The following is a 144,179-nucleotide window of genomic DNA, read 5'->3' on the forward strand; positions in this document are numbered from 1 at the left end:
CTGGTTTTCTTTCCATTTCCTCACTACAGAGGATGCAAACCTTATCAGAGACAGGCCATGGGTTCAAGGTCATGGATACTTTTCACTCTAGAGGTGGACCTTTAGTTTGACCCCGCAAAAAACACTCCTCAGAGGAACATTCTATGGGCTAAACTACTGGGACTTCCATTAGAAATATTGACCCGGAAATGTATCATAAATATTGCAGACAAAATTGGAAAATTCCTGACCTTAATGAAAGTAGCTTTGGAGGGATGATTAAAAAAATTACATGGGTGTTGATTGAATGATCACTGTCACGAGGACTTCCTGCAAAAATTGACCTATATTTGGGCCCATGTTCTCGCAGACAAATTGTTGACTACTGTTCAATCCCTTTCCGTTGTCTCAAATGTCATGCAACGGGACATTTGATGCATGTTTTCCCAAAAATATATGCTAGTGCAGACTCTTCCAATACTGATGCGAGATATGATGACTTCCTAACACATTCCACCATGCTACATGACTGGTAAAACACCCTTCCATCTATAAATTCTAAATCAAATGATTCTTCCCCTTCAAAACCTCCTCCTTTGAGAAACGTCCCTATCACTCTATCTCAACATCCACCTAAAAATCGCTCCACTCATCTAGCATCCAATAAGCATGTCCTCATAATTCTTGGTACAATACCTCCTCTCTCTAGTGACATTTCGAAAAGTAGTCCCAACAAACATAAAAAACCTTCTTCTTAACCCAACCATTAAATCTTCCTCCTCCATAAAACATTTGCCATTATCTGCACTATTATCCAATAAACCTAAACCCTCTCAGAAGGGAACTGATCTGGTCCCTCCATCTGAACCACAAAATCTTGTTGATCATTTATTCTCCTCCCCAATCAAATTTGGGGCCCCATCTGGACGCACTTTCTCTCCATTCTCAAAGGACTTGGAACTCGAGACACTAGCTAGGGAGACACAATTTACATTGGATCCCTTGACAATTAAAAAATCTTTTTTCGACCCAGTAGACCATCCTCCTCGCCCAACTGATTTCAAAAATGTGACCACTCACCAGAGGAAGGGACCAAAAAAAAAAACAACTGTAAACTGCTCCATCCAACTTATTGGATCAATTCCAAAATATTCCAGTCAGCCACCCATTTCCAATCGCCCCATTATCCTCCAGGTATAGACTCAATGAATAAAATCCCACAAACAAAACGGATCCTTAGAGCAGAGCCTTCCTACATGGACCTTCCATAATGTCCATTATGTCTCTTAATGTTAGGGGATTGAGATCGACCCAAGAAAGAAGATACCTGAAAAGTCTAATTAACTTACATAATCCCGAAATTGTGTTTATTCAAGAAATCATGACTACTAAAGATAAGATGTGGGGCTATTTTTTGCAGATCTGTCCGACCTAGAATGTATGCGTAATTAGTGCCTCGAGTCTATCTGGAGGTCTAGCGACAATGTGGAATCTAGAAGATTATAACTTCAAAGCCTTTAACACACTTGTAGATTTAATAATCATGGGCGGAGGTAGGGGATCCAAAACTCGACTTAGAGTAATAGATGTTTATGCTCCATATATTAACAGAAAGGAATTATGGTCAAATGCAAAAAGCTTAGCCCTCTAGGAGCTTAATTCACTGATCATGGAAAGGGATTTTAATTTCTCTACAGACATCTCTGAGATATGGGGCTCCCACTACTGGCCTAGTGAGTTGGGGACTTACTTCAAGGATCTTTTCAGCTAGCAAAACCTCCAAGACATCAAACCAATTCCAATTGGACCCACATGGAAAAATGGACGTTGGGGCTCACAGGGTATAACTAAATGCCTGGATAGATTCTATGTAAATGAATCTACTGCCAACTATCTTAAGGGACTCAACTCTAAGATTCTTCCTATCAAAATTTCTGATCATTTTTTAATCATGTTGGACAAGGAAAATTTTAAGGATGGAAATTTATCTTAAAGTTTAGAAACCTTGGCGAATCTTACTAGTCCCTAATATGTAAATTGTAAAATATTTGGTAATATCTTTGTAAATATATTCAAATTTCTAATGATTTTATATAAAATATCCATAATATTTTGGCGATTTTTAAGGTAAAATAATTTTATACTATAAAATTTGGGCAAATAATTTTTAGGAAAAATGGAAATTGGTGAATCTTTTTTATGGAAAAAGCATGGAAAATTAGCCCACCTGCGAATATTAGCCCCTAAAATTTTCCTTGATGTTGGATTGGGATAGGGTAATACATACTAAAGCTCTACCATTCAAATTCAACCACTTCTAGTTAAAAGAGCCTGATTTCAGATAGATGGTACAAATTTTTTGGAAGAGGCCATTTGGGGACCGAGGTTCTTGGAAAATGGACATGCTAAATGGAAAATTGAGAGACCTTAAAGTAAGGGTCCAAGAATGGGAAAGAAGGGAAAAAAGGGACCTGAACAGGGAATTACTTGGGATTGAGAAACAGATCAAGAGTCTAGAAGACCCATCTGACCATAAATTTTTCATTGAACACAGAAAACAAGAGATTCTTCAAATGGAAATCCGAAGATTTCAAATATTGAAAACACAATCAGGAGAATTACAAAAAAAAATCCAAAAATTGTGGGTTGAGGAGAGTGACAAGAAAAGTAAATTATTTCACCAATAGGTAAATATGAGACAGAAAAAATAGTATATGGAACATCATTTTGGAAACAGGGGAAAATCTCTCCCCACAACAGGAAATTGAAAGGGAGGCAATGAAACATTTCAACAATAATTTTTTCTCTTAGAAATATGTCTTTCAACAAACAACTGGAAATATGTGACCTCTTCACTTTCACCCCCAACATGGAAGACTCCCGGTATATGGAATGCCCAATCACACAAGAAGAAGTCCTCAAGGTCTTAAAGGAAATGACACATGGAAAAAGCCTCGGATTGGACAATTGGACAATGGAACTTTTCATCCACTTCCAAGAGATTATGATTTTCAAGCTCACTGAGATGGTGGAGGAATATCATAGTCTTGGTTGGGTCTCCGGCACCACAAATGCCACTTTCATAACCCTCATTCCCAAGATCCCTCAACCAACCTCTTTTTCTGATTATCGCCCAATTTCTCTTTGTAACACCATATACAAACTGATCTCCAAAACAATTGCAAACAGGATCAAACCTTTTTTGTCCAAACACATTTCAGCAAAACAGTTTGGCTTCCTAGAGAACTGGCAGATCCATGATGCAGTTGCATCTGCACATGAAAGTATACATTCTATCAAAACCTGCAACCTAGACTTTTGCCTCATGAAAATTGACCTCTCCAGGGCTTTTTACTATGTTGATTGGGAACTATTGTGGATGATTCTGTACAAAATTGACATGGGGTCGTTATTGATAAATTGGATAAAATATTGCATTAAGACGACCTCCCTAGCCATATTGATAAACGATACTCCAACTGAATTCTTGAAAATATCCAGAGGACTTAGACTTAGAGAACTTTTGAGGTCTAAAATGGGCCTCCTAATAAAAATGTACAACCAAAATAAACTTTATAAGAACTAATAGGCTTCAAGATGATGATGTCAACCATGGGGGATGATTCAACATTTTTGGGGTAAAAAAGTGAAAAGATCAAAAAATAATAAAATAATAAAACTACTTTTTCAACTTATATTTTCAACTTATCTCCTTAACATTTTACTCAAATTTCAAGTGGAAGTACTCGTTGGATGAAAAATTTAATTCCTCATCCAACAAATACCCATGTTGCATACTTTTGATAGGTCGTGCTACATGAAAAAATTGAAATACATGAAAAAACTTGATTGCAACCATGTTTTTCATGTTTTTATCATGTTTCATCTAGCAGGGTCCATCGAAAGTATGCAACATGGGTACTCCTTGGATGAGGAATCAAATTTTTCATCCAATGAGTGTTCCCGCTCGAAATTTGAGTAAACCCATAGGGAGATAAGCTGAAAATACCAGTTGAAAAAAGTAGTTTTTATTTTTTCCCTCTGAACTTTCATGTTGTAATCTAATCTTTTTTATTATTTCCACTATTATTTTTTAATTTCCTTAGGAGGCCCATTTTAGACCTCAAAATTCCCCTAATGGTTGCGCTTTTTCTCCTCTTCTTTTCTCATCACAATTGATGGACTGTCTATGAGACTAACACAAGCTCGAGAACATGGACAAATTACTGGTTGCAGAATTGGAAACAGGGTATCCCTCTCACATTTAATGTTTGTGGATGACCTCCTCACAATAGGAAAATTTGACCCTTCTGAATGGCAGGCGATCAACAATATAATTTCAGATTTTGGAAATGCGTTGGGTCTTCACATGAGCTAGTCAAAGTCTACATTGATCTCAAGTGATCTAGAAGCCACAAAGATAATGGAGATTGCAAACATATTTGGGGTTAAATCCACTCACATGGATGATGGCTTCACCTACTTGGGCTTCTTTCTAAAGCCTAATGGATTCAAAAACAAAGACTGGGACTGACTATTGGAAAAAATCAGAAAGTGACTCTATTTGTGGTCACATCGATGGATATCCCTAGGGGGACGTATTATTCTTGCAAAATATGTTCTGCACAACATCCCATATACTGGATGCACATTTTCAAGATACCACAAGGATTTTTGTGCAAACTGAATGCAGTAATCTCTGGTTTCATTTGGGTTGGAACTCAACAAAATTGTAAATTCCATCTGGTCAGCTTGGACTTCATAAACTACTCGGTCAAACAGGGTTGTTGTTCTATGGTTGAACAGGTAGTCATTCAGACTCTGTCCTGCCTGACCGTAAGGTAATCATCCCAAATGTTGAATCCCAAACACTGAATGCATTTGCTAGATTTCGATTAGGGTCTTTATTTTGAATGTGGGGTGTTCTAATAATTTTTTCCTAAGGTTTTGGGAGGATTTAGCCCATTGCTCAGATCGTTGGTAATTACTTTCAATGGGGTTACTCTTTTAGTGGGGTTACTATAAGATTGAATTTTGGAAATAAGTTTGTAACCATGCTCATGTGTTTTCATTTTTCTCACAAACTCATGCTCAAGAATTGATTGACTAATTGTCTGCCTTTAATCTCCTTATAAGCTTTTCGATTAGGCTATTGTTAGTGAGTTTTATAAATTAGGAGTTGAACTAGAGATTTTCTAGTTAACAAAAATCAACACTCTTAGGTAATTGGATCCTTCTAAAATTTAGGAGGCTATCTCTACTTATTCACTCAGCTACCAATTTAACTCACACTAGAGGATATATAACTCATCCTCCCCAAACTCGCACTAGTTAAACTACTTCTTGAACTCGTACTCATCACTGGAACTCATAGATGTCAAAGAAGATCTCCAAATCAATTCCTTGAATCAAGGCACAAATCAAGGAATCATTCCTTCGCTACTTTTCAACACTCCCTCTTAGCGAGGAAGGGAATTTTTACAACTCCCAACTTATCTCCATGATGAACAAAACTTCCTCTTGCCAATGCCTTGGTCAAGATGTCTGTTGTCTGCTCCCCTATTGGAATGTACTATAGCTTGACTATCCCCTTCTGCACACAATCTCTAAGATGGTGATACAGGATCTTGATATGCTTTGAGCGATCATGAAACATTGGATTCTTAGAGAGTTTAATGCAACTATGATTATCACAATGTATCATGGTAGGCTCCATCCTCTGTCTGAAAAGTCCCACAAGTAACTTCCTCATCCAAATAGCCTTACAAGCTGCTTGACTAGAAACCATGTACTCGGCCTCTGTTGAACTAAGTGCAACTGATCTCTGCTTCCTACCGTTCCAATAAACTATATTTGACCCAATTATGAATATGCCACTTGAAGTACTCTTCCTGTCTGTGGAGCTCCCTGTCCATTCTACATTAGTGAAGCCCTCAAGCCTCACTCAATCAACCTGCTTGTACCACAATCCATAATTTGTTATGCCTAATATTATTCATCTCAAAATCCTTTGCAAGGTCCTCCTTGTAATCCTGGATTAAGATCTCATCTCTAGTCAATATAAGGTTGTCGACATAGAGAACTAGAATGAGTGGAAGTCCTCCAACCCTGATGTAGTACAGATTGGCATCTACCTCATTCTTAGGGAATCCAAATCCTCAAAGGTAATTGTCAATCTGAGTGTACCATGCTCTCGAAGATTACTTGAGCCCATAAATATCTCTCTTCAGCCTACACACATGTGTGTCTCTGTTGAACTGCTCAAACCCCTCTGGCTGCTCTATATAGATCTCCTCCTCAACAACTCCATTGAGTAATTCTCTGTTCATGTCCATCTGGTGGATCTTCCACCCCATCTATGATGCAAGTGCTAGAATAGTCCTGATGGATGAATACTGTGCTACTGGGGCAAAGGTCTCCTCACAGTCTATTCCCTTAATCTGTGAGAAGCCTTTGGCCACAAACTTGGTCTTGAACTTCTCCACACTCCCATCTTCTCCATGCTTCAACTTGTACACCCATCTAGATCCAACTACAGTTTTCCCCTCAAGTCCTGGAACAACCTCCCAAACATCATTCTTCATGATAGAGGAATACACCTCCACCATGGCATCTTACCAAACCTATTGTGAAGTTGTCTCCTCATAAGAAGAAGGTTCATTGGCCAAAAACTGTATCATTAGCGCCATATAACCTGTGTACCTCTATGGCTATTTACTCTGACTAAATATGGTTCTGAGAGCCTCAACCTTCTCTTGATCCTCCTGGATCAACCTCTCAACCCACTTGGCCTTCTTCCTCGCTGTGGTGGTTGGATCTGGCTGATCTATTTCTCTCGGCCTAGTTTGTCCTCCTCATCCTACTGTGCTACCCTCTTACCACTAGAATGTCATTGTGGCTAACTTTGAGGTGTTGGTTGTGCCTCATGTTTGAGAGTGAGTAGCTCCTCCTCAGGTACTGCAATATTCTCATGCTCTAAGGAAACTCTCAGAGCCTGATCCTCCTGGAATCTCACATCTCTCTTGAGAACTATTGTCCTAGATCCTGGAAGATACACCCTGTATGCCTTAGATGTCTCACTATACCCCACAAAGATACCCTTCTTTTTTGTGGCATCCAACTTCTTCTTGTTATTTTTGGACACATGATAGTAGACCTTTGTGCCAAAGATTCAAAAGTGTGACACATCAAGCTTCTTTCCTGTGAAGACCTCCTCTGGTGTAGCTCATCCAAGCACCTTGTGTGGACTCCTGTTCTGTAGAAATACTACAGTGTTGCATGCTTCTTCCCACAAGAACCTAGGCAGATCTCGATCATGCAACATAGCTCTAGTTGTTCCAACAATACTCTTGTTCTTCCTCTCAACCACCCCATTTTGTTGAGGGTTATGAGGTGCTATCAACTCTCTCCTAATACCTTCCTTTGCACAAAAACCCTTGAAGGAATTGGAGATATATTCTCCACCATTGTCACTTCTCACTACCTTGATTTTCTTCCTGTTTTGCTTCTCTACCAAGGCCTTAAACTCCATGAACTTGTCTAAAACCTCATATTTATTTTTCAAAAGCTATATCCATGTTTTCTGAGAAAAACCATCAATGAAAGTAACATAATACATGTGTCTCATTAGTGATGGAGAAGAGAAGGGCCCACACACATTTGAATGCACCAACTCCAAAATACGTTTGACCCTGTTGTCCTGACCATGGAAGGAAGAGTTGGTATACTTTCCAAGCATGCATCCCTTGCACACTCCACTCTTGTCAAGGCCTCATGTTGGTAATCTTGTGGAAATTTGCTGAAGAATCTTCAACACCCTATGATGCAAGTGTCCCATGCACCTGTGCCAAAATTCACCTATGTCTCCACATCCTGCCTTGCTGCTGAAGGTTGCAACAGTCTGTACATGCAACTTGTAGATATTTTTCACCTGTACACCTATCTGCTTATTACATCTATAAGCCATGTCGTGGAGGTAAGCCTTATATCTATTGAAGGTGACATCATATCCTTTATCCTCAAGGATAGCTACTGAAACCAAGTTCTTCTTCAACCCTGGAACATAGAGAACATCTTTGAGATGAAGAGTATTACCTGACTCCCTTTCAAAGATAACAATACCAATTCCCTTAGTAGCATAATTTCCATTATCTCCAAGCTTGATATTTACTTGCATATCCTTCTCATCCAGCTACTTGAAATACTCCCAATTTCCAGTGATATGGAAACAGGGTCCTGAATCAATATACCACGTACTACTCCCTACTGAGCTTTTCATGCAAGCTATCAATGAGAAGTCCTCCTCAAATTGAGAGACAAACTCATCTACCTCCGCTGATGCAACTGGATGCTCCTTATTCGACCCCTTCTTCTTCCGATTAGGAAACTTTGAAGCATAGTTCCAAAAGTACAGAAATCGAATCATTTGATCTTACTCGGATCTATCTTCTTCTTGTCACCCTTTTGACTATTTTTGCCCTTCCCTTCGTCTTTCTTTCCTTTGACTTTACCTGCAAGAACAAGATTATCTTCCTCCTACTTGACCTTGGAACCCTTTCCATTATTTCTAGAAGTCTCAACTAGCCTGAGCCTTAGCTCCTTCTAGATGAAGTCACTCCATAGGTGTTCCCAATTCAAAAACTTATCTCATCCAGTAATACTCTGAAAAAAAGTATCCCAAACTTTGGTAAACCGATTCAGAGCCACACGGACTAGCTCTACATCTATAGGAGTCTCTCCAATAGCTGCTAGCTCATCACAAGCTTCCTAAACTCTGGTGAGATAGGCATTGGCACTCTCACCCTTATGCATCTTGATTGTCCTCAGATTCTCTTTGAGGACCATCTTTCGATTCTCAGAAGAATTCTGGTAGAGCTAGACTAAGGCATCCCACATTTCCTTAGCTATATTTTTTACTGCAACATGAGGGACGACATGATCCCGAAGTCCATCTAGGATCATCCTCTTGGCCTTGGCCATCTGCATTTGGAAGAGCCTCAACTCATCTAGATATGAAGGTTCTCCAACACCTTTCTCAGTGAATTCCTTCAGCCCAAAGTTCAAACTCGTCCAACAAGAACAATATGTGGACCTTCCAAACACCAAAATTTGAGGAGCCATCCAATCTATCCTGCTCTCTCAATCCCAATCCTATGTGAGTTGTCATCTTGCAAATTTGAAGACTCTTATGCTGATCGATTCTTGTTCACAACTCTGATACCATGTAGATTTTCAACGAAATTATGATATGATGTTATGAAAAATTTGAAAAAAAATTTATTTTCACACAGACACAGGATTTCTCTACCAAATAGTAATGTAATAGAACATAAATAATTTCACAAAATTCACACAATAAAACACACGATTTTTCTAGGGAAACCAATAGGAAAACCCCTCATGTTGGGATCAGGTCCCATGGGTCAGTTTTGGGGAAAAAACCCAATTTTTTATGTAAAAAGATGTAAAGTCTCTGCAAGTTGTGGTCGTCGAGTGCGTATTTAGTTAAAGAATCAAAAAGGGTTTTACCCTTCCTTTATGTAACTTGAGTCGGCTTTGAAGATCTACCCTTGGTCAACGGACCATAAGTGTGTCTTAGGAATGTCTAAGTAAGGAAGTAAGAAGTCTATGGGTATAAGTGAAGAAGTCTAGCACAGAAGTAGAAGTCTTAGAGGAGGAAAACGATCTGCAGCTGAGTGCACAAAGGCCTAGAATAGTGTCCACAACTAAGTGTGCGAACCCTTGCATTTGAGTGCGCAGGGAAGTTTTGAGTCTGTAAGCTTAACTAAATAATCAATAAAGAATATTTTTGTAGAAATTCTTGTGTTTTATCTATTATCTTATGTTATTTATGAATGTGTTTTATGCTGTGATGAATAATGGTTTTATGAAATAATTATGTATCGATGCACGACTTTACTTGTTCCACATTTTTATCTAAACGTAATTAATATTAAGTGATTACGTGAAGATTATAATGCATTCTATTAAAGTTATCACATGCTTAAGTAGATATGAGCAAATAATGATCTAAGGGTAATCTAAAGCATGTGTAAGTAGCTAATTGACTTGTCTAGGGTTTGCAAAAGCCAATCATAGACCTTCGTGGAGGTCTAGAGGCCGATTGGAGGAAGTTACAACAATAGGCTGTGGAAGCATAGAGGTCTGCGCGAAGGCAGATCTAGGTTACCAAAAAGACATCACACTAATCTCTGGATGCGGAAACATGGTTCTAGCATCCCTCCATACTGCTTCGAGTGAGACTTCAGTCTGCGCACCGTGGATTGATGCCGAAAGGGCCAATAGTGTAAGGATTTGTTTGATGCAACTAACTTTGAACCTGGGTCAGGACCCCTTAAGCCAACAAATGGTTCCATTGCCAGGATTGAGATCTGCATAAAGAGATGTGTGATGTCGCATCACTGGAATCTGACCAAGAAGGAAATTGAGAAGTGGTTGGATAGAAAGATCCATGAATTCGTAGTGCAAGAAAACATAAATCCACACTTAACAAAATAATAGTGGTTGGACATGTATATATACAGAGAAATATGCGAGATCTTCTTTTTCACCTTCCTGATTGAACTATATGAATGGATTGCTAAATTGGCAGATGACCAAGGAAGGTGGAGGCTTGACGGTCTGATAGTGTGGACATTGGAGCTCGTGCGGAGGTTGGAAGCTTCTAAAGATAAGATCGCGTGTGCAGTCGACCACTGGCTTGATCATGTCATTGGAGGATTTGTTACAAAGTTCGTGGTTAATACCTCAGTCAGTTATAGTGAAGTAGAGCGACGCTTCTTCAAGGGGCTGCGAGGTAAGTACTTGAGATCTTTGAATAATTGGACTAAGATGATCTTGTCTGAAAAGCGGCTTATGCCATTACCTTGATGTTTGGATCTATGCAAAGTGGACAAAGCTTTAGAAATCAAGAAAGAACAAGTCCTGAATATAGTACGTTGATTAGACCCCCTTCGAGTGGCGATGAGGGAGTAGTAGAAGCTTCACCGCAGAGCACTATCGAGTTGATAAGGCAATGTTTTCTATGGATACCTCATCCGCCCACATCAAATCCACCTTCACCTCCACAACATACACCTTCACCCACACCACCACCACCTCCGTCATTGGTCAACATGTCAAATAAGATGAAGTTTCCATTTTTCAAGGGCTTAGGAAGTGAGGCTCCGGATTAGTTTTGGTTTATTGCGAAGGTTGTATGGACAACACAACAAATTACTGATGATAATATAAATAAGCGGAAGTTGGTTACCACTCTGGAGGATCGCGTGATGACATAGTACATTAAGTATTGCACCGATAACCTGCTGACATCATTAGCAGACACTCAGACCACTCTAAACAAAGAATTCGATAAGCCTAAGTCTGAATCGAGATTAGTAATTGGATTCAAGGAAATCATGATGAGGCCTGGCGAAATGCCCTGGGAATTAGATCAAAGATTGAAGTGCCAGATCCGCGAAGCTAATATGAATCTCATGGATAGTCAGCACCGCGAATGGTTTGTAGCCTCGCTCCTGCCCCACCTAAGGGTTTCTTTATCACAACAAAAGATAGGAACTCAGGTGGAAGCCCTAGAAATTGTGATGAGATTGCATGAAATGCCTATTTAGGATGCTTCTTTAGGAGTTCAACAAATTCACGTGGAGTTGCAGAACCTTTGCTTGGAGTTGCAGAGCTTGAAAATTGAAAAAGCGGCTCAGATGGAGGTGCACAAAGAATTTTGGTGTCTTAAGTGTAAAAACCAGGGGCTTGATAAATATCACTTCCTTGTCTTCGTGAATTACATTATAGGAGGAGGGGCTATGCCCATAAGGTTGGAAGCTCCAGCAAGACCAAGTGAGGGCCCGCACTATGGTGTGCTATTGTTTAAGTAGCCAAAAAACATGTAACAGACAATTCCCATTTGCTGTAAACATTTGTACAGACACCACAACAATTGTTCTACAGTTTCTGCAAGCCGGTGGGCCATGATGAGCGCCACTGTTGAAGCTATGAATTAATGATGGAAATAATTCCTACATATCGAATGCAAGTAGAAAAATCAACCTCCGGAGTAGGACGCTGGGTGAAGGCGCAGAGGATATCAAGGCCGCGAATGGGGTGAAGGAGAAGGAGGACCTGGTAGGGGTTGGGGCAAGTTCATTTGTTATGATTTCAGAATGCCAGGACACTACACACAGGAGTGTACGAATTAGACACACTCATCAGGTCAATATTGTACTTAGTTTGACCACACAATTACAAAATGTCCTGTGTTGATGACTAAGATGCAGGAGAAGAAGGTGCAGCCTCAGCATCCTACCCAGAACTTACAGATGATGAGGGCTAAGCCCCGCGAAGAGGACCCAAATGTGAATATTGTACTGCCAAGTGGGATCACGATTGGTGATGACAAAGGAAGGAAACCTAAAGAAGGTGGATGGGTCCACAAGGCTCCAGAAAAATGGGTTGGGTTTGATTTGCAGCGTGCGAAGGAAACATTCATGGAAGTGAAGAAAAGATTTCCTGGGGCCTCTACCTGAGGAAGTTAGAACAAACTTCTAGATACCTGCGCGCCTACAGAAGTTGAACCCTCTGTGCTTACCACATTCTTGGAAACTTGTATGAAGTTACTACGTGATAGAAAGGTTGTAAAAGGGCTGCAGGAGTTGATAAACAAATCTTCCAGTAAGGATATTCCCCTGATGGATCGCGAGTAGTCAGAAAGATTGGTAAGCATAAGGAAAGAACAAGGCGCGAGATGAGGCTTACCATGCAAATAGGAGACTATAAGATGGGCTAGGTTATTCTGGATTTGGGGTCTAACTTAAACGTATTGCCTAAACAGACCTAGGAGAGAATGGGGAGACCTACATTGTAGTGGTCTCTAATTCAACTGAGGATCTTGAACCAACAAAAGATTATCCCTATGGGACAATTGCAGGGAGTTACGTGGATATAGAAGGTGCAAGCGCGCTAACTGATTTCGAGGTAATATATATTTTTGATGATAGAAATCCATAGCCTACACTCCTGGGAACTAATTGGGCTATTGACATGAATGGGGTCATCAATCTAAATAAGCTGACAATGTCGTTTGAAAGAAAATCACTCCGTGTTGTATTACCATTGGACCTTGCGGAAGGACCACACTATACTGCACCAGTCTGCGACTATGAGGAGAGTGATGATGATTTGGATCAGATCTATAAAATAACAGCATGAGACTAAGACTGGGTTAATTTGAAAGCTAATGGATGAATTGCATGGGACCACAAAAGTTCTTGTACCTCGGATTCAGAAGAAGAGTTTCATCATTGGAAAAACAGGCTACTTGAAGTCTCCACACTCCGCTGCAACATGATGACCAAATCGTTGCGTTGTGTGTCATTGGCGGTAATAAAGTTTCCTTATTGTGATGGTTTAACTAACATGGATACATTTTTGGATGCTTTTGAAAGAGAATTTCCAGAGGATTACCACTTTCAGGCATTGGATTAGGCACTGCACGCTATGCCCACTCAGTGGTGGGGTACGCAGAAAGACAATTTTGATGAATGGCGTGATTACAGAATGATGATGAAAACGTGATTCATTCATCCTAAAGTATGGGTAATTAAGAAGTATGATGGAAGGAATGATCCACATAGCCATTTGGCCAAATGGAGTAAGGTATATGGAACGGAGCCACATCTAGAATGGGTGCATTTATTCTGTCATAGTCTGGACATAATCCCTATGAATTGGTATATGGAAATAGAGCTCTGCCACAAAACTGAAGAGTGAGATGTCTTAAGAGAAGGATTCGTGAGGACATTCAGCTTTTAAGACATGTTCGAAAGCATTGACGAGGTGCTGTAGGAGGTTAAGGCATCGATCTTCTGAATCCTGCAGGATCCGTTGGAATTGATTCAACCACATTAGAGCACCTAGTTGTGCCATGCACTGGAATGCTATAATATGACCGCTGAAGCAAAGGATGAGGACCCAAGGAATATTAATGTCCCAGAAACAGAAGGCCGCCGTGAGGTAGAGGGACCGCAGATAGAGATTCCAGAAATCACCGCGCCATTAAAAACTCGACAAGTAAACATTGGCACAAAGGCAGAGCCGAAGTTTGCAAAGATTGGGGATCACTGGGATGATGCTACATTAGATAAAGTTGTTGAGTGTCTCTGCGAATATCAAGATTTATTCCCTGCAAAATTTTTGGACTTGAAAGGCATCATAGGCAAATTAGGAGTGATGAAAATAACTCTGAAACAGGATGCGAAGCTCGTTAAGTAGTGGCCATATCACCTTAATCCCAAATACAAGGAAAAGGTCTCCTTGGAGTTAGAAAAAATGCTTGAAGCAAGTATTATCTAACCAGTGGAGGAATATGATTGGGTGAGCCCAATGGTAGTTAAGGAAAAGAAGCAGAAGGACGTAATAAGAATTTGGGTAGATCTAAGGAAGCTTAATGATGCCTACATCCATGATCCTTTGCCGACATCGTTTACTGACGAGGTCTTAGACAATGTTGGATGGCAGGATGCCTATTCGTTTACTGATGGGTTCTCTGGATACCATCAGATCAAGATCACACCAGAAGATAGGAGTAAAACAACCTTTGCGACGGAATGGGGTTGTTTTCAGTATACGGTGATGCCCTTCTGACTCAAAAATGCGCTGGCGATATCCTCGCGCGTAGTTATCGTGGCATTCAAAGAATTTTTTCACAAATTTTTGGAGGTCTATGTCGATGACTGGACAGTGTTTCGGCTACTCAAGCGCCATGTAAATAGTCTACCCTTAATGTTGGATACTTACCGAAGGTATCATATTGCGTTCAACCTAAAGAAGTGCTTATTTTGTGTCCCCTTTGGGATTTTGCTGGGTCATGTGGTATGCAGGCAAGGACTCATGGTGGACCCTACCAAGATTGCGCTAATAATCAATTTGGAAGCTCTAAGGAGTGTTAAATAGTTGCGCAGCATGTTGGGCCATACCGGGTATTACTGCACCCATGGAAAAGTTTCTAAAGAAGGATGCTATATTCTGTTGGAATGAAGAATGTTAGCTTAGTCTAGATGTCTTGATGGAAAAATGGTTACTGCGTCGATCTTGGTCTTCGCGAACTGGAAGAGAGAATTCCATGTGCACGTTGATGCCTCGTGTATTGTGTTGGGAGCAGTACTGACACAGGCAGGTGAAGGAGAAGTGGATCATCCTATAGAATTTGCGATCAGGAAGTTGTCAAAGGCCGAGAAGAACTATTCGACGACAGAGCGCGAAGGATTGGCGATGGTTTACGCCCTCCAAAAATTTAGGCACTATCTATTGGGCTGAAATTTCAAGATGTACACAGACCAATCCACCTTGATGTACCTAGTCAATAAGCATGTGTTGGGGGGAAAATATGCAGATGGTTCAGGAAGGTTGAATGGAGGACCCTGACTATCTGTCGCTTATTGAGACAGGAGAGGAGCCTACTAATTTGGAGGAAGGGTTTCCCGATGCGCATCTCTTCGTGGTGCACGTAGAGGATAACCACTTTGTGGATATTATCCACTTCTTGACTACAGGGATGGCTCCAAAAGGATACACTAGCCAACAAGAAAACGAGATGGTAGTGCGCGACATATTTCTCTATAATTGGCAGACATTTGTATAAAATGGGATCGCAAGAGATACTTCGACGATATGTGCCCGATTGTGAACAAAATAGTATCCTCGTTAAAGCTCATTGAGGAGTTGCAGGAGGACATTATGGATGGAAAGCAACAATGTATAAGGTCTTTCACGCAGGGTTGTGGTGGCCGGCATTGCATAAAGATTCTAAACCATATTGTATGGCATGCGATGCATGTCAGAGGATGGGCAGGCCTTCACAGAGGGATGAGCTACTGCTGAATCTGCAGGTGTCATTGCATCCATTTGAGAAATGGGAAATTTATTTTGTAGAACCGATTCAACCCCCTGGTAAGAAAACAGGTGTGTGCTACATCATCACCGCAACAAAATATTTGACAAGATATGCGGAGCACAACCTGTGAAGGACTGTACATGGGCAACAGCAGCGAATTTTTTGTTTGAATATGTGTTGACTAGGTTTGGTTGCCTGAATGTATTAATGAGTGATCACGGTACACATTTTCTCATTGAAACAATCAGCGCACTGACAGAAGAGTTATAGGTTTATCATCAGAAGAGTACGCGCTGATGAAGATTTACAATGCGGAGTGGAATGATTGGGATGTGCACGTACCAACGGTGTTATGGGCATACATAACTACTTTCAAAAAGCTAATAGGCCTGACGCATTTTCGATTGGTTTATGCTGTAGAGGCTATAATGCTGATGGAATACATCGTGCCAAGTCTACACATAGTGGCTTTCACAGAAATGGCAGACTGCAGAGCCTTAGAAGAACGCATCGCACATTTAATGGAGCTCGAATAAGATAGGTTTATGGCTGGATTCCGTCAACAAGCTTAGAAGGAACGCAAAATAGCTTGGCATGATCAACACATCAAATTCCACACCGTCAAGGTAAATGAATTGGTTTTATTATATTGTAGCAAGTTCGTTGAGTTTCCAGGAAAGTTTTAGATGCACTGGCTGGGCCCATATGTCGTTAAAGAAATTACAGATGGTGATGCAGTTCAGCTTGAAAAATTGAATGGAGAACCATTTACACGAAGGGTAAATGGAAGCTGGTTGAAGCCATACACAGGGGATATGGCCCAATGACTACATGATGACAGGACAGTCTTAGCACTCCAAGCAACTGAAAGGGAGCATGGGACTATAATCTACACTGCCCGGTTGGTGGAACTACATGACAGAAGGGATATGTGAAGGAGGGTGATGTCACAGTATCAAAAGATACGTGAAGGGAGCTGTGTTATGATGGGACATACCACACAACATAGCCAAGAAATGACCGTTACAGTCACTTTTCATGATTTGATAGCCAAGAGATGGTTAAGAGGAGCGGGGGGCTGACATTTAAGGCATTTAAGGCTGGAATATTTGGATATCTTTTGCCAAATCAACATTTATGGACTGATTTTTGGGGGAACGGTCGAATTTGAATTCGAATTCACCTATAAATTACGTGTGGCCATCCACTGGAGAACACTTTGCATCCTTAGAATTTTTGAGTTTTGTCGTGTGTTGTTTATGAAACCTTAGGTTTTCACGGATTTAGTCACGAGCTGTGTGTTTGACAGGTTACCTAAGGATACCCAACAGTTCATTCTTAGAACCATGTATGGACCAAGTGAGACTGCAAGCACCGGAGGAATTGTTGCCTCCAAGGGAGCGGCTCCAGAAGTTGTAAGCATGGAGGCTTCGGCTCCTGTGCCTATGGCGCCGAGGTCACCTAGGGTGAAGCCCACTCCAGTGTGTGAGAATCCCAAGCCCAAGAAAGACAAGTAGAAGAGGTCAATGCCAATGCGCGATTCACCGAGGAAGCATTCTTCTACTCAGACTCAAAAGAAAGATAAACAACTGACGAAGGATAAGGGGAAAGTTGTCGATTTGGAAGCTGAAGAGGGCACGCAGGATATAGAGGCCGAGGGCGTGGAGCCCATCTCCAAACTACCAAATTCTATCCCTTCATGCAAGGGAAAGGTTAAGGCCACTACGGACCCAGATGTAGGAAAATTCCTCCTAAATACACCATTGTTACTGGAAGGCATCACCTTTCAAGGCCCATGTATGGCGTGGATTCCCCACTTGAAAATGGAAGATTGGGATTTAGGGGACCATGAAAGGTTCCCACACCTCGCGACTGAGAACTACATGAAGCAGGGGTACTATAAAGAATCCGGTGTCACCACGTTGGAGCTAGTCGAGTGGATAAGCGGAGTGAATCAGTCGGGGATGTAGAACCTACTGTGGGTGCCTCACTACCACCTCTCCAACATCAATATCATTGTCATCAAGCAGTTGTTCACCTTGGTACATGATGGATGTTTTTGGCTAAACGTGCTGATCCCAATCACAGACATGCTGATCCATCGGATCACGCTCTTGCCACATCCACGCTTGAATCCGGCCAATGTGTTTGGTGGAAAAACCATTGTGTGTGACCTAAAAGAAAAGATGAAGGAGAAGTTCAAGCTGGTTAAGAAGCTGTGTGGGTACTCTATCATGTCTATCCCTGACCTTGTGGTGCAAATTTCTACACAGATCCTAGCTAGCAAGGTCATGAGGAAATGTCATGCGGATGAGGTTATGGCCCCAGTTATCTCCCTAGTTGCACAGTGCGCAGAAGGTGTGTAGTTTAACTGGTCGCGCTACCTCTACAATGAGTTCCTTACGAATTATTGCGAGGCTCAAGACAAGAGAAAAACCTTCCACTACGCGTGGTTGTTGTTCTCCCTAGTGCTAGTAGCTTGGGAGCTGCTGGAGGACAACCAATTTCTTCCCTTGGAGAAAGGATTTCTAGAGGCTGCACACTTTACCTCCCTTTGGGACATAAAGGACATCATGCAGGTCACAGAGACCAATGTTTTGGTCGTTTATGGAGGTGAGCATTTGCATGGCCCTCAACCAGAAGACGCGGTTGTCCCAAACGATGTTTGGGCAACTATAAAAATACGCGGAGTTTAAGGCAGACTTCCACTGCGTATATATCATGGCACGAAAGGATCCGCAACAGAAATGGTTCAACCTACCTTATCTTGCCACAGATGAAGCCATTCGGGAGGTTATCAAGCGCTGGATGGTAGATTGGCATTCTCCATCCGATCTAGCAAAGGCACGGGGAGTTCTGTGGAGAAGAAAAAGAAGGAAGCAACAAAGTAGGCAGTCCAACAGTTAACCGAAAAGCGAAGGAAGGAGGCCAAGGAGAAGGTCCGGGTGGAAAAAGAGTGTGCTGCAATGAAGCAAGCTGAACAAGAATAGCATGGCTCTAAGTAGAGTGGTAAATCCATTTCACGCTAGCTCGAGGAAGAGGAGTAGTCAGAGAAGAGAGGTGGTGGAGATGAAGGATAGAGCACCCCCTTCTGGGTGAAAAGGTACAGGGAACAACAGAAGGAGGGACCCCAGAATAAGTCAAAATTGATGAAGCCACCACTGGATCCCATCACGCTCACAGAAGGCGATCTCGACGAGATTAGAGACAAAGTGTGAAATACCATAGTGGAACTTGATGAGCCTCATCATTGGGTAATTATATGGGCCTTAACTGGCCTTAATTCACCTCCTATCTTTGTCAAACCGACTATTCTCACAACTTGTTACATACTTTTGATTAAATTTTGTTCATGAGATGAGTTAGAGTTGGATATTTTTATTTGTGGTCTAACGTGCATGTAATGTAGGAATAAAGGATAAAAGCAAGGAAAAATACAAGAATATAGGAATAAAGGGTAAAATCAAGGAACTGTGGCAAAGAACTTGGTAAAAACCTGAATGGGACAAGGGAGAGTAATTATAGGAAGTAAATCCTCCTCATTTACTACCCCTCCATTTGAATATTCCTCCATCAGCTCATAGTGAAAACAACCATCACTTTGAAGACTAGAAGACAACCGAGCAAATTAAAGTGACAGAAACCAGTTTATCTTGAGTGTGGAGCCTAGCCTCCCTAATTAGAAGGAAGTCATTGGAGACTTTAGATGTATAAATAGAAAGGCTTAGGACCTCAGTAGGATTTAGATTTTTATTGTAAAACTCTGCTTTATCTCTGAGCTGCAAGACTTGTGACAGTTTGTTATGTAATCCATGGTTTTGATAATGAGAATGAGTTTCATTTTGAGCCAGCTCTGAGTTAACTCAGAGGGCTGAAGCTCTTGGGTTAGGGCCCAACCCGAGCAGCCAAAGCTCCTCTTTACTGTACATGTATGCTAGCATGGGTTTCTGTTTCTTTTCATTTGCTTAAGTAGCTGCACTTTCATTACAACAGTATAATGTAGAGTTATGTTTTAACTGTTCATTTGCTTAAGTAGCTGCATTCTGCTTACAGTAGTGTAGAGTAGATTGATTGTGCTTTCATTTACTTCCATTTGTGCCTTATTTCAGTTCACAGGTTAGCTAGGAGGAAAATATCACCACAAGGTTGTCGACAGGTGTCTCGTCCTCATCTCCTCCCTCTGGGACCATGAATTGAGGTAGAGACCCTTCAGCAACCTGAAAACACAGCTTTTTGGTTCTCACATGAGCTATGGAGTTTGTAGTTTGATGCAGTTACTTGTCCACCCTCATTGGTTTTTTTGTCGTTTTTCATTTGAAACCGCCTTCAACACGTTCTTCATGCATCATTTCATTACTGTCTAATCCACAACAAACCTTCCCAATCACCATCCGATTCATTTGTTTATCCAACTACCACCTCGCGTGAAGTCTTTCACTTACTTTATGCACTTTAAGTCCCCACCGTTGATCTGCCTCGCCTAATCTGACGGCTGTCGTGTCACCTCAATAGTTTATGCCCTTCTATAATCTCCACCGTCGATCTGCCTTGCCTGATCTGACGGCTATTGCGTCACCTGATTGCCAACTATCTTGGCCAATCTCCACCCTTGATTTGTCTAGCCTAATCCAACAGCTATCACATAATCTTGTGCGGATTCTTGCACGACCGTTATCCGCCTGAGAGCACGTGTGAAAAGTAGTTTTCTTGTGCTACGTGTCATGCAGTTAGGCTAATCGTGTGAAATTTCAAAATACAGCTTACAACCTTGAGGTCGCGCGAGAAACTACTTACTGCCTTCAAAACCTGCTCCATCATTTCTGCACATTTCTTTTTCCCGCGATACGATCTCAGTCATCCATCCTCTGATCAACCCTGTATGTCCATCTCTTGACTTAATATCTATGATAGGATCTCCATTGTTCATCCTATTCGTTCGTCTAGTTCGTCCATCTATCCACTTAACCTCTACGATAAGAGCTCAGACGTTCATACTGTGTGTTCACCTTGTTCATCCATCTAGTCACTTAAGCCTTCATGATAAGATCTCTGCCATTAATCTTCTGTTCATTGGCTTATCACACGGTTCTTATGCACTACTGCTTCCTTACGTCCTCCTTTCACTGGTTTTGACCTCCGATTGCTCTTCTGCTTGAAAACCGATTTAGCTTAAGTTTCTTTGCTTACACCTTAGTATAGTTTGCTGCTCTTTACCTCTACAACTTAGATAGCAGCATTAGGTTTGTGATTGATTTATAAATTTTTGCTTACCATAGCTGTTTAATTGGTTAATTAAGGTTATGGTGTGGTTTAGCATTACATGTTCTTTCTTCATTACTGCAGTAGAGTAGCTCTCGCTTAGAATAGATCTGCTCTTCTTCCATCAAAGAATTAAGCTTCTTTTGACCCTATAGAAGTCTGGCTTGGAACCCATGGGGTCTCTTGCCAGATGAGAAGTGACAACAGGGAGTACCTTCACTTTTACTTGTGCATATAGCATTGTCACCTCCAAGTTTGTACAAACCTCGGGTTGATAAGTAAAGTTGGTAGAGCTGGAAGTTGCAGCATTCTTGTTGCAATACCTAGGCCATGAGATCTATTGCAGCAGCTCGAATAGAAGCACCTGTAGTCACTTGATACTCTTCAGAAGGATCTGCGTGAGTTGCAGATCCAGACCAGCAGGATCCAGGTGGGCACCGGTCAGGTGAGCGCCGCACAAACAAGCTTGGCACCAGGGACCAATCAGGTCATAAAGATGGTCAAATCAGTGGATCTCCGAGCAGTCGCGATACCAGAAGGATATTTGAGCGCGGAAGCGACCGATGGCAAGGTCATCATGAGTAGTCTAAAGAGAATCAGCTTCAACCTCATAGCACACCCCAACGAGTATCATCACACGCTGTAGGCAGGTGTGACAACAGAGTTACAAGCGCGAGAGCAACGCTCGCTCAGTCTCATAAGTGAATATCAGGTGAACAATGACTAGATTTTTGCTAATAAGATAGAGGCATTGAAGGCAAAGGAAACTATCTAGGCACAGAGCACCTAGTTGGCAACAGCGGTGGCAGAATCTTGCAGGACAGTGCTGGAGTTGCACATACCTAAGGAGGTGCTGTTGGAGGCCAAGATCAGGAAGATTTCGACGGTTGTCCGCGATGCCAAGACAGAAGTGGTCCGAGTTCAATTTGATCTTAGCCTAAAAATCACAGAACTAGAGCTCAAGTCACAACCTTCAACCCCATGGTGGTGGATTGCACAGTGCTGTTTGAGAAGGCCATGGAAGTAGTGACAACCCTATAGGAAGATCCCAGTCTTAAAAGGTTAAAGACAGAGACTCGCGAGCTTCAATAGTAGTACGATGAAGTGTGGGTGACAGCGTGCACAATGGCTACATTGCAGCGCCTTGCCAAGTTGTAGGAGGGAAAGCAACTGCTTGGACAAGTGGAAGCCACATAGAAAACAAAGGCAGTCCTTAAGTCGTGGTTGGACCCTTGGTTGGAAGAACCCTACCAAGTCTCTGCCAACATACAAGAAAGGTTGGCGAACCCACATCTTACATAGTAGAAGATCAATCGGGACAACGAAGGACCAGCCACAGAGTAGCTGGTCGAAGAGGTGAAGCAGGCACCCACGCAAAGTGCGACTGAAGTAGCAGTGGTTCAAGTGGAGCTGGGGTATATTTGCAGCAAGACCTCCGTGCCAGCTGAGTGACTCAAGGACGAGTCACGAACTTCGTGTTGGGGGCTTGTTGGGATGGGGTCCACTAGGTCACTTTTGGGGCAAAATCCCAAGTTTTGGAGAAAAATCCCATGTTTTGATGTAAAAAGATGAAAAGTCTCCGCAAGTTGTGGTCGTAGAGCACGTAGTTAGTTAAAGAATCAAAAAGGGTTTTACCCTTCCTTTATGTAACTTGAGTCGGCTTTGAAGATCTACCCATGGTCCACGGGCCATGGGATTGTATAAATAAGTGTGTCTTAGGAATGTCTCAGTAATGAAGTAAGAAGTGTATGGGTACGAGCAAAGAAGTCTAGCGCAGAAGTAGAATTCTTAGAGGAGGAAAAGGCTCTGCAAATGAGTTTGTAGAGGCCTCGAGTAGTTTCCGTAGCTGAGTGCGCGGACCCCTGCAGCTGAGTGCGCAAGAAATGTTTGAGTCTGTAAGCTTAACTGAATAATCAATAAAGAAGATTGTTGCAGAAATTCTTGTGTTTTATCGATTATCTTCTATTATGTATGAATGTGCTTTATGCTATGATGAATAACGGTTTTATGAAATAATGATGTATCGATCCGCGACTTTACATGTTCCACATTGTTATCTGAATGCAATTCATATTAAGTGATTACACGAAGATTATAACGCATTCTATCAAAGTTATCACACACTTAAGTAGATCTGAGAAAATAATGATCTAAGGGTAATCTAAAGCGCCTGTAAGTAGCTAATTGACCTGTCCAGGGTGTAAAACAATAAATCATAGACCTTCGTGGATGTCTAGAGGCCGATTGGAGGAAGTTATAGCAATAGGTTTCAGGAGCATAGAGGTTTGCATGAAGGCAGATCTAGGTCACCAAAAATACATCACATTTATCTTTGGGTGTGAAAACATGGTTCTAGCATCCCCCCATATTGTTTCGGGTGAGACTTCAGTACGCACAGTAAAGATTGAGGCCAAAAGGGCCAGTAGTGCAGGGATTTTTTTGGCGCAACTGACTCTGAACCTGGGTCAGGACCTCCTATGCCAACACCTCACTTGTTTCAAAACTTATTAAGGAAAATTGAGCAACATATCTGATATGCATACAAGCTGGTTCCAATCTAAAAATACAAGAATTTTCTTACCTGTCCTAGGCCTGAAACCTCTGCTTGATAGTTGACCTGCTTCCTCCTCTATGCACTAGAGGCTCTGATTTTCTAGCACAAAACCTTAGGAAATAATCTCCTATTTCCTAGCACTGGTTGAGCTCCTATTAAATAGGGATTTCCTCTATTTCTATGTGCACTCCAAAGAGAAAATTGCCTTCCTCAATAATTCACACAAGGAACACTTGGCTCATTCCTCCACAAGCTCTCTTTCTCACAAACGAATGCTCAAGAATTGATGATTAATTTTGTGCCTTAATTCTCCTAATAAGATTTTCAATTAGGCTATTGTTAGTGATTTTTCTAAATTAGGAGTTGAACTGGAACTTTTCTAGTTAACAAAAGTCAACACACTTTAACTGGATCCTCCTAAAATTTAGGAGGCTAACTCCACTTGTTCACTCAGTTCCCAATTTAACTCATACTAGAGGACATATAACTCATCCTCCACAAACTTGCACTAGTCAAACTGCTTCTTGAACTTGTCCTGATCACTGGAACTCATACATGACTAAGAATATCTCCAAATCAATTCTTTGAATCAAGGCACAGATCAAGGAATCCATTCCTTTGATACTTTTCAACATTCACAGTACCATAAAATTTGTGGAATCCATGTTAGTATCTTCTTTCCAAAAGGCCACATTGCAAAAGAAAAACATGTAGATTTGGCTCTTCCTACTCAGATGTCTTGGTGACTACAACATGCATCAATGCATAAGCAACTTCAGCAAGTGGATTTGCAACAAAAAAAAAGATAAATCACATGGAAAACTTCTTGTTTAATGGAATTTGTGTCATGGCAATAATAATCAAGGAAGTAAACAATAAGAACATGGTTTTGAATTTTGAAAAACATATAAATCTCAGAATGCTTTCTTTTTGTCGATTGAAAAACATATAAAGCTCAAATTTCTTTCTTTTTGTCCAATCAAATTGTTCACTATTTCCCCCATCCAAAATAGTTGTAAGCCAAACTTTTTCTACTTATAGTGATTTGGATTTTTTGTCTACTTAGATATCTAAATGCTAAAAGCTATCTTTTTTTTCCATCTTCAAAACCTCTAGGACATCATTCCAGATTCCAACCCTAGCAATTTAGATGTAATACAATAATCTATTCATGGGAGTATTATTGGATATTTATCATGTGTTGTTCTTTAATCCCTTTGGAGAAAGCCTGAAAGTCAGCTTTTGAGGCTCAATTTCATTGGAGCCTCCAAGAACAATTTGTCAGGGGAAAAATGTGGAGGGCCTAGTAGAAACCTATATTACATGGGAGTTCACTTGCCCCTCTCGTTCTTGTGATGGATGTGGTGTTGTAGGAGTGTGTGATTGACTTGGGCAGCTACACATCCAAGTGCTCCCAAGAATGTTCCTAGCACTCATGGGAACACTCCCCATATGGTTGAAAGAGGACTAATTATTTTCCTTTTTCTAAAAATATTGTGGACTATGTGAAGGCCCTAGTAGGCCCCAAACACTATGGAGGATGGTTTTGAGCTTATAAAAACTCCAATCCATCTTCTTTGCTTATTCCAATTGTCATCGACTCATTTCATTCATTGTGTATTAGGGTTTTGAGAATTTCTCATGGAAAGAAAAATCAAGAATAGACTTCAACTCTATTTAGTTTTTCAATTTCTAGTATCTATTTTATAAATTAGGAACATGTCCTATCTTGTAAACATTATTCTATACATTCTATAACTCTTTGGTGATGATGGCCTATTACATTTCATATTCTACACCTTCCAATCTGGTTCATAACTTTTGTAATTGCTAGATGGCTGATGTTATTTGGTTCAATTTCATTTCCTATTCTACTTCATACTATTTATTTTGACTTTGTAACTTCTAAATAGTTTACCACTGGTTACAAATTCTTGAGACTTATACTAAATCCTTGATGTTCTAATCTACTGTGAATCACATTTCTAAGCTCTTAATAATGTCGTATTGCCTATTATTAGCATTAAAGTCTACATTATCCACAACTAATTTGGAATTCTATACATTTTTTTTGAAGGTGTTGGCACTAATGCTAGGAACTCTATTTATCATAATATTCATTCCATTTGCACAACCATGGTGGATTATAAGGGGCTAACATGGTTTTCTTTTGTTTTTTTGGTAATTAGGGTGGGTGGGGTGGGAGGAATATCACCACCCTTGCTTTACCAATGAGTTAGGTCCTATTGTACAAGCCCATTTTAATTGAAAATATATGCATTATAATATATAAAATGTAAATATATGTGTATAGAATGTCCCTAGGAATTCTTCGCTCCCAAGGCTTTTTTGTAAAGATTTACTTTAAGAATCTTGCAAAGTTTTGAGGCCTTGCGGCTTTGCATGATTTGTAGATTTAAAAGTAAAGGATGCTAAAGTTAGTATAGAGTTCATTTTCAAGCAATTGGGTTTCTTTTTCAATTCATTGAGATTGATTACTATTGGTGGTTGTTGTTCATGTGTCTTGATAGCCTTGTCACCATTTGGTTCTATTCATATAGATTTCTTCTTGATTTTGAAAATCTGCACCCAAGGTAGAATAATTGAGATACATTGACCTTATTCTACGCTATGGTATTCCTTAATTTTGCATGCATACCTTTGAATCTTTTAATGAGTAACTCTCTTTTGTTGCTACCTCATGCTATTTTCTTAGTTTGAATTTTGTATTTTTGCTTAAATGAATTGTTCCCACAATTGTTGATTCTTGACCTCTTTGAGTGTTTTGAGTGCAAGAGTCTTGGAAGAACCTTTGATAGCACACTCTTGTGACAAACCTATTTGGGAGCACTCTTTAGGGTATGAAGGAGTGTTCCATGCCTCCATGCAAGGCACTCTCAGAAGTGCACTTCTCTAGTTCTTTTCTAATGAACATGGGGAACTTAAAGCACTTGCTAAGTGAGCCTAGAGCTTTCCTTGGGTGACTGAGAGTGCTCTCACCATTAAAAGAATGCTCATGAAGCATTCTTATGCTTAGTGAAATTAATTTTTTAAAAAAATCACATTTGTAGGGTTTTTTTCATGATAGGCCAGAGGGAGGGTCTTAATAGCCTTGCAAATTATTGCTATGGTTTATGGAGATCTTGAAGGGGATTTTAAAGGATACCATAATCATTATTGTTGAATATATGAGAGGCAAGGTCTATGTCTACTCTTGCTTGTATTTTTTTCCCTTTGTGTTGAATGCTCTATTTTCATACTCTTCTCATTCCTTTTCCTTTATTATGTTGCATGTTTGTATCAAGACACATGTTCGGTATATGTTTTATTCTTCCATATTTTAATGATGGTGTCTATTGGCAATACCAATGATGGGAATGGATTTGAGAATCTTCATGGTGAGGATGACCCATTCTGTGGAGAGGGAATTTTGGCTTTGTGATATATTTAATTCCATCATAGAGGTATTTTATCTGTTTTTTACCATGGAATGGAGGAAAATCCTCCTAGAAGATGTTAGATTTCATTGCCGACCAAATGGCTCTAAGTGCAATCAGATGAAAAGATCTATGTTTTGATAGATTTATCTTCAAACCATTTCTTTTTACAGTCTAACTAGGATGCCTCTTGCCAATATTCTTGACCTCAATCTAGTGGAAGAATAGATTTTGAGACCTCCTTAGTAAAGGATAGCTTCATGACTGAGATCAAGGATTGGAGAGAGCTGGGAAATCTACCTAGAACAAGGGGATAAAAACAATAATTTTTTCCACCAGTTTATGAATCATTGCAAGAACATTAACACTGTTTGGAAAATGCCAAAGGTAGATGGCATGCTTGTTTTCTTCCATGACAATGCTCAGGGAAATAATAATTTCACACATATTTATGAAGAATAGCAAAGGGTGACTATTGCAGAAGTGGTGCAAATGATAACACTTTTTGCCCAGTTTTGTCAATGTCCTTGGGCTTCTTTGATTAAGTGAGTCAAGACAAAGTCTCTGTTTGTCATGCTAGAAGTTGTTTGAATAACATTGATAAACATTTTTTGGTCTTCAAAGCAGGTTTGGGTATGGGAAAAAACAATTATGTTGAGCTGCCTGCATTGAAGTTCCTACTAAAATTGGTAGCAAACAAAGGGATCCCTAAGATGGAGGTCTATGAGGATTCTGAGATGATACAAAAATGTATAAAAGGAAGCTACAAGACAAGAACCTGAAACTACAACCAATTCTGGAATAGGTCAAGCTCATGGAACATAGTTTCTCTAGCATATCATTCCTTCACATTGATAGGGGAACTTAATATATATGTAGATGAGATTTCAAAGGGGGGTCTGTAGCTGGTAGTCAACATTGAATATATATTTGAGTATCAAAGAGACATATTACAGGTTGAATCTCAGCTGGTAATTGAGGTCTAATTTTATTTTCTAAAAGCATCTGTAGGAGACACAAATTTACCTCATAAGGAAGACTATGGGGACTATTGCATCAAATCAGTGGCAATTAGGGTTTATAGAGGACCTTTAGGATATGGTATTCAAGTTTTCGTGGACATTTTTTCTGAGGATTTAATGAAGGGTTTATCAAAGAAATGAAAGAACTATTTCAAATAATTATCTTAATTTATAACAAGAATTGAAGTATTTAGTTTCCATAGGAATTCTGCTATGGTGGGATTGGGTTCAGTAAAGCTATAGGGCTGGCCTCACTGTGTTTTAAGGACTCAAAAAATAGTTAGGAATATTTTGGGATCTACTTTGATATGACTTCTTGCATGCTTCAAAGTGAGTTTCTAAAATTATTATTGGCATCAGTGTTGGAGGCCTTAGAGCTACAAGACAGTGCCATGACTTTGAAGTTTTTTCGACCAGATATGTTGGTGGCATACTTTTGAGAGCTGGAGGGAAACTGCTTACTGTTGCTTTAGATTCCTTTGGGAAGATTACTAGTGTGGGACTGGATTCACCTAATATGCAAATATCAAGTGCTTGGATGTGTATTTGAAGACTCAGTGAACAACTAAGATTCTATTATGGGAATTGTTGGAATTTTGGTATGTGGGGAGGAGCCTCAATGGAAGAAAATCTAAAAACCTGGTGCACAAAGTTTCCTATTAAAAGATAAACCCTCTTCCTTTCTTAGTGGCATGGGAAGTCAGGTTGTCTTGAAATGCTCAATATTTTTATGAGAGGTGCATATCTCCCTTCAACATGCAGTGCAGAGTTTGGTGATCCTTGATCTTAGTCATGAAGCTATTATAAAATTTTCCATAATATTATTGTTTCTTGATTTTCTTTGATATAATTCTTTTACCTGTCACCAAAGCTTCTAGTCCCTGGCACTTACTTTTCAACATTCATATACTTCCTCTATTGCTATGTGACAGATGTTGATTTTGTAGCTTAGAATCAATACCATTTTAAAGTTGCACATGCACATATGCAAAACACTTGTAATGAGAGGAGGGACATTTGATATAGTATTCAATGTTTAATTATCAATACACAATGATATCTCCATGAGAGAGAGATGTAAGGTAGACTAGTGCCACTGGACAATGCAACCATAAAGAAAATAAATGTGAATTAAATGCTTAAATCACTTCATAAATGCTTGTAACTCAAAAGTACTCAGTATCTTCCAGTGCAGTTTTGGTAGATCATGTTGGTGGTGGGTACTAGACTTACATTCTATGCTTCTTCAAGGACAACTTCATTAGTGTGCAACTCTTCTTGGTGACTCGGGGTCCTTGTTTTTATCTCAATTCTTAGTTAGGGCTTTGACCTCCTAGTCTCTAGATGCTAACTGTGTAGCTTGGCATCATTGCCATATCAAACTTGCACTTGCACATATGCAGAACACTTGTAGAGAGAGGAGAGACATAGTGTGTAATTTATCCATACAGAATGATATATCTGTGAGAGAGAGATGTATGGTAGAGAAGAAACATTGCATAATGCAGCCATGAAAAAAGGACATGTGAGGATTTATGAGAGCCTCAGATTCTGAGCCCATAGGAAGTATGGTATAATTCTGTTAAGGGACCATTACGTATCCTGGTACTTATTGGGTTAACAACCTGATTTAAGCATGCCTAGAGGTTAGAATGAGGGATATTGAACTACAAGCCATCTTATCTTCAGATATCTTAACTATTCCACCTCAATTCATTGAGTAGCAGATAAACTGGAGTTACCATAACCTTCTCCTTGGGAGGTTTCGAGTAGAAGTTTGGGTTGGTATGCTCTCAGTGTTGAATTCTAGACATATCTGTTAGTTTCTGCTATGCACAAAGAAAACAAGATGGAAATAAATTAATTAATGTACTCATGGTTGGCTTCCTCTGTATGCAAACATCAATTTGTAAATAGTCTTTGTGGCCTCCAATTGCACTTCCTGCATACTTAATGTTGGGTCAAGAAAAAGGTATATTTTCTCCTTGGTAATTTCTTTATTTCGCATTCATCCTTATATGATTATCTCTGTTTATGGATTGAAATAAAGAAAATAATAGATAAAATATGATGAAAACACATGGTAACAAATTACATAAATCTAGCACAAGAAGCTGACTTTTTACTATCCTTGTGTGCAGAAGACACAGATTGGTCAATAGTCGTTCAATCTATAGAGCAGCACTAGGCCGTAAAAGGAAAATACAGTGTCTGAGGTAGGCAAGGCAGTGAGAGACCAGGCAGACCAATACTACTTCATGACAGAATCAGATTATGTATTGCGAAATCCTCTAGATCCCTTGATCCTGAGGATTCACTTTTATCTAGTTTACTCTTTTAGTGTTATATATAAGGCCAAAAGGAAAATGAAAAGTAGTTCAGACTTATGTAATCTATAGTTATTCTCTTTTAGACATATAATACTTTTATCTCAATGAAACTATAATTTTGTTACTTATATTAATGAAGAAAGACTGTGTTTGATCTTTACTTATATTCTGAGTATTCCTTAGCGGAGACTTCTGGTGACTCTAGGCTTAGTCAAGAGAATTTATACTCCTATCTTTTGTTATAATCTTTCATTTGAGTCTTTATTGATTGTTAATGTTCAGTTAATATCATTTCGCTTATTGTGAGGATTGACGATTCCAATTCATATTGTTGTTCATTTAGATTCATACTTAGCCGTGTGATATATCTAAGTAATGCTTTGATTGGATTGGTTACATTAGTTTCAGTAGTAGATTGATGTTCGTTATGAGTTATGTTATCGTAGATCTTAGAGATAACATTAATTGATTTCCATAATCTTCTTACATAGATCAGTTTCTGTTTAGAAATCATTTATCGTTATTTGCTTGCTTGATGTTCAATTATCAGTTGTCGTTCAATTAGGAATTGTCATTCAATTGAGATTGCCGTTCAAATTAGGATTTGTTGTTCAATTTTGATTTGCTATAGATTATCATTGTTGTTCAATTTTTATAGTTCTCATTCTTGATTGAGTGAATTAGTATTAAATTTTTTTTAAGGTTGCCAAGTGTGATTATTTGCATTCGCATTCAGATTCATTTGATTTCGGAACAAGTTAGACAGAATTGTAGAGTCTATTAAGAGTTCTTTTAGAGTTATTTCTTCCTTAGTTATTTCTTTCAAAATTGTGTGAATTGAGTTGAAGAGATAGTTATTAGTGATTGCAATGATTTACCATTAGATAACCTCTGAATTCACTGCATAGATTGTGCTGACATGCTTGAGATAAAAAGACTTACCTTGGGTTGACAATTAATGTAGGAATTAAGATTGCATGTAAAAAGACATCTTAGTGCACCAAAAATTTGGTGTTGTTGCAAGGGAGAGTGTTTCAAGTTATTTCCTTTTTACGTTGCTGTAAAAGAATTGGGTTTTAAAAATGGAAGGTAAGAACCTGCATACCTAGCAAGTAAAGTGCTTGCTTACCAGCCCTCTTTTCAGCAAAAGCTTAGAGGTTAAATAGGAATTGGTTTTTATGAATGACTAGGAATAGAAAGATAGAAAAAGAGCAGAAATCCCCACCTAAATCCACAAAACCCAAAGGATCGATGAACCTTAGGAGAATGACCTTTATAGACGAAATCATAAGAAAAGTAGAGTCTCAAGCGTTAGTAGGATTCCGGCCAGTATCTGGAAAAAATTCTACTGTAATCCATCAAGCAGTAGGCTCACCATCTACAACTTACACTAAGATTCAAAGCCAAGTTGAAGGATCTGAACAAAGTCTTCAAGCTACAATAAGTTAACATTCTGATCCTCTATAAGAGGGAAAATCTTGTAACTTAAGAGAAGGAGAAGGAGAAACCAGTGGGATTGCTAAGGTAGAAACACAATTGTCTGAACAGGGGTCTCCTGTGATCCCAGATCTAGGCAGTGCTGCAAAGCCACCTCGGGTTTCTAATCCTCCTCTTACTCAAAATAACCCCTTGTAATCCCTGAAGGTTATTGGCACATCTTTAACCAAATGGAAAAACATCCACCTCAAGGTCAAATCTCAACATTATAGTATCCCATATTCGACAAAGTGGCCAATGCCCCCATGAAGGCTATTCCTCTGTAGAGCATCCCAACTTTCCATGGGATGATAAAAAAGGATCCCAGTGCTTTCCTGTTTTAGTTTGATGTCCTCTGCAGAGGGTATTACTACACCACTGACCCCCAAAAGCTAAATTTGTTCCCTTCTACCCTGAAAGGGGCAGCCTTAAGATGGTTCATGAGCCTTGGTGGGCGAACTATTAATTCGGGACGATATGAAAACCTACTTCGTCACAAGATACCATGACTTTTTTAAGACTAGGGAGCTAAAAGATGAAATTTTTAAGATGACTGCAAAAGATAATGAAACACTAGAAGAATATGTAGAACGGTTTAATTATAATTTACAGAGGTCTCCACACACCTCCCTACCAAAAGAAGTCGTAAGAGCTATCTTAATTAAAGGAATGAAAGAGGAATGGTTGGAAAATCTAAATTTAATGGGCAAAGGAGATATTTCTCAGGAAGATTATGATGAAATCATTCGCTTGTGTATCAGGTGTTCACGAGGAAGCACATATACATTATCAAGAAGCTAAGATCCCAAGAGTAGGGGAACAAAAACCACACAGTGGAGGTGAAATGCGGATGGAAATCGGTAACCTCCTGGAAGATTTCAAGATGGACATCCTATGCACTCTCACAACACAATGATATCCTACAAGCTAAATAAAAACAAGTCTTATCATAACAAAACTTGGCCATCTTCCTTCCACGTTGTCGAAAGAAGCACAACCAATGGGAATGCCAATTAGACATGGTGCAGACAAGCACTATCTGTACTAAAGATCATGCCACAAAACAATGTCCATCATTGTCGAGGCTGAAAGAAGTATTCAAGGAAGTAGAAGAAGAGACTGAGCCAATATATCTGATGAAACAACATCAACAGTGGCAGGCTAAACCTACATGTATGTCACAAGATGCATCCCAGTTCTTTCCTTCTTCACAATTTAATCAGCAACAGAAGCTTGGGGAAATATGGCAAGGCCATTCACCTTACCCAAATTGGCAAACCCAACCATTCCCTATGACATCCTGGCCAACACAATATTTTCCGGGTAATGGCTGGCCAAGTTCTCCTTTTACTCATGTTTGGCAGCACAATCCCTATCAATCCTAGTGGCCTACTGTTATAGACATTTTTGTGCCTTACAGCATGGAGCATGAAATGTCAATAATCTGAGGGATCCAAAGTCCCTAAACATGTTGTTCCCACCCCTAGAGGAACAAGGTCAGCAAACCACAGCACTTCAGATCAGTTCTCCACTGAAAAACACTCAAAAACAGGTCCATTTTGGATCAAAGCAGCTGCTCCACTAAGCATCTGCGCTGAATGTCAAAAGCTCTATGGTGTACCTGCGCTACATAGCAAGTGCAACAAAGGCTACCTGCGTTGGGCGTACTTTGACATGTGGAGGAATCTTTTCTCAATGTGCCAGTGCCCATGAAGCTTCCAAAATGACACTTGGATCAGAAGATTCGCCTAATGATGAGTAAAGAGGTTCTAAAACTCCAAGTGGAAGGTAGAAACTCCGAGTGGACTCAAGGACTGAAGAACAACTGGAGTTGAAGAGGACAACAAGTCACACATCAAGCTGACTTATCTTCACTCCAAAACTCTATATAAGGATCTCATCCCATGGGATCTAGAGGCCGGAATTTAGTGCAAAGAATTGCTGTTGGTTTACAGTTGTGAGTATTGGGTGATTGCTTGAGGGAGGTGAAGAGGAGATTTCTTTCCGTCGGGAAGGTGATGCTGGATTGGACCTCTCACGGTTGCATCACCGCCTGAACCTTACTTCCTTATATTAATAAAGCATTTGAGGTTCTTCTATTCACATGTGTTTCAATGGTGTATTGTCTTACTTGCCTATTTGATTTATGCTAATCCTTGAATCAATTATGAATGCATGCTTCTTGTAGTTTCCTTTTCTTGTCTTGTTCGCAGGATCTCGTGTAGCTGGGCCCGTGAGAAGACTTGGAGCTGGGAGCGAGCGGCAAATAGAGGAGATTGGATCGACCATTTGCGCAAGACATCGGTAAGTGGATTTCTTCCTTTCATCTCTTGCATGTCATAAAGAAGTAACTTTAGATAGCTTTGCTTCAGCTGTTGCTAAGGAACTATCACCCTTAGAGTGGGATAGGGTCATTTCGTGTTGGATACTTTTCCCCACAACAGACTGGCGACTCCGCTGGGGATCGTGTCTTGTTGGTAGCTTGTGTTTCTTGCTATTCATTTCCTAAACAAAGGGAGTACCGAATCGAACTGCATTCGAATCCTTCGAATGCGAAGTAGAGGGCAGCTACTCTAGCTCAGTGCTGGGCATGTTTATGATTTGAAGAGCTGATCCACAAGGACTCTTTTTAGCTCTTTGTGATAGTGTTCATCTTCCTTAATCATCCTCTAGTGTATACTTGGCTCATAGCCTCTGATTTGGCCAAAAACCATTGATTTTTGAGCAAACTGTGACCCGGAATCTGAGAGAGACGAGAGTTGTCTCTTCAGTGCAGCTGCAGCAAAGGCTACCTGCGCTGCAACGCAGGTCCGGAAGGGGCTACCTGCGCTGCATGTCAGATTGACAGTGCAGTACCTGCGCTGATCCAGTTTTTCCTTGTGCAACTGGGGTTCCCTACTGTCTGTTGCCCAGTTTTCAATATTGTTTTTGCAGCCTGTTGTCAACCTATATACCCAGTTGAAACTACCTTTCTTTGCCTTCATTCCGCCTCAGTTGTATGAAGAAACCGTGATTGTTCTTATTGTATTTCTTGCTTTCATTCACAGTTTCCCGTAGCGAAAGTGAACTAGTCTTGCTGTGACCTCTTGGATCTAGGCCTGTAAGAAAGTGTCGTTGTGATTCTAAGAGCTAGTTTATTACTGTTCATAGCTGCTTGAACATTTGCTTTCGTTATATGGTTCGAATTTCAATATTTCTTGTGTTGAAACGAGTGAATCTTAAGGTGTTCTTTTGATTATTGGACAAAAACTTGTTTTCTTTCACTTGAAATTGAATTCGAAATTATACAACAGCTTTCTTTTTGTAATACATCAACATTAAGGAAGAAGAAAAGAAATACTTGCATTGTGCATGTGCATTTTGACAGTTTGCATGTCGATTTAGGAAAAGTGCATCAGTGTGTGCTCTATGATCTGTTTGAAAAGATGATGTCTTTCTTTTCCCTCAGTAGTTAAGATTTTCATAAGTTGAAAGAATTGAAAAGCTTGCTTATCATTCTTAGACTGCATTTAGGAGTTGTATCATACATCACGTGGTGATCCATAAAGGCAAACTGCTAAGCAAGATCAACCTAAAAAGAACTGAATTTATCTAACAACGCTTTGAAACATAACGAAACACAGTAGAGGTCTAGGTAGAGACGTGTTCCGGCGTCGTTAAACATAGTGACCGTCGATCTCTACGAAGGTGGGTGATTCCTCCTGAGGGACGATAGCACTAATACGGACTTGTGCCCCCGCGTACCGTCGCGTATATTGGGGGACCCCTATAGGAACAAAGCGTTTATCCATAGGAAGCCGTGTCGGCCGCCCTACTAATCGCGATGCAGTGAACACAGCATTCACGAAGATCGACCACTCGTACCGTAAAACGTATTCTGTGGTTTCGCGAAAGGTTTGGCACACCCTCTGCCTAGAACTCCAGAGTAGTTTCTTTTGGCCTTTTTCAAACTCTATAACTGAAAAAGTCCATCCGAGCATTTGTCACTTCGGGCTCGTTAATACATCGAAGGAGACTAGAGTCATCTTTAGCTTTTTCTCGACTCTTAAAAATTGAAAAAGCAAGTTGTGTTTAAAGCGTTGTCATATAAAATTCATTCTAAACGGAACATAATCACCCCTTATTCCTGCGTTGATCTTGAGGTTGGGAACATGGAACACGCCAACCAAGGGATTCCACATGATGGGAACCCTAGCCCTTTCTCCTCTTGGGAAGAAGTTGGTGCGCCCCACATGGCCACGTTGTTGCTTCCAGGACTGACAATTGGCCTGCCAGTTTGGCTATTCTCAACCACTGTAGTTCAGAACACCACGGTTCCTGAACAGTCGAGTCAACAGTTAGACCAGTCTAGAGCTACCCTCCAGCCTTCCACTTCTTATAAGCCTTCCTCTGATCCTTCTTCTTCGAAAGGTCAAGCCGCCAAAAGCAGAGCTCCCATATAAAAGAAGAAGGAAAAGAAGAAGAAAGAAAAGAAGCAGAAGGAGCCAAAGGCACCTGGGGGCAAGCAAAAGGCATCTAACAAAAATCCACACACAGCACGGACCGGGCCCAAATCGCCATGTGTCATATGTAGAGGGGACCACCTCCACCGTGATTGTCCTGGTATTCCCAGGATACTAAGGGACTGGTCCCCTCGTTTGCACAGTTCGGAAGCGTCAACCTCTGACAACCAGGTGGAATGCTTATCGTCGACCAACGAAAGTGAAGGTTCTAGACAACGAAGGGGAATGAGATTCCCCTGCGAACTGTGTGAAGGCAATCACACCCTCCGCCGTTGTCCCTTTTTAGACGAAGCAAAGAGAGTTTTGGAAGATCAACCGGTTGCACCGTTGCTACTTCCTCCTGGATACCAAAAACTCGCGCCAAGTCCTTCGTTGGTCGAAAATACGGCTGCCCCGCTCATAGGGCCAGCTAAAGTGTCAGTCACTGAAAATGAACCTACTGAATCCAGACCGGACGAAAGTCCAAAGGTCGAGACGGCAGTTGACCTGGTTCTCCCTTCAGAAGTTTCATCTTCAAATACCACAGTCACTGAGGATTCATCTTCAGCTGACACCCCTACCGAAGAGAGTAAGGATGACACCGTCCAGATTCTTTTCATCAACACCGATTCTGATGAACATCAGGGCAATGTGCCCACTCCTTTATCGCAGGAAGGAGCATCGTCAGGATCATACCCGACCGTGTATTCGGTCCCACCACCAAGCAACCTGGTTGTGTCCTTTGATTGGAGCCAACTAGGCAGACCCCGGTTACCAGCCAGTATACCATTTAGAATTATAGTCCAAATATACAAAATGGTGATGGCTGGGACTATCATTGATGAAGGGGCATCTGTGAGTATCCTGTCCTCTATTGCTTGGAAAGCACTGGGTTGCCCAGCGCTTTTGCCTGAGATAAGGAATATCTCAGGTTTTGACAAAGGAACCAGTCGACCATTAGGGATTCTACCTAATGTGCCTATTACATTGAAAGGGAAGGCTGTCAAGATGAATTTGATGGTCGTCCAAGGACCCTTGGATTATAACCTACTCCTTGGACGAGACTACATATATTGCATGGAAGCAATAGTCTCCTCACTCTTTCGAATAATGTGTTTTCCATACGAAGGAAGAATGGTCAAGCTCGTAGACCAACTTTCATTTCTGGGATCACGCATCACAAATAGTCACATACCTATCCTGAATGGTCTTTTCGATCAAGAAAGGTCTCTACCTCCGGTTCTTCTTCCTGATGAGTGCGAGTGATTCGGGAAAGTAGGGCCGGAACCCAGGGGGCATGCATCTTGGTCTGCTGGGGTCAGATAAAACCTTGGGTGTAAAGTAGAATTTCCGCGGGAGAATATGACTAGTCCGTACCCCGTCCCCTCCTTCATCTTCGTAAGAGTAAGAGCCGGCAAGAGTCCGGCTCTCATGAGGAAGAAGGGGCTGTTAGGAAGTGGGGTTGTTCTGGAAAAAGATTCTTTTGTTAAAGTTAAGTGTGTGGCGGAGCATCGTCATTCACCGTCGCCTAGTCGGCGTCGCCGAAGAAAGTTCTGTTTGAAAGGATTAGCGGAACAATCTTTGGGTAACCTGAAAGAGGTAGGCCTCACCCGTTAAAAACAAAGGTTTTGACGGATGAGTAGGGGCGACCTTGAAATTAGACTTACACCTGGGGGCATGCAAACCTCTTGGAATGCAAGCACGGGCGGCTTTTTAGTTTTAGGTAGGACTAACCCCTCTAACCCGTAGGATAAGTCGATACCCAGCTTGCATAAAGAGAGTATATGGAGCAAAGCATAGCGAGATGAAGCTCCTTAAAAAATAGCGAGCAATCTACCAGGAGACCTTCCTACTTTATGACTGGTAAAAACGAGCAGTTTTGGCAAAGTTCATGCTCGTTAAAAAATAAACGCAAGATCCGAGCAGTTTTAACGCGGACTTCATGCTCGTTAAAAATTAAACATAAGCATGTGAGCAGGCTTCCCCCCCAGAGTTCAAGCTCATCCAAAAAAAAAGAACCGGTAAATAACCATTTGAGACCATAGATTCATCAACCATAAAAGCCTTGGTCGTGTTCGTGCGCCGTCACCTCCACTTTTCATTCGGCCGATCATTCACATCCACTTGATTGTTTACCTATTTTGAGGAATAGCTGCGAAGAGTGATTTCACCTAGCCGTCCCTATGACACTGCCGTGATTGGAAAATTCCAACCTGTACCTGGAATCTGCTGCTATCCCTGTTTATCACTCGTTCCTCAAAATACGAGTCTTCTTTGAGCTCTTTTCACTGACTCGTAAAATATGAAAAGTTTTCCGAGTTTTGGCCTTCCAGCTCGTTAAAAGGACCGGAAGAGCTATCCCTCCTCTAGATTTTAATCTTTTTGGACCTGAGGGATTATTGCACAAAAAGATCGAGCGCTTGTCTAGTTCGGCTCGATAAAGATATCGAACATTCATCCCTTCTGTAATGTTTTATACTTTTTCGGACTTAAGGGATTAGATGACGAAAAAGGACCCCTGGAGTCCACTTTATGTACCCTTTTCAGACTCTCTAAAGATGAAAAGGACCGAGTTGTCTTTGTCGCTGGGCTCATTAAAAATATTAGATAGCGACAAACTTGTCTTTAGACGAGAACGAGTTTCCCTATCGTTAAGCTCGTTAAAACATAGCGATGGGCTTGCCCGAAGGGCAGGTTATAGAACAAGCATATGTTATCCTCCTCAAGCTTGACAAAAATAAAGAGGTACTGGTCAGAAATGACTGGGGAAAAATTGGGAAGAACCTCAAAGCTTAATGGTAGCAAGTCGCTCTTGAACATGACACTTTTGCCTCCGTAAATATCGGGTTGGGTTATTATCATTCACCGGTCCCTTCACCATGGTCTCGCCATAACATCCATACATGGGGTAATGCTACCGATCCATCACATCAGTGTCGTTATATTTTCAAGAGATGTCATTCAGAAAGTGTCAACCGGGTCCCATCCACTACCATACATCATCTTTCGTCCTTCCATGACCGCCACCCTGAATCATATTTCACAGATCGTTTTCACCATCATCACTAGCTCCGTTCCGTGTCACTGATGTGGGATTCATTAAGGCCCTCCTTTGACGGATCACTTCTTGTCGACACCAACTCACTATCCAAGAAGTTGATCTAGGAACACCCCCTCAGTACTTTGAAGCTTGCATGCCTCAATGGCAAGTTTCTCACTTCCGGCAATAGTTATACATTAATGACCTTCGACCGGGAGACTTTGCGTGGTGTTCGACGTCAGATCCTATATTCACGCCACGTGAATTGTGCTGCAGTACCTTGAGGGTCATCATCATTATCGGTGATTCCTCTCGCGCTTGTTAACAGTTTACATTATTGACTGGTAATCAAGCGATGTCTTTCCGTGTTCGACTTCAAGAAATTCTCACATGGATCGACTTGTACTAGAGTGAAGATCAGACAAGTTTGAAGACCCCGGATCTAGTTTCATCCATCCGGGCTGCGATATATATTCAGGAGATAAAAACATAGACATGTGCAGCATATGATCATCCTACTAAAAGGATGATAATTAAAAGCAGAGAATTATCAGTCTATTATCAGACGATCGTCTGTTTATGTACAGCAAATGTATTTATAAAGCTGAGCATGGGAAATGCCCGCATCAGCTAGATCATGAAAAGAAAGTATGAAAAGATAATGTATTGTATTGTATTTTGTTACAGGTCACCTCCCGACGATTGAATGAACTTCGGATCCTCCTAATAAAGCATTTCACCCGATAAACGACCTCATACTTTAGGGGGCAACTGTTATAGACATTTTTGTGCCTTACAGCATGGAGCATGAAATGTCAATAATCTGAGGGATCCAAAGTCCCTAAACATGTTGTTCCCACCCCTAAAGGAACAAGGTCAGCAAACCACAGCACTTCAGATCAGTTCTCCACTGAAAAACACTCAAAAACAGGTCAATTTTGGATCAAAGCAGCTGCTCCACTAAGCATCTGCGCTGAATGTCAAAAGCTCTATGGTGTACCTACGCTGCATAGCAAGTGCAACAAAGGCTACCTGCGCTGGGCGTACTTTGACATGTGGAGGAATCTTTTCTCAATGTGCCAGTGCCCAGGAAGCTTCCAAAATGACACTTGGATCAGAAGATTCGCCTAATGATGAGTAAAGAGGTTCTAAAACTCCAAGTGGAAGGTAGAAACTCCGAGTGGACTCAAGGACTGAAGAACAACTAGAGTTGAAGAGGACAACAAGTCACACATCAAGCTGACTTATCTTCACTCCAAAACTCTATATAAGGATCTCATCCCATGGGATCTAGAGGCCGGAATTTAGTGCAAAGAATTGCTGTTGGTTTACAGTTGTGAGTATTGGGTGATTGCTTGAGGGAGGTGAAGAGGAGATTTCTTTCCGTCGGGAAGGTGATGCTGGATTGGACCTCTCACGGTTGCATCACTGCCTGAACCTTACTTCCTTATATTAATAAAGCATTTGAGGTTCTTCTATTCGCATGTGTTTCAATGGTGTATTGTCTTACTTGCGTATTTGATTTATGCTAATCCTTGAATCAATTATGAATGCATGCTTCTTGTAGTTTCCTTTTCTTGTCTTGTTCGCAGGATCTCGTGTAGCTGGGCCCGTGAGAAGACTTGGAGCTGGGAGCGAGCGGCAAATAGAGGAGATTGGATTGACCATTTGCGCAAGACATCGGTAAGTGGATTTCTTCCTTGCATCTCTTGCATGTCATAAAGAAGTAACTTTAGATAGCTTTGCTTCAGTTGTTGCTAAGGAACTATCACCCTTAGAGTGGGATAGGGTCATTCCGTGTTGGATACTTTTCCCCACAACACCTACCTCCACCTCTCAAAATCTGAATTGGTCAACAAATTTTCAACGACCTCTAGGGATATCTAATGCACCTATGGGGATAGGTCCTCTACCTCAACCTACATTATCATCTCCATATACATTACAAAAAATCTGCAACCTCTTCTACACCCTCAATTGTCAGCTCTACCGAATCTGAATCCTAATAACAGACCAGTCTAGTTGGTGCAGATTATTGAAAGCTCAGATTATGGGATTGACAAGAAAGAATGTAATGAACTCAGATTGAGGTCAAGAAATATCATCACCCCTGAGGAAAACAGGGACCAACCTTCAATCAAAATTGAAACCCCACCTGTACATATACCACCACCTGTAATTAATACCGAACTAAAACAAGGAGAAGAGGTTGATTGACATGAAGACCCTGAAAAAATTATAGTCACTTCTACCCCGTTACCCGAAAGGTTAATGATACCCAAACCTACTATTTATCTAGATTTCGATCTTGTAGGGGAACTAAAAAATATTTGTATTAAAATTCCTCTCCTCTAGGCCATTCAAGAAATACCCATCTATGCTAAAACAATCAAAGAGCTATGTGTAAAGAAGCCTATGAGGAAAGAAAAAACCTCACCCACCATTCATGTTGTAGGGACCTTATCTGATTTACTCTTGGGAGGGGAAACTCTAATAAAGTATGAAGATCCTAGAAATCCCATAGTGACAGTTCAGATATATGGCCACTCTTTTCCCAATACTCTAGTTGATCTGGGTGCAACCATTAATATTTTAATAGTAGAAACCTGTCAAGCACTTGGTATTACAGCCCTAGAACCAACCACCACTTTATTAGAACTTGCTGATCATTCGGTGGTAAGGCCAGAAGGAACCTTACAGGATATTACAGTTTCTATTGATTCGTGGGAATATCCAGTAGATTTTCTTGTTATAAACCCAAAGAGTCGATTGGATGGGCACCCTCTAATTCTGGGCTGACCTTGGCTGGCGACAACTAATTCTTATATTGGTTGCCGAGAAGGTAGCATGATTATTACAAAGGGGGATGCTGTAAAAAAAATTGTGTTATATCATATTACCAAGCCAAGTTTTCCCATTGTAAACATTGACCACTACCGTACCTGGACGAAAGCATACGTTCACCACTCACAGTAGTAGAGGCACTGGAATTTAAAGATTAGATTGAAGATGACATTATCAATAATTTTATAAATCAGCGAGCTAATGTGAGCAATGTAAAGTGTCAAATGTTGAAAGCAATCCTTGATAACGAAGCCATGGAGGATCCTCTGAAGGATACCGACGACTAGCATATTCAGATGACTATTGTTCATAACAACAAACCTGTTGAGATCGAACCAGGTAAAATTCTAAATATTAATGATAGTCTAGATAGCAATCAGCAACAAAAGCTCATACAGGTCTTGCAGAAATATAAAGGGGCTTTTGCCTAGGATTATCCTGATATGAAAGGAATAGACCCACAACTATGTACACACCACATCTATATTGAGAAGGACGCTCGACCCATCCGGCAACCTCAACAGAGATTGAATCCACATCTCAAGGACATTGTGAAAGAAGAATTACAGAAGCTGTTGGATGTAAACTTCATTTATCCTATCTCGGACAGTAAATGGGTCTCTCCATTGGTGGTTGTCCCTAAGAAAAATGGGAAGTGGTGTATATGTGTAGACTACTGAGAGTTGAACAAGGTGACACAGAAATATCACTTCCCCCTCCCATTCATTGACCAGGTCCTTGATACTTTGGTAGGGAAGCAGTTCTTTTCCTTTCTAGATGGTTTTAGTGGCTACAATCAGATTTAGATCGCCCTTGAAGACCAAGACAAAACAACCTTCACCTATCCCTGGGGTACATTCACATACAAAGTATTACCATTTGGCTTGTGTAATGCCCTAGCTACATTCCAGAGAGCTATACTTAACATCTTTGTTGATTTAATAAATGAAGGACTTGAGGTGTATATGGATGACTTTACTCCATATGGGGATGACTTCAACCAAGCATTGTGAACATTAGAAAAAGTATTAGAACGATGTATTTCTACCAGGTTATGTTTGAGCAATGTCAAGTGTCACATGATGATGACCGAGGGCATAATCTTGGGAGAAGGAATACAGGTAGATCCAACAAAAATTCAGGTAATTCTTTTACTGCCTACCCCCTGCACTCAGAAAAAGGTACGTAGCTTCCTGGGATATGTAGGCTATTATCGTAGGTTTATTAAAATATTTTCACAAATTGCTTCACCTCTATATGCTTTAACTGGGAATGTTGATTTCAGTTGGTCTGACAAATGTGACACAAATTTTACAGGCTTAAAGAAACTAGTCTCAACAGCACCAATATTACGCGGACCAAACTGGGAGTTTCTTTTCACATATCCACTAATGCATCAGATGTAGCTATAGGCGTTATCCTTGGCTAGGAGGAGGACAAGAAACCTTATGCTATATATTATATTAGCAAAATCTCACTTCTGTAGAACTTAATTATACAGTGACAGAAAAAGAATTTTTAGTTGTTATCTATGCAATAAACAAATTTAGATGCTATATAACTGCCTACCAAGTCTTTTTGTACACTGATCACTCTGCCATTCGGTATCTAGCTAATAAACCTATCACAAATGGTCGAGTAACACGGTGGCTATTGCTTTTGCAAGAGTTCGGTATTACTATCAAGGATCTTTCAGGGAAGGAAAACCCGGTTACTAACTTTCTATCACAAATCCCGAAGGTGAATAATCCACTGGGGGTAGAAGACCAATTTCCAGATGAACTTATGTTTGTCGTGGTAGTTGATATGCCATGCTACGCAGATGTGGAAAATTGTTTGGCAGTAGGGAAGCTACCTAGGCATTTGACGACAAGAGAAAGGAATCTAATCGTTTAATGCAACTGTTGGCTTGAGGGGGCTTGACCCAAATTCAGCGTTAATTAGAAAAACAAATCCGTACACTACTGGCCCTTTCGGTATCAGCCCGTGGAGCGCAGACCGAAGTCTCACCCAAAGTAGTATGGGGGGATGCTGGAACCAAGTTTCCACACCCTTAAGATGGTTGTGATGTCGTTTGATCTCTCTATCCCTGCCTTCATGCAGGTGATCTCGCTCTAGGGCTTGTAAGACAAACCATTTATTCCTGCCTTCAATACCTTTGTGATAGTATATGGTTCACCTTCGCGTAGCCCTAACCTGTGGCTCAGGTACTTTCACGCTACTATGGCAGCGAGCCATGCAGATTCCTCAATTATCCTAAGTTATTTTCTTATCTTGTCAAATACTTAAAGTTATCTCCGCGTAAGCAGATATTTGTCATTGTGTTCAATTATTCAATGTAATTGCATTCATTCGTGCATCATATAAGCATAATAAAGGAAATTCATCCACAAAATATCCAAATCCGTCAACAAAACAAATACACAGAAATTGCAGAATAACTCCTTTTATTAATATCTTCCAAGTATTACAGACTCTGTTCACCCTGCGCACACAGATACAGGGGTCTGCGTACTCAGTTGTGGACTTCTACCCTAGGCCTCTACACACTCAGCTGTAGAGCCTCTACCTATGGTACAACCCAAGACTTAGACTTCTTGCACTGAATCTATCACTCTCTTCCTTGTGGTATCCTCCTAACTACTTAGAGCTTAGCTCTCATCTTACAACTCAATTTACTTTACAAAACTAAGGGCAGACTACCCTTTGTGACTCATAATACCTTCGCGCTCCGCGACCACAAAATGAAGATTATTTACAATAATATTACAAAAGATTCACTAAAACATGGGCTTTTAGCCCCAAAACTGCCCTTGGGGGATCTCGCTCCCAACAGGCCCCCAACACAAACATTGTGACTCACCCTCGAGTCACTAAGGGGGCATGGAGATATTTTCACGAATCTCATCTAGCTCGACCCTTATGACTGGAACTTCGACTTTGCACTGAGCTGATGCCTACTTCACATCTTTGACTATCTTCTCAGTTACTACCCCTACGCTGTCGGCCTGAAGCCATTGTTGCGTCACTTGTAGAGTCGCAAGCTTGCCTTCAATGTTTCCTATAACCGCATAAGCTTCCTCCATCCAAGGCTTGAGTCACCCCTTCAGCACTACTTCCTTTTGCAACGATGCGTCCACTTGTTACTTCAGCTGCTTGGGTCCCTGCAACTTCGCTAACCTTTGTGTCAACGCGACGGTTCACGCTGTGCCCTTAACTTCATCGTAGCACAGTTGGAGTTTGCTTGCTTCTGTCTCGAGCCTCTGGATGTTTGGGTCCTCCTGCAAGCGGGTCAGGACCTCAAACGACTGTTCAAACAACTGTGTGCAGTCTGCTACTTCACTCTCCTCCGCCATGACTGCTTCTGTGACAGAAGCCACCCGCTGTTCCTTTACCTCTGATGGTGTCAAAGGCTAAGCCCTCAACTGGATCTCTGTAATCTTCAAGTTTAGCTCCAACTAAACCCACACCATCTCCATCCGTGTTTCGTGCACCCCTATGGCCAATTTACAGATGCAGACCTTAACTGGCTCTTCATCCAGAATGGCCAATTCTGGGACAATTCTACAGGCCTCGTCCACGACCTATATGATCTTCTGTCTCTGGCTGGTCGGCTCAACCTCCATGGTGATGGAAACATTCCTTTGCAGGGCCATCTGCTCATTGTTGATTTTCTATTCACTGATCACTTGGAGGGCGCGGTTCTCACGGGCCGTCAGTTCTGCAATTACTCCATCTTGCAAGGAGTGGAGTGCTTCACGTGAGAGTGCTGCCAAGTTCAATCCTATTCCTTCAAGGCGCTGACAGTGGGCTTGTCAGCCTCATTTTCCATTGTCAGTGCTCCATCCGGTAGCCCTAGTGCACTCGAAGCCTTCGTGTGCAGCATATCGGCAGCCTCTGATGTGCCGATAGCCAAGCTGGTAGACACCATACCAACTTGCGACCCACGAGCCTGCAACTCCTGTAGTTTAGTCAGGATGGCCCCTAGGACGATCTGCCACTGCTTTTCAAATCATTGCAGGGCTTCTACGCTATGTCACCGATCTTGTATAAGTCTCCCTCCATTAGTGTGATGGGGTCTAGCGAGGTCTTGGTTGCCTTGGACTTCTTTCTGGACCCTCCCTTTTCTGGCTCTCTCGGGCGCTTAATACGATCGGACATCTCCTAAGGGTCTGCGCCGTGCTGCTCTGTATCCTATTCTTTAGTTGCAGGTGAAGGAAACTATGCGCCTTTGTCAGAGCCCTGCTCTGTGCCTCCTATTTGTTTTCCTACCTCCTTTCCTGTTTGCTCTACCTTGGCCTTCTCAGCGGCCTCCTTTTTCCTTTTCTCAACCAGCTACACCATCTTCAACTTGGCCTCGTCCTTCTTCTTTTGTGTGGCAGACTTGCTTCCACCCACTGCCAAGTCCGTGGAGGTGCGCCACCCCACTGGCCATTTATCGAACACCACATCAATGGCATCATCTGTGGCTAGGTACGTCAAGTTGTACCACTTCTACGGAGGGTCCTTCCGCGCCCTGATTGAGATCCGATGGAAATATGATTTGAATTCGGCATAGCTCTATAGGTTAGCATATACCGTGGGCGACACTCGCGGCTTGGGATTTATGGCCATCCTGATATTCATTTCCATCAGGACCTGTAAGATTTTGCTATCTTGAATGCGCTCTGTGTCCTTGGTTGCCCACAACGAAGCGTACTTCACTACTTCAGGAATTAGCTCTCTTGTGGTAGCTCCCACGCTACAAGCACATTCGAGAGCAAGAGCCACGCGTAGTGGAATGTCTTTCTCTGCTCCTATGCTTCGCGACAGTTTTCCAGGAACTCGCCGCTAAGATAGTCCGTAAAGTTAAATTAGACTCCATCTGCGCACTACTGTGTGAGCGCGACGACAGACAGTGGCACCTCATCAGCGCGACACTTCCACATCACCTTTCCTGTGAGGATCTACGTTGCCACCTTCACAATGGGGTTGCAGATGTTGGATATTGCGTACCTACATGACTTCTTCACCAATTTAAACTTCTCTTTCATCGATTCTGTGAGCGTCAACTCGCCACCCTTTCCACCAAAAATCATCATTGTATTTTCACTTGTATTTTCATGTGATGCGATGAATCAACATATCAGTGATGGGTATTGACTCCTCCAGCCACAGACACCCATCATGCACCAAGCACAACAGCTGGTTGATGACTAAACCGTCATAGGGGTGCAGTTATAGTGCGACACCCAAAGCAGGTTGAGTAATCCTGCCTTCTCTACTCCTCTGATCACTTTCTCGGCTCTAGTGCAGTCACCCTGGTTTGTGTGTCTATGATGCAATGCATCAACTGTTCGATTCCCAAGTGCGGGAATTTCTCATGGTCTGCCAATTCCAGTCTTCAAGCTTCAAAATTGGCACCCATGCCAAATGCAGACCATCGAAAGTGATCTCATCTGGTAGCAATGGGGTTTGCAGGGGAGCTTTACTTTCATCAATGTCCTTGGGGACCTTGGACTTAGGATTGCATAGAGGGACATACTCTGACAACCGTGTAATAGGGTCCGCACACTAGGCTTCAACCACCTCTATTTCCACTCCCACATCCTCATCGTCCATGGGGATGTCTTCGATATCCTCCACTTCTTGGCTCTAGGTTTATAGCCTTACCTTTCTCCTGGGCAGTGGGCTTTGTTGGGTTTCGTCTCGATGACGCTCGCACCGGGTGATCCAAAATGGATTTTGGATAGACTCCTAAGTCTAAGTGTTCCTCACTGAGGAAAAATGAAAGTCCAAGGAAGTCCCGGAAATAGCCCCATGGTAGGGATCTTTTCATTCTAAATCTACTACAAGTTGAATGGGCTAAAATGGACTTAAGGTGCAGAAGTTATCGCAGAAAGAAGATGCCCTATTTCTTTGGAAAAAGAGGCAAAAACCACCAAAAATGGCAAAAAACCCTTAAAGAGGGAAATCGCATCAGAAAAAGGAAAAGGTTGGATTTAAACAGAGGCGGAGGAAATTCCGATCCACTGATCCGATCATTTGGATAAGAGGCAGACACATATGCGATATCGGAACCATCGAATCGGCGATTGCGATCGTACGATATGCCGATCACCGATGATTGGATCGGCGAATCGGAATCGGAGATTCCATATGGAAAGACCCCAGGACTTTGTGATATGTGATTGCAACAAGTCACATCACAATATCACGTTGGAGCAGTACAACGGAGTGGGGCCGATATACATATGACTTGCGATAGCCGAACCCGACGGATTCTATAAGCACGGGTTTATAAAATTTGAGTTTTGGTAAATGACACTTTTCTGTGTATTAATGCTTTTCGGTGTAAAAACCAAAACACAAAGGAAAGACATTGAAGCGATAAAAATGGACCCGAAGGGGAATTATAAGCCCGAATGCATAAATTTTGAGTTCTGTAAAGGTGGATTTCAGGCCAACCGCAAGCGGAAAATGGTTTTGGGTTGGCTATATCTTATCCCACACAATGAATGACGGGTGGCTTGGTGGAGGAATAGGGAAGTCGCCTTTTCGGGCGAGTAACCTTAGTATCCTAAAGCCACCCAAAATTGAATGAGGACCGTTGGATCGAAGATCCCGTAGATCGATGGTGGAGCTATGAAAGTGGCCCAAGGCGCACTCGATGTGTTTATAGGGTGGATGCGATAATATTTGAAGTCTGATAAAAAGGATTTTAACAGGTTTTTCATCGTTTTCCCGTGTATTTGGGATTTCGACCAATACACTAATGCGATGCGATATTACGCCTAATGGCAGACCCGATAGGGTTATAGGGGCGATTTAATGGAATTTCAAGTCCGGAAATCACGCCCGATAGTGTATTTTTCGGAAATTCTCTGTGTAATGGGATTTTCCCAATTTTCGGGTTTTTGCCAGAGAAACAACCACGATCCCTTTGTAACAACTCCTAGTCATCATTCCAAGCTACAAGCAGGCGTTTTGGTAGACAATGAGGCGTTTGAAAGCCACAGAGCTGTATGGGAATGATTGAACGCAGGGAAATGGTTGGGGAAGCCGAAAATCCAGGAAAATTCCTCAAAGGAGCACAGAGTGCTCAATTGAGTAGCAAGTTGAATGCTGAAAGCAATTGCAAAGCCGAGAGAGCAGATAGAGCGAAAAGCTACTGCACAGAGCAGCCGAGGGAGCCTTTCGGGTAACTTGGAGATCAAGTGGAATTTTAGAGAGCTAAAGGTTGCAGAAAGCCAAAGCCAAAGCCCAAGAAGCCACAGCTGAAGAGCTAGAGCCAGAGCCAGAGCCAAGAGATAGAGCCACGAGCCAGAGCCAAGAGCCAGAGCCAGAGTCAGAGCTGGAGCCAGAGCCAAGAGCCAAAGCTAGAGCCAGAAAGCTGAGAGCTTTAGAGCCAGGGATAAAATGGTGTCTAAAACCATTGTTTCTATGTAAAACAGTGGAGTTGAGCCAAGAGCTTGTAAAAATAACTTAGACCATAATCCCAGAGAGCCTAGTTGAAATGACTAGAGCTCAAGGAGATGTAGCCCAGGAGTTTTGGGTGAACTCCGTATTAAATTGTTGTCTTATGTGTGTTTGTTGTCGGCTGCATTGTTTCACTATTATATGCCTTATATCGGTTTAAGAAAATCAATCACAGCACATAAACAACTCTAAAATCGACATAAGCATACACCTATTTTTCAAGCACATATTTAATTCCACATTGGTTAATCATAAAGACCTGGGAATGAATAAGCTTTGGAAGTGGGAGAGGTTCTTGTAAGTTAGACAAGAAGCCTAAGTGCCCCATTTCTAGATCAGGTGGTATCAAAGCCTGAGATTGATTTACCTCACCTTCAAAAGAAGGCTATATCAGAATGCTTGATTGACAGAGCAAAGATTGCTTGTCTGAAAGGTGTTAAACATTCAGAGGTTGATTGTATGCTTGTTTGCAGACTGACTCTTGTCTGAGTTTGCGGAGGTGAAGGGAAAGCTATTGATAGCTCAGTCTACGAAGGGAAAGAAGGAAGAAGGGCTGAAGGAATTATTCTATCCCAAAGGACCTCAGAGCAATCCTTGGAGCGCAAGAGGTTTGTTGCAAAAGGTTGTTGAATAAGCTCTTTATTAATCTTGTTTGGAGTTATTTGTTCATTGGCATAATGACTACTTCTACAAGTGAGTCCTCAAATTCTTCTTTCTTCATCACAAGACTCTTTGATGAATACATGAAGCAACACTTGTCCACCATGATGAATATGGTGAGAGAAATGTATGAGGATGGAATAAAGAGCAGCATACTTAGAGAGCATTTGAATTCCATGAAGGAAGAGAAGCAGTTTCTTTCTGACAAATTGCAGGAAATGGAAAGGCAACTTCATATTGCAAATATGAACCTAAGAAGGATGAATGAGTTGGAGACACAACTCTTTGTTGCCCAGGAAGCCCTAGTCAAGTATTAGCTTGAAGAAGAGGCAAACCATCCCAGTTTGTCTTCAAATTCCTCTAACAATGCTTATATTGGTTCTTTTGAAAAACATACCAAAGGCATAGGTTCCAAGCTAATGTCCAAGATGGGCTATGAAGGAAAAGGCTTGGGTAGACACGCACAAGGTATAGTTGAGCCAATAACGATTGAGGAAAGGCCTAAGTATTTAGGTCTTGGCTATGGACACGCTTATGGAGAAAGTTCCAAAGCTGCCATGAAGGCCATTAAAACGACACCAAGAAGGGGTTGCATTGCAGATTGTGAAGATTGTATTCAGGAGGAATGTAATAGCTCGAAACACCATTTACAGGATGCAGGTGTTCAGAAGCACACACTTGAACCAGAGAGTTTGGGAGACTCTGATAGCCTTGAAGAGATTGATGGTGTTCCAAAGGGAGCCACTTCTTCATTCAATTCACCTCCTCATGAAGGCAATAAAGGTGAAAGAGGCAGGTATAAATCTAGTTCTAAACATTTTCCTTTTGATTGTGCAAAGCATGATAAATTTCCACATAGAGATGGGAAAAGAATTGCTTGTTCCTTTTGTGGTTTGGATAACCATAATGTTTCTAGATGTTGGAAGAGAATGGCCACATACAGGAAGATTTTGAAGGAAAAGAAGCAAGAAGCCAAAGGTCCATTGGACAAGGCAAATCATGTTGTCAAGAGGATGCACATGCAGTGCACTTACTGCCATAAGCAAGGACATCTTGCTGCAAAATGTTGGACTTTGAATCCAGCAATGCTTCCACAAAAGTTGAAGAAAGTGGAAAGAGAAGATGGCAGAAATGGAAAGGAAGATTCCATGGATGATGTGTCTCAAGATGATTCACATGATGATGTTGATGTGCAGACAAAGGTAGTACCTTTGAAAAGGATTGGTAAGAAACAATTAGAGTTCTTATCCGATTAAGATTGCATGTCTATTGATGCATCTACATTGTATTTCATTTCAGCTTTGAAAGTAGAGTGTGCTTAAGTCAAAGTTGAAGGATGAAATGCATGCATGAGCATGAGATGCATGAACACAGGGATGTTGATGATTTCCTTGTTTTTGAGCATGTATGTGTAATTAACTTGCAGGGTTGATTGCTTTGACAAGCATGTGATGCCATCTTGACATGTAGAAGTTAACTTGGTCTCCAAATGGAGATAATGATGAAGTGTTTCATCTTTTGAAAAAGAGTCCTAATGGTCTTTTTCTATGTTCTTGACTTGAAGGGTCATTCATTTAAAAACATGTTTTGTGGGCTTGGTTTCTAGTCCATCATTTGTATGCAGATGTAAGACATGGAGGTGTTCACAATATGTGAAAATATGTTTCTTTTATTGAAGCAGGAGTTTAGGCCATCCAGTTGTTGTTAACAGTTGTTGTTGACAGCTTTTCAAACAGGTACAAATGAAAGTTTTGTGGAGTAGATGAACTTCACATTTGTTTGAGCCACCTTGGATCAATGATCAAGGCAAAGAAGTTCAAACCACCTTCTAGGACCATTTCAGTAGAGGTTCTGCAGGAAGGCAAGGAGGAAGATAGTTCTTCCTAGGAAGACCAGCCCATCCAAGAAGGGAAGTGGTCAGATACTTTGGTTCAGGGGAACTATGCAAGGCAAGTGTGTGGAGGCTGAAAGAAGAGGGCATTGTTACTCTCAGGTACTGTTCAGATTAGTATATCAGTCTTTTGGAGACCAAAAGTTCTTTTAGTGGGAAGGCGAGATCCAAAATGGATTTTGGATAGATTCCTAATTCTAAGTGTTCCTCACAGAGGAAAAATGAAAGTCCAAGGAAGTTCATGGAAATAGCCCCATGGCAGAAATCTTTTCATTATGAATCTACTGCAAGTTGAATGGGCTAAAATGGACTTAGGGTGTTGAAGTTACCGCAGAAAGAAGATACCCTATTTATTTGGAAAAAGAGGCAAAAACCCCTTAAAATGGCAAAAAATCCTTAAAGAGGAAAATCGCATCGGAAAATGGCAAAGGCCAGATTTAAACAGAGGCGGAGGAAATTCCGATCCGCCAATCTAACCGATCGGATCGGAGGCAGACACATATGCGATATCGGAACCATGGAATCGGCGATTGCAATTGTGCGATACGATGATCGCCGATGATTGGATCGGCGAATCGGCATTGGTGATGCCATATGGAAAGACCCCAAGACTTTGTGATATGTAATTGCGACAAGTCGCATCGCAATATCACGTCGGAGCAGTACAACAGAGCGGAGCCGATATACATATGACTTGTGATAGCCGGACCCGATGGATTCTATAGGCATGGGTTTATAAAATTTGAGTTCCGGTAAATGGGGCTTTTCTGTGTATTAATGCTTTTTGGTGTAAAAACCAAAACCCAAAGGAAAGATGTCGAAGCAATAAAAATGGATCCGAAGGGGAATTATAAGCCCGAATGCATAAATTTTGAGTTCCATAAAGGTGTATTTTTGGCGGGCCTCAAGCGGAAAATGGTTTTGGACTAGCTCCGCCCGATCCCACACAATGAACGACACGTGTTTTGGTAGAGGAACAGGGAAACCGCCTTTTTGGGTGGGTAACCTTCGTATCCTTAAGCCGCTTGAAATTGAATGAGGACCATTGGATCGTAGATCCCGTAGATCGACGATGGAGCTGTGAAAGCAGCCCAATGCAGACCCGATGTGTTTACAGGGTGGATGCGATAATATTTGAAGTCTGATACAAAGCATTTTAGTGGGTTTTTCATCATTTTCCTGTGTATTTGGGGTTTCGACCAATACACTAGTGCGATGCGATATTACACCTAATTGCAGACTCGATAGGGTTATAGTGGTGATTTAATGGATTTTCAGGTCTGGAAGTCATTCCCGATAGTGTATTTTTTGGAAATTCTTTGTGTAATGGGATTTTCCCAGTTTTCAGTTTTTTCCAAAGAAACGGCCATGATCCCTTTGTAACAGCTCCTAATCATCATTCCAAGCTACAAGCAGGTGTTTTGGCAGACGATGAGGTGTTTGAAATCCACAAAGCCGCATAGCCAGGTGGCCAGTCGAACAGTCAGCACAGAGAAGCCACAAAGTCGCAGGGGAATGATTGAACGCAGGGAAATGGATGGGGAAGCCGAAAAGTCGAGAAAATTCCTTAAAGGATCCCAGAGAGCTCAATTGAGTAGTAATCTAAATGCTGAAAGCAGTTGCAGAGCCGAGAGAGCAAAGAGAGCAAAAAGCTATTGCGCAGAGCAGCCGAGGGAGCCTTTGGGGTCACTTGGAGATCAAGTGAAAAGCCAGAGAGCTGAAGGTTGGAGAAAGCCAAAGATAGAGACCAAGAAGCTGGAGCTGAAGACTCAGAGCCAAAGCCAAAACCAAGAGCCAGAGCCACGAGCTAGAGCCAAGAGCCAGAGCCAGAGTCAGAGCCAAAGCCAAAGCCGAGATCTAGAGCTAGAGCTAGAAATCTGAGAGCTTCAGAGCCAGGGATTAAATGGTGTCTAAACCCATTGTTTCTGTGTAAAACAATGGAGTTGAGACAAGAGCTTGTAAAAAGAACTTAGACCATAATCGCAGAGAGCCTAGTTGAGTTGACTAGAGCTTAAGGAGATGTAGCCCAGGAGTTTTGGGTGAACTCCGTATTAAACTGTTGTCTTATGTGTGTTTGTTGTCGGCTGCATTGTTTCACTGTTATATGCCTTATATTAGTTTAAGAAAATCAATTCACAACACATAAATAGCTCTAAAACATACATAAGCATACACCTTATTTTCAAGCACATATTTAATTCCGCATTGGTTAATCATAAAGACTTGGGAATAAATAAGCTTTGGAAGTGGGAGAGGTTCTTGTAAGTTAGACAAGAAGCCTAAGTGCCCCATTTTCAGATCATCGGGATGGTAGGCTACCTGCCCTTCTTATCTTTCATGGTCTCCTTGGTTAGGGTCGGATTCAGTCTCAGTGTTCTTGGAGATTTAGGAACCTTCACCATTACTTCGGCTACTTCTGGGGCAGCTTCTTCGGCCTGTTTCTCCATCTCTTGTGTCAGCTTTTCTACCACTTGCTTTCTATTGATAACTTCTGGGGGTGATGACATAACACTCTCTATCAGTACTCGCGACATCTCAGCCAAGTTCGCAAATGCAAGGGTCTGTTTGAGAGCTACAAAAAACTCTGGTTCCATAAGCATTTGCGAGCTCAACAACTGAATAGTAAAAATGACAAGTGTTTCTTGTTGGACATCCACTTGTAATTTATAGGGCAATTTGAATTCAAATCCGACCGTTCCCCCTGAAATCGGTTAATTAATGCCAGATTGGCAGTAGATTTGCAAGAATCTAAGCGATAAATTTCGTCTTAAATGCCATTTGCCCGCTCCATTTGGCCTCACTTCTACCGTCTTTTCATGAACAGTGACCTTAACGGTCACTTTCCAGCTGACCTACATGATTTCTCCCTGGGTAGCGCAGCTCCCTCCGCGCTGTCATGGACCCAGTGACACGTCCTTGCTTCGCACCATCTTCCAATCACGCAGCTCCCCAACTTGGCAAGTGTAGTTTATAGTCCCACACCTCCTTTTAGCTACTTGGAGCATTAAGACTGTGCTACTTTCATTTAGTCACCTAGCCGGACCACCATTGTATGGCTTCAAGCGACTGCCATTCAACTTTCTTGGGAAGGGTTCTCCATTTATCTTGACTAGCTGTACCGCTCCTCTGTCGGTAATCTCCTTAATAACATAAGGCCCTAACCAGTGCATCCTGAATTTTCCGGGGAATTTATCAAACTTAATATCATACAATAAAACTAGATCATTTACCTTAAATGTGCACAACTTTATGTGTCGATCATGCCATGCCTTTTCACACTACTTTTGGACCTACTGGTGAAATCCAGCCTAAAATATTTCTTCTTTGAGCTCATCCAGCTACGCAAGACTTTGTTCTAGGGCTCTGCAATTCATCAAACCTGTGGGCGCTTGCTATAGGATAAGATGCATGGTGTATGGAGAATGAAGATACCCTCAAAGGTCTTCCCGGGACCTTCGGCAGACTGTAAGATTATCTGCAACTGTCACAAAGTTACATGCATGTTCATAAACAATAACTAACTATCAAAGTAGGACAAATAGATTACCTCAAGCCTCCATGTAGATTTTATGGAGAGTGTAATGCATCTACGTGGAAGTCCCCTGAGTCGGCTCCAGATCAAGTCCTAGACATAGAAGAGACAAGCATAATCACAACATACAACCTTGATAACTAATACATGAATACATAAAAGAACATCTAGTTACACATAACTAAGCTACTCATGCTAAAAGGTATTGGACAAATAAGGTAATGAATGATAGTACCAACACCACGGAGTAGACAATACAACTACAGTTCTATATTAATGTTGGAAGAGTGATTACAACCATCTATTGCATCAGCCTTCTCTTACCCCTCCAGCTTCTCTCTCTCTCTCTCTCTTCTTACCAGCTTCTTCTGATTTGAGACAATGCTCGACAATCAAGTATGATATCCTTTCAAATGATTTGACCTCTATCACCATAGCCCTAGCTTTGCTTATGTAGCAATTCAGTTAGGGTTGCCAAGTTCCTCCATGATTTCCTTAGGGTAAAAGGAATGGAGTTACCATTCTTTTCAGCTCTTTCCCATTTTCCTCCTTCATTAGGATTAGAAATCTGCCAAATAGGTCAAACTTGAGATGTTTCCTTGCTTTTCTGAGTGAATCTAGGAGAAAATATCTAGATATTTATGAGTCAATTCGTTCCTTTGAACTTTAGAACTTCATTGGGATCCACTAACGCTGCTCCCGAGCTAACAACTAGAGTTAGTAGGTTCACTAATGCTCCCTTAGGCTTACAGAGAAGATTTATAAAGTAGGTTGTCAGTGTATAGCCAGCATTAGTGTGGAAACAAGGCATGTGATCTTGGTCTTTTCTTCAGCTATCATGTCTTTCCCCTCTAAGCTGATGAGGGGGTCATTTTGCTGTATAACAGATGCCCCATAAAGTGTGAGATCAGAGGCTATGACGATGGCTAAAATACTTTACTTAACTGTAATTTTCCTTCTTCGACATAAAGAGAGAGAGAGGAACAGAGCTTCGGGTTGTACGGGAAACCTGATACAACACATATATATAAAACTACTAAAATCATGTCGTGAGTCGGGCATTCCCATGCTCAATAGCTATGTGAGGGTGATTTTCTCCAAAGAGATATGACGATGCTGGCCGCCGATAAGCACAATGTGGATCCAGTGTCATAATAGAATCATCTTGATAAGCTATCTCCAAAAAAACAATATACGCAACTTGGGAGAGGAAACAAGGCTGAGTGATGCAAACCTCTACCCAAGGTCTTGATTTCTGCTTCACCAAACAACATAGACCGATACATGTGAATATATGCATTGGTGTCGAACATGCACGAAATCATTCGATTACCAGTCAATAATGGAGACTGTTAACAGACGCGAGGAAGGCCACCAATAATGGTGATGGTCTCCAAGATGCACAGTACAATCTAGCGAGTGTGAAAGATGTCTTTGTCATCAAACACCCATAGAATCACTAAACCAGGAGCCAATAATGAGAACCCTTGATCAAACACAAGGTGACCTGCCACTAATGTCTGCAAGTACCAACACACTGAATGTGTTTTTGTGTTGTCTTCCTAGATAGAGTGTTGAAGTCGATAGGAAGATACCTCTCGAAAGGTAGGCAATAATGTTTCCTACATCAATCGACACGAAATGGGACAAGAATGATTTGTTTTTTGAGGAATCTTTGAGCATTGGATCTAAACAACAGAGGGCATGATGAAAGGATATGCTTGATGGGTTGATGGAGGAAACAAAAGGTTAACCCTTGAATAATAGAAGGCATGACAACGGTTTTAACCATGCAGCACTAGACTCATGAACACCAAAGAGTGTTAGGATACAGAGATGCAAGAGCATTAGGGTATTTAGGCTAAACTCATAGGATGGTAGGATTCATATTTGAGAGGTCGTCACAAGGAAGGTTTATCTGAGGGAGTGCCATGTTCAAGGGAATGACTATTTCCAAATCACGCTTTCTAATACTGAGTGTAGTTGTATTTTCCACTTTCCCCGTCTGATTAGTTTAGCGAGTCCAGATGGGTAAACTCGTCGATCTTTTCATATTTTTAGAGTCTAAAAAGGACCGCAAAAAGAGTGACTCTATGCCCTATCTGATTAGTTTAATGAGTCCAGACAGGCAAACTCGTCAAACTTTTCATGTTTTGAGAGTCTGAAAGGGATCGTAAAAAAAGAAACTCTATATCTTGTCTTTTTAATTTAATGAGTCCAGACGAGACAACTCGGTGGTCTTTCCATATTTAGAGAGTCTGAAAAGATCGTAAAGAATGACTCCATGGTGGTCCCTTTTTCATAGTTGTTAACGTGTGCGACAAAAGGTTAATAGTACACCCGAATCGGTTACTTTTCCGCGAGTTAATCTATTGAATCCGGATAAAGACAAACCTATGTTCAATAGATGTCGACCTCATTTTGTTACGAGTACGAGGAGATGGACTAAACTCGTTTTTCATCATGAATTTTTAATGAGTCACGCGGTGACAAACTCAATCACAGCATACAACCTTGATAACTAATACATGAATACATAAAAGAACATCTAGTTACACATAACTAAGCTACGCATGCATGCTACAAGTACAAGGAGAGAAACTAAGCTCATTTTTCGTCGTGACTTTTTAATGAGTCACACGAGGACAAACTCAATCACAGCATACAACCTTGATAACTAATACATGAATACATAAAAAAACATCTAGTTACACATAACTAAGCTCCTCTAGTTACACATAATTTAATGAGTCCATATGAGACAACTCGGTGGTCTTTTCATATTTAGAGAGTCTGAAAATATCGTAAAGAATGACTCCATGGTGGTCCCTTTGTCATAGTTGTTAACCGGGTGCGACAAAAGGTTAATAGTATACCCAGATCGGTTACTTTTCCATGAGTTAATCTATTGAATCTGGATAAAGAGAAACCTATGTTCAATAGATGTTGACCTCATTTTGTTACGAGTATGAGGAGACGAACTAAACTCATTTTTCGTCGTGAATTTTTAATGAGTCATGCAACGACAAACTCAATACCTTCATCAAATTTTAACGAGTCAAATGAAGAAAACTCAAGGTATCTTTTTCAGTTTATTGAGCAAGGGAAAAGATGTAAAAGAACTGCTCATTCCTTCTTCGTAGAATTTAATGAGCCCGAAGAAGGGGAAAAACTCGGGGAATTTTTTATTTTAAGAGCCAGAAATTGCCCCAAAAAAGCAAGCGCTCTTGTTGCTGTCATAGATTTTTAACGAGCCCGATGACAAAAACTCTGGATTTTTTAGTTTAACGAGCGAGAAAGCTACCTAAAAGAATGCTCAGGTCATCCTTATAAATTTTTAACGAGTCTAAAGAAAAAACTAGAGATTTTTTCAGTTTTGTGAGCGAGAAAAAAGTGCCTAAAAAGAATGCTCTAATGGTCCTTTTCAGTTTAATGAGCTAGAAGAAGAGCGAAAAAGAGTTGCTCAGACCGTCGTCGTATATGTTTAACGAGCCCAACGATGAAAAACTCAAGGATTTTTCAGTTTTTGAGAGTAAGAAAATATCCCAAAAAGAAAAGTGATCTTTGAGAATTGCATGCAGCGTTTACTGCTTTTCATTCCTGAAGATACTTTCATCAAAAGCGGAAAAAGTATAAAAAGCAGCAATTCCTATCCATATGGGTTCATGCATGATAAAGAATCATGGGGAATGGACTACTTTCTCTTTAATGATTTCAAAAATCATGTCTCCAAAAATAAATATAAGGAAGTGTTTTCAGCTTTCACATTCACCATTTTCACTTTTTGAGAATTGTGAGAGCACATTGGAGCTAAAGAGGAGCAGATTTTTCGCGGACCATTGCAGGAGATCCGGGTGACCATTCGGCGTGCCGTCAGTCCCAGGTAGAGGCTAAAACCTTGCTCTATGCATTTTTTAACCTTTCTTGATAGTTTCAGGGGTGGATTTTTGCAGATCTGAGGTGCCCTAAAGAAATATTTGCGCACTAACGCCCTCCAGATGGCCTGTAGGGAGCGTTAAATTCCCTGTATGACCTACTGGAGGGCGTTAATCCTCCCTGTGTACTACTGGGGGGAGCATTAGAGCTGAAGGGCACAGTTTAAAACCTCATGCAAGGATTCTTGAAGCTATTTTGCCCCATTTTGACTATTTTTAGGGTTATTTTGCACACGTTTCGGGCCATAATGACTAGTCTATGGAGAGAACAGGCCCATGATAGCCAGGAATTGCTTATTCGAAATGATCCAGCATGCATAGTTGCATTGTGCCGCTGTGGTTTACTGAAGTGTGAAAAAGTTGGAGCTAATGAAAGGGCAGGAGGATTTATTGAGATGGATTATCCAGCGCTGGGATGAACACGAGCAAGTGTTCAAGATTGCAGATCAGGAGCTGGTTATTGACCATGATGACATATACTTTTTAACTGGTCTATTGTGTCGTGGGGTACAAGAAAACCTCACAGGGGGTAGGCCAGATCCACGATCTACCCTAGAGCTGGTGCAATCCTACTACATCCTCGAGAGCAAACTAGTTAGCAACAGAGTCCCCATAGAGAGGATAAGGTCCAAGTATATGAGGGAAATTTTATGGTTGATTGTGCAGTTGGCGGGGTCAAAGAGTCCCCACGTTGCAACAAAGGACCAAATGCAGTTGACTGTGTCCAGCCATAGATGTTCAATTGGTGTGAAGCAGTGCTTCGCCAGTTGAAGGCAGAGTTAATGGCATGCAAGACTCATACCAAACACAGTTTTGGGTATGGTACCATCATAATTTCATTCATTCTTAAGAGGGTACCTGTTATGCGCCCAAGGATGAGCTTAGGTCCCTTTGATCCGAGGGAGCCGAGGTAGGGGTGATGGTCATCACTCGATCCTCACACAGGAGGAGGACCGACCCGACATTTCTTCAAGGAAGATTTCTTCTAGTGGCTTCGTGGCGAAATTGTGATGATTGATTACTATGCTTATGAGGGCATGGACTTTATCGACGACCCTGACTCGATGCTACCGCCCGGGACCAATTGGGGTCCTCAAGGTGAGAATGATTTTTGAAAGTACTTCAAGTAATTTTTAGCTTTTGAATGTTTATGTAATGTTTTTATAGGAAAAATAAGTATTGACATGAAGCTTTATGCTTAACAAAGATGTGGTTCCATTACGACCTGCAGGCAAACCTCGCCATATGCGACGAGGAGGCCAACTACCTGCTAGGGAGGGTGATGATGACAATCTTCGTGAGGTTCTGAGGAACCTAAAGGGCTTGAGCATGGGTGTGCCCCCCCTTCTTATGAGGGAGATTCCTGCTTATATGCAATGGCACACAGTCGGTGTACCTGAGCGGTTTTTGGTTCCTCTTCGAAAATAGCGAGAGCGGTTTTAGCATTTCAGGAGTAATAGGCTCTTTTTAGCAAGTGTTTTGGCATAGCCGATGGGTGTTTGTAGTTGGGCTTAGTAGCCATTTTGTACTTAAAACATCCAAGTTTTGGAATATTTCGATGTAAAAGACTAGATTTTGATATATATATCTATATATATATATATATATATATATATATATATATATATATAGATATATATAGATATATATATATATATATACATTTTGGTATTTTGATGGCATAAATGTTTTTTAAATGTTTTTTGTAAAAATTTTAACTCAATAAATTTGTACTTTTCATGCATTCTTCTATAGTGAATGAGACAGATGCCAATCTAATACATAGTTATCTAATGAATCAGCAACTGTATTAAGTTCTCTAGGAATGTGTTCATATGTGATTATCTCGAATTAATGTTCCAAGAGTCATACCCTTAAGTAATGACGTAACACGGTTGGATTACGAATGTGATAATGCGCTGGGAGTCTAGCCTGACCACCATATTGGAGATGTCCCTTGATGATGCTTATGTGAGAAGTGAAATTGCAGACATGTACTCAGCAATATTGTTGGTGGCAATACCAAGAAAGACTCCTCTAAAACAAAATATTTCCGACTCAGGTGTGTAAATGACCCAAGTAGTTGATGCAATGTGCCGTGTGTGACGATTGGCACCATCCACGCATCCTACGTATGCTAAGGGTAATGAATACATCTGCATTGTGAGAAGGATGTATGAGAGAAATACTCCAATAAATATCAAAACAATCCAATCATACCAAAAAAGGGAAGAAAAACTTATGAATACATAAAATTACAAAGCACATGGCCAGTGCAATACTAGGCATAATACTTTTTCAGATAGAGCCCATTTCTGGGCTCAGCAAGCAGACTCCTTCCTAGTCTTGATTATGGTTCGGGTGATTGAGTAATTTCCTTTACCTTATTGGGATCAATCCTAATCTCGTACTTGGAGACAATGAATCCAGGTAAGAGTCAAGACTCGGCTAAGAAATCGCATTTATGCTGATCCAAGTGGATGTTGTAAAAATGACACCTTAGAAAGATTGCTCTTAAATGGTTTAGGTGCTGCATTCGTTGCTTCGAATGGGCTAGAAGGTCATCCAAGTAAGCTTGAACGATATGCTTGATATTGTGAAATGCATAGTCCATGGATCTTTGAAAAGTTGCTCCAGCATTCTTTAAATCGAATGGGAGTTTTCCAGAGGAAAAGATTCCCCATGGGCAAACGAAGGCGGTTTTATGCTGGTCTTTGGGTTTTATAGCAATCTGGTTGTAACATGAGAATCCATCCATGAATGAAAATGATTCACAACCGGTGCAGTCATCGATGATTTGATCGATGAACAGTGTCGGATAATTATCCTTGGGACACATGGCGTTCAAGTCTCGATAATCGACACATACGCGGATGGTTCCTTGTTTTTATCGACATGAACTAGATTAGAAACCCATTTCATTAAAGGAACAGGATAGATGAATCAGATATCAAAACACGATGGTGCGAATCCTCCCAAGGTCTCTCTTCTAAACTCATGATTTCTCGAATAGCTTTGTCTGTAGGTAGGACTTGATTGAGTGGATCGAAAGAAGGAGTCTTTATGGGAGGGGTAGTGGTGTCCTTGGCCGTAACCAAGGTGACTAGAGATGCGGATGCAGATTGAATGGCTTGGTAGGCCAATTTGGCTGGTGACAGTGGCATTTGTTCTCCGTATGTTTCAATGTCTGAAGGAGCCGGTAGGATCCATGGATCGGTCTGTTCATGAGGAATAGATGAAAGCATGTTGACTGTCTGTGAAACCATGGGTGGCTACAGAGGGAAACAACCCATGAGGGAAGAAGCCTTCAGTAGACCAGCATCGATACTGATGTAAGAGTCAGGTACACCACCTACTAGGGGTACAGAGCCGCTTGGTAACGGAAAGTAATTAGGGGTGCACAAAGACAGCTGATCTACTATAACTACCTTTCCATCCAATGGAAATAGGATGATGTGAAAGAAAGTAGATATGATGGTTGTCATGGCATATGTCCAACTACAACCCAGCAAGAGATTATAGTCGAGTTTTTTTATCTACGACCTCTGTGTCCACCGTTACCGTTTCTCATACAAAGTGATGGGGTAGCTAGCTAGGTCACCTTTTGGGATGAAAGTTTGGCCGTTAAAAGCTTTGAGGGAATTCGACGGTGGGGATAGGGTTGGAGAACCCAAAGCAAGCCAACATGAAGTTGACATGACGTAGGTAGAAGCACCTTCGTCGATGACAGCTCTGTGTATACCTTTACCTTTCAAAAAAAATTTCACTTGAAATGCAAGCTGATGGGAAAGGGGAGGTTTACACTTTTCCATGTCAAAAATTGCAAGCATGGAATCCTATGGGTCGATACCACCAATATCCAAAAGAAAAGATTTCCTTTGTGCTGGGCATGTTTGTAATACTTCGAGCGCCGACATAGCCGACGGCGCTTGTGCCAAGTCTTATACAATGTTGTAGTTTTGGGTGGCACGTGCAGATGTATTGTGCATTGTGCGTCGAAGTGCCCCTTTGGGGGGATGAATTACAAGGTCAGCAACCGGTCGTTCAATATGAAAATCGTTGGGTGGCAGTGGGTTTGGACTTGAGGAAGGTTCCTCTGCATGAGTGACAGGAGCTCCATAGGATTTGGCTCTTGTTTGTAGATCTACCATTTCAAAGGTGTAAACAGTAGAAGATCCTTCACCAGCTGAAGGATGTTGTGAACCACTGTTGCCCCCTTGTGGGGCTTGGGGTTGGTTTGAAATGAAGTTTTGCTACTGCTGAGCAGGGAAAGGATTATTAAGGACAATGGGGGTCCTACCAGTATCCTTTTTAGCAATGTATTATGTGTATTCCTGAAGACATGAGCAGCGATAGGTCATGTGGTCTTTAGCACAAATTTTGCAAGGGAATCTGGCGTGTTTATCCTTTTCATCATCAGTAGGCACAGCGGCCTTCTGTTTTGGGTTTTTCTGCTTTGTTGACTGCTCCTCAGAAGGAGCAGTCTTTTTCTTATTCTTCTTATTCTTACCATTAGGTTTTTGTGTAGACTGCACAGAGTTTATCGCGGTGGTAGGAAGAGCAGTCGATTTGGTAGAGGGGTCCACTGGCATCTAGGCAATGTGACCACCGAGTTGTTTTACAACATCCCCAGAGGTTGTGCCAAAAATCCCATCAGCATGCGCTTCGGGGTGCTGAGTAGCAGAGACATTAGAGTTACAAGGGGCATTGCGGATTATGTCGTAAAGAGTGCCAGACTGTGAATATATCAGATGTAAGTGCTGGGCATGACGTATGGATTGGTCTTCTGTGACCACACCACCTAAAGCGACATCTTTAGTGATTTGCGGGAGTAGGGACTTGCAGAACCAGTCTGCTAAGAGATAGTTTGGGAGGGGAGCTTTGACTAACCTTCGCCTATGTCTCCGTTCATGTATATGATTAGAGATGTGGGTGGTGGTATCTTGACATAATGAAGTGAGCAGCTCCATCCCATTCTCATAGTGGATGGGTAGTTGGAAGTGCTTTAAGAATTCCATCGCTAGAGCATCAAAGGTATTTATTGACGCGCGTGGTAACTCAATGTACCACTTAGCTGCGTCGCCAGTGAGGGTGCGAGGGAAAAGACGTAACCGGACACTATCATCCATCATGGAGTTGGAAACACACCAAAGATGATAGGTGGTGACATGAGTGCCCGGAACCTCCCCTTATTTCCCTTCGAACTTGGGGATGTCTGTTGGTATCTTATACGGGATCGACGGACAAAGTAAGTTATGGTAGATGGGGTCATTTGTAAGTTTGTACAAGTTAGGGATATCCAACGTTTCCAAGAAAGGCAAAGAGTGTGGTGCCCCCAACTCGGACCAAGGCGATGACATATGACTTGAGGAACCTTGCGGTCCTCCGACCGTTTCAGTCCCAATATTATACATAGGCTATGTGGTATAGTAATTTCCTTGGGGTATGGCGTTGTAGTGTGGATTTCCATGGGGAATCTGATGTTGGGGTATAGTGTTCTCCCCAGGATAAGCAGTGCTCCCTGACTCATTTGAATTTGTGAGTAGGGTGCCCCCATGGATTGGTTGGGACATCCTTAAGGATTCCCGCCCACCACAGAACTAACCATATGTCCTTGATTGACATAAGGAACGCTCATGTCAATCAATTACTGACCATGCATGCCTGAGAATGGAGGGGGAACTGTTACATTCCTGACCGGTATGTGCATATTGGTAATACCCCCAGATACTTGAATCTGGGGTATTGAACAGTACAATGGTTGCCGACCATATTGTTGGTGGACAAGAACTGCGCTAATAGTGCTATATAGACGTTATAAGGAGCGGTGTATGTAGCACTTGTCGAAGGTATACAGTTTGAAACTATAGGGGTGGAACCTGCATCGGCTGGGTTCCACTCGTGGAGGGTGTCATGTGAGTGGTTGTACCCGTGACAAATGGGATAGTAGGATTCGCCACCAATTGTTTGGTGGTGACTGTCAACTGGGGAAGTGGTGGAGGACCAAAAGTGTCGACAGAGTTCCACGACATTTTAGTCATCAACAGGATGGATGGAAATGTTCCTCCTAAAGAGACAGGGAGTACAGGTGCCACAAGAACCAAGAGTGGGTCCAACGGATTCATGAGTGGAGGGTTAAAGGGAGGAAGAAATCCTTCAGTAAAGAAATCTTCCGGTAAACTTGAATAGTCGGTTGTCCAAACAGATTCTGTGTGAGATCGAGGAGACTGATTCCCTGAAGATGGGGAATCCGGTTCATCGGAGCTCGATGGATCTTCCATAATGAGTGGAGGATGTCCTAACAATCGTCTAGATTGATGACGAGGGCCGGATGTAGCCACAGTGACCGTTAGTTTTTATCAATTTTAAATTTTATCATGATATTTGTTAAAATCTCAATGATATCACACGGGTACCTAAAAAAAAGTATAAAAATACACTAAGTTGATCAATCAGAAAATAGAGGGAAATGACCCTGTCTGATAAGCACCGATCACTGGAGATGAAACCCAGTATCACAATGAATAACAGAGAGGGTTGGCCAAATGTACAGTTATGGTTACTCTAGAGCTTCACCTGAACCTCAGATTGAGGGGCCAAGTACTCTCGTGAAGACGAGCACCCTCCCAAAAACTGAAGACATAGTAGGTCCGTCTGTGTTAGGTACCAGGGCAGCCCGCCCCAGTCACCTTGTGTAAGTCCCTAAAAGCTTGGCCACTAAGGATACCTCATATCACAGACACTACCAGGGATGATATAGTCACAGATAGTACGCTATGTGGGCAAGGTACCTGAGTCCCTAACTCAGCTCTGAAATCCCCGAAGGGATCCCCAATACACAAAATACCCAAAGGAGTTGTACGCGAAGGTGGGCTACCTTCACTTACAGTCCAATGTTGTCTTGTATTTTGCTCGGCTTTGACTGGTGTGGTCCTGATAGTATGAGTGCAGAAGGAATTTTCTCTCTTTTAATGACACCAGTTTGGGTTTCTGATCTTGGGCAGTTTACTCGCACTGCCTATCCCAAGATCCTAGCCTGAACTAATGTTTGTTTTCCCAATAAAGAGTTACTGATTGATTTTAGGTAAATTTTATGTGTACTTTTTTATTGTCTTCAGTAGGGTAGTTGACGTATGAAATGTGATGTGACTCTGACTCAAAATTCATGCACAAGACAATGCTTTAAAAAATATTCAATTTGATGAAAGCAAGTTGTGTTCTACAGGTGAGAGTCTTTCACATATTCATATTTGTTCCATGCATCTTAGTCATTATAACACATGCATAACCAACAGAAATCTTTCCAATGCCTTCCTGACAACTATTTGAAACCAAAATAAAGCATGGTTTAACCAGCTAAACAAAAGAATGCATAAAAGAATTGATGATTTTTTCTTTGATAAAAACTTTTTCAAGAAATAAAAAACAACTTATTTCCTAAAAAAAACTTTTAGGACACCTATCTTGCTAACACAATGCAATAGTAGATCCTCTTTTAGTCCATGAGCAGGCTTCCTATCCCCTTGGGTTTGTAGACACAGTTGGAAATCAAGATTTTGGGAGACTAACGCTTTGTAGCAGTGGCCACAAAGAGTTATTGGGTCCACTAGCGCTCTATGTATGCAGACACAAAGCTTTATAAAGCATCGTGTAGTCTGCTAACCTGCCTTAGTGTGGGGAAACAGCTCAAAACAGGGCCTTTTGGATTAGATTCTAGGCTAAATATGTGAAGGAAGAATGCAACAAGGTTTTGGTGGGTCAGAAAGGGAATGCAGAAGTATAGGGAGCTCTTAGAAGGAGGAGGAAACTGAGAACTGTCCGGGTAAACGGGAACTAGATGTATAGTCCCTAGTAGAGTCACCAATTTTGCTATAGGATAAAATGCACGGTGTATGGAGAATGAAGATACCCTCAAAGGTCTTCCCAGGATGTTCAGCAAATTGTAATATTATCTGCAACCGTCACAAAGCTACATGAATGTTCATAAACAATAACTAGTTATTAAAGTAGGACAAATAGATTACCTCAAGCCTCCATGTAGATTTGCTGGAGAGCACAATGCAGCTAGGTGGAAGTCCCCTAAGCCGGCTCCAGATCAAGTGCTGCACATAGAAGAGACAAGAATAATCACAACATACAACTTTGATAACTAATACATGAAGACATAAAAGAACATATAATTACACATAACTAAGCTACTCATGCTAAAAGGTATTGGACAAATAAGCTAATGAATGATAGTACCAACACCACGGAGTAGACAATACAACTACAGTTCTATATTAATGTCAGAAGAGTGATTACAACCATCTGTTGCATCAGCCTTCCCTTACCCCTCCAGCTTCTCTCTCTCTCTCTCTCTCTCTCTTCCTACCAATTTCTTCTGATTTGACACAATGCTTGACAATCAAGTATGCTATCCTTTCAAATGATCACACCTCTATCACCATAGCCCTAGTTTTTCTTATGTAGCAACTGAGTTAGGGTTGCCAAGTTCCTCCATGAGTTCCTTAGGGTAAAAGCAATGAAGTTGCCATGCTTTTCAACTCTTTCCCATTTGCCTCCTTCATTAGGATTAGGAATCCCCCAAATAGGTCAAACTTGAGATGTTTCTTTGCTTTTCTGAGTGAATCTAGGAGCAAATATCTACATATTTATGAGTCAATTCATTCTTGTGACCTTTAGAACTTTATTAAGATCCTCTAATGCTTCTCTCGAGCTAACAACTAGAGTTAGTAGGGTCACTAACACTCCCTTAGGCTTACATAGAAGCTTTATAAAAAAGGTTGTCAGTGTATAGCCATCGTTAGTGTGGAAACAAGGCATGTGATCTTGGTCTTTGCTTCAACTATCATGTATTTCCCCTCTAAGTTGATGAGGGGGTCATTTTGCTATATAACAGTACTGCTATGCGCGAACTAGGCACGGTGTATTCCATAGGCATTATAGCTTCCACACCATAGACAAGCCTAAAAGGGGTTTGTCCCATCAACTTCTTGCATGTCATTCGATAAGCCCACAATATTGCAAGTATGCGTAAGTCCAAATCACTTCGCTGAGCATTACAAACGTTGGTCAATGCGTTTTCAAGCACTTTGTTGAACGCCTCTACTATCCCGTTAGCCTGTGGGTGATAAGGTGTGCTCTTTTGGTGATATACTTGAAATTCCTCCATTAGTCCGCTGATCATCTCATTCAGGAAGTGCGTACCACGATCACTCATCAAGTTCCTTGGAAATCCAAATAACGTTAGTACATGCTCAAATATGAAATTTTCAACTATCGCAGCTGTGCAATCCTTCAACTGTTGCGCTTCTGCCCAACGCGTCAAATACTTTGTTGCAATGATAATGTACCTTACTCCTGTCTTCCCTTGTGGCTAAATGGGTCCTATAAAATCTGTTGCCCACTTCTCAAAGGGTTGCAACGTCATTTGTAGATTCAAATTCATTTCATCCCTCTGCGATGGCTTGCCTATTCTTTTACATACATCACATGCCTTGCAATATGCTTTTGAATCTTGATGAAGCATTGGCCACCACAATCCTGCGCGTAGAATCTTCTGCGTGGTTTCTCTCCCTATGTAGTGCCCTCCCGCAGTGCCCCCATGAGCGTCCATGAGGATGCTGCTTCGTTCGAGCTTGTAAATCCCCATCTTATATAGATGCCCAACAATGACAGAGAAATCTACTGCACGCACCACTAATTCCTTCTTTTGCTGGATAGAGTATCCTTCTGGTGCAGTTCCTATTGTTAGGAAGTGTATTATATCCTCGAAATGACCATCCGCGACACACACTACAAATAGCTACACGTGAGGCCATCCTTCTTCCAAGTTAGTAGGTTCCTCCCCTATTTTGATGCGTGATAGATGGTCTGGTCCCGCATTCAATTGTCCAAGCTTCACAACAACTTCAAAATCGTACTCTTGGAACAATAAGAACAATCTGTAGATTTGCCCCCCCAACACTGGCTTTTTGACCAGGTACTTCAACACGGAGTGATCCGTATACATCTTAAAATGGCCTCTTAGCAAGTAGTGCTGGTACTTCTAGAGTGCATACAACATAGCTAGCCCCTCAAATTCAGTGGTAGAATAGTTCTTCTCTGCTTTGGATAATTTACGGCTTGCAAATGCGATAGGATGATCCAAGCCTTCTCTACCATCCTGTGTTAGTACTGCACCTAGCACTGTACATGACATGTCGACATGTACATAAAATTCTTTCTTCCAGTCTGGGAAGACTAGAATTGGCACGTTAACCATATTTTCTGTCAATATATCCAGGATTTTCTTATATTCATCGTTCCAACAGAACGTGACATCCTTCTTCAACAATTTTTAGATTGGCGCAGTTATATCGAGGTTCTCAATCTACGGTCCTTGAACCTCTTGGTGACCTTCTGTTTCTGGAATGTTAATCTTCCGTGGATCCTCATCCTCACCTTTAGCAGTTGCATTATAACATTCGAGTTCGTGACTCAGCTGAGTAGCCCATTCAGGATAAATTACGTTTAAAGGATCATGTGGTGTCCTAAATATGGTTGTTTTCACCTCTTGTAGTGCTTCATCAATACCATCAAATGTGTCCTCAAAACTAAATTCCATCATGAATCCTTCGTATAGGATATCCCATTCGCCTGTCCCATGGTGGAGCTCTGTTTCTATATACCAATTCATTGGCATAACATCTAGTGTATGACAGAACAGGTGCACCCACTCAGGTTGGGGCTTTTCTCCATAAGCTTGCGTCCATTTGGCTAGATGCACGTGCAGATCATTTTGTCTATCATACTTGTCTATTAGTCACATCTTAGGCTTCCCAAATTGTGCCCTTATCATCCTCCTATATTCATGCCAATCATCAAAGCTTCCCTTGTGTGTACCGCACCATCTTACAGGTGTTGCGCGCAGTGCCTAGTCCAGGCTTGGAAGCACTGCTTTTCTGGTATCTCCCTTTCAAATGCATCCAAAAAGATATCTACCTCATTCAGACCATCATAAGTAGGAAAATTTCTTACCTCTGACGACACACAGCATAGCAACCAGTTCATCATGTTCCAATTCAGTGTAGTTACTTCAAGTAACTTATTCTCTCAACGTTCTATTTCTTCATCGGAGTCCAAAGTGAAAGAAGTCTCGTGATCCCATGTAATCCTTCCATCAATGATGGGATTCACCCAATATTGGTCTTGCACTATTATCTTATAGATACAGTCCAAGTCGTCATCACTCTCATAATCATGAACATGTTCAGTATAGCGTGATCCTTCAGTAGGATCGAGTGGTATTATTACGCGCAATGATTTATTCTCAAATATCATATTTCGCTTCTTTAGATTGATTACCCCATTCATATCAGTAGCCCAATCAATTCCCAAGAGCGCAGGGTAGGGATTGTTGTCATCCACTATCTCTATTACTTCAAATCAGCCAGTGTGCTCACTCCCTCAATATCCATGGTCACCCCTTGCAGCCACCCCATGGGGATGATTTTCTACTGATTTTCCATCCTTAGCTAAATCAGATACCATTGTAGCATAGGTCTCCCCATTCGCTCCCAAGTCTTCTTTGGTAGGACATTCACATCTGACCCCAGGTCCAAAATAACCTAATCCATTTCATACTCTCCTATTTGTGCAGTCAGTCTCATCTCCCGTCCCGTCCTTTTTTTATGCTTGCCAATCTTTCGTACTATGCACGGCTCACCTGGTGCAGTTCCAGTGCATCTATTGATGAGTTGTTGTAACCATTTCACAACCTTACTATCGCATAGTAACTTCATACAGGTTTCAAGGAAAGTTGTGAGCATAGAGGGGTCCATCTCAGGCTCAGGCTTATCCCTTCTTCCTATGTTGGAGGCCTCAGCAAAGCTCTTCTTAGCTTCCATGAAGGTTTCATGAGTGCACTCCAAATCGAACTCAGCCTCTTTCGCCGGGGTTTTGGAAACCCATGTATTGTCTTTTGGTTGTTTCCCTTTGTCATCTCCCATCACGATTCCACTTCTGAGTACTATATTTACATTTGGATCTTCCTCACGCAGCTCAGATCTCATCATTTGTAGGTTTTGAGTCGGCAAAGGTGACAGTGCTCCTTTGTTAGGTATCCTAGCTATCAATGTAGGACAACAACATGCAATACTTGCATGACGAACGTGTTGGATTACTGCAATCACGGGCATAGTGTCCTATTCCTCTGCAATTATAGCAGATCAATTTTCCTCAACCTCTACTAGGTCCTCCTCCACCTCAGCCTCGTCCGCGCCCCTGAAATCTTGTCCGTGCCATCCCTGCATTTTGGTCAAGGAGTCGCGCTTCGGCCTAAACCCTGTAGGTAGGAGTTATATCCATCATCAATTCATAGCTCCTGCAAGTACGCTCATCATGTCCTACTGACCTACAAAAGTTGCAGAACAAATGTTGCAGTGCTTGTACATACTTCTGTAGCAAGTGACAGTTATCGGTGGCATGTTTTCTGGCTACCTAACAGATAGCGCACCATAAGGGAGGCCCTGCGCTAGGTCCTACTTGAGCGTCTGGCCTTAAAGGCATTGTTCCTCCTCTTAAAAGGTAATTTGCAAAGAGCGGGTAATGGTATTTGTCATGACCCTAACTCTTGCATTTCAAGCACCATATCTCCTTGCGTACCTCTGGCCGAACCGTCCTGTCCTGCTTCAGGATTTGCTTCTTCAGGCATAGGTTCTTCAGTTGCGCATGGATCTGTTGAACTCCTAGATTAGAATCTTGCATTGAAGTCTCATGTAGTCTCATGGAAATCTCCAAGGCCTTTGCCTGAGTTGTTATCTTCTATTGCAACAACGCACTCCTTAAGTGTGGTAGTAGCAAAGCCACAAACCGCTCGCGATGATGTCCATCTGTCAATTTCATGTTGGCTTCACGGATTATACATTTCAGCTTTTGATCTACTTCCTAAGGCATATCACCTGGTTGCATCGTGATCTCTTTGAATCCCACAATTGACTGTGCTTCAGATTTAGACCTACTATATTCCCTATTTAGTGCTGCGTGGATGTCTGCTACACTAACATTCGGGTTATCGTTAGAGTACTTAATATACCAAGTTAGCGTATGATCTTGTAGAGCACTAACTAGTGTCGCCTTCTTTATATGATCATCTGTAACACCTTGAGCTTCCCATGCAGCCCTCACATGAGCCAAAATTGGTCTGGGTCCTCATTTCCCAAGCCTTTGAACAAAGGCAACTTCACTGTGTTTGCTATACTGAACCACGATGGAGGTGGAGGTGGTACGGGCGCAGTCGTAGGCGATGGTGGTGAAGTCAGAGGTGGTGTGGGTGGAGTTGGTATTCGCAGGAATCCTTGTCTTATTAACTGAATAGCACTTCGTGGAGAAACCTTCGCTACCCCTTCTTCATCTCTTCGCGGAGTTGAAATCAAGGGGCTACACTCCGGGCCCTGTGTTCCTTCGTTCCTGTAAGTTTTTCCACTTCGCGTAGTCCCGAACATCAAGGTAGCTGCATAACCCGTTTTTGGCACAACAACATTTTAATCCAAGTATTCAAATATTTTACGTACTTACCTCGTGGTCCTTTGAAAAAGCATCGTTGCGCGTCACTATAGCTGACTGAGGTGTCGACTGCGAATTCAGTTGCAAATGCTCCTATGACGCAATCGAGCCAATGGTTGATAGTGCGAGTGATCTTATCCTCTGGTGCTTCCAACCTTCGCTCTAGCTCTGGGGTCCACACAATAGGACTGTCAAGTTTCCACATTCCTTGGCTATCTGCTAGCTTCACGATCCACTCGTATAACTCAATAGGGAAAGAACAACAAAAGATTTTGTGGATCTCTGTATATAGGTATCGGTCCAACCACTGTTCTTTTGACACTCACGAGTTTTTATTTAACTATGCTGCAAATTCGTGGATCTTTCTATATAACTAGTCTCCAATCTCCTTCTTAGTTGGATTCCAGTGATATGACATCACACATCTCTTATGCAGATTCTAGTCCCGGCAAAGGAACCATTTGTTGGCTTGAGGGGGCTTGACCCAGGTTCAGTGTTAATTAGCCAAACAAATCCCTGTACTATTGGCCCTTCTGGCATCAGCCCATGGAGAACGGACCGAAGTCTCACCCAAAGCAGTATGGGGGAATGCTGGAACCAAGTTTCCGCACCCTTGAGATGGTTGTGATGTCATTTAATCTCTCTATCCCTACCTTCACGCAGGTTATCTCACTCTAGGGCTTGTAAGACAAACCCTTTATTCCGGCCTTCAATACCTTCATGACAGTATACGATTGACCTTCACGTAGCCCTAACCTATGGCTTAGGTACTTTCGCGCTGCTATGGTAGCGAGCCATGCAGATTCCTCAATTATCCTAAGTGATTTTCTTATCTTGTCAACTACTTAAAGTTATCACCACGTAAGTAGATATTCGTTATTGCGTTTAATTCTTCAATTTAATTTCATTCTTTCGCACATCATATAAGCATAATAAAGGAAATTTATACACAAAATATCCAAACCCATCAACAGAACGAATACATAAAAATTACAGAATAACTCCTTTAATTAATATCTTTCAAGTATTACATACTTTGTTCACCCTGCGCACACAACTGCAGGGGTCCGTGCACTCAGCTGCAGACTTCTACCGCAGGCCTATGTGCACTCAGCTGTAGAGCCTCTACCTGTGCTACAAACCAAGACTTAGACTTCTTGCTCTGAAGCTATGACTGTCTTCCTTGTGTTATCCTCCTAACTACTTAGAGCTTAGTTCTTTTTATATAATCCCATGGTCCGTGAACCATGGGTAGACCTCTTACTGTCGACTTTACTTTACAAAACTAAGGGCAGACTACCCTTTGTGACACATAATACCTTCGTGCTCTGCAACCACAAAATGCAGAGTCTTTACAATAATATTACAAAAACTTGACTAAAATAGGGGATTTTAGCCCCAAAACTTCCCTTGGGGGATCCCGCTCCCAACAACAGTGCCATATTCTCTTGGATAGGTGGATATCTTTTTCACATAGGGGCCGACATGTGTATACGTAGATGCATCCACAAGGATGAGATTTATGACATCTTGAAGGCTTGCCATGACAAGCCCTGTGGCAGACATTTTGCAGATCGAAGGACAGGGCATAAGGTATTACAGATGGGTTGTTATTGGCCCACTATTTTTAAGGATGCTAAGGAATATGCCAAGGCTTGTGATAGCTGTCAAAGGATGGGCAAGCCTGGACAATCTAATGAAATGCCTCTACAAGCCCAACTAGTCATAGAACCCTTCGAGAGATGGGCATTAGATTTCATTGGCCCATTCCATCCACCTTCCAATTAGAAGGCCTACATACTGGTTGCCATAGATTATGTGATGAAAAGGGTGGAAACAATAGATTTACCAAGAGCCACAGAGGAAGCCATGATTAACTTCCTTTTTGGATTGTTTGTTCAGTATGGGTTACTGCGAGAAGTGATCACAAATGGGGGAGGGCAATTCGTAGGACACAAGATTACTGCCACTCTCAGAAATCATCATATTATGCACAAGATCACTTCCTTGTATCACCCATAGGCAAACGGGTAGGTCGAAAGCACCAATAAGGTCATTAAAGCGATTTTGACCAAGACAATCTCAACACACTGACGAGACTGGGCTGCTAGACTACCATAGGCCTTGTGGGCCTATCGAACGACTTGGAGGAATACTACTGGATACTCTCCATACTAGCTCTTGTTCAGAAAATAACCTATTTTTCCAATCCGATTTGAAATAAAGACTCTAAGGACGGCCCAGGAAGTGGGACTATATCTAATAGAAACCTAGACTAAGTGACTCCAGCAGATTAATGAACTTGACAAGGCTCGATTGCTTGCTTTGCAACAGACTCCAATTATTCAGCAACAAAGGGAAAAATGGCATGACAATATTATCAAGAAGAAAATGTTTCAAAAAGGGGATTGGGCACTTCTTTACAACTCCAGATTCCAAGATTTCCCAAGAAATTTGCAAACAAGATGGCTCGACCCTTATGAGATTCAAAAAGTGCATAGCAATGGTACTCTTACCTTGACTGCCATTGATGGATCTAGCCATTATTTTAAGGTGAATGGACACCGAGTACACCACTATCACAAACTGCTCACCAAGGAGCCTTTCTATGAGCAGGTACACGAGGACCCCTCCATGCAAATCGTAGCTGCACGGAGTGATGACCCATCAGCTTCTCTTTCAAAAAAATGAGATTTTCTTTAAAAATTGTAAAAAATGTATATACTCTTTTTGAGTGATTGCAATTAAGAATAGGAATTACTATGTAAATATGAGAATTTTTATTGCTTTGGTGTTTGATAAGTGTTAGTCAATCAATTGAACAATTGTTGTTCAATCGATTGAACAATACTTTTGAGTTTTTTCTTTTGTTGTTCAAACGATTGAACGATTGCTATTTAATCGATTGAACAACACTATTGCTGATCCAGGTGGATGTTGGTGGACACCTACCTATCCCATTTGGACCCCCACAACTGTCTCTTTCAGTCTTTTCAGTTTCCTAAATTATAGCACAGTTTACTATTTTTCGCAGTTTTTCGGGTCCTAAACTTCTGGAGCCGTTTTGAGGCCCTAAACGACGTTTTTTGAAATCTACCGCCAGTGATTTTCTGTATAAAATTGTCTTTTCTGTTGTATTCCTCGGAGATATCTTTCCAACAGGCTATCATGCGCGTCAAACGGAGATAATATGACCAATTCGCGACCCCGGGAAGTTGGCTATCCAACTCACCCCAACGGGGCCCACAAACTCTTGGTGTTACATCTCCTCGGGTTAGGGTTTTGGTTGTTTAGGGTTTTCTCTTATTGTTCAATAATAAAAAGGCCCTTGAGCCTCATTGTAAGATAGTTCAGAGGCATGTAGCCGCCACATCTCTTCTCAGAGATAAGCTACCATCACCCTAGCTGGTTTATTTCCATTTCTGGTTGTAAGCATATTTCAGTATTTTACAGTAATGAAATGAAGTATTATTTCCACTGCATATCTATCTTTATGGTTATCTCTGTATTTTATTGCATTCCTGTTTAAATCCGGATCAGTGGTATCATAGCGGTCTGCTTTTTCTTTGTTTTTCTTTGCATGTCTCCAACGAGGTCGGGATATAAGGAGTTAGGGCTTGAACTGGTTGAACCTTTGCAAGACCAGCCTCACAAATCCCGACGGCCTCCCATGGCGGATGAGAAGAAAGATGAGGGGGCGGGAGATCCTATCAAAATCTTGCTCGAAGAAGCACTCGAGCGGCAAAGGAACACGATGATGGATAGCTTTGCGTAGATCCTTCAACGGCTACCTAGAGGCGACGCATCGGCTTCCAACAACTACTCTGGAAAGGCCACACCATTTAAGGTACAAGTTAATTTTGAAATCCCCATCTTCGAGGGTCAAATAGACGCAGATGTTGTAGATAAATGGTTAAATCTGCTAGATGGGTATTTTTCTGTTCATGAATTTTCAAGTCGGGAAAAGATTGTTTTTGCTCTTCTCAAAGTAGCCCCCCACGTCAACGACTGGTGGGAAACCTACTACGAGCAGAAGGATGAAGGTATAGGCTCACTATTTTCAGCCGCACCCGCTTGGAATGACATTCGGGATGCCATCAAGGAGCAGTACTACCCTGTCAAAAGCTATGAGGACAAATACATCAAATGAACCACACTGCGGCAGGGACGAGACCAAGATGTGCCAGAGTTCACAAACATTTTCCATACCCTTCACACACAGTTGGGTATCAAAGATTCTGAGCTGCATCTGGTACTCAAATATTGTGGCTGCCTACACAGATACATCTAGGAAGAGATGGAGTTCTTGAACATCTCCTCACTTGGCACAACATATCGATACGCTGTCAAAATCGAGCAAAAGTTCAAACAGAGGAAGCGAGACTTTGGATCTGCAAATTTGAAGCCCAAAGGACAAAGCCAAGGCAGGGTGAACCAAGACAACCCATCGAAGCTGCAAGAAAAGAACAACACCACGAAGCCAAAGAAGGACACAGGAAAATGGTGTGATTTCCACAAGAGTCCCACTCATAACACAAGTCAGTGTCGGACCAAGCAGTTGCTAGTGGCTGAATTGAAGGTTACCGAATCAGATGCATGTTCCGACCCTGAACCACAACCTAACAAGGGGAATGGAAAAGGGAATCAGATCATTGATGCAGAGCCCAACGCCACTGTTTCCACCGCCAAGATCCAGAAGAATGAGCCTGAAGACCCAGAGGAGGGGGAGCGCCTTTTCCACTCACAAATGTGGGTGAAGGGTTCACCGCTACAATTCATTGTTGATAGTGGGAGCCAAAAGAACCTCGTTTCAGCAGAGGTCATGAAGCGGTTGGGCCTACCGACTACACCACACCCGCAGCCGTACAATATTGGGTGGCTTCACGAAGGACGAGATCTCAAAGTTCGCCAGCAGTGCCACCTTCCCTACAGCATCAAGCCCTTTACAGACGAGGTATTGTGTGATGTTACACCTCTATATGTTTGTGATGTACTATTAGGCCAGCCATACTTGTGGAGGTGACATGTTGTGTATGATTCAAGGCCTCGTGTTATCATTATTTCTTTGGATAATGCATTATACAGGATACCGGAGGTAGCCCCATCTACCGCCACCTCTTTGATCACTGCTAAGAAAGGTAGCAAGCTCATCTCCCAGACTAGGAAATTCATTTTCTGTCTGGTTCACTCCCAAAGTAAGGGGAAGATCATTGTTACATCCATGACCCCCACAAAGGGTTCCTCCACACAGCAACAGCAGCAAAGGGATACGGTCATGACAAAACACAGGAACAGCTTCTCCTCACCCACAGGGGTACCACACAAGTTTCAGGTGGGTAACAAAGTTTGGTTGCATCTGCAGAGAGAACACCTTACCAGAACCCATTAGAAACTTAGACCACTCTGACATGGTCCTTACACTAGTACCAAGGCTACGGGCAACAATGCTTTGAAGCACATCATTCCGCCATTCCTTCACTTGCACCGATTGTTCAATGTGGATCATCGTCGACCATGCTTCCCACCATTTCTGGACACATTAGAGATTGCAGAACAGCTCACTAAAGACCCAGCTCAACAGAAGCTTCCTCATCTCAGGGAGGAACTCAACCCAATGGGGACCATTGCTTCCTAAGGGGGGAGGAATGATCGAGGTGTATGTTAGTGGCCACCCACCTATCCCATTTGGACCCCCACAACTATCTCTTTTAGTCTTTTCAGTTTCCTAAATTATAGCACAGTTTAGTATTTTTAGCAGTTTTTCGAGTCCTAAACTTCTGGAGCCGTTTTGAGGCCCTAAACGACGTTTTTTGAAATCTACCGCCAACGATTTTTTGTCAAAATTTATCTTTTCCGTCATAGTCCTCGGAGATATCTTTCCAAAGATATATCATGCGCGTCAAATAGAGATAATATGACCAATTCGCGACCCTGGGAAGTTGGCTATCCAACTCACCCCAACGGGGCCCACAAACTATTGGTGTTACATCTCCTCGGGTTAGGGTTTTGTCTGTTTATGGTTTTCTCTTATTGTTCAATAATAAAAAGGCCCTTGAGCCTCATTGTAAGACAGTTCAAAGGCATTTAGCCGCCACATCTCTTCTCAGAGATAAGCTACCATCGCCCTAGCTGGTTTATTTCCATTTCTGGTTGTAAGAATATTTTGGTATTTTACAGTAATGAAATGAAGTATTATTTCCGTTGCATATCTATCTTTATGGTTATCTTTGTATTTTATTGCATTCTTGTTTAAATCCGGATCAATTGTGTTTTTATTTCTTTTGTTGTTCAATCAATTGAACAAAACTTTTGCATTTTTATTTCATTTGCTGTTCAAACAATTGAATGATTGTTGTTCAATCGATTGAACAACACCTTTGTAGTTTTCCTTTTGTTGTTCAAACGATTGAATGATTGCTATTCAATAGAATGAAGAACACTTTTTGTTTGTAATTTTTATTATTCAAACGATTGAACGATTGTTGTTCAATCGATTGAACAACACTTTTGTTTGCGATTTTTTCTATTCAAACAATTGAACGATTGTTGTTCAATCGATTGAACAACACTTTTATGATTGTAATTTTTGTTGTTCAAACGATTGAATGATTGTTGTTCAATCGATTGAACAACACTTTTGCATGTTTTTTATTTTATTTTCTTTTTAATTTCTACTGTTCAATCGATTGAACAATTGTTGTTCAATCCATTGAACAACACTTTTTGTCTTTTTAATAGGATAAATTGTGAATTTTTTAACGGTCATTATGCCATCTTTTTTTTTTCCTTTGTATTGTGAATAAACACCATTTGAATGGATTTGTGCCTGATATAAGGAAAAATAGTAATGACAATACCATTATGACCTATGAAGCCTTTTGATGGTTATCTTTATTCAAAAGCTGATACGGTGTATCTTTATAATGACTGACTAAACATCTCTTCTTTGGACACATCATAAAATGATTCATTATTTTCAAACCATGTTGGCTTATGTTTACACTTTCAAATGGATAAATCTCATTGACATGATGATATGGGGATAAGAGTATAAACTTTCATTGGCATCTTCTTACTTCTTACACCATCCCTGACTCTTAAGGAGCAAATGAGCCTCCCTCTTTTTAACAAATAAAAATTTCAATAGAAAAAATGGACATAATGAGATGTGAAAATGAATCAAACATTGTCTTAAAAAGGATAGGGGGTCTCATCTCGAGCCAACCTACCATGATCATAAGGATCTAACGAGTGACATTCCAATTTGGCTACCAAACCAAGGTAATGACCTTCTTGATGCTTAAAATTGTTAGAAGGGAAGGGGGTCTCATCACGAGCCAGCCTGATCACTTTGTTATATCTTGGTGAATGGCTGTATGGTCATCTAGTCACCATGCCAGCATAATGGTCTCTTTATGACGAGAAAAGAAGAACCATCTACATACTAAAAGGAGGACTCTCACTCATTTGTGGGGTTAAAAAGCAACCCTGTCGAGGCTATGAATGCTTGCTAGCAACAACGACTCTGCTTGTGGTATTGAAGTATCATCTTACACTGCCAAATGTTCTCTAAGCTCTTATCACCTATGGATTTGTTTCTAAAGGGAATTTTCCATTTGAACAACACTCTTACAAGCCGATCTGCATGGTAACTTATGTCATATATTCATTATATTCTAATTGTCCAATCATTTTACGACAGTCATTAATATATACCACCGATTATGCCTTTTCTATTAATATCGCTTACGGTGAAAATATTTTGACATAATGCATTAAAATCTCTATTTTAATTTCCTTTCATCCATTTCACATCTGATGACGTGTATTGCTTTAATTTCTTTACCGATTAGCATGTCGTTTTTGGGATTGGTTGTTGGCATTTATGTATTGTTAATGCTTTCACATGCTTTTCACATGCTGAAAGGACGTGGACGCCCTTTTCTTGTCATAGGGGGTATGGCCTGTGTATGCACGACATGTGTGACAGTTATGGATAATTGTGTGATAATCATTTGAATTAACTTTCGGGTAAGGACTACATGATGATTATGAATGCATAACAATTAGCAAGTATTTTTGATTGGGGACAGGACGAAAACCATTATGGCTGGCATGCAGACTCATGATCTTGCATTATGTGTGGTTGACAAGACAAATGACTTAACTAAATACGATATTAATACCCAAAACATCTTCATTTCTCTGTTAATTGTTGTAACGTTCTCTGCTGTTGTTATGAATTATGGAAGTGTAAAACAATTATGTACAAGTGAACTAGTTACAGGTACAACAACCATGGGAGGAAGAGCTATCCGGAATGAACCACCAGTTCTTATGGTAGCAGCTCAATCTCATGCAATTCTCGAGCGCGCAAGATGGCTGCAATATCTGAATAAGTTGTAGGGATTTCATGACGAGTTGACGTTGGAATTTTTGCAGAATTTGCAGAATAGCAACACCACAGTCAGAGGCAGAAGTGTAACAATTTCTGAAGCGGTTATAGCCGAAGTCACTGGACTTCTGGCTGAAGGAACCAAATGGAAAGAAAAACATGTCCTTCTGCACAATGTGATTGAAGTATTCCAGGATCTAGGCGAGCAACTGGTGCAAACAAGAAAAGGGATCCATCCTTCAGCGTTAAGGCAGTTGTGGCAAGAATTGGCCATCATCGTGTAAAGATACATTACCTGTGACGGACGACACGATGTGGTAAAGCCCTGCCAACTGAAACTTCTAGCCATTTTAAAAGAGAAAATTTCAGTTAATTTGCCATTTTATTGAATTCCCTATTACATGATGTCGCTTGTCGAGTTAGGACAGCTAAGGACCCACACAAAGTAATCAGTCATCATGGATTGATTAAATTAATTATCATGAATGGACTGGCCCAGCAGTAGTTAACTTGGGACAATGTTGTAAATCCTACTTTGGCTCCACCTTCAGAAAACACAATAAAAAAGAAACAAGGGCCAAGAACCTCAGGTCTAAAAAGGACATTGAAAAGAACGAATTCCTCCGTGCCCCTGAACCCAACAAAATGTAGGCGCTCTATGTGAGTGAGAGCCCAGCGACGTATCCCAATTCAAACAGATGAGGTTGGACCATCCCGCACACCACCTGCAAGTTTGCAAAATTCCCCTTTGCAAGACTATTTGGAGGAAGTGGCCAGGGTATTGGAAAACATGGGAATATTTGGACAGGGTAGAGAACAATCTGGGAATGTTGAAGAACAGAATTGTATCCCCAACAAGTCTACCGCTGATGATAGCCCTGGTTGTGAGAAAACCATGCCATTCACTGATTCCATGGAAAAATAGAGGGAACCAATTCCTTCTATGGAAAAACCCCTTGAAGCGAAGGTACATGAATAATAAGTCACTAGAGAAGGAAATCAGATAGCAGACACCAGTACAGTGGACCCCCCCGTGGAAGAAAATCATGTAGATGAAACCCTGGGAGATAAAAATCAACTAGGTAATACTATTTTTTCTAAGTCCCTTAAGGATGAGGCCTACCCAGAAGAAAATCGAAGAATGACAATTGTTCAGGAGACACCGTTGTATTGGGATCTCCTGAAAGAGAAATCCATGATAAAGAGGAGCTAGAAGGTGAAGCTCCATTAGGGGATACAGTTCTAGATGGAACCCTCCCTGATGATGACACATTGCCACCTGGACAGGAACCATAGGACAATGCAGTTAACCCACCACTGGTTGGAAGTCCCATAATAAAGAAGTCCTACAGGACAGGCTAAAAAAAAATGCTTAAGAAGTATAGGAAACAGAAGCGAATAATTGGGTAGCTAAGGAAGTGGTTAAAAGAGGCCATTAGAGCCAGGAATTTGAAATAAGAAAAAGAGACCACAGGCACAGAGACAGAACATTGTTCTGGAAAGGATGCTAAAACCCAAACTGAGGATCTTTTGGCCTATCTAAAAAAAACTAAAACATAGCCATGCCTTGTAGAAGACAATGAAATGCAAACTGAGGACCCTTGTGTTTTCTCATAGGAGACCCAAATGAACCACCCTACCTTGGATACTGCTATCCAAATAGATACTGAAGAGGACATTCGAATTAGTCATCGCATGTTTCAAGAGGCAGCTGAAGCTGCTGTTCAAACTGATCTCATGGAGACCCAGGAAGGAGAAACCCAAACAGAAGAGACACATGCTTATATTCCCCTAGTCAGGGAGGCATTTATTAGTAGACTGTAGAATGAACTACTGAATGTTCAGTAGGAATTAGCCTAGCACAAGGAAGAGGTAGTCCCCCTGAGGATACTTCAAGAGTTAAAGAAAAAGTTTGAGGCACTAACCATAACTGAAGATGAGACCTTTGCTGAGTACAGGGTTGAACAGAAAAAAGGTTGAGAAAGCAAGAGAGAAATTACAAAAGGCTAAAGAGAAGTTGGAAATTGTCTACTCTCTTTATTTAGACACCCTATCATGTACATCCCCTGCTAAAAATTACGCCTTATTCCTCCTGGAAAGGTTCCTCTTGCTAAAAATAAAAGCTGCTAAGGCTAGCAAGCCTGTGGAAATCAAAACCACCCCGGACTTTGTCAAATTCTTTAGAGAACAGGACGAGCAGGTACAACACCTCCTCTGTGAACTTTATATGCACAATTTCTTTCTGGAAGACGACAGGGACAATAACCCTTGCCCCTTTATAGGGGACGTACAACTCCAGACATTTCTCTCTTTCGTTACTAATCAATTCAAGAGGGCCAACGCTCACAATACTCTTAGGAGGCATGAAGAAGGAATTGACCTATGGGTGAGAGGGGAACCAACCAAACCCATGCATCTCTTGGTCAAACACAAGTAATTCATGAAGCGAGACAATGTTGTGGGCCAACTAGGGCCATTTCACATGGATACTATCCAAGCTGGAAAGGAGTACTTCCAATAAATTAAGGAGGAATCCTTGTCTACAACTAGAAAATGGTGGGAAGCCTCCAGCGTTGCTGTTAGAAATTGATAACCGTTTGGATACCAGAACTTTAAAGTTACCTCCTCTCGTTTCTATAAATACAGTAACATGATTTTGACTATGGGGCTTGAATGGATAGGATGTCGGTATAGGACTCCAATCATATGGTATCCTCCAGATAAGTATCACTGTGATTACACCTTGAAGGATCAAGACATTACCCAGGATTTTGCTATACTAAAGAAGAAAAATGGCTTCAAAAATTATAAGGAGGAGGTATATCCTGCCTACTCCCTAACTCAGCTACACATCAACTATTTAATTGCATGAGGACATGCAACAAGGTAAGCTGGGGAGTATGCTAGGTCAAGAAAAAGGTGTATTTTATCCTTGGTAATTTCTTTATTTCGCCCTCATCCTTATATGATTATCTCTGTTTATGGATTGAAATAAAGGAAATAATAGCTAAAGTTGGATGAAAGAACTTGGTAACAAATTAGATAAATCTAGCACAAGAAACTGACTTTTTACTATCCTTGTGTGCAGAAGACGCAGATTGGTCAATAGCCATTCAATCGATAGAGCAGCACCAGGCTGTAAAAGGAAAAGACAACGTCTGAGGCAGGCAAGGCAGTAAGAGACCAAGCAAACCAATACTACTTCATGAGAAAATCAGATTATGTGTTACGAAATCCTCAGCATCCCCTGATCCTAAGGATTCGCTTTTATCTAGTTAACTTTTTTAATGTTATATATAAGGTCGAAAGGAAAATGAAAAGCAGTTTAGACTTATGTAATCTGTAATTATTCTTTTTGAGACATATAATATTGTTATCTCAGTGATGCTGTAATCTTGTTACTTATATTAATGAAGAAAGACTGTGTTTGATCTTTACTTATATTCTGAGTATTCCTTAGCGGAGACTTCTGGTGACTCTGGGCCCAATCAAGAGAAGTTCTACTGCTTTCTTGTGTTATAATCTTTCTATTGAGTCTTTATTGATTGTTAATGTTCAGTTAATATCATTTCTCTTATTGTGAGGATTGATGATTCCAATTCATACTGCTGTTCATTTAGATTCACACTTAGTTGTGCAATATATCTTATTAATGCTTTGATTGGATTGGTTATATTAGTTTCAGTAGTAGATTGTTGTTCATTCTGAGTTATGTTATCGTAGATCTTAGAGATAGCATTAATTGATTTCCATAATCTGCTTACATAGATCAGTTGTTGTTTAGAAATCATTTATCATTATTTGCTTGCTTGTTGTTCAATTATCAGTTGTCATTCAATTAGGAATTGTCGTTCAATTGAGATTGTTGTTCAAATTAGGATTTGTTGTTCAATTCTGATTTGCTATAGATTATCATTGTTGTTCAGTTGTTACAGTTCTCTTTCTTGATCAAGAGAATTAGTCTTAATTCTATTTGAAGGTTGCCAAGCGTGATTCTTTACATTCTCATTCAGATTCATTTGATTTTGGAATAAGTTAGACAGAATTACAGAGTGTGTTAAGAGCTCTTTCAGAGTTATTTCTTCCTTAGCTATTTCTTTCATGAATTGTGTGAATTGAGTTGAAGAGATAGTTATTAGTGTTTGCAACGATTTACCATTAGACAACCTCTGAATTCACTGCATAGATTGTGCTGACACTCTTGAGATAAAAAGACTTACCTTGAGTTGACAATTAATGTAGGAATTAAGATTGCCTGTAAAAAGACATCTTAGTGCACCAACACTTACAAGGTGTCACCTTGCTAGGTATAAGGTATTATTACAACAGTATTTATTTTACTGTAATTATGTTTCATGTAATGATTGTTGATGCCAAGTTAATAAACTAAATGATGTTGTTGTTGTATTGTCACTCCAAAAACCTAACACTAAAGGTGTTGATATGAAAATATTTATTTTACTGTAATTCTTATTTATGTAATGATTGTTGATGCCAAGAATGCTCAACGAAATGATGTTGTTGTATATGATAATTTTTTGAGTCAGCTTCGCTGTATTGTCACTCCATAAATCTAACACCAAATCCTTGGTCCAAGGACCTAAAGACTCTACAAGTTTTAGGCCAACCCTTGATTGAAGGGCATGTACATACTACATTCTATGCATCCAATATTTACTTCATCTAGGAATAAAAATGTTTTTGACAATCTATTTATTCCATTACCTACCCAACCGTAAGTGAGGTCCCTAAGGCTTCCCAACAATCGTACCATTTCTGGCTGACATTAACAATTCAAACCAAGCCAAAATGAACAGAGTATTCTCCTCACACTATCAGAAATGTAGGTGTATGTTTTTGGGTGCCTCCTTGTGCGTAGACTAGACCTCCTTGGGGCTAAGCAGGTCTGAAGTTTGGTTTCTTTGGAATCTATTTCTATACTTCTGAGTTTCCTCTTTATGTTTTAACAAGAAAAGTAGAAAAAGTTGTAAGACTATGAGTCACCACATATCAACTTTCTTGTTTAAGATTTTTCTATAACTGAAAGAAATTGTACTGCTTATTCCTCATTTTCTTTGTGGGCTCATATTACTCTAGGTACAAAATAGTCTTGATGACTCAAATTTGACACAACTAGAATTATCAGGTAAACTAGTCTTTCAACACCAATGTCTAGGCATTACAAAGGTGTCAATTATAATGTAAACTATTATGATGGATAAAGAAATCATGCATCATATCAGGTATGGGCTGCACGATAGATCATACAATGGGTTGCCTCTGTATATGACATATCAATGTTATTAGGATCCACAAAAGTGACTCATTAATTTCTAGATAAGCAATACAGTTTCTTTTAGTTACAATGTATTACCTAGAGAGAATGCAAAACTCCCTCCAGTCCATATTTTGATGGAAAATATTTTTCATATATATGTGTGTGTGTGTGTTTTGTACATTGATTCACTAGGGCTTCTTCTCCCTGCTCACATTTGATGGTCATAACTTCAATCTTATCCACATTACCATTTATTTTCCCAATCACTAGCTGAAGTGAAATTACATGGGACTTGCAGTTGTTTCTTGATATTACCAAACGTATTACATCTACTAGGACTGTTGTTGTTGATCAATGAAATTTACGTATAGGCTTCCAAATTGTCTAATATAATTTCTTAGAACATTGATTATCTCCCAGGTTAGGCTTTTGTCCATCAAATAAACTGGAAATATTGTTCATTTGTACCAGATTTTATGGTATATTCATTGTAATTTTGTTCTTGCTAATGAGATTACAATGTAGTCTCGTGTGAAGGTTTTATAAGTAGGAGATGCTGATTTGTGCATTTTGACAGGCTTGTTGGAGGCGTTGGAGACATTAAGCTCACTAAAGATGGGAACACCCTTTTGAAAGAAATGGCAAGTTTTACACCTACTAATGAGGTTTTATTGAATAGCATTTGATTTTAATAAGATACTTGGTAGATTATTCAGCTTTTGATCTTTGTCAATCCAACATCATCAGTCATGTTTCTGAAAGAAGGTGAACTAGTCAATTCTAGTTGTCATATTAGCCACTAGTTTAGTTCAATTCTTTATGATGTGCCTTGTAATGTACATTGTGCATTTGGTTTGCCTGTGGCCATGACTCTGAGGACTGTGAATAAGAAGAAGTTTGAATATTAAAACGACTAATAGCCTTGAAGCTTGGTTGTAGAAAAGATACAGTTGTCTGGAGGGAGTTTTGCATTCTCTATATGTAATATATTATAACTGAAAGAAATTGTACTGCTTATCTGGCAATTAATGAGTCACTTTTGTGGAACCTGATTACATTGCTCTGTCATATGCAGAGGCATCCCATTGTATGATCTTCCATGCTTCCCATACCTGATAGGATGCATGATTTCTTTATCCATCATAACAGTTTACATTATAATTGACACCTTTGTAATGCCCAGACATTGGTGTTGAAAGACTAGTTTACCTGATAATTCTAGTTGTGTCAAATTTGAGTCATCAAGACTATTTTGTACCTAGAGTAATATGAGCCCACAAAGAAAATGAGGAATTTGGAGAGCTAACTCATTTGAGTTCACTATCTGATGTGATTGAAGATGAACCAGTCTATGTCAATGCTAAACAATATCGTGGAATTTTGCGACGTCGACAATCTCGAGCCAAAGCAGAATTAGAAAATAAGCTCATCAAAGTAAGGAAGGTAAGGAACAGTTGTGTTTATGATTATTTCTCAAATACCTAACATGTTTGTTCAAAACAATGTTGCATTGGAGCATTTTAGGGCCTCTCACTCCCAGTTGCTCCCAGGACCACTCCTAGGACCACACACACACACACATTCTAATAATCATATGTACAGAATGCTCCTGGGTTGGCATCGTTCCCTAGATTTTTTGGGGAAGGACCACTCCCCGGTGTCAGAATCCCTGCTCCTTCAAAACACTGGTTCAAATGCACTTTCTCTCATCCTCTTTTGGCTAAGCCAAATTGTATTGATTTCATCTTCTGAATTAAGCATGTCAACATATTTGGTTATTGATATACTGGCATGTTTTTTGTCTTTTAATGTATTGTTTCTCATACTATGATGTCTGCTCTTCAGCCTTATCTCCATGAATCTCATCATCTTCATGCAATGCGAAGAGCAAGGGGATGTGGTGGTCGCTTCCTAAATACAAAATCGTTGGAGACAAAAAAGGTTAATGCTGATGATGGGAAATTAACAGAAAAAAAAACATGTAGGCTGTTAGTTCATCAAGCATTGAAGCTTTGCAGTCTGAAAATGGAAATATGAATTCTTTAGAGGTACATAGTAATTCAGGGTTGTCAGGATCAAAAGTTACAAGCATGTCAGAATCATGTCCTGATGGAACAGGTTACATCTATACTCAAGGGAATGGAGGGTATCTTTACCACCATGCTAGTTCACATTTCCATTTATTGGGTTGCAGTCCTCTTTCAGATGGAAGTGGTGAAGTAGAGAGTGGGCAAGGTATGGGATATAGCATCAAATGGGTTGCAGCAGATAACTATTGTGATCCAATGAAAGTTTGACATCATTTTGGTTGGGCTCTCATTTGTTTCAGTATCATGTTTCATATAATTATAACACTAGAGTATGGGAGAAATTTACTTCAGTTCAAGGAAAGTGAAACTTATGGTACTAGGAGGGGAGGAAGCTGAACTAAAGCTTGCAGATTTATTTTTGTTTTCCAATGTTATCATATCAGAAAGCAACCTGTTTCAGGTTTCTTTTGGGATGATGATGTTTGATGTAAAAATATCTTGGCATCTTTGGTCAGATCCTTGTGCATTTGAGAGCCTGATTATGGAAGTAACCAGATGGAAGACCTGCTACACTTAAGCGTGTTTCTGATACAATGCTGACTGTCAGTAGTACTGTGATTTAGTGTTCCAGTGTTTGGTCAATATATTGACCTACACCATCTGGTATTTCTAAGAGGCAAATCATTCTTGGCTGGTTACCATTAGACAATTGATCATGTCATGATTTAAATTAGAAATTATTTTATTCAGGAAAGTATGATTAACACTATGATGTTTGGACGGGTTGCTATCTGCACATATTCTAAGACTACAGTGGCATACACAATTACCATAGTGAGGGCATGGTAATCAAAGAACTAGACATGCAACAGAAGAGTAGTTCTCTTTTTCAAAAACTATCTCATGGCATGATCAGTACAATGAAGACTTAAGTATTTGGTGTAATGGCCGTATATAAGCTTGACATAGCTACTCTTTTTGGGAGTCAAACCCCTTTCCTGCATTTCATTAAACCATTCATTTGCTTCTTCTAGTTGTCCTCCTTTATACAACCCTTCAATCAGTGTAGTATAAGTTGCAACATTCAATACTATACCTTTTCTAATAATGTCATCATGGATTCTGTTTAGTTGTTCAACATTGCCCTTGAGGTAGTTGATCTCCACAACTGCAGAGAAAATCATTGATGTAAGAACCAATTCCTAGTCTAACATTTGAAAGATAAGATTATTCACTTCCTCTACCATTCCAAGCTTAGAAAGTATGCTAATGAATGAACTGTAGCTAGCCATGTCAAGGAGAAGACCATGTTCTACCATATGATTGTGTAGCTCGGTAACATGTCCAAGGCTTCCCTTCTGCAAATGAGTTTCAATTAAAACTGTATAAATTTCAAAGCTTGGTTTCAATCTCCTTTGATGAATTTGTTGCAGGAGGTAGCTGACATCCTTCAAATTACCTATCCTGCAAAGACCTTTGATAAATGCATTGTAAGTTTTAATTTGAGGCACAAAGACTCCTTGTGAAATGAGATCATTCACAAGATCAAGAGCCTCTGACACTCTACTTTCCCTGCAGTATCCATCAATAAGTAAATCATAGGTACAAAAGTCAGGAATGCAACCTGTTTGATGGATGGCTTGTATAATTTTGGGGGCTTCTGGTAGCTTACCCCTATAACAAAAAGTTTCAACAACATAATTCCAAGTATTAGTAAAACAAAATCCCCTTTCTTGCAATTCTTTAAAGATTTCCATCACTAATTCCAGTTGTTCCATATGATCTAAAGCTTTAAGAAGCATATTGCAACAATGAACATCTCCATAAACTGTTTCAAATTTCAAGCCTTCTTAGCAGGAGTATTGTTTCAAGTGTTAGGGATTTAACGATCATATAGGGTTTAAAACTCATTATTTTAGCAGCTCTATATAGCCAACAAGGCCTCAGTTTAGTGTTGAGTTCAACAGAGTATGAGACCTTCCCTACTAGGGTCCCATTTTCGCTTGGGTTTGCCCAACCCATATGTCATGTCGAAAAAAGGATAAGGTTGGGTGTTGTATTGGGGCTCTGGTAGAACTAATGCCCTCAGACCTCATTAATAAAAAGGCCAACATCCAAGCAATACTATTCCCATCATTTTTTCTCTTGGTACAATGATGTGGGTCCAATTAGCTATGGTTGGCTTGTTGTTCATGGCTTGGTTTTATATATAGCTTTCTTCTCACCTAGCATGGGACCAGTTCCATGGACAATCAATTCTAAAATTTATCCTTCAAAATATAGAAGTATGTGTGGAGGCATTGCTGCAACAGTTTGTTGGATATTTAATCTAATTATTTAAGAGAGATTCCTATCTTTGATTGATCTGTTGGGCACATCTAAAACATTTGTAGTATTCGTCGTTATTTTTGGGGATGCATTATTTTTTGTCCTTGCTTTTGTTCCTGAGATGAAAGGCTTGAGCTTCGACGAGGTCGATAAATTATGAAAAGAGAGATCATATAGTGGTACTATAGGCAAGGGAGATTCTTTTAACAAACCCCTTCTTTATGACCATCATACATTCTGAAGTAGAAAATCAGATGCTAAAATCTCTCGTGAAAGAGGGCATTCAAATCAATTGTTGCAAATCTATGGATGACATTTTTGAGGTATTATAGGAGAATGTACAACTTAAATGGAATATCACCAATCATATCAACAAGTTTTTCATGGTGGCATATCAGCATGTTTTTCATGGTGGCAGTGTCGTAATTTGCACTATTTCTTAATAAGATATTGTTAATTATTTTTTAATTCCATTGGATATGTTGGATAACGGATGCTTCTACTTACATCATTCATCAACATCCCCTTTGAAAATATTTTTCATTGCTACCACTCCCCAAATATAGGAATTTTAATTTAGCACTACATTTGCATATGCAAAGGATATATATTTTATGCTTTCTTTGATTTGCGATATTCATCATTCCGCTCTATTTAAGTTGCGTCATTTGTAGATTAGGTTAGGCACAAACCAATGGGCTTCTTTGGGTTACTCTCCTAAAACTTGTTGTTGTCCAAACACTTTAGGTATTAGTATTTGCATACTGTTGTTTTTGGGGATGATGGTTTTCCATTGGAAATACAAATATAGACTAAAGAAATGCATCAACAAGTTGAGTTTGGAGTTGTTGCACATTGGAGGTACAAGGAGGGTGAGGAAACACACTCTTCCTTCATTGTTCAGATGGTCGAGTGGGCATGATGGGTGCTAATGTGGAATAGTGATATTATGGACACTAAACTATAGTTATCTCCCCAGGATGCAGACATGAGACCACCTTGCCCTTTCCCTTCCCATAAAGATGGTTGCCCACATATGGATAAATTCTGCAGCCCACCATGTGGCACAAATGATAGTCTCCTTCTTATAAGTAAGATGATAAAGTGAGTATGGTATTCTTAAAAACACCATATTATGATGTAGTTGCTTTGCAATTTTCTTGTTTTGAAATTCATTTGCTAATCTTTTACACAATTGTTTATGTATGTTGTTTGAAATTTCTACCATCATATCAATTTCATGAATAAAGGATTTCTTATTTTTGTTAAATAGATGGTTGTGTAAGAACTACCTCCAAATTCGATTGTGAAGGATTTGCTCGACAAAATAAGTTATGGTAGTTCACTTTTTACATCTAATGGTTTGCCAATACAAGAGGAGTTGAGGCCAAGAGTGAATCACAAAATCGTTAGTGATCCTTGTTAGAAGTTGGAAATGGGTGATTTAATTGAATTTACTCTGTCAATACCATATACATTTTTGACTGAATACATGAAAGAAATAAGTCGAATGTTTTGGTAAGGCAGATGATTGCTAGGATGAAACAAGCCATATGCCAGGAAATAATTCACAAGTTGCAACTATGAAATCAGTTATGTAGCAGCTGGCCAATTGTTTTTGGAGTGAATTAGAAATAATGGTGACCAAAAGATTTACGTTGTTGAATGCCAGTCAACAATAAGCTTCAATGTCATTACACCAATATAGTTGTTATGAGCTCAACACGTCAGTTATGGAAATAGAAACTAAGTGGGAAGGACAACAATCATTCCTCACAACCACGAGAGATAAACCCAATTGACAACTTTCTTTGTGGAGATTAGAATTAATATCATGATGGCCACATATTTTTGTAGAAAATTATTTCTACTCTTTGAATAATTAAAAGCACATTATTTTAACAAAGCTAGGAGATAGGTATGGATAACGAGGAAAGGAAGGTTTGGGATTGTCTGGGCTATTTCGATTCTCATCTTTCTATTTCACTTCTTTAGATAAAATTATATATTGAAATACAAACTCAATTCAAATCAAATTAAAATAGAGAATCCTAATTATGAATATGTTTCTCTCTCCACAACCTTGCAATGAATTTTTTTTTTTAATTATACTTGAATTTCACTAATAATAACCTGGATTTATATATTTCTTTTAACACCAAATTGACATCACAATAAACATACAAATATCCCATTAAGTATGACCTAAATATGGTTCAAAGAATCTCAGCTTTAGCCCATGCACGTGGCAGAGTAATTTCTGAGGTGTGAATTTTTATTAGAGGCAATATTTGTTTGTTTGTTTTGGTTAGAAAAAAGTTTTCTCTTGGTTTTATGTGACTTTCAATTTATCATTTGTAACATGTTGAGAAATGGAAAATAATAATGTGTGACATTTATCTTGCAAAAATTGATGTTGAATGAAAGGATATAGAGTTTAACCAAGCTACAATTTACTTTGGTAAAGGCAGAAGAACATCTTAAAAAGATGCCTATGAATACACCATATACAGAGTTTGAACACAAGTAATATATGGATTTTTATTTTGTAGATATCTTATTTTTTCTACCCAAGATATCATAGCAAGAAAAATATTGATATTGTAGGAATTGTTTGAGAACTTCATTAAGGTTGATTTTTTTGATGTCCTACTTGGTTGATACCTTCTCATGAAAGGAAGGCTTTAAACATGTATTAATATGTTCCTAAAACAAATCAGATTCAAAGTTTATAGCTATAGAAGATTAAAAAAATGCGAATGACTTCGTTTGATTGTTACTTGACTCTCATGTGGGTAGGTTACAAGAAATGGGATTGGAAAAAGGATGGGGAGGCAATGTAGAGTGTGTCTTGGATATGATTCATTTGTTGTTGGAGATCCTTCATGCACCTAAGCCATCGACTTTGGAAATGTTTCTAGTAGGGAATCCTATGGTTTTTAACGTTGTGATTTTTTCACATCATGGTTATTTTGGGCATGAAGAAAATGTTTTAGGAATGCTAGACAAGACAACGGTGGACAGGTAAGCAAATTTCTTATAATTGCAATGTTCATTCCATGATATCCTCTCTTTATTGTTTGATTTTATTTTAAATGTTTCTTTTGATTTTGTTTTGTCTTTTAACTATGAAATTGAAAATACTTGGTATCATGTCCATTTAAAAAACATCTAAAGCTTGAAGATGAGTTTAGTATTACATGATATTAATTGAAATCCTTTTAGTTGTTTTGTGTTAAAATATTTTCATGATTATTAAAAAAGTTTACTTTCATGTTGTTATTTGAGCACAGGTTGTCTATATACTTGACCAAATTCACGCGTTAGAGAATGAAATGTTGCTGCAAATAAAACGACAAGGGTTAAACATCACATCGATTATTTGTTTTAACAAGTTATCTACAACTTGAACTTTTTAACATGTAACTTAGTTGGCATGATTGTGCCTAAACTGTCTCTAAAGGTTGAATATAATGAAGTTACTAAGGTGTTATTTTCTATGGTGATGTTTTATTTGCTTTGTTTATATAGGTCATATGGCCGCATAATGGCCACTATCCCCAACTAAAGAAAACATGTTCGAGTTTCTTGATTTTATGGGGGGAAATGGTATTGACATCGCTGATGTTGAGGTATATGTCATATAAATATTTTATAGTCTACTTTATTTTATATTCAAGTATTCATCGTTTTTCATATCTTATACTCTGCATTGTATATTCTTTCATTTTCAAGAGAGGACCTCAATATTGATGGTAAGAAGCAGAAATTGAAGAAAGAGGAGAACAATAACACTGGAGCGACAAATGCAAAATGAGAGAGAAGAGAATCAGTCTAGTGATACCCTTAGAGCCAATATCTTGCATAAGACACACACATATAGATTGATGGTCAAATATTTAGAGTTGGTGAATTCACTTGCAATGGCAACACAGTGATAATGTTTTGAAATGATGAAACAATATTTCATGTGTAAATTATAGTCCAACCAATATTAAGTTGGAAATTTGTATTGTAATACTTGACATTTTATATAATAAAATATGTGGTTGAAATTATTTTTATTTTCACTTGATATTATTTAGTCTTGTAATTAACATATGTAACTTTGCGTTATCATATTAGATGAATATGCACGTTGTATATCATTTTTTTTTGTCGTAAAATCATACTGATTAATTTATGTTGATTAATAATGACCACATAAAAACAATCTAAAACTACTAAATTAGTAGTTTATATTGATTAATGATGAACACAAATAAAATGAATATATGACTAAATTAGTCGTTTATAATAATTATGAATGAAATTAAATGAAATGAATAAAAATTACTAAATCAGTCATTTATATAATGAATATGAAACTACAAAAAAGATAAATGACTACTTTAGATGATATATTTGTGATTACAAATGATGACTAAATTTTGCATATCTATGACTATCAGTGGCTAATTTATAGTATCTTATAACACAACTAAAATTTTGTCATATTTCTTTGGTCATTAATTCGTTTCAAATGATGACTAAAATTTGCATATAAATGACTATTGGTAGCTAATTTATAGTATCTTATACCATGACCAATATTTTGGTCATATTTCTTTGGTCATTAATTAGCTTTCTCGGGTAATCATAGAGTAATACATTTGGTCATTAATTGAGGCAATTAATGACTAAATCAATGACTAAATTAATGACCAAATTAATGACTAAATATACTACTAGATGATAAAATTGAGACGACCAATTAATGACTAAGTTAAAAATGACTAAAACTTGGTCATGTTGCAAGATATTGTAAATGAGCTACTATTGGTCACTGACTAAAAAATGGTCATCTATATGTAAATTTTAGTTGTTTTTTTAGTAACTAATTAGCCATTTTGTACTAGTGTTGCGACCATACATGTCATTGAAGACATAATTATATGACAACAGTAATTTGTCCTTCATACTATGCTAAGAGGTGTATTTCATGAAATATGTTCATTGTTTTTCGTACTACCCTCCAAAGGCTTGTGAATCAGATGGTGTCTTCATGCAATCCCTATCTTCTATCATACCCCAGGTTACTTGGTATTCTTATCTGATGATTATCTTTTCTCCTCAGCTCCTTGAGTGTCATCTAGTATGTCCTCTTTATTCATCTCATTCTTTATCATCTTATCAGAGTGTAAGAGAGTACCTATGTCTGCAACTCACTCATGATGAGATAACATCAGTCTAAAACATCTAGCCTAAGATAGAGCACTTGGAATCATGAAATGGGCCAGGAATGAGTAATAAGCTAACGGAGAAGGCTTAGTGACTACACGATTACGTAGTTCAAGCAGCCAAGGATCAAGCTTGATCACTGATATTGTACAGTGTGCAACTCAGCCAGACAGAGGGAAATATCTGTACAGTCCTTACTGGGGGAAAAAATTGTGTAGTGCCCACTGAGGGACAACATTGCACAGTTCAAGCAAGCAGTGGCTATTGCAGGATTGGGCCCTAGGAGGACAAAATGTGCAGTTTCAGGAGGCATGGGGGACTAGGCATCTAAGAGGCTTGAAGGACAAAACTATGCAGTTTCTGTAGGCAGTAAGTTCTAGCTGAGGGAAGGACACTAGAGGAAGAATTTGTGCAATTTAGGATGCTAAGGGAGGTCGGGATTTCTATGCATTACGTAGTTCCAGTAGGCAAGGAAAAATCTTGGGGGTTGTAGATGCAAAGTGGATAGTTTAGGAAGGTTGGAAGAGGCTAGGTCAAATTTGGTTAAGTATGGGATCAGTGGAACCTGTGTGAACAATGATAGAACTTGACTATGACAACACACTTGGACACTTAGTGATACAACATAGGTCATCCAAAACATATGAAAACATACTTTCCTTAATGAAAAAACCTTTTTGGCAACATACAACAAGTGTGGCTCCAACAATAGACTTTGTGAGGATAATGACAAAACTTTTGTAATAGTGCACGAAAATTCAGAAATGAGTGCGAAACATGTCTATATGATGAGAAAAACTCGTTTTCACAAATATTTTCCCTTTAACCAAACCAAAAATTCTCTTTGCATGACAAGAGATAATTCCCATGCCCGAAGATGACACCTGGTATAGAAAGGTAAAAGTGTAAACGACTCTTCAGATTGAAGAAGGGAGATTGAAATCATCAGCTGACCAATGAGTGACTAAGGAACGACTGATCACAAGATCCATAGTGGGCTCCACAATTTCAGTGTAGACCAAAATTTTGGAGGGTGTTGCAGCCGCTACAACACTTGGCGACACACTGGTAGCATCCAACTTCCCTTATTTGGTTAACTCCTCCCATGCATTGCCTTGGTTCTTTAGGGAGAATTGATTCATCGTGAAAATTACTTCAACATTTCCACTCACCCCATGAATAGACATGGTCCCCTCTATAGCTTCTCAGTTAAACACAACATAAGATTTAACGTGATCACAATGTTTCGAGTTGGAAAGGGTAGTGTAGCTCATGAGCTTAATATTTTCAGAGTATAATTTTTCATATTTGGTGTTGCTCTGCTACAAGTAGGCCATGATAGTAACCTAGTAGAGTCATGCAGGAACACAAACATTTCTTCGCTTCCAATGAGCCTGCACAGTACCTCGGCAGAGTTGGTTGCTTCACCTATCGGCATAGGAAGCCTTTCTCTTCTTTTGCCTTTATCTATTTATTTAAAGAGAACTATACATTGGCACTTATTTATTTTTGGGCGGAAGAGGGATCCCAACTTATTGAGAGTAGAAGAGGTTGTCCCTTCAGAGAAGCATATAGAGACCTATTATTTAGGTTTTCTCATTTATAATTTTCCCCTTATCTATTTCTACTAGTTGGATAAGCTTGAGAACACCAAAGAAAAAAAATCAAGTATAGACATGAGGTTTCCAGAAAAGACATGGGTTCATGGTTGGACCAAAACTCCCCTTGCGAATGGATCATATTTTCTATCAAAACTTCATTGAACAAAAGGTGTAACCAACACAAGGAAGACAGACATATGGCTAGCCAAATTCTGAAGTGTCACAAGAATATTTGTATTTTTTCCACACACATACTAAGAATCCAAAATAGGTCTAGGCACAACTCTTATTCGCATGATGAAAACAAAATGGAAAACTCAACAAGAAAGAAAAAAAGACAAGAATAAAGAAAACACAAAACAAGGAAACATAATGAGAAGACAAGAGAACAAAAAGGTTAAAGAAAACATGATGTAGAATCAGAATAAGAGAACGAGGATAGACTATAGGGAATGAGTACGGTATAACTAAAATAAACGGAAAAGTATGATGTAACTAATCCTACTCCTAACCTAACATCTAGAAGTTCGGGGTCACGTATAATGAAATTTCCAGCCAACCCACCATAGTCGTTCATGGCCTACATTCACAAAGATATGAACAATTAAAACAGATAAAAAGTGATGTGCAATAGAAGATATAAAAACTTGAAAAAATTGCACAAGAAAATGAACGTCTTTCCTATGGATGGAAAGGTGTGTCACACCCTCTACTTTTATCCAATTCACATGCTTACCTTTTCGATGAATACAATTTTTCAACAAACTTTAGGAGCTTCTTACGGATGTGTCTTCATCTACACCAAGGCCTTTAGAAAGCGCAAGGAAATATTGAAACTTGTTGTTTGATATAGAGATTTCCAGGTAAGATTGTTCTAGCCATTCAATAATTGGATCGTAAAAATAATGATGGCCCTCTTGAAAACCCCATAATGTAGGAAAATATGAATTTTCAATTAGAGGATCGGGATCACGATGGGAATCTAGTAAGGGAAAATAGATCTAATCATTCTTAGTAGTCATGCCAAGACAGTGAAGACATGCCATAACCATCAGTAAAGGCTGAAGTACCTTTCCCTTTCATAGAAATATGAATAGGGAGATGTTGAACAATGAAGATTAAGGAGTGTGAAACAATTGTCACTGGATGTGTTGATGGGAAAATGATAAGCTTAATGGCAGTCACCGAGGACAGAGAAATGGTCAGATGATGTGATTGAAGCATAAAAATACCAGTTTGCAATAAAAAAATACAAATTGATTTCAACAATCTCGTAAACTCAGAACAATCGAACCAAGTTCATTGCGAACCAAACATGACAGGCCACCTTCCTACAACTGGTGACAAATTGTACAATCATCGTATTAATCTAAAGAGTTTAAAAAGGATGCTAGCACCACAAATGAGTGATACCAGTTGGGACATGGGGAACAAAGAATAACTTGATTCGTGTGACAGCTTGTGCATTCAATATCACTCAAGATAATTTTGAGTGCAATGAGAGGACGAATTTGCAACATCAAATTCGTAACAAGACCAAGGAGCTGACCATTAAGGGCTAAATTCGATAAGCTTGATTCCTTCAGGAAAAAATAGTCTTTGAGACGATCAACTTCGTAATTCCATGATTTTATGAGAGGTTCACATTCCCAACCTATGTTTGATGCGAGAGATTTTCATGAAGATAAATGAACTGAAACGGATTCTTTAATCGGGTCCAAATTAAAATCTTGAAAATTTGAAAGTTCAAACCCGGAATACCAAACATTTTTCACAAGAAAATTTACATCAAGTGAAACCATGTAAAGAGATGGATTCTGCTAGAGAACCATATCTGACTTAGTTCAACGGGCTTACCAGAGTTGCGAGATCCTGACATAACCATAAATGGATGTTGAAGTGCCTCGACTCCCTCAGGTCATGGAACTTCCTAGGATTGTAGAATCGCATTTTGAAGATTGAACTAAATCATGCATGGTTTGAGTATAACTATTATTTCTAATCTTTGTAAGACCACTACTCAATGGATAGCAACCATCTATGTCGCAAATTTTACCATATTTTTCAACTTCAGCAACCAAATTTCTCAAATCGGAAGACTCTTCTAATTGCAAATTCAAAGATAAATGAATCATTGAGATCTCTTGAGCCAACTGATTTGAAGAGTTTTCCTCATGCAACAGAAGAGATGATGAGGGGTGGGAAGGGTTATCTATGATTTGACTGTTTTCAATTTAATCATGGACAACCTCACCGCTTTGTGTCAATCGATGGGATAACTCATCGGATGAAGAAACTAAAGAGCATGAGGCATCTCCTTCACAAGTATATGTATTGCAAATGGTAGAGTAAAAGGGATGGTGAGGTGAAGAGATAGTTTTTATATGAACACCTTCTTTGACTGAAGTAGATTGTAGATCTAAATTAAAATATTCATCAGAAACCAAAAGATCATATGATGTACTTGGGCATTCGTCGTGGCATACAGAAATAGAGTTATCATCATTGGAATGATCACTGTTGAAGGTTGAGGGGTGATTGAAATAATTGATCGCATTGGATTCTCTAACGATATTAGCAGATTAAGAATCATTAAACAATGGAAATGCAATATCTTAACATGGATCATTTTGAAAAAGAGAGGAAACATTGAAAGCGTCTTCACCTTTCTGCTCCTCAACCTACGTAATGTAACTACCTTATACCTGATCAAAATTGGAGCCAAAAACTTGAGAATCAAGAGAATGTGAAGAAGCAACCGGCGGAGTAGATCGATAAAGCAGGTCATGGCGATTTGTAAGAATTGGGGAAGCATAAAAATTAGGAGGTTTAAGCTCATGATGTGAAGAGACAAGAACCACGTGCCCAAACTCATATTTCAAGAATCCCAATTCAGATGCTTTTTAGGAATTTCATCACAGAGGTGAAGGAATCGATCAGAAAAAACCTCAACTAATTCATTAGGCTTCATTCCTAAAATATTGATTCTTCCACAAACATCTCACTAGTTATACTTGTCGAAGGATTTATGAAGCTTCTTGGCAAGTTGGTTGAATGTATGGATAGAAGCAATGGGTAATATATGAAACCAATGATTAACATGACCTTTGAATGTGAGGGTGAGTAATCTAGACATGACATCTTTGGAGCATATTTTACAAGAAAAAAAGACAGACAACTTGAAGGAGATGTTCTTAAAAAGTTGATTCACCCTTACCATCGAACTTAAATTCAGACAGGTTATGGATAAATTTTGCAGGGATGGTATAATTAAGCTCTTTATAAAAATATCCCAAGATTATTATTTGGGGAAGAGCCATTTTAAATAAAAGATTCAAACCAAACTCAACAAGGATAGCATGTCATCTAACCCTCCTTCTAGCGCCATTTTGTTGATGGTGATGAAAATCCGTCAACCAAGGGGATCTCCCTGATATAAAGTCCCAATCAGACCTCACACCATTTGGTGTAGGAGTCATGTCTGGTATCAAGGCTCGATTTCTGAATCCTTAAAGTTTTTCCTTGGCTCTAGCTGTCAGCACAAGAGACTGATGCAATGGTATCTTCGAAAAGCAAAGTGAGTGTGCCTAGTGAGTGTGTAGAGCAACTATGTCTAACTTCTCTTACTACAAAAGGGGGGGAAAATTTGAGCCTCTAAGTGAGAGGTAATAGTACCACCTAGGATGAGACACACACATGAACCAAAAAAACATGTTTAGCATCCAACGGAATAGTCGACAACGGATGTGACATTTGTTATAACCAATAATTAAATAAATATCTATCTAGTATCCTACGGAATAATCCACAAGGATGGGAGAACAATAAAAATTATTACAACACATTCTCAACAAGATAAGTAGTAAAATAACCAAAATAGTTCAACTATCTTAGTACATGTGAAACAAAACATGAAATACAAATGCCCACAGAATAGTTCTACAAACATTCATAAGTCATGCATGAAGAATGTGTTGGCCTTGAAAGACTTTTGTTATTAAGAAAATGTTCCAAGACACATATTTACATTGTACATCACTAGCCCAAGTAGTGGGACATTGGAGCACCTCCTTGCTCCTCAAAGAGCTAGTTGGTATCTCTAATGCCTTACGGGAGGCGCCAAGGTGAAAATTCCTTTTCTCATACAATGAGGGGGTATATATAACCAAGGGGTGATGCTTACCCCTTGTGATACTTTGACTACCCTCATCGTTGTTCAACTTCCTATGACTTTTCTACTTATATGAAGCTTCATATTCATGTGTGTACATTGGACTTCCACATTAAAATACATTTGATTTATAATATACATGGCCTGCATTAGTGATGTGGTGTATTACAACTCATGACATGGCTTGACATGACACTGATGACATGGACTGGCTTGATGATGTGGCAATGTCAAGTCGCTATTGTGCTGAGTGCTAGATGTGTTCTTGGATATGCTTTCTATTCTCCTCCGCATAGCTTGGTAATACGGAGTCTTCAGTGATCTTCGGCCTTGGGAGGTGGTTGCACACTTTTGTTCCTTCGATTGCTCTTGGTAGGTCCCCTTGTCTGTTAAACTACAAGTGAGTCTTTAGGCATGCTTGGATCCTTCATCTGCTTCTTCATCATCTTTCCATGACTTAATAGTGTACTTGTTCCTGCAATTCACTCATGATGAGACAACAATAATCCAAAAACTCCCTAGTATGAGATGATGCATTATTATCCATGAACTAAGCTTGGGAGAAGTCATAGGCTGGGAGAGGGGGCCTAGTAATTGTGCATTGCAAATTTCCAAGTGAAAGGGAGAGAGCTTTATCACTGAGACTCCACAGAGCATAGCCCAAGCTTGACTCGGGAACTTTTTAGCACAGTCCCCACTGTGGAGAGAAATTGCATAGTGGCCACTAGGATTCAAGATTGCGTAGCTCAAGCCAGTAGTGGGTAATGCAGGATGAGGGCTTGAGAGGTGATTCCTATGTAGTTTTCTGAGGCAAGGGGACTTGGTAGCAAAGAGGCCTAGAGGAAAAATTTGTGCAGTTCTTTAGGGCAGTGAACTCCAACTCAGGGAAGGACATTGGATGATAAATCTACGCAGTTCTCGAAGCCAAGGAAAGCTGGGCTCTCTGCTCATTACATGGTTCCAGCAGGTAAGGGAAAAACTTGAGGACTGAAAGTGCGAAGTGCGCAATTCAAGTCAGACTAGGAGGAATAACTACACAATTATGGGGGTCAAGGAAGGTTTCTTGGCTATGTAATTGTGCAGTACAACTTCCCTCGAGGACAGTGATTATGCACTATGCAATTCCAGGAAGCAAGGTCAAATCAATGAGAGCTAAAACTGCGCAGTGCGTAGTTCAGTCAGGGCACGGTGAAGTTCAGTTTCCCAATTAGGAAGACTTTCCAAAAATGGCTAAGTGTGGGAGGAAGATAGAGTTGTGATGAACTTAAACTTGTGATCACACACTTAACATACGTCGACGATATGACAGCATAGACCACTAGAGAAACAAACAAATCATTACCCTTTATGTGACTATCTTAGGAGAAGAAGCAACAAGTGCGACACTTGAGATAGACTTTAGGATGACCGTGATGATGCTTGTGCGACAGTGCTCAAGAGTTTTTGTATGAATGCGACAAGTGTTTAAATGGCTAGGGAAACTCGTATACATAAAGACCAACCTTTGAAACCACTAGAAAAGTATCGCAACATTACATATCAGTCAAACATGCCAAAACAAGATAATTAGCCCACCATACAAAGGGGAAGGAAACACCTAGTGAAAACATATGGAATGACTTTCAGTATTTATGACCATACATGTCATTGAAGACATAATGATATGACAACAGTGAGTTTTCCTTCATACTATGCTAAGAGGTGTATTTCATGAAATATGTGGTTTGTTTTTCGTACCTACTCTCCAAAGCATTATGAATCAGATTGAATCTTTGTGCGGTCCCGATCTTCTATCATGCCCCCGGGTTCCTTGGTCTTCTTATCTAATGATTCAACTTTCTCTTCAGCTTCTTGAGTGTCATCTAGTATGTCCTCCTTCTTCATCTCCTTCTTTATCATATTTCCATAGTGTAAGAGAGTTCCTATGTCTGTAACTCACTCATGATGAGATGACATGAGTCTGAAACCCCTGCGCTATGATAGAGCTCTTGGATTCATGAACTGGATCGAGACTAAGTGATAGTTTAGGAGAGAATGCCTAGTGACTGCACGATTGTGCAGTTCAAGGAGCCAAGGGTCACGCTTCATCACTGAGACTGTGCACTGCGTAGGTTAGGCCAAACAGAGGGAAATGTTTGCAAAATCCTAACTAAGGAAAAAATTTCCGCAGTGCCCACTAAGGGATAAAATTGCATATTTCAAGCAAGCAGTGGAAGCTGTGGGATAGGGCCCTAGGAGGAAAAACTATGCAGTTTCAGGAGGCAAGGGTGACTGGGTAACTAAGTGGCATGAAGGAAAAAACTACGCAATTTCTGGAGGCAGTGAGTTCTGGCTGAGGGAAAAAAACGAGAGGAAGCATCTACCCAATTTTGGGTTGCTAGTTGGTGATGAAATCCAATGTCGCAGTGATCAAAGTGAAAAGTTCTATAGATATGAGAGTTTGGAACCAGTTACCGTAATGACCTACTTAATGAAACATTCTGTTGCAATTAACTTCACTTATGCCATCGCGAGCAAAGATTACCTCCAAAAATTCCAAGTGAGTCTAGCCAACGTTTGTTTTAGGTACAACATGACCTTCCCTCTACTATCCCCTTAGGTAGAGCCCTAGGATTATGATCACTAATTTTACCAACTACAACAATCTTACCTGGGGTGACAGTCCTAGATCGGATGTACATGCAAGCGAAGAGTAACAAAACTCAATCCCCTTGAAAGTTCCTCAATGTGGCTAATTAGAGGTTTACTTTTAAGTGACACCAAGTACCTTTTGACACCGTTGTAATACGTGCAAATCACTTTATCATAGCCAATGAAGTGGGTATGATCACTTCACCGGATCTGACATGATCTTTTTCTTAACTCGTGTATAAGAAGAACTTATTAGAGAAAAACTAAAATAATTGGATTTCTCTCCCTAACTGAAGATTCTATTGTTTTTCTGTAGCTTTGGAAAGTTTACTCACTTCCCTATTCCAAATCCCTACAACCTAATCTACTGTAGGTGGAAATTAAGCTGCTATTTACTCAAGGGTAAATGGACGTGAAACTGATGGTATTATGACTTGGCTCAAAACTTTAATTCATCAAATATGAAATTTGTAATCTCTTCATTTCGATTAATTCTAGCTAGAGTAAGTAAAGCGGTTCTTCTTTAAAATATTAACTCCAAAATGTACCACTTCTAATTTTTCAATGCAATTCAAAGCTATAAGTTGTAAACCATGCAATGTAATGTATGCACAATTTCCACTCAGGAAATGAGAATTCTAACCATGCAAATGTAATCTATGCAAGGGAACTTTTTAAAACAAACACAATATGATTCCAAAGCAGCGAAAGAACAAGAGTGTTATTTCGCTTCACTAATACAACTAAATAACCAAACAAGTGTAAGTAAAAGAAATCAAGTAAAAATTCTTATTGTGGGTGAGAACAGCCTAGGGTCTTCGGTTGAGAACCCCAACAGAGAGGAGGGAAAACCACAACAAGAAATGCTCAGATAATCAACGTAAATTATTATTCTACTGAACTGTGTAAGAGTGTCCTTACCTGAAAGTCCTACGTTTGAGTAGATCCTGCAGGGTGCAAACCCTCAGCTTCTCTTGATGTCTTTGAAACCTGAAAATTATTCAAATGAAACATATACAATAGTAGAAACATAAAGCATGTTCATGATATTAACTTTAAATCATATAAATGAATGAACAATTACGCATCAATGTAAGATTCATAAACGAATTACAATATAAATAGATGCATAAACACATTTAATATCAGAAACAAAAGAACATTCCTTTATTGAAGTTAGCTACAAATAAAGTGGAGAAATACGACCTGAGTCCTTCTTCGGTTCCAAGTGGAACCGTCCTCCGGATCCATCCTTTCCCAGCCTCAGCAATCTTCCTCCATCACCAATACAAGGATATCTCAAGAAAGATGAAGGATATCTCCAACAAGGAAACAAGGGTTTCCTGAAGCTTTGGGGAGTGCAAGAGGCACATGTATTTCATCAAACTCGATCAGAGATAATCTCACTATAGTATCAAATCTCATATCTTCTCCCTTAAGGGCTTCCCATGGAAGTTTATTTATACTTCTCCAAATTAGTTTTTTCAGTTGGGAAACAGTTGGGCCACGAGAAATAGGAGGTGAGTAACAGGTAAAACCCATGAACGTCGCCTGAAATTAAGGAAATTTATTTTTTTAAAGTGTTTTAACATATGTACGCGTGTTGGATATATGTTGACCCGCATGCACACACTTTTATCATAGGTAAAAGTAACGTATAGGGAATAAAACACTGTTTTTTAAACTGTGGACCAAGTCTAGAAGGAAGGGTTTCCCTAGGCCATAATCAGAGCATTAGATCTACCAAGAGTGGTAAATGGTGCTATAAAAATTCCAAAGATCAAAATAATGGCACTCAGAGGAAATTAACACTCAGACATAATTCAACGCGGCCCCCCCCCCCCCCCCCCCCCCCCACCCCCCACCCCCCCATGATTGAGGGGAATTTTCTTTTTTTGCAAAAATGAAAGAAGAAACATGAAAAAATTGTTAAGAATCTAAGACGAATCTTTGAGCAATGACCAAAGGAATTCAAATTCAAAACACCCAAATAAATCCTTAAAATGAAAATTCTTGAATGAATGTTATGAAATCAACGCTTAAAGGGTAATTCCTGAGTAAACTTCAGTACTAGAATAAATAGCACTCTTGTTTTCAATGCAACACAAGAAGAACATATCATAAAAACACTAATTCTTGAGAAACCCTACCTTTCAATCCTTGAAGACAGAAAAATCTCAGGAAAAATCCTTCACAACACTCAATCAAACACACGTAGACTAACTAGAGTCATAGACAAATGTAATCAAACCTTAAAAACAAAAATTCAGACTTTAATGAGAGGAAAAGCAATTTTTTTTTTTAAATTCCCAGAGTATGTGCAGTTAGACATTATAGTACAGTACGCATGCGGACTATTGGTAAAGGTAATATGCACATATATTCACTTTGTGTCTAAACAAAAACTACGCAGGTCAAGAAACTTAAAGAAAACATAAAAAAGTATGCAAACAAATCAAAAAGGTTGAAAGATCATTAACTTGTCAATACTTAGATAAAGCTATCAAAAACGTTTTGAGAATAAAAAATAAGGAGATGGAAAAGAATAAGACATTCCCCAGTGGAGTCACTAATTTGTTAGGCAGATAAATCCCTTTGCTGACAACAGTGATCTCCCTATATCCTAGAAGGAAACTACAAACAAACAGACAATAAAGCGAATTCATTCCATGAATCTATCTTTTCTTGAATCATAAGCTAACAAGGTGGGAAAAGGAAATTCATACCTTATTATGACATGCTTGATGAAGACCCCCCTTTATGCTTCAATGCAGCTCCTCCATGCTTGAATCTAGACTTGTACACATGGAAACAACAAAGGATCAAAAGCATATGCAACATAAATCATTCAATAATTCAAGCTAGTGATCAAGGAGACTAGTAACAAATATCATTCCAATGAAAAAACATAAATAACATAAACCATACATGAAATTCATCAATTAATCTGTTAAATAATGCAGTGAGAAGAAAGTATTGTTTGTATTAATTTTAGAAACATAAAGGAGGTACAAAACCTGTTCCTTGATGTTGTGAAGCTCCTCCCATTAATCTCAATCCTCTCCAAGAATGATAAGATCTCTAACCTATTTCTCCCAGTATAAACTTACTCTCAGCAGCCTCCCTCCATTCCTCCACCTATGGCTTGATTAATATGCCAAAAGGATGTAGTTTGAGATCCTTAGTTGAAGGATGAGAACCACTAAAAGAGGGATGAGGGATCCTTGAAGAATGGAAATTAGTTCCATAAAAAATAAGGTTACGCTCGAGTAAACATGATTTTGAGGCTTTCTGTTGGGAATGATTCACCCAAAAATGCTTCTAGATCTCACTTTTTATTGATTTACCTACGCAGTTTATATTGGAAGATAGTGCACAGATCTGTGTAGTTGATAGCGGAAGAAACTATACATCTGCAGATTATGTTCAAAAAAACTACACAGATTCTCAAAAACATGGTTTTGAACCATGAGATCGACAAATTCCACTTTATTCAAGGTATATAAGTTGTTGACTTGCAAGGAAGTGCTTCATGACTCTTGGATGGATGGTGAGAGGTCCAATTTTAATGATTATTTTCCTAATGCGACAAAATGACATTAACAGATTGCCCCCTAAAGTGCAAAGTCAGAAAGGATTGAGGACTGAAGTGCTTTATCATATCGAGGAATGGATCAGAGATCATGATTGGAAGCCTGCAACAATCAATCAAGGATTACAATTCAATATAATAATCATCATTGAGGTAGGAATTCCCATACTCAGAACATAAAAGTCTTAAGGCACAATACGAAAATACATCATGTCAAAGTAGATATAGCATGGACACAACCATCAAACATAAAACTCTCTATATAATCATGAGTACAAAACTCCTCGCAACCTGGAAGGATGAAACTAGATCTAGGGTTTTGATCTTCTCTCAATCCATAGTACAAATCTAGCCATGTGAGTAAATGTCTTGAAGTTGAACATGGTACAAGCCACTTGATTACTGGTCAATGATGTGAACCGTTAGCAAGTGTGAGAGAAACCATCACTAATGAAAATGTCTCTCAAGGTACTTCTAGTCTAATCTATGAAGTGTGAATAAGAGATTCGAAGTTGAACACTCATAGAATCGTTCGATCAAAGGCCAATGATGAGAGCATGTCATCGAATGTGAGAAACCTGCCATTAAGGCATGCAGGCCTCAAGGTACTAAAGGTTTCTAGATCAACTTCCTAGATAATGAGTTGAAGTCGATAGGAAGCGACCCATCATAGGAAAGCCTACGACATGAAACACAATGTCAAGTTTTGGAAAATAGTTTACAAGGATTGACTCAGGGATGGCCGATGTGATTGAAGGCTACAAATTGCAAGGTAATTTGAACTGAGGTTTATACTTCTCTTGAACATATTGGTGACACGACAAAATGACTTGGAAGCATTTGACTCAATGATAATACCCAAAACCAACTAAATACTTTCAATAAAATTCAATTAACTATGAGACAAATGGATTCCCCAACCTGATCAGATATGTGACAGAGTGTCATGTTCAAGAGTGACATACTGCTTGAAATACAAGAAACGAAACTTTTCTTCTCAATTTTCCCCCACCATTATTGATAAGTACCTATTTATTTTTTGCAAGCTTGAGGAGGATAACATATGCTTGTCCTGTAAGTTCATCCTTCATATGAGTCCATCAAAGTATTTTTAACGAACCCTAAGAAGGAATGGTTCAGTCTCGTTATGCTTAACGAGTCCTATACTGTTTAGTTTTTACGAGTTCAGAGATGTCATTTTATTTTAAGAGTTTGAAATGACACAAAAAGGAAACTCATTCAGCTCTTTTACCGTAAAATTTTAACAAGCCCAGGGAAAGTAAAGCTCGATGTTTTTCAGTTTTTGGGAGTTAGGAGAAAAACACAAGAAAACTCTGTCATGTTCTTTTTCGTATATTTAGTCCCTCAAGCCCGAAAAAGGATAAAATAATGTAGGAGAGAAATCTATTGACCATAACCAGTCAACATATACCTTTTTCGTAAAAAATCGTAGGTCAGATCGTGAAAGGGGTAAACTTATACTGATTGGACGGTTGTTAATTTACTTTTACAAGTATGAACAATCAAGTAATCAAAAATATTTTCATATTGCAAGATTTTGAAAAGTGCTTGAAAAGATGATTGTTTGGTTTTGTTTTTTCGTAAGTTTTAACAAGTTCGAAAAAGTGATAAAAATATACTCATCTTACCAACTTTCAATTTAATTAACAAGCAAGAAAAGATGGAAAATAATTCGACATTTTCATGTACATTTTACAATCATGAAAAGATATCAAAAGAAGATCGGGATTTTCATGAGTTTAACGAGTTTTGAAAATAATAACCAAAATGCACTCAAGAGAAGTTTAATTTTTACACAAGCTTGAAACAAAGCAAAATTGTGCTTGAGGGTGGTTTCATTTTTACACAACCTTGAAATAGAGAAAAGTGTTCTTGAGATAAGTTTTGATGCCCCTAGCATAATGACTGCAAGGGCACATGCCCCCCAAACTTCGTTTCATTCACCTGAGCAGACTGTTGGTTACTAATAGGTGGATGAAATGAAGGTTCATTTACGAGATCAGATGCAAAACTTGGCTTAACATTTATGAGATCTAGTTAAAGACTTAGCTCAAATAGGGGAGGATTTGTTTCATTTTTTAACGAGCTTGACATAGGAAAAGAACTATGCTCATGGGACCTATTTCATTTTGTAATGAGGTTTTCATAGGAAAAGAACCATCCTCATGAAGAGTGGTTTCATTTTTTAACAAGGTTTGACACAGTAAAAGATCCTCAAAAAGAGTTGTTTCATTTTTTAAAAAGGTTGAAATAGTAAAAGAGCCATCCTCATGAGATCTTGTTTCATTTTTTAACGAGGTTGATACAGTAAAATAAATATCCTTCTAAGGATCTATTTCATTTTTAACGAGGTTGACACAGTAAAAGAACTATGGTCATAAGGATTTGTTTCATTTTTAACAATGTTGACACAATAAAAGAACCATCCTCATGAGACTTATTTCATTTTTTAACAAGGTTGACATAGGAAAAGATCCATCCTCATGGGGACCTTGTTTCATTATTTAATGAGCTTGACAAAAGAAAAGGAACCATTCTCATGGAAATATTTCATTTTTTAATGAGGTTGACATAGTAAAAGGGCCATGCTCATGTACCTTGCACAATTTCTTCCAAATGGAAGAAACACATGTCAAGGGATACCCCTTGATCATGGCTTCCAAAAGGTCTTCATCAGATGGAATAATAATTATCTGGAAGGAACACATGTCAAGGGGATCAATAGGGATAAGAAAATCGTATTCAAATGACCCCATTGAAATTTTGACCACGTCAGTTACCAGATCTAAGTCAAAATAAGTCGAGCAGACAGTGAGAGGCTTGCTTGCATCAATAACTGAAAACATGGGACATGTTGCCACATAATTAACCCATGACGGGGTAGGTACCACTTCCATATAAGGAACATTTAGGGGTGTCAGATGACTGGTAGTCGAAGCAAGATCAACGTATGAAAGTTGATCAACCATCACAATGTTTCCATTGTGAGGGAAGGACATCACGCGAAAGAGTGTTGATATGAAAACTTTCATGGCATAAACATAGTCTCGCCCAAGGAGCAAATTGAAATCTAAGGGACCTTGGACTACCATAAGATCAATACAGACAATTTTACCTTCCAAGGTAATAAGTAACTTAGGAAGGATCCCTAAAGGTTCACTAATGGTTCTGTTAAAAGCTAACAATTTTTGTGTAACATGCACAAGCTGAGGGGAACCCAAAGCTTGCCAAGCAATCGAGGATAAAATACTGATAGAGTCATGACACACATTCTTACCATAAGCCTTTAAAATGATTTGGAAAGGGGTGGAAGAAGGAAGACAAGGTTCTATCAGTCTATTCCAATCAAAAGCGATAGCCTCATTACTTGGATGGGTTTCAAAAGCAACATATAAAATTCCCCCATGTGTAGAAGAATCTAAGGTAACATGACGAACCTGAGTGGTATGAATTTCACTCTCCAAAGGGAGAATGGGATCGAATGAATGTGAAATTGAGTCACTCACTTAATCAAAAAATAGTCCATCAACCTAATTGATACATGTTTCACCCTCCAATGGAAGAGTGGGATTGACTATACCTGGATTTAGATCAATCACTTCGTCAACTGACGATAGCTTGGGAGAAATTTTATAGTAATTATTTGGAAGTTTTTGTTGTGCAATAATAAGTTTTTCCAACAATTTCGAGGTGTCATCCATGTGAGGACAAAGGTGACTATCATCATTCCGTTTGCATAACCTACAAGGAAACCTAACTTTAATCATTTTCCCCAGAATATGAAAATGACTAGTTGATGGACCAACAATAAGTTGATAAGAATTATTCCACCATACTTCAAAAACCTTAGGAATACCAAGACAAATGATAAGGAAGTGGTCACCTTTACAAAGCTTGCAAGGGTATTTTGGCTTACGATGCATTGTAGAAGTTCCCTCAGCATTACCAATACTGATTTGAATGTTGGGAAAACTTATTAATGGTATGCAAAGCTCCCTCATCATTAATTAAAAATGTGTTTAGGATCATCTCAAATTAACCAAAATGTGAAGGATTTTGTGTAAGTATTGAGTGTATTTATGAGAAGTTGATGAGATTAATTAGTTTTTCAAAACACATATACAGCAAGTAAAATTCAGAGAAGTAAAACACACTAAACGCATAACACAAAGCTAATAAAGGAGTTCACCCCTCATGGGCTACATCTCCTTGGACCTGCTTCAATGGCTAGGCCCTCTTCGAATTAATGGTCAATTCTCTGATTACATGCACCTTCAGTGCTCCAATGGCTTTGCAACCTACTCCATTGGATTCAAAAGACCCAAGAACCCCAAAAATGACTTTCCAAGCTCTATAATTGGACTTCAGCTGATCTAGGCTTGACCTCCTCTCGTGGTGGCCCCAAGCTTCCTCAAACTTAAACCTAGAAAAATCACATACAGAAGTGCCTTTCTCCCTCTACAACTTGTTCCATTATGCTCTGAGCATCCAAATCATCTAGGAATGACTCTTTCCTTGCCAAAATTGGTTGAGAATGCCAAAGTTATGGCTTCTTCAGTTTCTCCTAGGAAATCTCCACTAAATCTGGAAAAACTCCAGTTCACTCCACGAAATTCAAAGTTAGTTTTGGATTTTTCGGATCCGCCAAAAACTCTGCCAAACTAATATGAAATTAATTAACTGATAAACATGGATTAATTAGCATTAATCTTGCTTAGCGCATTAATCTGGTGGTTAGCATCGGTGTTGGTCACATGTTGGCAGTTAGGGTTACCTGGAGGTTACGTAACCGTTAGTGGTTAACATAAAATGTTCGCCACTGGTTTACAAACAAGGTTAATGTGGCGATTAAGTTTGTGGTTAACTCCCAAACTCGAACAGTTATGTCTTCAAATACAATACGCAACCCATATTGGTTAAGATACATAGTGTGGTGTAGCAGTAATGCATAGCACTTGTGGGGGTGATGTCATAGGTTCAATTCCCCGGCCTGCCATAAAAATCTACCTGACTTTTGAGAGGGCACGTGGTAGCCTCCAGGCTTGCCATGTGTCACCCTCTCATTGGTCCACCAAATACACTTTGACCAATAACGTGCCACCAAGTGTCAAGATGCAGTTGAGCCACCTGTGGAAATATTTTAGGAATATTCCTTTTCCTGACTAGGTTGTACGGATGTCTAGTCAACGTCCTAGTCAGCCTATACCAAAATTCGCTTGTTTGATGAAACAGAAAACAGCCTCTAACTTTCTCATATGAACTTGGTTTTGAGTGAAATGAGTTGTGTTGGGATCGTATCACCGAGATGACACTGTCATTTAGGTTTTGATCAATTTCAAGCACTTTTATTTTTGAGCAAATATTTTCCCCTTAATCTATATTCTGATCACTCCTTCCAACTTACAGGCTTTTTGACCCACAAAACATGGTTATACAATGAGATCTGAATACCCTTCTCCTTCCCAAGTTCTATCGATTGATTCTACTTGGAAAAATCTCCATGACAACCACTTGGGTTCACTGACATGCCTTGGCTTGCAAATGGCTTGGCACTTCAACCAATGTTCTCCTTTTGCTACTGACCCAATCCAACACTTGTTGGTTGGTTACTGATTAAAAAACCTAATGTACCAAAGCAATCCCTTGGTTCTTGGAAAGCTCACTAATTGCCTTCCCACTAAGAATAATGTTCCTCCTTTCCAACACATGCATTCAATTCAAGCTTCTCCTTGGAAACCACTTTTCCAAGTTAAGCCCATCTGAGTGAACTACAGAAATTAGTTCCAATATCAGTAATAACAAGAAAATAAATGACCATTCTTTTACCTCCACGATTCCAAACTCCACATCTGGAAGAATGCATTCACCATCTCTTTTGCTTCTTGGCGTCAACACATAAAATGGTCTACAATGGTTGCAATTTTTTTTGTCATTTTTGTCCACTTTCACTTCTTGATTCCATCATCCTCTAGTATTAACATGCTTCTCATGTCATGATTTGAGAATGAATGCTAATCATGAACCTCTTTCTCAAGCATGGACCTTCCAAAATCCTGTGACATCTTGCCACAAGAAAAATCATTATCCTTGAAAAACACTCATGCAAGAATATAACTTGACGACCTCTTCCATTTGCTTCTTCAAAGAAACAAATGTCACATCATGTGAACATCGCCATGTACTCTTACATCTTGGTGTATAAACAATATTGGTATTCAGTCGATGGTTTACTAAACACAAGTCGACAAAACATGCTTCTTTGAACAACTGAATTTCAAGTCTAGCAAAAGCATGTATAACAACTTGACGATTTACAACATGAATTCCACATTCTCATGAAACAATTCATCACATCTCGCTTTCATATTTGGAGACAAAATAAACTCTTCCAATTCGATATAACATAGATGTAACAATCAATCGACCACACAAGCTGGCACTCATGCATGTGCAAATGATCAACATCCTCAAGTTCACAACATATATGTTAACAAGCAATCTACTAGCACAAACCAATCACTCATGCATGTTCAAGCACAATCAAACTATTAAAAATTCCGTTGTTCACACACACAAACTCTCATGCATGTATAGCAATTCTCAACTCTCTCACAAGTACAATCACAACTATAAGAATCACATTGGTATGTACGAGTACTTAAAAATCTGAAATGACCAAATTTGCTGCAATAAATTGAGTCAACATACTCCACTTTCAAACACCTTCCTGGGGTAAACATGCAAGTTCAAGAATGCAACATGCATGCAAATTTGTAGTTGTGAATTGCCATCTTTGCTGCATCTAAGTGAGTCAACATAAATCTATGTTTCCAACATCTTGCTTCATGCAATATGCAACATACTTTCAGGCAGAAAAGAAATGCATCCAAATAACAAGGAAATGCATCAATAAGGCAAGATTTGCATCAATTATCAAAAGAAATGCAAGGCCTTAATTGGTTAAGAAATATAACCATCTCTTTCGAAACCATTTCAATGGCACTTCTTTGAGCTGCACTTCATCATGTGTATCATTCTAACCCACATCAATTATGGAATCCTCTTTTCCATTCTTTCTAAAATCTGTCTCCACCTTCTTTAAATGTCGTGGATGACTTGTTGGATGCAAAGTCCAACACTTGCCTACAAGATGACCCTGCTTATGGCAATGAGTGAAAAATAATTCCATCTCATTTTCAACATGCTTTCCATTATCCAATATACCTTTGGCTTTCTGTCACTTTCGTTTTGAAATTTTCATGTGTATGGCTATCCTCTTCCAACAACTTGAAACAGTATGGTTATTCAAACCACAAAAGGAACATGTAAATTTTCTCCAAATCTAATGTGAAGATTTACCATTCTCATGAAACAATATATATATTTTTTAATTTGGAATTTATTTTTTATTTTTATGTTAAGATCCCTTGAAATATTATTATAATTAGTTTCCTTAGATTTTCTATCAGTTTTTTAGATCATTGAAGTTTTTTTTTTTTTTTTTTTTTTTTAATGTTGTTGGAAATTGCATATTTCTTGATTCTCCATTATTATTTTATTTTATTTTTTATTCATTTATTTTTTATTATTACCACCTTTGCCTTGATGATGGACCATAGTAGAGGGTTCACAACATTGGCTCCAAGAAATTATTCGATGTGATCTCTCTGAAAAAAATCTCTTCTAAATATTAGGGATCACAAAAGTCTAAACTCAGAAATATTTACCATGTTTATCATAATCAAAAGAAACTTGATTAAAGGAAGATTTATACCTTGCACATTCACCTATGTCGCCTTCTTGAGGAGGTGAATTTGATGAGGTAGTGGCTCTATTTGGAATACCAACAATGGTTTCAATGACCTTAGAGCTTTCAACACCCTCTTGTTTTCCATTTCCTCTAGTTAGATGCTTATGAGCATCTTCTTGCAAAGCGGGTATAAAACTTTTGCATTCCTCATGAACACAAACTTCACAAGCTTGAGGTAATGAACATGTAATGAAAATCCTTCTTAGAACACCTTCGTATGCCTCCTTTGCTTTGGAGCATTCTCCATCATGTTGTCCATAACCAAGACCCAAATACCTAGGCCTTTCTTGAACAACAATTGGCTCAACTATGCCTTTTTCATGTTTTCCTAACCCTTTACCATCATAACCCATCTTCATCAATAATTTGGACCCTATTCCTCTAGTGTTTCTTTCAAAAGCACCAAAACATTCATTTTGAGAGGAAATTGAAGATAAACTTGAATTGAATACCTCATTTTCATGCACGTACTTGACTAGGGTTTCCTTGGCATCATGGAGTTGAATCTCCATCTCATGCATTTTTTAAAGAAGCTCTTGCTTCTCCTCCTTCATGGCCATCATCTTCTCTTGAAGTATAGTGTTCTCCTTCCTATCTTCATACATCTCTTGCACCATATCTCTCATGATGATAAGCTCTTGCAACATCTCTTCATCAAAGAGTCTTGCTAAGGAAGATGGATTAGAAAAATCACTTGTTGAAGCTGCCATCACACTTGTAATGTATCAAAAAACTTCACAAAGCCCAAAATTTTCTCAACAAAGAAGCATCTCCCTTCTTCAGCTTACATACATAAACTTGCACACATTTAAATTTTCCTTTCACACATACAAAACCAATAGCTAATTTTCTAGCTAACCTTGGCAAACCATCTCAGTGTTAAAATGAGCTAACAAGTGCTCTGATACTAACTTGATCTAAATGTTGGGAAAAATTGTTAATTCTATGCAAGCTCCCTCATCAGTAATTTAAAATGTGTTTAGGATCGTCTCAAATTAACCATAATGTGAAGGATTTTGTGTCAAGTATTGAGTGTCTTTTATGAGATGTTTATGAGATTAATTAGCTGTTTAAAACACACATACAACAAGTCAAATGTAGAGAAGTAAAACACACCAAACTCATAACAAAAAGTTGATAAAGGAGTTCACCCCTCCTGGGCTACATCTCCTTGGACCGTCTTCAATGGCTAGGTCCTCTTTGGACTAATGGTCAACTCTTTGATTGCATGCACCTACAGTGCTCCAATGGCTTTGCAACCTGCTCCATTGTATTCAGAAGACCAAAAAACCCCAAAAATGACATTCCAAGCTCTGCAATTAGACTTCAGCTGGTCTATGCTTGACCTCCTCTCCCGGTGGCCTTAGGCTTCCTTAAATATCAACATAGAAAAATAACGTACATAAGTGCCTTAGTCCTCTACAACCTATTCCATTATGTTCAGAACATCCAAATCATCTAGGAGTGACTCTTTCTGAGCCAAAATTGGTTGAAAACTACCAAAGCTATGGCTTCTTCAGCTTCTCCTAGGAAATCTCAACAAAATCTAGAAAAACTCCAGTTAAATCCGCCAAATTTGGAGTTAGTTCTAGATTTATCAGATCCACCAAAATAATCTGAAATTAATTAACTGATAAACACGGATTAATTCGCATTAATCTCTCTTAGCGCATTCTTCAGGCAGTTAGCATAAAATGCTAGTGGTTAGCATCGATGTTGGTCACATGTTGGCAGTTAGTGTTACTTGGTGGTTACGTAACCGCTAGTGGTTAACATACAATGTTGGCTTCCGGTTGAGAAACGTGGTCACATGCGGTGGTTTAGTTTGTGGTGAACTCCCAAACTCCAATGGCTATATCTTCAAATACAATGTGCAACCCATATTGGTTAAGACACATAGTGTGGTGTAGCGGTAATGCATAGCACTTGTGGGGGCGAGGTCACGGGTTCGATTCCCCGGCCTACCATAATACACTTTGACCAATAATGTGTCGCCAAGTTTTAAGATGTGATTGAGCAACCTATGGGAATATCCTAAGAATATTCCTTGGAATATTCTTTTTGCCAAGTGGATTGTACGGATGCCTAGTCAGCATCCCATTCAGCGGGTACCAACATTCTCCTATTTGATGAAACAAAAAACAGGCTCTAAATTTCTCATACGAACTCCACTTTGACTGAAATTATTTGTGTTGGGATAATATCACTAAGACAAACACTTTCGTTCAGCTTTTGATCGATTCCGAGCACTTCAATTTTTGAGCAAATTTTTGCCTCTTAATCCAGATTTTGATCAAACACTTATAGCCATGGTTGGCTGGTTGACTACTTTCTTATCTTTATTCTTCTTCTTCTTCCATTTCTTCTTCTTCTTAGTCACCTGGTTACTAGCATCAAGACTTTTACGAAGCGAAGAAGAAGAAAGGGAGGAGGACATGTTGGATGAAGAAGGTAAAGGGTCAACAATTGGTTGGTGATGTTGAGATGGAGAACTTTGGTGAGATGAAAAAATTAGTTGATCTAGTCCAATTGGAGTATTTGGAATTAAATAAGTTGAGAACATCCATACAGGTAAACCTATGAATCCAGGAAGTGACAATGTAGCCATAGAAGGAGGACCGACATTTGAAAAATCAAGAAAGGATTAGGATTCTCGATAAAAGGGAGGTCTTTACCGGTAACTTCCAGCATTGTTTGCATTAGATTAAATCCAAATAAGTTTTTATTATTAAAAATAAAATATATTCACAATCCACACCTAAGGTCTTGTAAAAAGTAAAAACAAACAATGTAACACACACTAAAAAATCTAGGGATTCAAACCATACAAACTCACTTGTCACAGAGATCAATAATTACTAGTTGGTGATGAAATCCAACGTCGCAGATATCAAAGTGATTTTTTTTTATAGATATGACTGTTTGGAACCAGTTACCTTGACTACCTACTTAATGAAAAAATCTAGTGCAAGTAACTTTTTTTATTCCATCTCGGGAAAAGATTACCCTCCAAAAAGTCCAAGTGAGTCTAGCCAACGTTTTCTCCAAGAAAAACAAGACCTTCCCTTTGCTGTCACCTTAGGTAGAGCCCTAGGAATATGGTCACGAATTTTACCAACTACAACAATCTTACCTGGGGGGACAGTCGTAAATCAAACGCACACGCAAGGGCAGAGTAACAAAGCTCAATCCCCTTGAAATGTCCTCAACATGGTTAATTCAAGGTTTACTTTAAAGTGACTCCAAGTACCTTTCACCACCATTGTAATACGTGAAAATCACTCTATCATGAAGTGGGTACTATCACTTCACCAGATCCAACATGATCTCATGCTTAACTCATGTATAAGAAGAGCTTCCGAGAGAAAAATTGAAATAATCATATTTCTCTCCCTAACTCAAGATTCTATTGTTTCTCTGTAGCTTTGGAAATTTTACTCATTTCCCTATTCCAAAGCCCTACATCCTAATCTACTATAGGTGGAAAGAGCACCAAAAATAATAAAAAATTTAGACGAATTTTATTAATGTTGTGTTATTAAGTTGTTATTTACTCAAGGGTAGTTGGACGTGACACTGATGGTATTATGACTTGACTCAAGAATATACTGCCTAAAATATGAAATTTGTAATCTCTTCATTTTGATGAATTCTAACTAGATTAAGTAAAGAGGTTCTTCATTAAAATATTAACTCCAAAATGTACCACTTCTAGCTTTTCAATGCAATTCAAAGCTATAAGTTGCAAAACATGCAATGTAATCTATGCACAATTTTCTTAAAAACTATACAAATGTAATCTATGAACAATTTCCTTTCATGAAATGAGAATTCTAACCATGCAAATGAAATCTATGCAAGAGAACTCTTCAAAACAAACACAAGATGATTCCAAAGCAGCGAAAGAACAAGAAGACTATTTTCCTTCACTAATACAACTAGAGAACCAAACAAGTGTAAGTAAAGGAAATCAAGTGAAAATTCCAAATATCAAAAAATGATGTCACTCAAAGGCGATTAACAGTCAGACATAATTCAGCACCTCCTCCCCCCCCCCAGTAATTGAGGGGGAGTTTTTTTTGAAAAAATGAAAGAAAAAACATGCAAAAATTGTTAAGAAATTCAGGCAAGTCTTTGAGAAATGACCAAACGAATTCAAATTCAAAACACCCAAAGAAATCCTTAAAATGAAAATCCTTGAATGAATATTATGAAATCAATGCTTAAAGTGTAATTCTGATTAAACTTGAGTACTGAAATAAGGACTCCTATTTTCAATGCAGCACAAGAAGCACATCTCATAAAAACACTAATACTTGAGAAACCCTACCATTCAGTCCTTGAAAATAGAAAAATCTCAAGAAAAATCCCTTTACAACACTCAATCAAACACAGGGAGACTGACTGGAGTCATAGATAAATGTAGTCAAACCTTAAAAAACAAAAATACAGACTTTAATGAGAGGAGAATCTATTTCTTCAAAAAATTCTCAAAGTATGCATAGGTAGACATTATAGTACAGTGCCCATGCACACTGTTTCTAAAGGTAATCTGCATAGATATGTGCTCTGTTTCTAAACAGAAACTGCACATGTCTAGAAACTTAAAGAAAAAACAAAAAAGTATTCAAACAAATCACAAAATCTGAAATATCATTAACTTGTCAAGACTCAGATAAAGATATCAAAAAAGGTTCGAGAATAAAAAACAAGGATATGGAAAAGAATAGGATGTTCCCCAGTGGAGTCGCCAATTTGTTAGGCAGTTGAATCTCTCTTGCTGACAAGAGGAATCTCCCTAGATCCTAGACATAAACTAGAAAGAAACAGAGAATCAAGGTAATTCCTTCCATGAACATATATTTTCTTGAATAATATGCTAACAAGGTGAGAAAATGAAATTCATACCTTCTTATGACATGCTTGATGAATATCCGCCTTTGTGCTTCAGTGAAACTCCTCCATGCTTGAATCTATACCTGTACACATGGAAACAACAAAGGATGAAAGGCATATGAAGCATAAATGATTCAATAATTCAAACTAGTGATAAAGGAGACTAGTAACAAACATCATTTCAATGGACAAATATAAATAACATAACCATCCGTGAAATTCATCAATTAATCCATTAAACAATGTGGTGAGAAGAAATGCTTGTTTGTATTAATTTCGTAAACGTAAAGGAGTTACAAAACATATGCCTTGATGTTGTGAAGCTCCTCCCATTGATCTCAATCCTCTCCAAGAATGATAAGCTCTCCAACTTGTTTCTCGCAGTATAAACTTACTCTCAGCAGCCTCCCTCCATTCCCCCACCTATGGCTTGATTAATAGGCCAAAAGGAAGTGGTTTGAAATCCTTAGTCCAAGGATGAGATCCATTAAAATAGGGACGAGGGATCCTTGAAGAATGGGAATTAGTTCCATCAAAAATAAATTTAGTCTCGAATAAACATGAGTTTGAGGCTTTCTATTGGGAATGATTCACCCAACAATGCTTCTAGATCTCACTTTTCTTTTTTATGTTTTATTGATTTACCTACATAGTTTATAATGGAAGATAGTGCGTAGATCTACATAGCTTATAGTTGAAGAAACTACACGTGCAGATTTTGTTTAGAAAAACTACACAAATGCTCTAAAACAGGGTTTTGGACAATGAGATCTAGAAATTCCACTTTATTCAAGGTATATAAGTTTTTGACTTGCAAGGAAGTTCTTTATGACACTTGGAGGGATGGTGAGAGATCCAATTTTGATGATTATTTCCCTAATGTGACAAAATGATGTGTAACATTAGGGCACCTTGGAATAGTAGGTAACTACTGCTCAAGTAGGACATCCATCAAAGAAGGGATAATGCTATAAAATGGTAGAGGTAAACCCAACACACATTGATACTGACATAGTTGGTAAATAATGCAATTGGAAGTGCGACGTGTCCCAAATATCTAAGATTAAGAATTCACACCTCATATTCGGTTGATGTCGTTAAACAATTTCCACAACATCATGTAAAAACCATCCATGAGTATGAAAACCATGACTAGAGCACATAGTGAAAGGAGTAAAACATGGATTAGGTAAGCACAAGACCATGCCTTTGATTTTTTAGACATTAAATCCTTTTTTTTGGTTTTGGATTTGAGATATGTTTTATTTCCTATTGTTGATTAAATTTCCTTCAGAAATGTTCTAGTGCTTTCGTATTACTTGGTGTTACATCTGAATATTCTTAACTTTATAATTTTATGACCTAATGTGCGATGCATGACCCTCAAACTCATGCATTATTTTGATACTTAGTCATTTCCAACAAAAGTGAGTTGCAAGAAAACATTTCCTTACTTCTAGGCCTGCAAGCCCACAATACTCCAACGCTTCGCTTTTTTCTCACAAATGTGAGGTCCCGCATTCTTTTCCACACATCAATGCATCCCCACAATATCATGATCTCACCCCCTTTATATACAGTCTATTTTCTCATTCACAGGAATCCTTCTCATGGGAATAAAAACCCAAATAGAATATTTTTCATCCTACAATTCCATGTCACCCACTTTTCACTTGTAAGTTCGAATTACTCATTCTGCAACAACATTTATGTAGTCTTAAAGTTTCCCTCCACATCTGCAATTCTTAAGAATTTCGAGAAATATTTTACCTTTAAATTATAGCTTAGACATTTTTCCATGAATTTGGAAGAAATAAAACTCTGCGCAATTCAGCTCATTACATCCCACATCCTACATTTCCAGAGTCCCTATTTTTTAAATTTGAATCATCTAATATGCACATTTAAATAGTTTATTTTCATATATAATTACTACCCTTGAGAGCATCTAAAGTCTCACTACCAACACACCCTTCATGCATTTGTACTAATAACATTATTAATCTCATGTAATTTTTGTAAATTCCATGTTATCAACTTAAATCCAAGTGGAAATTCACATTAATAAACTAAAATTTTCACATATGACATTATGATAAACTAATGGTGATTTAAGTAACCATTACTACTATTTGTTTCCACATTAAATGGGATATTACTTTAATAGGACAAAAAATTATTCGTGAAACTTACAATATAACCAAGTATGTCATAAAGAAGGCATATTGTGGAGATACAATCAACACCCTTAAATCTGAGTATCATGAGTTCTATTGACTTAAAGCATACAATTGGTATTATAGACATACAATAGAGGACAAAAGCTTAACTAGGATGTGGAGTTCAGGAATCACACTAGGTCTATGCCCGAAGTTTTCAACATTAAAGAGTTTATTGCCTAGTGTGTTACAACATTTAGTGTAAAAAATAGAATAACCAGCTTAAAAAGTGTGGTAAAAAAAATTTCCTATTACCCCGAGTACTCTCATAAAAGAGTTGTGGCTTCCAACTCCCAAAAAAAATAAAAAATTTTGAAACATACACCTGCTTGGATTCCTAAGGTGGAGGAGGAAATCTCTTAAAGAAATATCTTAATATCCAACGAAAGAGTTGAAAATATCCGCCCAACTAATGTATGCTCAATTACATATTTTTATAAAGAGATTGATTAGTTGTTTTCTGTCTAGGTAAACAAGGTATTCCATATAGGACAAGCACTTTCAAAAGCCTCTCACACAACTAGATTAAAAATAACAACACTAGTACTTTTAGATGGTCAAAATCCTTTATGAGGGAACTAATCCATCGCCTAAGATAACATGGCCACCAAAGGAAATTTTATGGTGCAAAAGAGAAAAAAATAGATAACAAAGTTCTCATAATCGATCATTAGCCATGACCCTCTATGCTCTTTACATTGAGATCATGTACCAATTAATCCAAGGATCAATAACCATTATTATTGAGGAGAATTTGAGTTTTCTGACACCTTATGTCTAGAACACGTCATCACGATTAGATTATAATAAAAATAATGCATATTAAGGAAACACACTTATAAACAAACTTTTACCTAATAGTTACATTAGACCAAGTTGAACTTAAGTAACTCCTAAGCATCTAAATATATGAATATCGCCTTCTTAAGAACAACTTGAGATAGGATTAAATAATTTACAAAGGTGACATAATAGGAGAAGGAAGGAGGAAATAGAGCCTATCCCCCCTTAATTACAACTTCCTAAAATTATATCATTGATTAAAGGTTATAAAAAATCACTTATGTAGGAAACATTGGGAAAATGTATGCAACTTGATGATTTGTAGGGAAAAAGAGTGCTTCAATAACTAGATTGCGAATGAGATTTTATATGAAGTTCATTTGTATCTCAATTTGTTTGTTGTTCTAATGTTGAACTATATATTTTGTGAGCTCGATGGAATTTTTATTAAAGAACCAGATGGTGGTCAAATCATGCCTATTGGAAGCCAAACTCTAAAAGGATTTTGTGAAGCCATAGGAATTCTTTACTTGTGTTAATGGTTTCTTAGTACTCTCCTTTATCTAAAGAAATAAAAATATCTTACTTATACAATCCCAAGTGATAGGTCAGAACCAAGACTAGAAATATAATCTATAATAGACTTTCCATCATCAAGGTCATCAATCTAATCTAAATCAATGAAACCAACAAAAAGCAGAGTCTCCTATGAACTCTAATGTATCCCAAACTAAATTTTACCTTAATATATAAATGAGTCCATTTTGATGCTTTTGAATGACTTTCATGTTGTGTTTACATATACATGCAATAAGGCCAACAAAAAAGGAAATTTGAGGAGAGTATGAGTCAAATATGAGAGGGTACCACATAACTAATAGTACAAAATGGCATCAATTTCATGTGTATTGTAGGTGTTAGTGAGTTTGACTCCACACTAAAATGGAGAAGGATTTTCCTTACAATCCCCGTGAAAATGGTAAATAAGGTTACATGTATACATATATTGGGAAAGATAAATTCCTTCTTTGGTTTGCAATACTTGTAGGCTAGGGAAATAATGCAAATATTATATCTGTCATTTCAAACTTCTTCTTAAGGATTGAATTCACAAGGGTTGAAAGTTTATGGCCACTAATAGTGAGGATAAGGTTATCAACATAAAGAACATGGATTATAAGATGACTTCCTAAAATATCTTGATGTAGACACTCATGTCAGAATGACATCTAGAGAAGTTGGTATAAAGAAGAAAGGTATCCCTTATTGAATACCAAGCAAGAGGAGCTTGATTTAGACCATAGAGATATTTCTTAAGGTGGGATAAAAGGCTAGAGTTATTTTTAAAAGAATTAAAGCATTATTTTTAAAAGAAATTAGATGAAAAATATCATTTGAATTCGAAAATGTCAAACTCATATGCCATTGCATAAAGGAATTCTTCATGAATCCAATATCATCAACCCTACCACTTAAGGAAAAACGATTCCTTAAGTCCATTAGGGTACAAAATGGTGTTGTAGAGAAATATGCAGAAGGGCTGCTAAAATTATGGCTTTTAGGACGTCAGAAGCTCAATTGAGCTCTTAAAATGCTTGATCGAGTGCTTAAATTATAAATTCAAATAGCTTGAGTTTAATAAACCCTTGATTGATTCATTTATGTGGTTAAAAGGTGGCCCGATTGAGCTATATGGCTCAATAAATCCTTTGTAAAATTAAAATCTTCAGGTAGAATCCTTATGTGGATCCCATAGTTTTAGAATCAAGAACGATCTAAAATTTAATCCATTAATAATTTAAACAAGTTGATATGATATGTTTTACTAAAATTGAAAATTCAACTACATATAGGTTATGAACAACATTAGAAAATTGTTACGTTATTACGCTGAGAGGTGCATTCTATAACTCAGTATGGGGGAAATGTGTAAATATGTATGTTTGTGCTCAAAATATACCTTATCATATGCCTTGAATTTGAATGGATCATAAATTTTCCTTCTACAAAAGTTTTTACCACACTAAAATTTCAAATTATGTAAAATTTTAAACATCTTTTCTCTTTACTAAAGTCAATATCATTTCTTAAATCAAAATAAAAAGGTTAATTTAACACAAAGAATAAAAAATCCCTTAAGTTTTATATAAAATGGCTCAAAAATCTTTCAATATTTCTTTTAAGTAAATATTTATAAGATGAATCTTTAAAAGGAAAAACCATCTCTTATGGATATATTAAAACTTTTAAAGACATAAAATATTTCCAGGTCAAAGTTGTAATAAAAGTTGTCATATTTGAAAATATTATTTTGATGTAATTGTATTATAATTTTTGTTATCATGTCATTTAAAAATATCATTAAATCAAATATTAATATCAAATTATTATTAAATCTAATATTAATATAAAAAATTAATATATTTTAATATTCACATTATTAAATTTAATAACTTTGGATTAATATAATATAAAATTTGTTATATTATAATATATATTAATATATTAGGATGTATATTAGCTCCAAATATATATGGGAGGGAAGAACAAAGACCTAGAGTGATAGAGGTGAAGAGATAGAGGGAGTGCAAGGGAGAGATGGAGATAAAGTGAGGGACAAAGAAGAGTAGTGAAGAAAGAGAGAAGGAGAGGAAGATAAAGGTAAGAGAGAGAGGGAGAGGAGGAGAGAGTGGAGGAGAAAGGGAGGGAGAGAGAGATGGAGTTGAAGGAAAAGACATGGAGGGAAGAAGAAAGACAGAGAGAGAGAAAGGTGGAGAAAGAGGAGTGACAAGGGAGAGATGGAGAGAGATTGTGTATGTTTGGATGTGAGATAGAAAGAAAAATAAGGAGCGATGGAGAGAAAGGGGAGAGAGAATGAGAGAGGGAGGCAGATAGTGACAAAGTTGGAGAATGAGGAGAGAGAGAGAGAGAGATTAAGGGAAAGATAGATGACTTGAGAGAAAGAAGGAGAGAGGGAGGGAGGGAGAGAGATGGAGTTGGAGGGGAGAAAGAGAGAGGGAGGTAACAAGAAAGATATAGAGAGAGAAATGTGGACAGATAGTGGTTGTTACAAGGGAGATGGAGAGAGAGGGAGAGGGGAGAGTAGGCAAGGAGACAAAGGAATAGAAGGGGAATGGATGGTGAAAAGGGTAAGAGAGAGAGACAGAGAGAGAGAGAGGAAGAGGGAGACAGAGAGAGAGGGAAATATAGAAGGATATGGATCAATAATGTGTATTTTGTGGGATGATATAGAAAGACAAAGAAGGAGATACATATGGAGATATGTATATATATATATATATATATATATATATATATATATATATATATATATATATATATATATATATATATATATATATATATATATATATATATATATATATATAGATGGAATGGGGAGAGAGGGAAGAAGAGAGATAAATAGACGGTAGGAGGGAGAGATAGATATATATGAAGAGAAAGAGCATGTGTGTTTGGGGGGCGTGAGATAGAGCGATAAAGAAGGAGAGATGGAGGGAGATGTAGATATAGGTGGAGGGGGAGAGAAAGGGAACAAGATTTCTTGCACTAGATGCATTGATTGCAATGTAGATGTTGATTTTTAATCCTATTTGATTTCTTGCACTATATGCATTTATTTTTGTGTAGATGTTTATTTCTAATTATATTTGATTTCTTGCATTAGATGCATTGATTTTAGTAAATATGTTAATTTCTAATACTATTTGATTGCTTTCATTAGATGCATTGATTTCAATGTAGATGTTGATTCCTAATCCTATTTAATTGCTAGCACTAGATACATTAATACCAGTGTAGATGTTGATTTCTAATCCTACTTGATTGTTGCATTAGATGAATTTATTTTAGTGTAGATGCTAATTTCTAATCCTATTTGATTGTTTGCATTAGATACATTGATTGTAGTGTAGATGTTGATTTCTCATCCTATTTGATTGTGTGCATTAGATGCATTTATTTCAGTGATGATGTTGATTTATTATTTGATGTAACTAGATGTATCGTGTACATTAATTTCAAGATAATTATATTAGCATCATGCATTGATTTCAGTGTAAGTACAAATGAATTATTGACAACGTGGATTGATTTCTATGTTACAATAATTCAGCCATAAATAAAATAATTGCATTTTTATCTCAAATAAAATGTTCAGTTAATTGAAATGCTTGCTTCTTTAAACTCTAAATTATTTGTAATTAACTACATTATTATTATTATTCTCATTTTCCATGTTTTATATTGGATTGTTAAAAGTGAAACAAATAGAACACACACACACACACACATAGATCTTATGGATAACCTCAAATGAAATAAAATCAAATAAAACTTATCTGTAACTTTTACATCTCCACATCTTTTAAAATTGAATAAAACTTATTTAAATCATAAGGAATTGATTGAAATACTTGGATAGCTAAGTGAATTTAGGAAAGTTCATAACGTTATATAACATTACATAAATGCTATCATATATTGTTGTTTACAAGATATATTTTAAAATTGAATAAAATTTGTTTCAATCCTGTTTTGGTTTTTTAATTGAACCTTGAGATAAGGAATTGATTCAAATATACTTAAAAGAGTTGGCCATGCAATGGTGTATGGGTGGGTTGCAGCATTTTCCATATATAGATTTTTTAAACTATATTATGGATCACTTTAGAATTCAAATAATTTATTTTTAAAATAATTATAACAACATACATGTTGATTGCACTAAAATGCACTTTCTACAAGACAATTGAAGCATATTTGTAGGTCTTTCCATGCTCAATATTGAATTGATACATGATATATTTTAGTTTGTTTTATGTATCAAAGTGACTTGCATCATAGTAAGATTGTACTTATGTCATTGTATGACTATGATCTTGTAGATGACCTCAAAATAAATACAATTAAATAGAATGAATTTGTTGTTTACAAGACATTTTTTAAAATTGAATAAAATTTATCCAATTTAATTTGTGTTTTGATTTGAACATTGAGATAGCCAAATAAATTTAGGAAAGTTCATATTTAATTATATATAAAATTATAGAAACATATATCATTAATTATTTTTTGGTATATTAAATTCCAATACATGACCTAAATCTCATGTTATGGCTAAGCTCTTGTATATGAGCTCAAAAGGAAAAAATATTGAATACAACTTATTTGTTGTGTACCAGACATCTTTTAAAATTGAATTTAAAACTTATTTCAATGCTATATCTATTTTTTAATTCAACCATCATATATTTTAGTTAATGTTAAGTATCAAGTTAACTTGCATCATAAATTAAGATTGTACTTATTTTCTTTGTCTATGAAACTAGAAACCAAAATTGTTATGTCTTTAAATAAAAGTTATACTATATAGAAAAAAATTTAAACTAGTGAAATAATTTTAACAAATCCATAAAATTCAAAAATTAATGAAAATCCATAAACAATATTAATAAAAGTCCATAAAACAAAATAATGAATGTATTAATAAACCATCCATATGAAAATATATACAAATTACAATTGTTACATGAACATTCATAAATTGAAATAAAAAAAAAAATCCATAAACTGAATTAATGTACATGTACATCCATAAACTATCCATGTATGAAAATATACAAAGTTTGTATCACATGTGAATGTGCCCTATGAAATGGGCCTGAAAATATACAAACTATCCAGTCTAAGTACTACCATAACTCCTATGTGAGTTTTGTTAAGCAAAGTAAGCATCCATAATCTAGCACTGCAATATAAAACATTCAAATTCAAACTAATCGGGTCATTATCTATAAAATATACACAATATGGAAATAAATGATTTTAGACCACATGTTTAATTACATATATGAATCTACTAGCCTCACTCGAGTCCAAATGCAAGTCATCTAGGTTGGGGGTATGATGAATACAGGTTTGGTGCTACACTACATGTGGCCCAAAGACTGGGGCCCCCATCGATGGACCTACATCGTCAATGCCTTTATACTAAACATCCCACTCACGTGTCCACATAACTACGACATCGAAAAGACTTTGTAAATGGGCCTATATACACAATTTCAAGGACAAATTATAATTAGCCTACGAATTAATTAGCATGAAATTTTAAAAATGTAAGTATTGAAATATTACGGATAAAAAAGTTTGCCTCAACCATTGGTCCATGTGGTTATACATAGTGACTCTCCTCTACATGATTTTTATGAGGTGGTGATGGAGGAAAATCCATGGAAACATGCATTGGTTGAGGATGGCCTAGATAATCAACTTCCCCCTCGGATGACCTCATAAGCTCATCCATGTTTTTGGGATGTGTCTACATGTTATCATGAACTTATTAATATAAATGAAATATAATACGAACTAAATTAATATAAATTATAATTATGCATAATTTGATGACAAGAGTCAAAAGTTTTGTATATATGTACCTGGTCTGTGTCATGTCGATCTTGCACCGTCCAAGTGTCACAGATGTCATCATGACACATACATGAATATGAAAAAAACTAGTCAATAGGTAGACTCATGAAAGATGAATGATCCTATAAAGGAAATGGAGGGCCACGATGAAATGGTGGTGCTTTTCTCATCTCTGCATGCAATGCGAGATGCGCACTAGCCAATGTGGTCAGCATGCTAAATTCAATGGTATCCTTGGTCTTACCGTCGAGTTGTGACGAATCGTCTAAATTTTTCGGCAATACCACGCTCTGAGACAGTACTTGAAACAATCTCGGATATGGTGGTACATTTCCAGGGTCACTATGAGCCTTGTCACAATCATAGTTACATCCCTTGCTAGATCCATAAAACTTGCATCCTGTGCTAGTGTAATCTGGCCTCATATGTAGCATGAACCTTGCTTACATATGATTTACAAAATAAAGGGGGACCTCGTCATGGTGGAGGAATTGGACCCAAGATCCAATTAATTGATCATAAACAAAAGGGGTTGCATCAACATTCTTAAAATATATTAGTGGAATCAAAACTTTATATCTAACAGGGCGCTCCAGAGGGATGTCGATCAACTCCCCATGAACATCAATGTTATTTCTAGCCTCTTTCACCACCTCCCAATTATGTGGAACTATAACGTACTTCCTCCTAATCCTCTGTATCAAATGTAGGAGGCGACTCTACGGGTCTGACCTTCGCTATGTCTCGATCAATTTATTGATGCTATCCAACATCAAAGACAAACTATGCCTATTAGGTGAACTAGCAAGGATTGTATCTAGATCTCATGTGATCCATTTATGTTGGTTTGTCATCTTTGAATGTGATATTAGTTGTAGCATCATCCGACTGAGTGATCGACGTTGCACTGTGATCCTCAACTTTACCCTGTTGAAGGTCTACAAATCATACACATAATGTAACATATATATTCTATAAAATAGAAGCATAATAACATATAAATTAAATTCCAACACATCAATTGATGATGATTTAAAAATCAAAGATAATTTCAATACATAAACACATAAAGTTTAAAGAGGATTTAAAAATGCACCTGTAGCAAATGAATATGGTCCACTATCTATAAGATTATCGTCAACAAAGACAGAAACACTACCTTTGACACTCTGACTGGTGTCAGATCCAGGATATATGAGTAGAACTCGCACTCTGTTTGGGCTATGTGATTTATCACAATCCTGACCATGTATAACAAAACCCCACACACTTTGACGACGTGTGGTTGGGGGACATTTAGGATATGACTCTACATATTACATATAATTCATATTTAATACTAATAAGCTAATATAAAAAAATGTTGACTAAACAATTACATATAATACAAAACTATTACATATGATACATATAAACTAATCCAAGAAAAAAATGTTGACTTAGAAAGAATTGACAAGAAACCCATTTCTAAACTCAAGTAGAATAATCTAGCGTGAGGTCCTAAACATTAGAGTCTATTTTTTGATAATCTATCAACCAAAGTATTGAGTTCCATATAAACACAATCGAAAGAAATGATCAAATATTCCTTCACACTTTCTCCCATTTCTAAATATTACATTTTATTCATAGGGCATACATATGTAAATATATATGTAAAAAAATGAAATAACCCTATTTTCAAAACTAATAAAATTTCATGCCAACCAAATACTCCAATAGACTCTAACTTCTTATAATGTTTTACTTTGATACATGACATGTACTAAGTGAAATCACATGAAGACAATGTTTTTGGTACAACAAAGTACGTAATGAAACAATATGGTACAAATTAGAGAAGAGTCAAAATGTTTTTATTCACTTTAAACGCACTTTTCATGATAGATTTCATGTATATATCAGTGATGCATTGTTGAAACTTGAACTTATATATATAGTTATGCTATGTAAAATGTTATATATATATATATATATATGCTATGTAAAATGTTATAGTTATGTTGTACATGTTACACTAAGTTATGTTATAGTTATAACGTTATGTTATACATAATGTATAGTTCTTTATAGTCATGTTACATACACGCAGATATATATGTATGTGTGTTTGTTAAATAATTATAAAACTATGTTATGTTGTCTGTTTAGTATATATCTATGTATTTTATTGTTAAATAATATATATATATGTGTGTGTGTGTGTGTGAGAGAGAGATATGAAGTGTAGGTATAATTCTAATATATATATCTATATGCTATATATAGAACTATAATGTATAGCTATGTGATGTTATAGATTTTATAATAGTTAAATATATATATAGTTAAACTAATCGTATTATTTATATATATATATATAGTATTGTATGAGTTGTATAATTATATATATCTAGTTTACATATAGTTATGTTATGTTATACTTTTATTATATATAACTTTATGTTTTGTTAGATATATATATATATATATATATATATATATATATATATATATATATAGATATATATATATATATATATTAACTATAAAGATAATATTTTAATTAAGTAAATAATTTTTTGAAGTTGATCGTACTATATTTATTATTAAAAAACATTTAAAATATCAATTAATTTAAATTTAAAATAATAAAATGAAATAAAATTTCGTATTTGATAAATAAAGGTTTACCATGACTAGCCATATTCATCATGTCAATCTCAAACTCCTAATTTATTTATTTAATAATTATAGTTTGGTTGTTTTATGTTTTTGATCTTTTTTTAGTATATTTTTGGTCAAATTCGTTTGAAATTTAAAATTCATTTTAAATAACAAAAAATCATAACTTTTTGAAAAATTATTTCACTAAATTTCTAACAAAAAACTATAAACCCTAAAATAATTAGAAAATAAAATTTTTACCATTCAAAATTAGAAAAATTCATAATAAACATGTTACCATTGTAGTAATAAAAAATTTAAAACCTAAATTATAGTTCTTTTGGTGGTTTTGAAATGTTTCCTTGGTGGTTTTTTGTGGTTTTATAGGTTGTTTTTTGTGGTTACCAAGGTTTTTTTTGTTGTTTTCTAAGTTTATTTTTGTTGTTTTGGATGATTTTTTTGGTGATTTTCTAAGTTGGTTTTTGCTTTTTTGAAGGGTTTTTTTTTTGTGGTTTTCATGGCAGTTTTCATGGTTTTTGTATGGTAATTTTTGTTTTCAAATTAATTTATTTAATTTTGAAAGAAAAATTAAATAAAAAACACAAAAATTATAGGAAACCTACCACGACTTGATCCTCTGGAACATTGGTTGGGTTGTTGGGGAGGTTGGTTGAGTTGCTCCATGGCTAAATCTCTGAGTTGAGCTTTAATTCTTGGTCGAGCCCTACAATTCTTTGTCGGGCTCCCATTTTCCCCATGGTCTATGGAAAAATGAGTTGTGCAGATCGTGGTCGAGCCTTTTAATACAAAATAAGGGCTCGATCGAGCTCATATTGTTAGGTTAAACGAAAGCTCGATTTAGGGTTAATTTTTAATCATTGTTCGAGCTAGTTTTCTAGCGGTCAAGGAGCTTGATTGAGAACTTAAAGAATACTAGATTTAGTGCTTAAAGTGGCTCGATCAAGCTCTCTTTTTTCACATAAAATGTGCTCTCCCTTGCCAAAAAGTGTAAAAAACTCCATAGTTTTACCTGTTGCTTGTGCAGGTTCATGTTCAATGGAAACATTTGGAGGAATATGGGAAGATAGTGGTGGATTGTCATAATTTGAAGAAGAAATTGGAATAGGAAGAGAAGGTGGAATAAATGCAAAATATGGTTCATATACTGAAGATGGCATAATTTCCAAATTAGGCTCACAGGCCAAGAGATTTTCATCAAATTAAACACATATTCTAATGATTATTTCATTCGAGATTATTATTTTACAACTTTAAAATACCTAACAAAAATACACTTCTCATTTTTTAGGCTGTAGATTTTTCCTTTTTTCATCAAGAATGTGACCCCATGCTACACTACCAAACATATAGAAGTGGCTTACTTCTCGCTTGATGTTATTCCATTCTTGTTCCGGTGTTATATCACTTGGAAGCTTTGTGGGAGTCAAATTTATTATGTAATTTATACAATTGATTACTTATGTCCAATAATGGATAATAAATCCCTTAGATTGAATCACACAATCAACCATTTCCTTTAATGTACAATTATTTCCTTGAACAACACCATTTTTTTGTCACGTATATTTAACAATATGTTGCATTTAAATGCCACGTGTAATGGAATAATTTGTGAATTTATTGTTGACATATTCTCATCCATTATTTGTTCTTAACCATTTAGGTTAATGTCTATATTTATTTTCTACAATGGCCTTGTCACGGGGGCTTCACTAGGGGTGCAATACCATACCACATGCGTCCATATTGGGGGATATATATTGAGGGAAAAATTACATAATATATTTAGCATATAATAGGGGGTAAATGGGTTTTATATTGGTAAGTGTAAAAAATTGAGCTCGAAGTTAATGAAAAATATAAAGTGGTATAAAAAAACGTTAATGAAAAATAGATACCTACAATATCTAGTGAAATTAGGTTTTTTTAATTGGGAAGGTGTATTGGGTCTGTATTGGTAGGGGATTAAATAATGTTATTTTTAGAGGTATTTTCCATTATGTAATAAAATTAAGGGAATTGTTTAGTATGCCACAAATGCATGTGATATGTTAGAGGTTCATTGAGTGAAACCCCCATGGGCCTTGTAGGCTGAGAACATGTCAAAAAATTCAATGTTACGTTATAAGAAATAAATCCAAATGCATTTAGAGTAGTCACCAATGAAGGTTAGGAAGTACTTGAACCCAAATAAATAAGGAGAAGAAAGTGTACCACACAAATCACTATCAACAAGTTGTAAAGGGTCAGCGGTGTGCCAAGAAGCACGTTTGTCAAAACTATCCAAATGATATTTTCTAAGAACACAACTAGCATAAATTTCATTGATACAAGGAATAAGAAGAAGAAACATCACCATATTTTAATTACATAGTTGTTGCAATGAGCAATAATTTATATGATCAAATATCACTTGCCAAAAATTGCTTAAGTTATTAGTATACATAATGAAAACTGAGGAAAAATATGATGACCCAAGGTTTTCAGACTTGTACAACTGGGTAATATAAAAAATTATTCCAATGATAAGGACATGATTAGGATATTTTAAATCCTTAATTAGAAATTGGTGAGGTGAAAACTCTATTTTTTTATATCAACCTAAATGAGTGATCTGATAAACTAATAGAAGGTCACGAGAAGTCTAGGAACACATAATACATCATTCAAATGAAAAATATCTTCTTGAATTGTTCTAAAAATAACAACACTGAGAGATCTATAATCATAAACAAAAAAAAAAAAAAATCATTAGAGGAAATTTCAACCTAAAAGTTCCCATGAAATTTTCATGTAATTTCCATGTCATAATATGTAAACCAATGAAAATCATTTAAATTTAAAAAGCGGTACATGTAAATATTTTGGTGGGAAGGAAAGAAAATGATCTGTAAACTAATGTGGATATTCCACTCGACAATTCATCAAATAGATATGATAATATTATATTTAAAATATGAAATTTTACACTATTATAGTTTTCTTAGATTTCTATATGCATAGATTTTAATATAAGTAGTGCATGCATGCAAATAAAACTTATGCAGAAATAGAGAAAAGAAAAATAAAATCCCATACACACATAAGACACAAGATTTTCTATGGGAAACCCTTTCAAGAGAAAAAGCAAGCTAGAAGGTGAGGACGCTCTGCTATGTTTCTCTATCTAGAAATACGAATGTGAATACAAAAAAGTATGGTCTATGGCCCGTGGGCTACTACACTGCATATATCCTCTCTGATTTCACTACCTCCTATCCCTCTTGGCTATTTTTTTTCTCAGCTATGGAACAAATTCACTTGAAAGAATGAAATGTCTCTTCCTCCTAGTGGCCCTATTATAACACAACTCAACAACCTATTAGTGGTTAAGTTTGACTACCCTAACTCTTATCCTGAGATAAAATATAGACACTTGTAGAATATTTTACATCAATGTGAATAACCCCTTTTCCATGAAGAATGGGGGTTGATGCGACATCCTCTTGAATTAAACGTGAGAAAACAGCAAGGTCAACTTCTCATTGGCATAACTTTCGCATACGAATTGCAATTGGCATGTTGGAAAGATCTCTAGGTGTAGAATAAAATTTAATAGCATGGCGATAGAGAATCAAAGTTTTACCCCCAAAATATGTCGTTTGATGCCTCAAAACGCTCCTGGAAGTTTTCAGACCCTGTTTTGTCAAACAGGGTCCTGCTGGTAAAAACGGCCCCTTAAGCTGATTCCTCCACTTTTTCCACTCTGAGTGCATCGAGATGGATGGAAAAAAAAAGATAATGATCTAATTTAAATAAAAAAAACTACTTTTAGTTGTATTTTTGGCTTATCTCGTTATATATTTACTCAAATTTATAGTGTAGACACTTGTTGAATGCAAAATTAGATTCCACATCCAAAAATTACCTATTATGCATACTTTTGAGAAGACCAACATTGATAAAAATTGAATATACAATAAAAAAAATGTTCAACATGCTTTTTTAATGTATCTTCAATTTTTATCATTGTTGGTCTTCTAAAAAATATGTGTAATGGGTACTTGTTGGAGGTGGAATTTAATTCCACATCTAATGAGTGTCTAACTTGAAAATTGAGTAAACATATAAGGAGATAGGAAAAGGTACAATAAAGAAAAGTAGTTTTTTCTTTTCCCTCCAAAATTCATCTCTTATTATATTATTTTAACTATTATTATATTATTTTTCCTTAGGAGGCCATTTTTAGGTTAAAATTTTATCTAATGGGTGGTACAATCTTTAAAATTAGAAAAATGGATTTATCCTTAGTGATATGATCAAATGCTTCAAAATCAATCAACCACTCATAAGAAGAAGTAGAGGTCATATTGAAGGAGAAACCAGAAGTGGAAAGTGAATCTCCATGAGAGGAAGTGTTAGAAGAAGAATCAAGATTGGTGTTGTGCTTCCTAATTTATACTTCCAAGACCTCCATATTTTCAAAAATTTCTACAGTGCATGTTCATCTTTCTCACAATAATTGCAATGTCTATTAATATTGTTCTTTTGATTCTGGTCCTTTGTCGTCATTAAAAGCAGAAGTTGGATGAGACACTTTGGCACCCTTATTTTTCCTATTGTTGCAAGGATGTTATTTTTTGTAATCTTGGTTATATTTTTTTGTTGGGCCACTAATTCCTTCTTAAATATACCCACCATGTTAATCACTCCAATGTGTAAGAGCTAGTCTTATTCTCTAATTAGGAAGACAAAAAGATTCAAGAGAGGGTTTTTGATAGACATCCCTCATAGCTTCTTTAGTGGCACTATAAGTTTTAAACCTTTTTCTTGAAACTTCATATATATTCTTGAATGAAAATAGAGATAAAAATAATAGCATCCACATAACACACAACGATTTACCCTAGAAACAGTTAACTAAGAAAACCATCAAAATTTTGAGTCACACGTCTCTTCTCTTATTTTTCTAAAATTGAGTATACATAATATATTATTTATGTATTCCATATCATCCAAAACCCTATTCCATTAATCCAAATTAGGTCACAACCATAATCCCTCGAGTAAGAATATATTACATTAGCTTCAAAAAACATTGGAAAAAAAAACCAAAAATAGGTTAAAAACAACCCCACTTTTTTTCAATCCAATGAAATAATATAATGCATTCCTAATAGCTACATGATTTCTAGTTGAAGGGGTCTATGCATTTCTAGGAATGTAATATCTAAATCCTTGGGGGACATGAATTTTAGGGATAGTGTATTAGCTTTCCAAAAGTGTTTTCTTTTTAAAACTATTTACTACTTCCCACTTCATTTTCACTTATTGTTTGAGGAGTAATGGGAGTTGAAAGGATCTATATGGATGGGTCCACTACAGGGTGTACCAAAGGCATCATATTGATATCCAGGGTACAATAGTCCAAGCTTTGAAATTGAAATCACTCTTTGGAAAATTAATACATAATTAGATCAACATCCTATGAACCATATCTTGTACCCTAATGAGTATGAATTCCTCAAAGTTATTTTAAAGTTAACCTAAACACAAATTTGATAAGAGCCAAGATATAGGGTTGAAAAACCTTTACAATTTATGGAAAATAAAATTCCCTTGGGGGAATATAGTGTGTCATTGTGCTAGATAAGAAATGATAAGAAAGGAATTCTATCAAGGAATATCAAGGAATTTTATCTAGATAAGTAAGGATAACTAAGAGGTAATATTAGCCGAGAAATCAACTAAACATGATGAAAAAATAACCAAGGTGTTCTAAAAAATCCCAAGGGGCTCTCCTTAATAACACAAGTTATGCTGATAATTAGAACCAAAAAAATAACTTGGTTAGGCTATGCGTAAGATCAACTTATGTAGAACCCTCATAAAAAATTTCCTTCATATGGAGCTTGCTTGACATTGGTTTCACAAGCTATCACCTTTAGAACTAAAAAAAATAACAATAAATAATCTAACATATGCTTCATACAAAGAATCACTAGCTAATGGGATTCCTTAAGAAAAAATTCCCAAAGAGTCTTCTACTACTACTTCAATCTCACTTATACCTCTGACAAAATTATCCGTGAAGATAAAATGTGCATACATGATGAGTACCTCTCAAACATACCCAGTAAGGAGAAACTCTTTACATCCACAATTAAACCTTATTAAAACTTATAATAATAGCATAGAATTTCTCACTTAAATAATTTGGCCAAAGAAAAGTGCATGTGAGAGGATTCACACTATAGTTAATCTAGACTTTTAAAAAGGTTATAGCAGAACGTGTTGATCTATTTTTGGATTAGAAACAACAATCCTTCTTAGCATGAAAAATGTCAAATTCAATTATAAAGTTACATGAAAAAAAAAATCAATATCTTCAAGGCCCATAAATGCCATGGGAAAACCATAGAACATTTGGTCAACTACACTACATTAATTAGACAAATTTGTCACTGCTGACTAAAATTTTTATATTATTAAAGTAAAATATATACATTTTTATTGCTAAAAACTTATATTAAATTTTACTCAACCAAAATATAGGTCTTCTTATTTTGTAAGTTAAAATTTTAGTTAGTAAAATTTATACATAAAGTTCATATTCAAAATTTATAGAAAAATGATTTAAAATTGAATATAAACATCAATTTATAAATTTATAAACTAAATCAAATTTTCAATTAATTTATCACATAAAGTAAACAATATATGTAATAGGGTAATTTCTAATTTACATTTTTACAATTACAAAATCTCTTTATATCCTTTCCACTTTAACAACACACATTTTTACATAATGCTTCATAAATTAATTGTGCATGATATTTAATACTCATTACACCGAGAAGAACTCTACATACCAATATAGGGTAGATTTGTAGGCATTAGATGTTATATGTGTAGGTGTTAGATGTGTAAGAATTAGATGTTAGATGTGTAGGAGATAAATATGTGAATATTTTTTAAATGTTGGGCTTATAAGTATAAATATGTTACGTAAACATTTTGACTTGGTCAAAAAAACATAAAATAATAAAATTTTGAGATAAAATAAATAATAAATAATAAAAATAAAATTGAGATAAAATAGTAAATTTACGAGAGGTTTTTGAGCTCTAGTTTTTTCCAACCAATGATTTTCCCCATGGTACTCTCCTCTAATGGTCAAATTAAATAAATAAAATAAAATAAAAAATCAATTAGTCTTTAAGTGCGACTTTTTGGAAAGTTTTCCAATTTATTTTTTGATCTAACTTGTCTAGAATGTTGCACGGATCTATTTTGATCTAATTTCATAATTGAAGTGCCCTTGGGGTTTTTGAGGATGATGAACCCATATATTCAGTCAAAAATTGCAATTTAAACAACACAAATCGAGATTTGGCCACCAAAACTTTCACTTGATCCTCGCCAAAAATCCGCCACAGACTCCAAAAAGTCACACTTAAAGGCCACTCCATAAAAAATTAATAATATTAATAAAATTGAGATAAAATAGTAAATTCTCCAGAGGTTTTTCGGATCAAGTTTTCTGCAACAGATGGTTTTTTCCATGACATTTTTCTTTAATGGTCAAATTACATAAATTAAATTAAATTAAATTAAAAAATGTTAATAATTAAAATAAAATTGAGATAAAATAGTAAATTTACCAGAGGTTTTTGGGCTCCAAAATTTTCACAACCCATGGCTTTTCCCATGATATTCTTCTCTAATGGTCAAATTAAATAAATAAATAAATAAAGTAAAATCTAAAATAATAATAATAATAATAATAATAAATAATAATAATAATAATTAATAATTAAAATAAAGTTGAGATATAATAGTAAATATATGGATGGAGGTTTCTGGGCTCGAAATTTTCATCACCAATTGTTTTTCTTATGGTATTCTTCTCTAATATGTCTATTTAAAGGTATTATTTGCTAACTTGAGACATCCATTGCAATAAAATCTTTTAGGTAGATCAAAATAAATCTAATTTCCATAACAAATATCGTAACCCTAAGCAATTTTCATATTAGATTTGGCAAACAAAACCACTCAACAAAGGCACACTACATGAAGGCTTTATAGCTGATGTCTTCCACGTAAAATTTGGGAAAAACTTTCTTGCTCACTTTGTTACATAGCCTTTAAAGGTTGGATTTTTCCAAGTTGTTTTTTATGTTATTCATTTTATTTTTAATGTTTGAAATTATACTCTTGAGTGTGAAGAGAAACACGAGCACAAAAAAAATAAAATCTAGTGCATGTAGTTCTACATTTTGTTTATATTTCTTGCCTCCACTAAAATTATTAGAGTTTCTCAGTTTAGACTGTGTGAACCATTGGCTTTAACATCTGCATGAAAAATCACTTGAATATGTCTCTAAGATGTTCATAACAACTTATTTTATATACAATTGTTATTTAGTTTTATTTAGGAGGTCAAATAATAACATTAAAAATAATTTTAAACGAAGGATAGTTAATGTCCTCGACTCTTGCAAAGATAGAGGTATACATTTTTAGAAGGTTTTATAATATAACATAGGAGCTTATTAGGTTTTACAGTCTAACAAAAGAGCTTCAAGTAGATTGTCTTAATGACTGAGCTTATATATATCAAACCAGCTTAGATCCATCTTAACTCTAGTTCTATTAAGTGTCAAGAGGGATAAAATCTCTCGAGGTGCAAACATTTCCTCAAGTTTTGCACTCAAAAAAGAGGTTTTCACCACGAGAAATTTGATCTCTCTCGGCGGTTGATAGATCCAGAGTTAAGATGGATCTAGTCTAGTTTTATTCACAATGATTAATTTAGCGTTCATTACATTAGGATTACAGTAGCTGATGTTTATAAAAGTAAAGCGAATAAAATAAAATATATATTGTTAATTATTAATTTTTATTTACATTTTTGGTTATATTTTTCCGTGGAAAATAGAGTTCGTAATTTCTATTAAAAAGTTGTTAATAGATCTTACATGTTGTAGATGCCGTGGCATATGTTGTAGAGTGGCCAGAGCCACGTTACAAAGTAGAAACTAGATATAAATATCCAGAGTGAGTCTAGGTGAATACATGAGCTGTATATCACCAGTAGATACAGAGTCCCCAAAAATCTCAAAAATAAAGCCCAAGGCCATACAGGAATATGTACATCCATATGTCCATACAATTATATACCCGATTAAAGAAGATTCATGTTATACAAAAAGAAGCTCCCAAGAAGCAGCTGCAAAAACTAGTGAGGGGGAGGGCCCCCCATCAGTAGGCCGTCGATGTAGGGACGATGATAGAACCTGTGTATCCCAGCTGGTGTGTGTTCTTCGATCAGCCAGTCTCCAAGAGGCCGATCCGCCGCCTCTTTCGAAAGCTGGTCAGCCAGCGCATTTCTTTCCCTGTAGATATGAGAAACAGTGATCTGGTCAAAATGTGTTTTTAGAAAAACAATTTCTTCCAAGATATGTTTCAAAGAATATGCATGACAGATAGATTTATTGTTTGTCCAATCGATCACAATCTTTGAGTCCCCAAAAATTTGAATTTGTCTGCAATGTTTAGTAAGGGCAAAATAAAGAAGGTGTCTCAAAGTGATAAGTTCCGCAAAGTTATTTGAGCCCGACCCCAGACCCAGTCTCAGGTGAAAATAATGAGTATCAGATAGGAAAAAAGCAATCCCCCCACCACATCCTTGTGGCGGAGCTGCCCCGTCGAAATATGCCCAAGGCATATCCTTATTAATGTGTTCAGGCTGAATAATTCTAGGACGGGTAGGTATGCTCTCAAAAGGAATTTCATTGTAGGCAGCACAAATGGATGCCGAGAGTAGCTGATTGTTGACTCTACAGTTCTCAAAAATAAAAGCGTTCCTGCTCTGCCATATGAAACTCGAAATCACTGCTGGGAGATTTAAGGCCTTTTCTGTGGCAACCGCACCCCACCAATTTGTCCAGGCAGTCGGTATGTCCTCGCCCTGCCAATTCGTTCTGATATTCAGTACCTGTGTGACCTGTTGCCAGATTCCTTTTGTTGTCTCACAGTGGAGGAAAAGGTGGTTCGAAGATTCTTCATTACTTTGGCAAAGTACGCACCAAGATGGTCCTGCTATGGCCCGCTTCTCGAGGGCATCCCCTGTAGGTAATTTATTTGTGATTATATTCCACAGGAGAAGCCTGTTTCGGGGCTGCACTTGGAGCTTCCACACAATTTTCCACCAGCCTAGCAAGTTTGCAGGTTTTTTGGCTTCCATAAGCCTGATATAACCCAGTTTGGGTGAGTATGTCCCGGATTTAGCAGGGGCCCAAATAAGCTGATCTTCATCCTCCCGAAGTTTGATATGAGATTCAATTAGAGCTCGTATATATCCATTCCACTGTTCTGTCCATGCCTCCGGGATCTGTCCGTGCCCGACATTAATCCAAGCTTGAGTAAATATATTGGAGCGCTCCCGATCTCCGATCTGTGCTAAATATTTGATGCCCCTGTGATTGAGGTGTTGGATCAGATCTCTGGGCAGTATGTGAGCATTCCCGGATCGAGGCCAAGGGTCAAGTCCAATACGAACCTGAGCCCCATTGCCCACCCTCCAGAGTAGATTATCTCTAATAAGGGGCATCGCCTTGAGAGTGGCACGCCAGATCGCTGAAATACCCTGTTGATTCCAAGAAGGTCTGCGAAGCCATTCCGTGAAGCAGGATGGCCATATGTATTTGTGATGAATAACCTTAGCCCATAGACTGTCCATCTTGG

General features: G+C 38.4%; 1 pseudogene; it reads left to right on the forward strand.

Annotated features, from left to right (window-relative positions):
• Positions 1–17,979: 17,979 nt before the first annotated feature.
• On the forward strand, positions 17,980–89,407 carry LOC149266284 (uncharacterized; annotated as a pseudogene).
• The last annotated feature ends 54,772 nt before the right edge of the window (positions 89,408–144,179 follow it).

Source organism: Pinus tabuliformis, chromosome 6, assembly GCF_031772625.1.
Source record: "Pinus tabuliformis cultivar Carrire ecotype Pingquan chromosome 6, CPIR1, whole genome shotgun sequence".
Classification (NCBI taxonomy): Eukaryota; Viridiplantae; Streptophyta; class Pinopsida; order Pinales; family Pinaceae; genus Pinus; species Pinus tabuliformis.